This window comes from Mauremys mutica, chromosome 13 (assembly GCF_020497125.1).
Source record: "Mauremys mutica isolate MM-2020 ecotype Southern chromosome 13, ASM2049712v1, whole genome shotgun sequence".
NCBI lineage: Eukaryota > Metazoa > Chordata > Testudines > Geoemydidae > Mauremys > Mauremys mutica.
Genome location: NC_059084.1, coordinates 13,362,653 through 13,506,831, shown reverse-complemented (window position 1 = coordinate 13,506,831; position 144,179 = coordinate 13,362,653). Strand labels below are relative to the sequence as shown.

Below are 144,179 nucleotides of genomic sequence, written 5' to 3'. Positions count from 1 at the left end.
TGCAAATGCTGACAGTTTTGGATTGTTCCAGTGGATGCTGTGAATGGCCCTGTCTCGAACAAGGGTCTGTGGATGTATTGCAAGGACTAAGGATGACACCCTGCTAAGCCATCACACTTACATGTGGTATGGTAGAGAGTCCCTGGCAGCCTGGAATGTACATGATGAGTGCCATATCTTTGGGTGGTGGTGCTTGGGGATCAGGGAACTGTTTTTATGACTATTGAGGAAGTTCCACCTTACTTCCTCCCCATCCCTTACTTCCTCCCCAAGACACTACAGATCATCTGTGGAAGGGAATTGGGGAGAACATTAGTTCATGGGGAATTAAGTAGAGATCCGGGATTTACTCAGGTGGGCTAGATGGGTTGTCTTGTGTATCTGTGTGTGACATTACTAATGCCTTGGTTCTTGTTTTCTTTTTTTCAGACCTCAGAAGTCTGTGATACAGCTGAAGCAGTTGCATCACTATGGTGCCAATCTCAATAAGGTAAGCGCAGTCATGCATTGCTCTAATGCAGTCAAAGCTTGAGATGCAAGTTCTCATATCATGTTCCCATTTAATCTTGGTCTGGCAAGAACGTGGAAAAAAATCCTCCATAATCTCCTTACATGGGATTCATGGAATGTCTTCCAAGCTTCCAAGCATGCCATGTTTCAACACTGAGCCATTGGAGATAGGGCTTACAGCTTGCATTAAACTGTCTATTTAATTGTAGGTCAGTCTAAGAAGCTTCTGTCTTGCAGAAAATTGAAAAAGACTGTTTGGAACAAGGAAAACCAGAAAGTGCCAGTTTGCCACATGTCCAATACTGACTGTAAAATCTTGGACTCCTATTGTAGCAGTGTTGGGCCCAGTGGAGTTAAGCCAGGGATGAATTTGGCACTTAATGTCTTTTCTGTTGTGGGCCAAAAGAAACAGCTTGTGAGGAGGTGTTGGCTAGGGGATGAGATGACAGAAATGGCAATCTATAGTCTCATATCAAACTGCAATTTGAGAGTGTCCTTCAGTAAAAAAATAACGGTGTAATCTCAATGTATGCTAGGGATGATAACAAGGAAAATCAGAGAACCACTGCTGTCACCTCAGACTTCATAACCAAATAAAGAAAAAAATGGCCTAGGAAAGAAGAGTTCTGCAGGCACCACGATTTACAATCCTGTTGGCATAATTTACTATCTGAGAAAATGAAATTTCCTGTGTTTTTAGATGGATGGGGTGTTTGGTTCTAGCAGTAGATTTCCTCTCCCACACTCCTCCTGCAGGGAAGTTTTCTGTATTTCTGTTTCTCCTTGTGAACACATTATCATTAGCTGAGATTTTCATGGAGAGGTCAGCTGGCAAACAGGGTCCAGCAGTGAGAGCATTAGCCTGGGACATAGGAAAGTGGGTTCATTTCCCTGATCAGACACAGACTTCTTATGTGACCTTGAGCAAGCCACGTAGCCTCTTTGTGCCTCAGATCTTCATATGTAAAATGGGGGTAATAACCCTTCCCTACCTCACACAAATGTGATGAGGATAAGCACAGTAAAGATAGTGAGGTGCTCAGATCCCGTGGTGATGGGGGCTGTACAAATACTTTAGCTAGAAGGCAAATTTTCTGGTTATAAAAGAGTCACAAACCCGAACAAAAAGAAGCATGCAGAAAGAAGGGCGACTACAAAAAGCATGCAACATTAGCAGAAGCAGTATTTAATGCTGCAAATAATGCAACCTATTGTTATCTGATACAATGGGAGAGAAGGAAGGGTAGGATGAAGGTTTATAGCAATATGGTCATGCAGAGGCTCCAGATAGTTATGCGTATGGTTAATTGTCTAGCAATATATGAACACGTTTAAAACAAAACCAAAACCAAATCCCTCTCACAGTTACAGCCAAAAAATCCCATCAGTCTTTGGCTATTGGCAACCCTTGACTACAAATCTATGATTATTTTCTTTGTAAATTGGAATTTAACCCATTAAAATACTAAGCGAAGTACCTCCCTTGCCCATAGCCCACTCTGCCATTTTCCCCTACACAATCAAAACTTCTCAGTTTTCCCCCAGGGCCTCTTTTCCTGTGTCCTCCCCACACTGTTCAGCTGACTATCATTCTTCCCTCTGCACATATGTCCCCACTAGAGCTATGCAGAGGCTGGGTGCTCAATTTCTGAAGGATTTTTGAGATTTCATAATTTGGCATTGTTCTAAAATTAGGAAAGTTTAAAAATTCTCCACCAAGGAAAATTCTGAACAAAAATTGCTGAGCGTCAATTGAACCATTTCCTTTCAACAAAGTCAAATTGTTTTGTCTTGATTTAGACCTTTTAAAAAATTATATATATATTTTGCAAAATAAAATGTCATTTCAAAACAAAAATATCAAAATGTTTCATTCAAAAAATGTCAGAGCAGGATATTTTAACAGTATCAGAACTTTTTTTCTAGTTTTCTTCTAAAATGAAATTTAAGCAAAATCTCTAGTTTCACAAAGCATTTAGATAGAATGGCACATTCCAGCGAATGAGATTCTGGGAAAATTTCTCCCACCATCACTAGCTCCCAGTCATTGTACTAAAGAATTCAGAAAAGTAATTCCTAACCTGACATGCTGCCCTCATGTGGATTTGATGGATGTCAGGAGTGGAGTAGTGCTGGGGCGTGGTGTCTGCTAGGGTCCTCCTTCTGCTACACAGAGGAGGGACTGGGCCTTCATGCTTCCAGCTAGCCACTGGGCAGCCATGGGCTCCCCCTTTGTGCTTCCCAGGGGAGCAGAATATAACTGCCATATATCTATAAGTCAGCAAGAGTCAAGATAAAATTATAACTGATAAACACTCAGTACCTAAAAAGAGCCTTGAACTGCAAAGCAAACTTTTCTGGAACACTAATGACATTTTAATAGGGCTATCTATTTAGACAAGAGACAGCAACCACTGCTGTACTAGATACATTGGAGGCTTCAAACTTTCAAGAAGGAATGGCGTTCAGCTCTTTGCTTGTAATCTCTGTGGAGATCTACAACCTAAGGGACTCTTTTTTGCTGCGAGTTGCATATTTAGCAACTAATTGCTACTTACACATCTTACCAATAAGAGAGATGTGCCATTCTTTCATCCCCTTATTAATCAAACAATGAACTGGAAAGGAGAACGATGCCTCTATTAAATAGCTTGGCCCTAGTAGAAGTGGCCTGGGCACAAAGAGACCTGTGTGTAATGACTGCTTTGGCAGTGATGGGAAAGATGCACCCATAGAGCAATGAATGGCACTCTGCACTTGGATGGTTCATCAGGGTGGTTATGAAGGTTTCTTGGAGGTTAGGAGAAGAGATGGCTTAAACACCATATGGCCAACTCAGACATGAGCATAATTGAGTTCATGATGTTACTATGTTGATTATAACGTGCAATATAACACTGTTGCTGTACCGGAGCCTTTAGAAATAGCCTTTGTAAACACAGTACGCCTGCTTCTTCAGCATTTTTCACAAACGGGACACCAAAATAATGACTGATAATAGTTGTCACACTCATGCATCTTCTGAATATTGTTAAAGCACCAGTTGGGCATGTAGTTCATTGTAGCGGGGTGGTTACCCGCTCTTGCCCTCCGGGGCTTAAAACAGCCCAGGAGAGGGCTGTGGCGGGGCAAGAAGCCTGGGCTGATTGGGAGAAAGCAGGCTCAGCTGTGGCCAGGTCCCAATCAGGCCCAGCTGGCCCCTATAAAAGGCTGTGAGCCAGAAGCCCAGACAGTCTCCCTCTGCCTGTAGGGAGCTAGACAAGGTACCTAGTGTGGAGCAGGGCTGGGGAAAGGCAGAGGAGCTGGGGAGCTCCTGCCTGGAAAGCCCCAGGCTGCGGCCTAGCATAAGGCCAAGAGGTACTGGGGGTTGCAGGGGGCAGCCCAGGGGTAGGCAAAGGCAGCAGGTCCAAACCCCTTTGCCTATGATGAGTGGCGGATACTGCAGCCTGCCCCAGCGAACGGGGGCTAGATGGAAACTGGGCAGTAGCCAATATTGAGGCAAAGTGGGGATAGTGGGGTGGGGGTCCCAGGTGGGCATCCTGGGAGGGACACGGGGGCCAGAAGCTGGGAGGCGGATTACCGGCCTGCAGAGGGCGCTCTGGACGCAGCAATGAGCTAATTCCCTGAGAAACCAGCAGGAGGCGCCGCAGGGGTGAGTCTGGCCCGTGTTACATTCATACTTATTCATATCTTTATTCTTTCTAAAGCATGGCCTTCGGGAGGCAGAACGGTGCTCCTTTTGGTAAAATAGATAAACGTTTAAAATACAGGAAACAAGATAAAAGGCTAAAAGGAATGAAAGCTCCTTCATTACAGCCCTAATTCAGGAAAGCATCATTATTCAGGTGAGAGATCTGTATCCATTAAACCATTACTTCAGTGGGATTTACAAACATGCTTCTGTGCTTTTCTGAATCAAGGTCCAAACATTTACCATTCATGTATTGCTTCTAGTGCACTGAGACCTATAAGATATTTTCTTACATGTTTTGGACTCAGACCAAAATGGCTTAGTGGATACAGATCTCACACAAGAGGTCCTGGTTTTCCATAATTACTTTGATACTACCAGGGCATTCACTGCCCCTAAATTGAATCTAATGTTTGGTCTACACTTAAAAGTTATGTCAACATAGCTACAACAGTCAGGTGTGCAAAAAAACCCAAACAAACCAACCCCACACCCCTGACTGACATAGCTATTCCAGTCCAACCCCCAGTGTAGATGCAGTTCTGTCGCTGGAAGAATGCTTCCATGGATGTAGCTACCATTGTTCAGGGAGGTGGTATTCCTACACCACCAAAAAAACCCTTTTGTTGCTGTAGGCTGTGTCTACACTATGGGGTTGTGCCAGTATAGCCTCTGTCGGGTAGGCATAAGCTGAATCCAATGGACAGATTTAGAGACAACTAGGACATTAACAAGTGTCATACTCTTTGGAGCTGTGTCAGAGTCACTGCCAAATTTCAGTACCCTTTCAGAAAGGAAATAGCAAACCCAGAGACCACACAGCTCTTGCTAGAGTCTGCAGCTGAAGGACTGAGCTACACATTTGCTGTTCTGCTTTGCCAGTAAACTGTATTGGGAATTGAGCTACAGTGATAGCCAGACCTGTCACACACATCTGTACGCTGAAGATCAGGCAGGCAACTGTGGGAGTTTTATTGACCACTGCAGATCCTTTTGCACAAATAAATAAGAGCACAACATTAACAAGGTCTGTTAAATTTCCTTTCTTGACTGCTTCTGATTGTTGTAATAACATTCTACCAGAAAAGGTACTTTTGTTTAATTTAAAATACTTTTTTTCCCCTATTTAACATGTGTCCATAATGGTGTCACTAGATAATAAACAATCCTAGTAAAAATAAAGACTCTATTGATTACCAATCAGTTCCAAAGTAGGACACGTAAATACCGAACTAAGTTTTAATTACAATGCCATTTACTAATGTGGCAAGTTTACACTGCTCCCTGGGTTCTTTGTTTTATTACTTAACTGAATAGCTGAGGGATGTTTAAGGAGATCATAAAATCTAGATTATTGAGTTGTCAAACAGATCTACTATCAGAGTCAAACTCATTAAAAGCAAAGATCAATAACGCTGCGGCTTCTATAACATTTATTTGTTGCATCCCTCCATGTTCTGACATTGGATGACAAGGCTTATGAGTTCTGAAGATACAGCATTGACATTCTCTGGTGCTGAATAATAATCATGTGAAGAGGAGCAGAGAGAGGATTTTAGCTGAATTACACAGTAAAGGTTATCTGATTCATTATTCTCAACTTATGTTTCATAGTGCAGTGTCTGTTGTAAAGGGAGAAGGAAATCAGAGGGACAAGACTGGTGCTTCCGCTCCTTCACTATTCTGAAATGCAGTTTTGAAGCCAGTCAGCCCTGGCGTCATATTTCCTGCTCACTATTACAAGCTGGAAAGAGACTGTCTTCAAAGTGGGCGAGCCTAGCGGCAATTAGACAGTGGCACAGGAAAAAAAAAAGCAATAATTTTCATTAACTTGGTAGTGCTGAGCATTTCAGACTAGAAAGATTTCTGAGTGGAACTTACAGTGAAACTTTATTAGGATGAAAGTCTCCCATTGATGTAACTAACGGCTTCTGGTGCACTCATTCTCTTTCTGTTTCTTGCTTTCTTTCTGCTGTCATCAATATGGGCATATACTACATTTCCCACTATTTTCAGAGTGGTGCGCACCAAAGTACACTTGGAAAATCTGACCTGTTATTTCTAGAATAGAGTATAGAGTAGTAGCAAATCAGGCAAATGTATGTTCTGTCATAAAACTGTGTACCGTTTCCAGAATTTCAAGTGTCCCAGTTCATATCACTCCTTAGAGCTGGATGAAATTTTTTTGACAAATAGTTTATTCATTGGAAAATGCAGTTTCAGGGGACACCACTACCACATCCTTGGGTTTTGTGACTGGCTCGTAAGCCCACTTGCAAATCTAAATCAAAATGTTTCATTTAGAAAACTTCAATGAGCAGTTTCAACATTTAAATTTTTTACCTCTTTTTCTGAACAAACCAATTTGCCGAGTTGACACAAATTTGCTACTTGAATTTGTATTTTTCAGCCAAAAAATTCATCTTTCTACTTCTGTCATTTAGGTCCATATTTTCATAGATAATTAGGCACCTAAAATACAGCTGGATGCCTAGTGAGATTTTCAAACGTGTCTATGCAGTTTAAGCACATAACTCCCATTGATTTCAACAGGAGTTAAGTACCTAACTCACTTAGGTGCTTTTAAAAATCTCACTAGGCACCTGTGCGCATCTTTAGGCATCTAACTACTTTTTCAATCTGGCTACTGGGCACTTTAAAAACATTATCTAATATCTCACCTTCTCTTCCTATTAAATTTTTCAAGGAAAGCTGTCACTTTCTGCAAATTTCTCAGTAAAACAACCAATCTTCCACCAATAAAAGAGAAGTTTCAATGGAACATATTTCACCAGTCATTTTTTACTTATCACATATTACTCATGTCCAACTTTAATTTTTTGGCATATTTGTCAGTGGTTTCTAATTAGGAGTGTTCAAAAGTAAAATCTAGAGTTTAACAAAGTTACATAGTAAAGTGATCTGAAAAAAAAATCATAATAAAGCACACATAAAGAGAAAAATACCACACTCTGGAGTAATTAATATGTTAGTCCATTTTAATTTCATATTTAAAAGTTATAATAGTGAATTGGATTATGGGAATTAAACAGCAAACAGTAAACATCCTGAGACAGCAGATAGTTAAGTGTGATTTCAGACAATTTGGATTGCAAATGCAAGTTTGCATACAAATTCTGGGTTTGTGGCTATAGATGGTAACATATATTTGTGCCATTGCAGCAATGTTTGGAAACGTGGGTGTGTAAGCTCCATTTATAAACATTCTTTCCTAAATGCTTGTGTTCTGAATACTCCATAGAATATTCTCCTCTTAGTGCCTATGAAAAACTCACATAAATAGGCTCGGAAATATACACCCCCAAATACTGGAAAAACATTAATTTTTTTTGCAAGTGAAAAAAATCACTCTTTTTTTCAGGGCATATTAGAGTGAGATGGAGAAGCTAAGTGGAAGGAGGAGACAGATGGATTGACAGAAGGACTAATGTAGTAAAGTTTATTTGCTGTTGGCCGCCTTTTTTTGCTTGGCATCCACTGAAGCATTTGATTATTTATTCCAATGAAACACAAGCTTTTTCTTCCTGAATGTCACTGCGGAGTGTCTTGGCCTATTTTTGCAGCCATTCTCCTTTGGCTTTGGTTAGCAGTTTTGTGTTCAATTTTTGTGCATGTTAATGGTGCTGGTAAAAATCAGAACTCACCTCAATATAAAAAAACCCACCCACAATGAAAAACTGAAGCAAAGACTCAATAAGGAAAATGTATTGGTCCTATCAGTAAATAAATAGCTCAATTCCTATAGCCTAGAGTTTGCTTATCCCTGACATGGTCTGCCATTGGGTGGTGGGGAGTAAGGGGAATAAACAGACTCTCCCCTCCTATTTGTGTCTGGGTAAAACTGCTGCCCCTGAACACAGACTGTTTCCTAACTATTCTCTAGAAGGGCATTATATTCTGAGGAAGATGGAGGCAAAGAATTCAGAGCCCTGACTGTGTCATCAGCTGGCTGGCTTCACAGAAGGGAGTACGCTGTATCTTTAAAGTTGCAGGGTGGTGTAAGCCCGCCCCCTGTAAGACTTCCATGTGCAGAATACCTCCTTAGTGCTCCCACTGGGTCAGTGCCGGTCTGGCCCCCATCTCAATACAAGCTAAATTGCACAATCTAGACCTGGGACAATGATTTTAAAAAAGCAAGAGCTAATTTAATCAGTCTTAAGGCAGTGCAGTGTGCAACCATGCAAAGATCCAACACCCAGGCTGGTGGGTATAGCCTTTGTCTGGATGATTGTTTACAATTCCAGAATTACCACTGATTTTTAAAACCATCACTCAGAATGACCCCATGCTGCCAGCCATTAAAAACAAGACAGCTGAAGAAAAATATACCTTGGGTCTATCATCAATCAAAGGGCAGAAAGAGTGTGTGGGGAGGTGCGGGGGTGCGGTGGGAACTAACACAGGCACCATTTGTCATCCAACCAATCATCCATAGGTTAACGTCTGAAGCTAAAGAATATTTGGGGGAATAGGGATGGGGAGAAGCAAGGACAAATGTTTGTTGGGCCAGGAATGCTGACTAAAGGAGTCAGCCCTGATTGGGGGATGGCCTTCTTTCCCCAGGTTCTTTTCTCATTGCTTCCCATTCTTTTAGAATTTGAACATTGATTTATCTGTTTGTGCCATCAAGATTCAATTTCTCTCTGTTCTGATCTTTCCAAAAATTTTAGCCAAGATTTTCAAAACTGGATGCCTGAAGTTAGGCTTCTAACTCCTAACTAACCGTGAGAAGATATCTGATTTTTTTTAAAAGTGCTGAGCTCTCACAAGCTCCTATTAAAGTCCATGGGAGCTGCTGGTGCTTCTAAAAATCAGGCCACTTATTTAAGTTCCTAACTAACTTTTGGTACCTAGTTTTGAAAATCTTGGCTTTCAAGTCTACCATGCACTTGGGCCTTCTGAAATAGATTCAGAATTCACATTTTGAGACCAAAACTCACTGTTTATTTGACTATATTTTACTTTAAATATGTTTGGAAAGCACTGAGAGATTTTTTTTTTGTGAATGGTGATGTATAAATGGGCTAAATTTTGCTCTCAGTGTTAATTTGGAGTAACTATTTGAATGGCATTAATCTAGTTTTAGCAGAGTTAATGTAGATTGCATTTAGCTTATTATTGCTCTATTCCAGCCTTTTACTTCCACATGTTACACGTTTTATGCTGTTAATAAAGTGTGGTTATTGTTAGAAAAGAGACTGTATTGAGTTCCATATTTATTCCCTCTCAATAACTTCTAGGTCAAATTTGATCAGTTTACAAGTCACAGGATGTTTTCTTTCTAACTGCAAGAGCTGTAAACTCAGCTGAGATCTGAAAGTCAAGCTGTGAAGAGCAAGGATATCCTGTTCTCTGCCTCATGCACATACATGGTCAGTTAAATTTTGCTTGCAGAATCTTTTATTACCAGAAAGAGAGAGACAACATCTTAATTTTCAGATCCCAGAGTGTCTTACTCTTCTAACACACTGCACAGGGCCGGCTCCAGAGCCCAGCGGGGCAAGCACCCGCCTGGGGCGGCCCTTTCCCGGGATGGCGGCAGGCTGGGCCGGCGGACCTGCTGCAGTCATGCCTGCAGGAGGTCCACCGGAGCCCCGGGAGCAGCGGACCTGCCGCAGGCATGACTGCGGAGGGGACGCTCGGCCGGCGGCTCCAGTGGACCTCCCGCAGGCATGACTGCGGACGGTTCGCTGGTCCCGCGGCTGCGGGAGGTCCAGCCGAGCCGCGTGACCAGCGGACCCTCCGCAGTCATGCCCGCGGGAGGTCCGCTGCTCCCGCGGCTCGGGGGCGCCTCCCGGGCATGACTGCTTGGGGCGGCCAAATTTGTAGAGCCGCCCCTGACACTGCAGGTTCTATTATAGACCAAAACGTTCTCAAGAAATCACAGCCCAGAAGTTCGCTCTGCAAGTACTAAGAGGAGCAAAAATTGTCTTTTCAGTAAAGTCAGCAGATATCAATTAAAGATAGACAGGAATCTTCTCCCTGGTTCTTTTTTGGATTGGGAAACAATAGAATAGGTCAAAGATGCTGCCACACCCAGCTGACAATGATGACAAAATGGTTTTTGGAATGGCATCAACAGTCATTATGTTAAGAGCTATCAACTTAATAAATTGACTTGTACAAGTTTATAATTAATAACCAAACTCTTTTAGGGATGAAACTCTCCCCTTTGTAAAGGTCCCATGACTCATTTTAATTAAATATAAGCCCTGTCTTGACAGCACAAGTGCTACATAGGCTGAGTGCTGGTCCTCAGCTTTAGGTGCTTTGAATATCATTGGTTAATATCAATCTCAATTTTCAGTAGATGAAAAAAGATGACAGGGTTGTAAAATAGACTAAGGGAAAATATAAATATAAATTTCAATTTATATTCTGTGCTGAAGTGGGTCCATTTTTCTCTGATTAAAAAAGGTTTTTAGAGTTTCCTGCATTTTATTTAGGGAGGAAAAAGCAGGAAAACATTTGATGCCAAGACAATTTGCTTTTTCTTTCAAAATATTGCATTGTGGTGTTATCCATTTGCATATCTGATTGCTCAGCCTAGCCTCTTAAATAAACGTTTCTGATTATTTTCATTGACAATGGCATAGTATAATTAACATCTCTTTAATTCCAGATTTTCCTTCTTGTAGTTTCCACTTATAAAATTGTTTTCCCACTTACTTTCCATATATACAGAGCAAACTAACCAGATGTTGCTGAGAACAGATGTTGATAGGAACAAATGGATCCATGTGGTGTTTTGTGTTTTCTACCAGGGATGGGGATGTGCTGGCTGCCGCTTCCCGCAGCCCCCATTGGCCTGCAACGAAGAACCACGGCCAGTGGGAGCTGCGATTGGCCAAACCAGCGGACGCTGCAGGTAAACAAACTGTCCCGGCCTGCCAGCAGATTTCCCTGATGGGCCGCATGCCAAAAGTTGCTGATCCCTGTTCTGGACCTATTAAAGTCAATGGCAAACTCTCATAGACTTCAATGGAGCGAGGAATCACTCTGGATGCTGAACAGAATCATATCAATAGTATCCATGAGACTTCCATCATGGCTACCTCTGACCTAGTGTGTTATTTTTATATTTTGAAAATGGTTCCTTTCTAACTTTCCCTTTGTTTCCTTAGTCCCTTACCCCCATGGGGAAGCAACAAACAGATGTAGCACATGGCTTGCTGGCCACCTCTGGGCCACTGTGTCCTGACATACCCCCACCAGGGGTTGGAAGCAGGAGCAGAGAAGAGCCCCTACCCAAGCTTTATGCCAGAGTAGTCTCAGGGAGCCATTTTTGCCCCTTGTTACACTGCCAGAGTGCTAAAAGGGACATAACTGAGAATTTGGCCCAATGATTCTCACATGGACAGAAGTGGGGAGAGTAGAGTAGGGAGTGGATGAATCTGATGCAGCTAAGGAAAGGAAAAGCTGTAATGTAAAACTAGTGAAGCGGAGCATCAACATCCTGAGGAACTGCTGTCAATACATCAATAAGGACCTGTATCTTCTTGGAGGAAATTACAAAACGCCTTAGCAATTTGATTTAACTCTTCATTGACACCACCACCACAAGCAGTGAGCCAGCTTGCAAAAGAGCTCTTTCAAAATGACTGTCTTTGCATTTCTCTTTATTCTACTTTTGGCAGGACGGCTGTTTAGCAATCAAATTAAAGTTCATTTAATCCGATGAGTTACCAACAACCAAGGCAGCAGATCTCGGGTCAGTCCCATCTTGCAAGATTATCTGAAATGTACTAGATACTCCTTCATTAAAAAAACAAACAAACATTTTTGCCTATTTGTCTAAAAGGTCTGAAAACTTTCAAACCACGTGCCGGAGTGGATTCTATACAGAGCACTCTATGCTGAGAGAATGCGAGAACAAGTCCTTTAAAAAGCAGGACTTCTCTATATTCAGCAGCAGTATACAAGTTAGAGAGGAGCTGACTTCTTTCTATTCACACTGAAGTTCAGTCTGTGAACAGCAGGCAGTCTGGCCTTCTCAGGCATTCAGTTGGTGCCAAATTGCTGCATTATTTTGGGACTCTACAAACAACCCCTTAGGAAGGGGAGGCTTTCCCCACAGTTCATTTGAGATTTTGTTCCAGATCACTCCTTTCTGCAGAAATATCCATGGCGAAGGAATAGGGGTGGGGGAACTGCTTTCAGGACCTTTCCTGGTGTCCCTGCTGGAACTCCTTGCCAGAGGATGTTGTGAAAGCCAAGACTATAACAGGGTTCAAAAAAGAACTAGATAAGTTCATGGAAGATAGCCACTGATGGACCTATTAGCCAGGATGGACAGGGCTGGTGTCCCTAGCCTCTGTTTCCCAGAAGCTGGGAATGGGCGACAGGGGATGGATCACTTGATGATTACCTGTGCTGTTCATTCCCTCTGGAGCACCTGGCATTGGTCACCATCGGTAGACAAAATACTGAGCTAGATGAACCTTTGGTCTGACCCAGTATGGCCATTCTTATGTTCTATTCTGATATGTTTAGGGTGACCAGATGTTCATAGTGAAAAACAGGGTAGCTGGCAGGAGGAGTGAGGTGCTGCAGGATGTCAGAGTGGTGTGCACAGGATTATTCTGGAAGCTGTGGTGGGGACCTACAGAGAGGAAAATAGCAACATGAAAAGCCTGGTTAATAATGATTAGTTCTTGAGGAAAGCTCAGCCAGCTTGGTCATCAGCTTCTCAATGGATCCTTCCAGCAGCTGACATCTGCTTACTAAAACTGGGGCAAAACATCCAATTGAGATTGAGAGTGCGTTGTGTGGAAAAATACTTCCTTCTGTTTGTTTTAAACTTGCAGCCTATTAATTTCATTTGGTGACCCCTAGTTCTTGTGTTTATGAGAAGGAGTAAATAAAACTTCCTTATTTAGTTTCTCCACACCAGTTATGATTTTATAGACCTCTATCATATCCCCCCTTAGTCATCTCTTTTCCAAGCTGAAAAGTCCAAGTCTTATTAATCTCTCCTCATATGGGAGCTGTTCCATACCCTCTAATCATTTTTGTTGCCCTTTTCTGAACCTTTTCCAATTCCAATATATCTTTTGAGATGGGGCAACCACATCTGCATGCAGTATTCAAGATATGGGCGTACCATGGATTTATATAGAGGCAATATGATATTTTCTGTCTTATTAGCTATCCTTTTCTTAATAATTCCCAACATCGTGTTTGCTTTTTTGACTGCCACTGCACACTGAGTGGAAGTTTTCAGAGAACTATCCACAATGACTCCAAGATCTCTTTCTTGAATAACAGCTAATTTAGACCCCATCATTTTATATGTATAGTTGGGGTTATGTTTTCCAATGTGCATAAATTTGCATTTATCAACATTCTGCCATTTTGTTGCCCAGTCACCCAGTTTTGAGAGATCCTTTTGTATCTCTTTGCAGTCTTCCTGGGACTTAACTATCTTGAGCAATTTTGTATCATCTGCCAATTTTGTGACCTCACTGTTTACCCCTTTTTCCAGATCATTTATGAATATATTAAACAGGACTGGTCCCAGTACAGACCACTTCGGGACACCACTATTTACCTCTCTCCATTCTGAAATCTGACCATTTATTCCTACCCTTTGTTTCCTTTCTTTTAACCAGTTACCAGTCCATGAGAGATCCTTCCCTCTTATCCCATGACTGCTTACTTTGCTTAAGAGCCTTTGTCAAAGGCTTTCTTACAATCTAAATACACTATATCCTTGTCCACATACTTGTTGATCCCCTCAAATAATTCTAAAATAGGAGGTAATACAGGCCCAAACACAGCAGTGGATGATGTGCCTCCCCTTGTGTGCAATCTAGCCATGTCAAACAATGCTAATAAATCCTCTCCACAACCATTATGGACGTATGGGCAATGTTATACATTTATTTTATTTTCATTATATTTTACATGAATTTACTGCAGTTGAAAATTACTAGTATGATATTTTTGAAACTAAACTCCCTTCTCGTTGGTAGGGTTGGTTCTTTCTAGTCAAGGTTAAGGCACATTGGTAGAGCTGTAAAGCAGAAGTGTTGTGGCTTTTGCCCTTCATACAACTCTATTGGTATAAAAAAATACCTGGGCATAGGTGCCCACTTCCCAGAACCAATAGGACAAGGCTAAGCAGGTTGATAGGTTGCACCTGGGGAAGAGGTGAGCCCTGAAAAGCTAATTGATGATGAAGCCTAGCTGGGCAGGGGCAGGCTGAGCTTGTATAAAGCCAGCAAGCTGAGACCAGAAGGGGGCAAATGGTCTGTTCTTATTCCCTGGGAGAAGGGAGGTGTGTTTAGGCCCATAAATTTTGGCAGTAGTTCAAATAAAGGAGTAGTTTACAGTCCCTCCTTGGGAGGAGGGAGTGTGGCCTGGTAAACTCAGAGAGGGAGTCCAGAAGATAGAAAAGAGAAGTAGGAAGAAGTCCAGGAAATAATGACAGGGTTGGGAGTAAGTAGACTGTAGTTACTAGAGATAGGGTCCCTGGGCTGGAACCTGGAGTAGTGGGTGCCTCAGATTCCCCTACCAGCTTCTGGGAAAGTGGCACAGGACCTGGCCCTGGGCTAGAAGACTGGAGTGGCATGAGGACAGCTGATCCAGTGGAACTTCCCTACCTTGCAAGGGGAGGATTATAGTGACCTGGTTGGAGAACTAAGTCATGATGAGGGAGTACCGTGAGTCCCAGAGAGAGTGGGTTGTGATATGAAGAAGGGGGTATCAGACCTGAGTGCAGTTAATCCCCAGATGCAACCACAAGAAGGTGCTCAATGGTGAGTGGACCCTGTGACACGATGTTTAATAACTAGGCTTTGCATGTTATATATATTTATGTACATACATTTCTTCTGTGGGTGGGGTTTAAAACAGAACACACAAAAACACACTGCAAGGCTCACAAACTATTTAAAGGGATACTACCCAATTCATATAGTCTACAGCAGTGGTTCTCAACCTATTTACTATTGTGGGCCACATATGCAGCTCTCTGTGTTATGTGGGCTGCATCCACACACTATCTATATCTACTATCTGTATGGCCCTGAGAATGTCACATTGGCTGCAGCTGTACTGATTGGGCTGTGGTTTTGAGAATCACAGCTCTATAGGAAGCTTGCATTTCCATTGCCTGTACTGTACCTCTTATGCAGTTGTGTTTCAGTTTCCACAGCTGCCAGTCCATCACTGAAATTCACATAAGAGTAAAAATGATATTCTTTCATACCTGAACAGGTCTCTGCCATATTGAAGTTTAAAACAAATCTTTTATGCTTAAGTTGTTATAAATGCCCAAGAGTTTAGATGATAGAAATAGTAGTTTAAGCTTAACTAAAGCAGAGCAAACAGGTTAATAAAGTACTGTATTATGCACTACTATAGAAATATTGCAATTACTACTATGAATGCAAATCTCATAGAATAATCTGACAAAATCATTAGAATGGGCTTCAGTATCCTGATATATTTGTGAACTTGTGCCACTGGGTTGAATTAATGAAAAACAGTATAATTCTCTGGCCCCACTATTTCCCTTAAATTGTTTGTAAATGAATAAATCCTACAGTATATTTTGACTGTTAGAAAAGACTTTCTCATTTGGTCAAAAGCCAGTAATAAAAAATAGCTTATTAGTATAAATTTCTAACTTCAATTCAAAATGATCTCATTCCTCCATGCTGGCTGCTGCAAAGGCATTAGACAGGCACTGTGCTGGCAGAAGCATGCTTGGAGGCTGTATCCTTCTGCTTGCCTGCTTTCAGAAAAAAATCCAAGATGAAACATTTCAAAACAAATAGCTTTTAGCATAAAATTAACAGCTGTTACTGTATTTCCCCATCGCACCATTTCCGGCCTGCTTTCCAAGCTCCTAAACCATCCAATGAGCTTTTTAAAAAGGTTAAGAAAAACACAAACATGGGTGTGATTTCTTTTATTGCATATAAATACAAACCGTTTCTAACAGCATAAGGACAACATTTTCCTTGAAAGAATTGAACTTATTTACAACAGAGCTGAATTTTCTCTTCTGTCTTAAGCTTGGGAAAACTCTGGGTTTTAACTGATGCTACTGAAAATAACCTATTAGCATAGATATAGTAGTATATTATCTCTTGAAAACACTGTGCAAACATTAAACTATTACTACATGCACTGGGGTGTGTGCTATTCAAGCAGAAGAACACATGACCTTTCCCCCACCAAACCAAGTGAGTCATGGCCAACAGATGCTTATAAACTGATGTACAGTAATTTCAAGATAAAACAGTACTGTAGGCCACCCTCCTGGTCCTGGCCTTCAGATGTGCAATACACATGAGCTTTGGGTTTCTCTAAACTTACCGAATTAGTCATTAGAGGCACATGCATTGTCTGATGATGATTTTTCCTGAATCATTGCTTGTTCTTGAGGCAAACTGAATTCCCAGTGGTATCTCAGATCATCCCTCCACTAGCTAGCTTGAATACCCCAGAGGGGCACTGGTGAAACCTGCTAGGCCATTTGGGCAGGTATCCTCCCTGACTTGGGCTGAGGAGCGGGAGCATACTGGATCTGCAGTCACAACTCTAGCCTAAGATCTGGAGTAGGCTGTGTGTAGCCTCCAATCCATGTTTCAATAATGTGAAAGATCCAACCTTCTCACTCCAGAGCCCTGGTTGGCTAGGGGGATGGCAGGAAATCCCACCCCTTTTTTGTGCTGCCAGCTTTGCTCTGATTATGGGCAGCTGGACAGAGCATATCCTGCTGTAAGGACACAGCAGGGTAGAAGTTTGGAACTACTTACCTAAAGCGAAGCCCCGTCACAGTTCCCTGGCTCTACTGCAGACCTCATCTCAAAGAGAAAGGACCAGAGGGACAGAATCTCTCCTGCACCCTCCTCAATGGGTGGCCACACCAAATCCCCTGCAGAGGGTAATAAAGCATCTGCCTGGCCATAATGCTCTATGCCGCTACTCCTCCCCACTCAGTGGCCCTACATTAGTTTCACTTCTACCTAGCAGAACTGGGGAGAAAATTTTGGGTCCATAAGAGAAAGTAGCTCTTCCTGGACTAGAAACATTTAACTCTACCACACCAGCTGCAACCTCCTCAGTGTAATTATAACTGACTAATGCATTAGGGTTTGAACTCTTATTCCAGCCACAGGGAAAGTTCTTAGCTGAGTTTCTACTAACTGTATATAATTGTGGAATATTGGATATGATACCAAGTTTGGTTTGAAATTGATAGTAGGGTAGTTTTTATTTAATTTGATCTCTGAGCCTGACAAGACTGACACATAAGCATTAGCTAGCAGGAGTATTTTTAATCCCAGTGATGGGAGACCTATCTGTCTGTCTGATTTAATATTCAGAGGTGGGGTGAGGGAAGTAACACAATCCAAATTAGGTGAAGTCGTTTGAATTAGGATTTGTAAATCTTCCCTTTGATTATATTGGGTGTTTGCTTAAGGTAGTTTTTTCACATTTATTTTCCAGCTGGATCAAAAATGATGGCTGTCACAGGTGGGCTGTTTAGACATTGCCATGTAACGTTTTTGTGTATGTCTATAGAAATAATGGGCCAGCCGATAAGCGCCGTTTTTTAATTGAAAGGTCTCTGTCTTGCCATCTGACATGAATGCCCTAGGCTGAGAAGTTATTTGCTTTTCAGTATCTGTCATCAGCTATTGTTTGTGCATTTCCCTCAGTGGAAAATTAATATTTTCCTTCCATACTTTCCTTCAGTTTTAGCTGCTCAGGGGAAAAAAAATTTCATTCTAAAAGATAACAAACTTAAATTCTCAGCACCTGAGTACTAGCTATAGATTTGGAAGACTTTAATAAGGCCCACATTTTCAGCTGGCCTATATGAATGCATCTGCTTAATTTGCAACTACTTGCATGCACAATGCACAGTTGCGACTATAAATTTAAATGCTCTAAAGCCATTAGCTGAGCATATCACTTTCTAACTGAACCTAGATATTTCACGTGCACTGATACATGCACTGAAAATATGGGCTGTATAAATACCTTAATTCACATACACATCTGCATGTGGCCAGTTTAGACACCTTTGGTGACTGACACTGACAGGTGAGAGGCTTTGTACACAACTCCCAGGCCCTTTGAACCATCCTTCCCCCTGTGCAGTAGATATTGTTGATATACTCTGAGTGCACTATACAGTAAAAATGTGAAAGCATAATCTGTAGTTGGAATTTGTGAGGATAAGAAACAAGCTGCAGAATTTTTTTCATCCTTAGAATCTTCAGTGTTCTGAAGATAGTCTCATGGCTTTGCTTAGTGCTAAATGGTATGTTTAGAGAATTATCTGCTAAATCTTCAGTTCTCCATGATTTCAAACATATATACATTAAAATAAAGACTCAAATGCTAAAGATCTTTGTTTTAAATATTACCTAGCTAAAGGGCATTAGCAACATGGCAAATGTAACATTGACACATGGATTTCCTTGAGACTGGATGTCTGCCATCCACGCAGATAGTACTTACTTGATGAGAATTTCCTGTAACAGGTAGGGAAAAAAATGAATCCCCAAAAATGCCTGGTTCTCAAGCTGGTTCTCCTGTGGAAAAGGCAACCGCTCAAAACATTTTAAGTCCTCTGTCATTGTAGTAAAAGCAAAATCTTTCACTGACCTTTACCTCTTTGAGACATTTGGCTGGTAGATTTAGTTAAAATTCTCCTGCTGTAATTATGCCAATACCTTATAAAGCTACAGTGATGCTTGTTACTAAGTTCTTATAATGGACAAGGGATAGATATTCTAAAAGCATCCTCTCATTTAGGGCCTGATCAAATTCTATTAAAATTTAGTCTCCAGGCTGTGACCCGCTTGGGCAGGGAATGTCTCATTACATCCTTATGGACTATGGTCATTCATATCTGTATATGAGCATAGGCATATAGAATAGAGCATGGGCCAGGTTAAATGCTGTGTGTGTGTGAAGGGTTGGTGGCAGCATCCTGATTCTATGTTTTAGTCCTGGCTTCAGGACCCTATGCACCCCAAGCCATCATAGACAACTAAGGAGAACTCTCTATCTTCATGGACAATCTCCTGTCACTTCTTTGTTGGGATGAATTTTTCTCACTTACCCATTGAAGGCAGTAGGCGAGATGCTGCTTAATCTGGCCCAGAGAAAAGTATGTTTTACAAGTGGTTCTAGTGAGAACAATACATCCCCCAATTCCCTCTCCATGGGCCTTCTCCTTGTGGAGAGTATGAGTCCAAAATAGAAAGCAGGGATATTGTAACATCATTTTGCTGAGCACAAATGCATGTTGGTTGCCTCCCTTTGCTTATGCTCCCATTGTGGTGCATTATGTCCATCCAGTGTGGCTGTAATTCTCTCTGTAATAGTGTCCTATACATGTCATCCCCAATACATCACATTAGTGCTTTACCTGTCCTTTCGAAGTCTGGCATACTTGATGACCCACTGTGGGCAGAAGGGTATCTAGCTGGGGGGAGGGATAGCTCAGTGGTTTGAGCATTGGCCTGCTAAACCCAGGGTTGTGAGTTTAATTCTTGAGGGGGCAACTTCGGGATCTGGGGCAAAATCAGTACTTGGTCCTGCTAGTGAAGGCAGGAGGCTGGACTCAATGACCCTTCAAGGTCCCTTCCAGTTCTATGAGATAGGTATATCTCCATTTATTATTATGGGGGGAGGGATAGCTCAGTGGTTTGAGCATTGGCCTGCTAAACCCAGGGTTGTAAATTCAATCCTTGAGGGGGCCATTTAGGGATCTGGGGCAAAAAGTCTGTCTGGGGATGGGTCCTGCTTTGAGCAGGGGGTTGGACTAGATGACCTCCTGAGGTCCTTTCTAACCCTGGTATTATATGATTAGCTAGAAAAGACTATCAACTTGAAATAGTAGAAAAACAGCCAGAAGGAGAATGTAGTTACAAGTTACCTACTAAAAATCACATGCCAAAATCTTAATAAAGTGTACAGTAACAATTATTCAAAACTAGAGACTATTATTTAAGGGATGTTAAATGAGATATAAAGCTGAGTGCCAGAGTAGGAGGTATCTGTGATAGTCCAAGATTCCTGGCAAATGTCCAGTTCAAGAATTACATTCTGGACCACCAAGCTTTCTCTACAATGGTTGCTCTGAGCCAGGGGCAGGTGTACTGATCCTGTACTGATGATAGAATATCTTGGGATACTTTCTGGAGATACATAGTAATAGGCATATAGAATTAGAGAGAGATGAAAAGACATGGTACACATTTATATAATCTTTAAGGCAACTGGAAAACATCATGCCTTTCATTCCGTAACCAAGTGGAAAAAAGTGACCAAGTAGTGGGTGAGAGAAGATTCCCTTATAAAACCTTGACAAGTACATGGTGACTTTCTCCACATCCTTAACGATGCATAATGGCAGGTGTTTAGAAATTTGTTCTCCTTTTTAGTGTACTCCAAGGAGGAGGGCTCCCTAGCCGGCAAGACAAACTCTAGCCAAGTTCTTTGACTATTAACCTGACCCGTAAGAAATGTACAATACAATGTAGTATACTAATAAAAGGCTTCAGAACAGGATGGAGTTTTTTTTAACTGTCAATCTGTGAAAATAATTTATCTTTAAAAAAGCCCTGTTTCTACATAAAATATCTGTAGCAAAATCGTGACATTCAGAGAGATTTTTCCTATGAGCTGAGCTTTGGAAACCAATTGTGTCCACACATTAACACACAGGCAAACCAGAAGATAAACAAAACAAAATCATGCACCACTAAAAACTCTAATTTGTATGCAAATTTATTGGGAGGGGGAGGGGAATGGATGCAGGGATTTTTCTTAAAAGGGGAAATGGCTCTAGATAAGAGGCAAAAGGTATTAACATATGTCATTTATAATCTCTGGATGTTTGAAGCTGGAAAGAGTTGGGCCTTCACTCTGCACACTATTTTAATAATAATGCCTTTACACAAGTGAAATTACTAATTCATCTAATTTACATTAGCATGTAAATTATTCATTAGCGAAACACACTGAATACAATTAGACGAGCCAGTGGAAAAACTCATAAATTGTCCATGTTCCTGCCCTTGGTGTGAGATCTTAAATCATGTATAATTTCAGGGAATAGCAGTGCTGCAGATGACACACATGAAAACTATCTAAAATGTCGGTATATATTTGGCACAGGGAATTCTCTCTGATATGTTTCACAGTTTAAACACTGAGAGGGACACTGCCAAATACATTTTATAGTTTTCACTTAAATTTTAACTCCCTGCTATTTGTAACTTTTCCATGGAATCTTGACTATGGACCCCCCCTCCCCCCTTGTTTCCTCTCCTCCCCATCTATTTGACAAATATTTCATTCTGCTGTTTTTTCCCCCCAGGGCTGTGGCAGGAAAACCAGGTGCTTTTATTTATGAATTAGTCATTCTGTTTCTAAGCAGTGGGAATGCTTGCTGCACCATTTGTCCTAACTTGCTTTCACAGATGGCCATTTACAGAGGCAGCATGGGTAACTCTGGAAATAACAGCCTATTTTTCATGTGCATTCATCTATTTTTGGGGCTGAGTCTGTCCAAGGGGAAGCATCCTCAATGCTCATTCACATCAGCTCTCAGACATCTTATATCCTTTCACATCAGGCCCTTTTAGCTTATTAGTGTAGGTTTGCAGACTCAAGGAGGAAGCTTGCTCCATAAATTGCTTTTACAGGAAGCCAGGAGAATTAAAATATGCAAGGTACACATTCTCTCTTGGGGTGACAACTCTTCATAGATCTCATCAGAGAACTGGTTTTCTTGTAGGAAAACTTCAAGGCATAAAAAACTTTCTCCAGGTTCATATTTCACCTGAGCGACATGTTTCAAACAATGCACTAGTATAGAGCTTTTCATTAGAAAACCTCAGTGCTCTACGGACATAAACTAATCAGTTCTTACAAGTTCAACACTCCTGTTCAGTAGAAATCTATAGAGATCACCTCATCCATCACTATATACAGCCAGCTCTAGAGTGAAGTGCAACAGCCACTTCACAATGCACAAGATTACAGAATGGCTTAGAAAAGGAAGTGCAGAAGAAAACTGTATCCAATTGAAACTGCAGGAGAGCTTAGGCTGGCAAAGGAATTGTTGGAATTAGATTTTGGCCAGAAGATCAGGACTAAAACTCTTACAAAACGTCCCAGGGGCTCTTTAATCAACTCAAGAGGTTTAGAATGCAGTGCGGCAGTGTGGAATAATCCACACAAATGTGAAATTCACCCCTGGACCGCCTATATAGCATTTTAATCCTCAAAATAAGGGTTAAATGGGAACTGCATAGGTCTTGCGGTAGTATGCCGCACAAGGGTGAATTGCGTCCAAAAAAGTGCAAAGCTACTCGAAATTAATCTCTTAACACTCCATCACACATTAGAAAATGGGCTCACTTTGGCAAAAATTATGCCAATGATGAATTATACTGATTGTAAACTCTCTGAGGCAGGAATTGTTTGTACAGCACCAATGGGTCTCTAGTCCATGACTGGGATTCCTAGGCACGGCCACATACGAATCAATGTTTTCAGCTAAAATCAAGCTTCTGAGAAAGATGACTGTCACATCTATACATGTAAAGAGTGGCTTCTTTGCATACTTTTGAAATGAAAATAAGAGCTGTTTCCTCTAAATGAGACATTATGGGAAGGAACCTGAAATCCCACAACAGGAAACAGCAAACATTTTTCTAAAGCCATTTCAGCAAATGAAGGACCAAATTCAGAAGCCCAACACACACAATTCAGGTCACTGGGTTCATGAATGTGAATTTCACACAGCTTTAGTCAGAATGACTTGTTTTACATCTCATTTGAAAAAAGTGGCTTTCTTTCCTTGCAATATTAAGTAAATCACTAAACTTAGGGAGGAGGGAAAATCCCTAGGAGGTAGCCCTTGTGGGTGGAGATGAAAAGAGCTATCTACAGGCTATGGTGAAAATAGAAAGTAAACTCAGCACTGTCGCTTCAGCTACAGATATAAGGTCAATATTAAGTGCAAAGTAACCAACACTGGAAGAGAGAATCCCGACTGTATATACAAAATGATGGGTTCTAAATCAGCTGTTACTACTCAAGAAAGATCTTGGCGCCATTGTGAATAGTGCTCTGAAAACATCCACTCAGTGTGTACCACAGTCAGAAAAGACAATGTTAGGAACCATTAGAAAAGGGAGAAATGATAAAACAGAAAAGTACATAGGGCCACTACATAAATCCGTGGTGCCCTCACCTTGAATACTGCATGCAGTTCAAGTCATCCCATTTCAAAAAAGATGTATTAGAACTGAAAAGGTAACAAATTACTTAGCACTATGGAACAGCTTCCATGTGAAAAGAGGTTTAAAAAGACTGGGACTGGTCAGCTTAGAAAAGAGACAACTAAGGGAGATATGATAGAGGTCTATAAAATCATGACTGGTGTGGAGAAAGTGAACAGGGAAGTGTTATTACCACTTCACATAACACAGAATGAGGGGTCACCTGGTGAAATTAATAGGCAGCAGGTTGAAAACAACATAAGAAAGCACTTCACATGACACAGTCAACCTGTGGAGGCATGTTGCCAGGGGATGTTGTAAGGGCCAAAAGTCTAACTGAGTTAAAAATAAATAGATACGTTTATGGAGGATAGGGACTTATATGCCTACTCACAAAGATGGTCAGGTATGCAACCCCAGGTTCTAAGTGTCCCTAAACCTCTGATGACATGACGCTGGGACTGGGCAACAGGGGTGGATCCCTCAGTTCCCTTTGAAGCATCTGTCACTGGCCACTCTCAGAGACAGGATACTGTGGTAGATGGACCATTGATCTGATACAGTATGGCTGTTATGTTCTTGTGGGTTATTTTCACTCTTTATTCAAATATTATGTAGAGGAGAAAAACGATTCCTATTTTCTAGTGTGTTCCTCCTGGGTAAATCCTGCAGTCCTTTCTCAGGGAAAATTCCAAACACTGCTTGTCCTGCACATTTCAGAGCCCATTCTGAGAGTTGTTGAGTTTTCAGCAGCAATTCAGTATTCCAATCTCACCAGAAGTGAACACCTACTAGAAGGGGCACTGCTGATCATACTCAGTTACCACTGAATCCTAGGTGCCACAGGATTGGGCCCATTGACTTTTAGTTGAGTTTTCCTTGAGTAAGGATTATTCAGGTCTTGTGGTCAGAACTTTGCCTTGTACTATATTTTTGAACCCTAGCCAATTTATTACAGATGAGATGGTGTTAACCCAACATCAGCCTCATCTGCAGTCATTTGATGCAGGACATAAATTATTTTACAACCATTTTTGCTAAAATGCCTGGGTTCTTAATGCAGAATATTCAATGGGCCATATCCTGCTCTCAGCTGTACCAGAGTGACTGCTGGCCTCGCTGGAGTTACACCAGCATTACACTGGTGCAACTCAAAGCAGAGTTTGATCCAGAATCTCTCCATTATTAATTATCATAATGGTAAACAAAGCCTAATATTATGAATGCATTCAGAGTAAATGAAAAAGGGCATTACAAAGTAAAGTGGTGGGTGGATCCAATTGCTCATCATATGTTAAATAACCCCAGCAGTTAACTCCTTTGCTGGCTCACTGCTTTGCCTTCTGTTTTATAAGAGGAAAGTCATTTTTGAATATAAATTAGGGAGCCAGGCTCATGCACCATTTTAATGACTAATTACTCTTTCATGTATTTTACATGAAACAATTTGAACTTAAGACTCATGAGCAACACTTTCTCCATTTGAGAATGCACTTTCAATTGCAGCAAGGTATGCTAGCAATCCATCTAAAATTCGTTAGCTGGCTAGTACAACAATACTTCAGACTACTGTAAAAACACAATGATATGGCAAAGATTATTTGTTGTACTATCACTTTCAAAGCTTTCTGGTATTTGCAAAGCAGCCTAATAAAATATTGGCCTGTCTGTGAAAGATTGCTCTTCAGAGATCATTCTAAACAGGTTAGACTATTGCTGTGCTTGGTGTGTTAATTGCTCTCCTCCAATAACAGTGGGCTTTTTAAAACTAATTTTATTACCGGAAAGTCATGTGAGACCTGTGTTTATTTTGTGCTATAAATATGCACCAAGGAAGTCAAACGACTGCAGATGTTTTAGCCTGAAGTGGAGCATATATTTTTCAACAAATTCTAATTGTGCAAAATACATCTCTATAAAGGAAGATTTTTTCCCAATTGCCTAGTCTTTGAACTTCTTTCTTTTTAAATATCCTCTCCTTATAGCAAAAAAATGTTATAATGGAAAAGTCTTGATCCCCTGTGTATTGATGGACTAATGAGATGTTATACATGGTACCTAGTGGAGGAATCAATATGCCAGTGGTGTTAACCACTGGATCATCCTTCCGCTCCTTAAGTCACCATCGCTACCTATAGAAGAGTTGGGCTTAATTCCCTACTCTGCTACATACTTCCTAGATGGGCAAGTCAGCTAATCTCTCTGTGCCTCATTTCCCCATCCGCAAAATGAGGATATTTGAACTTCCCTGCTTCATAGTTGTGCCATGAGAATAAATATATCAAAGGCCTCAGCCAAATAAATACTATAAATAGAGAACCAAAACAGTAATTTTGTCAGTGCTACATATTGGCACCTGCTTCACTCCCTAGCCAGCATGGATTTTTACTAGACAACTCAATGACCATGCCCATGGTTCACCTTTCCCAATTCTGCTGACTTAGAATGCACTTAATCCATAGCTTGAAGGCCATCACAACTCTGGCAGCCCAGCTGATTTTTGGGCTTTGTGCAAAGGAAGCCGGCTGTGGACCAAACGGCTGTTGTTGCTATTGAAAGAAAAATGTGAACAAGGCAAATCCTGAAATGGAATTGAGCGGCCATGTCTCTTCTTTTCCAGCTGCCCCTAGAACTAAGAATGAAAATGTCACCAAACTTGAATTGTTTGCCCTCATGGGCTTGAGCCAAATTCCAAAACAACTATGCCAATACAACCTAGCTCATAAGGACCCATAGCCTGGCTCCTTACACAACTCTCCAGCCAGACACACTATACAGGAACTGCAGTTACTGGATAACACTTCACAGAAATGCTCTAATACCCTGACTAGTCCCACTTGGCAATTTAGAGAAACTTCACTTTTTTTTTAAATGATCAGAATGAGTCTTCTCCTGTCTATCCAGTCATCTCTGCTCCCAAGCTGCTCACATATTCACAGGGTGCGGGGAAGAACCTGTTAATTATAACATCTTACCATTCTCTGACATTCCAAGCAGTGTGATGGTTAGTGGTCATTTATTACTCCTCCTTTGGAGCTCCTACATGTTAGCCTGTGGTGTGGCATGAAGCTGCTGCCTGGGTTGGGGGGGTTGGGTTACATGCTGATCACCCCTCAAGAGCAATGCTCCAGAGGGAGAGTGCATGGGTTGTGGGCTCACCTGTGGAGCATATCTAGTGGTGGCTTCTGATGCTCTTTCACAAGGTGCAGCAAGCACTCCCATCTCCTCTCCAGCCCTACCCTGCTGACCAGCCTAAAATGAGGAGCTGGGCATAACCCCACCTTTGCCTTTCTTGTTCCCGTGGGGTTTCTAGTGTCACTCTTGGCCAGAGTCCTCTAGTCTTTACACACAGACAACTCACTGGGAGATTGTATTTGGCCACAGTACAGGGGCATTAAAAATAGCTCTGTGCTCCTCTCCTCACACTTCCATCTATATGTCTGTGTTTAGGACTAGGCACAGCCTAGTGCTGAGAGTTTAGCATTGCATCATGGGTTCAAAATAATACAAGTCAGATCACTACAAAAATCTCCAAGAACCTTAATAGTACACATGTGGTTGGGAAGAGGGGGAGTGAGATACTAAGCAATCAGTATTGCTACATGCATATTAAAATATATATGCTAAAGGAATCTTGAGAGGAAAAAATGCAGGGGGATGTAAGTAATCTTAAATTAATCTCTTGAAATGAGCTTTGCCTGCATGTGGAATAGTCTTCCAAGGTATGTGAGCGTGCATCCCCTGGGCATATGTGGGAGGAAGCCATGGCCCTGAGCCATCTTAAATACATGGGTCTATACTTTCAAGTGACCAGTGACATTGTTTTGGGGTGCCTCAGTTTTTCAGTTGCCCAATTTGAGGCACTGATTTTCAAAAAGTGCCGATTTCAGCTTTCCAGGGACTCTGCTATTGATTTTACACGGAAAGTGCTCAGATGAGTGGCAGTATAAAACCCTCAGATAGAATAGACAAATAAATGAACCAGCCATATAAATCATAACTCCAGGGAAAATTTTAATGAGTATTTTTAAGCACAGGACCGTTGGCATTGTGACATTAGTCAAACAGCACATACCACACAGATAACTCATTAACAGACCCTTTCCCCTCCTTCCTACCCCATTCCCTTCTCCTGACCCACACATGGAAACTTGCCTTTAGGTAGCCACTCTTTTGATTAGTTAGAAACTAAGCCCAAAGCATATTCAATATCAATTTCCCTATGAAGAAGACATCTTGGTCCCTCCGGATAAACATAGAAGCAAATGACACTTGCTGTGGCTGTACAGATTGCAGATTAATGGGCTATCCTGCTATGAAGACTAAAAGAAATGATAGCCACCTTGCAGTATTAATCATTTTGTGACAGTCTGCCCTAATAGCACCATTTTTATACCTCTATAGGAAAATTTAGCTTTCAGAGTTAAATCATCCCATTGGATATCATCCATCCTCCCAGTGGCATCCTATGTTTCTAATACAAAATGTTGAATAAAAATGGAATGGGAAGGAGGTGGTTTACCTTGTAATGTTTTTGATAAGTCAGATGACTTGGTAGCACCTTTTGATTTTCAGACAGGCACAAACATAATCATATTCACAACATGGTCAAAGAAATGTTGTCTTTGAAGTTATAGATGAGAAGCCGGCACAAAATGAAGAGATTTGTTTTGTTCATTGATGTCAGTATTTTCTCAATGCTTGAAAAGAATGAAGGCAGGAAAGGAGTCTGGCTGATGGGCCCTGTTTGTGTTCCTGATGCATATGAGTGTATGTTAACTTCTGTTTAATCCAGAGAATCATGGGTTAAAATGTTGAGCTCTGATCTTCCATTAAGGAAAATGCAAATATTCGCTTATCCAAACAGAGCAAGCCCATCTTTGAAATGCTCATCTTGACATTTCTCCCCATATTTAAAATTCTCTTATCTTATTTGATCTTGACAGTAGACCCCTCCTTCATCTATAATTCAAGGGAAAATCTTGTAGACTTTGAATTTAAATCATTGGGGTTTTGTTTATTCTCACATGAAAAAAATGATTCAACCCTGTTTTGACTAAGCTACAAGTACACAAAAGTAGCTCTTTCCCTTCATAGACTAGTTTGCAGATCCAGTGCCCACTGGAGTCTTTCCACTGACTTCCAGTGTGCTTTGCATGAGGCCCGAATATTTCCTTTTACAAAACTCTTCCACTAGTTATGGAATAACAAACTGTGATTTCAAAGCTGTATAGAGGTTTGTAGGATGACCGCATTTGGTCCTCAGCTGAGATCTTGAGCGCAAAAGTGAAAACTCAAGCCAATGTGCACTATCAAATATTAATTAAATAAGCTGCACTACCCAGTGTAAAATATGCATTACTCTCATATTACAGATAACATTTTGGTGCCTCAGTTTACCTAGCTGATTTGCCCAAGGTCACCGAGCATGTCCGTGGCAGAACTGGAGATAGAAGTCAGTTCTTCTCCTTGATAGCTCAACAATACTGCCTTGCAGAACTGTGCTATTATCTGTATTCAGTCACATAGGATAAGTGACTTAACCTTAATTTCCCTATCTATTTCCCCATCTTTCTGCACACATACCTTACACAGCCAGTGCTAAACTATCCTGTGCTCTTTTGTCTGACCTCATGCACTTCTCACATCAACTCGTTCTTCCAAGCCGCTTCTTGTAATCAAGTATGCTCTGAGGCATGAAATGTGCATGTCTCAGACATGAAGAATTACTGCTAGGGTCCCATTGTGTGCTGCAGTGCACCCTTCTCCCCTCCCCCGGTACATCTTTTTATCCCTCTGCTTTTCACACTCTGGACCACTATGGACTTGTTTTCAAGATTGTTGCTGCACAGCTACAAATTCCATTTGCTGCAGCCCTGATTTTCCAACATGACCCCAGACAAAAACGAAAGAGGAGCACAAGCTCTTTGGTGCAGGGACCACCTTTTTGTTCTGTTTCTACAGTGCTGAACACGATGGGGTCCTGGTAAATGACTGGAGCGCCTAGGTGCTACTGCAATACAAAGAACAATAAATGTGTTAGGGTGATTACACTTGGCAGAAAGATGTTGGACATTTTCCAGCAAGAAAATAGAATGGAATAACTGATCGGTTTACTGCCTGCAAGTCCTGCTTGGCTATAGTGGAGGACTGGAGCTGGTAATTACACTCCTGACATTTCCTTGGCTCTTCCCCTCACCCTCCCTGGTCCCTCCAAATTTAGCAGGGGTGGGGACTTAGCAGTTGTGGGGAGTGCTGCTGCAGTTCTACTCATCCTGAGCAACACAGCCTCCGCACCTGAATCGTGTGAGAAAGCAAGCGTCACACTGATTCAAGGATAGAATGGAGGCACTCAGTTGGTTAGAATACCCAATTGCTCTACCACAGATTGATCTTTCTAGGGCAGACATACCCCTAAATGGGTTATAATCCTAGAAATGAAATAAAACACAAAACTAGGCAGAGGACATATTTATACTTTCTGCTAGCAAAGTGTCAATTAGGAATCAGTAATGCAATGTGTCTTTACACAATAGCTGTTTGATTTTCTGTTGCCGCAGACGCTCATTAGCACACCAGTTCATTAAGTTTCTCTTAATTGCTTCATTGGTTTAAGCTTCAGCAAGCATCTGAAAATATTTTCCATTCAAAATTACAAGAAGCTGGAGATGTGCCCTACTTGATTTTGTTTGTTTTTATTCATTAGAGGATAGTGGTAATTTTGCCTTTAAAATAATGGAAAATAGACTGACTTTGCTCAAGGAGAGTAGATCTAAACACAGGCCTCCTGTAGACTCTCTTTAAAAGACAGAGAGTCAGGTGTTTGCCTAAGATAGGAATGTCTTCTGAATAGCAATGCTCACTGCACCCATAAGTCTCTGTCTGGCCCAAGGAATCTGAAGCTGCCTTCCCCTCTTCCAGAAAAGATGTAGGATCCTTGGTAATCTCAAATGTTCTGAGACTCCCAGATGGCATAAGTGGTTCAGCATCTGGCACAGAATGCGCTTCTAACCTCTTTTTAATGATGAAGAATGGAGAGGGTTGCTCGATAGAGAGGCTCTTTTGGTCTGTACAAAATATGAACCTCTGTTCAAATACAAAGAGCTCCTTGTATATATCTGAGCAGGAATGTTCAGCTCCAATATAGGCTATGGCTAAAACAAAACTGGTGTAGCAAATACACTGCAGAAATGAACTGCTCAGAGTCAGTCAAATTATTTTTTTTCTGCAGAAAAATTCCAATAAAGGAAGTTTTTGAAAATTTCAGCCACATTTTTTGACGTAACCCCCCCCAACCTGAAAATCAAAATTTTCAGCTGATGCTAAAAAAAAAAAGTTTCTTCAAAATGTAGTTGTAAACATTGTCAGTTTCAACGAGCCCCTTTCATCTATAAAAGCAACCCACCAGGTTTTTCCATTTGCTTTAATAGTTGTGGGGTTCATAGAAAACTCAGTCCTGGAAGGCTTGCTTTTGTATGTGAACTGGCTCACTCAGCTGTACTCTTTTGTCCTGGTCAGTGTTTGGAGAAATGGCATCTGAAAGATTTTACTGCTCAAGGTGTCACCTTCCATGTGACAGAAAAAACTTGGGTTGTCCATAACTCCTTGTTTCATTAACGACCTCTTGACACTACTCTGAAGAACAGGGTATTATTTCTTGTGTCCTGGACAAATACTATATAGGTAATTACATTTCACTTCCTTAAATCCCACCAACAGAACAGAGTTTTTCACTCACTGTATCCAACTAGGTTTATCTACATGAATACTTAGTTTGTGGTGTGACCCTGCCTCACGCTAGCCCACTGTGCCCTAAGGGTATGCTTCTGTGGCCTGTGGCTCAGCTGTGAGCTCTGAGCCTGCGTTGACAGACTCGGGCTCATGGGGCTTGCACTACCACACTAAAAATAGTGCTTTCTAAGTTGTGGTTTGGGCTCTGAAGCTCACCCCTCTCCCTCAGCTACAGAGCCCAAGCTCCAGTCCAAGCTGCCACATCTGCACAGCTATTTTTAGCGAGGTAGCACAATCCTGAGTCCTTTGACCCTGGCTCAGAGGCTCATTGCCCAGGCTGTGTAGACATACCCTAATTGGCCATGTGCACCTCAGCAGGGGTCCACAAACAGCTCATTAGCACACTTCGCAAACTCCCATTTTGAAGTGGGGTGGTTCCAAGTGGTGTACTGAGGACTGTTGGAACTGCATACTATCATGATAAAAGTGGGAGGGTTTCCTGGTCCTGCTTGAAGGATAGGGGGCTCAGTGGCAAGGCATATGATCAGAGTCAGTCACAGCTTAAATAAAGGCACGGTGAGTAGTGCCTCACTGCCTTGGGGAGCAATCTGTTTTCTCTCTTTCTGGGTTCTTATGTGTATATCACTAAATTCTACGAAATAAAGCTGTGTAATGTTGCAGTCCTCCAGCAAGAGTATTTGTTTATATCTGCTTTCTCTGTGTATGCTATGAACATAACAGTAATATAATGACAAGGAGTCTGGTGGCACCTTAAAGACTAACAGATTTAATTGGGCATAAGCTTTCCTGGGTAAAAAATGCATGGAGTGAAAATTATAGTTAGTTTTTAAGGTGCCACTGGACTCCTTGTTGTTTTTGTGGATACAGACTAACAGGGCTACCCCCTGATACTTGAGTAATGTAATGGTGACTGTGTGTGTCTGAGCACAGTATGTTATCCTCTTGTGGCTCTCTGCAGAGAGAATAAAATCTGTACTGCTTCTGAGAACTGAGATTATCCTGTAGCTAAAGTGTGCTGTGTTCTAGGAACAAAGGACCAGCTTTTTAAAGATATGTAGGTGCCTAAAGATACAGATAGGCATCTCGTGTGCTTTTAAAAATCCTACTAGGTGATATCTTTAAAAATCTAGGTCCCAAATTCCCAGGTTGTGTCCATTTTGGCATATAGCTGTTTTTTGTGCCTATTGTTTCATTGAAGACTGGACTGAACATGATGCAAGTGGATACAAACCAGCAAAGCATGCACAGGATTTATTGCCAACAATGTTTTTTTAAACAAAACTGTGTATTCTGGAACACATTAGAATAATTTTAGTCATGACAAGTTAGTAAACACCACTGCCTTGATTGCCCGCTTTAAAAGGATGGTTGATAATCCTCCCTCCAGAGTCTCTTGTTTGATTTCCACCTCCATCCCCACCCCCACCCCGAAACTTGTTGAATGAGAAGATGCTACAGCTTCTGGATTTATCTGGAGGTTTTTAGACTGAAACTAATGACTCCTGAGGGCATTCTGTGCCCAAAAGTAAAAATTCTGTGCACAGTATTTTAAAATCCTGCAAGTTTTATTTGTCAATAAATAAATGCAGAGGCTCCAGCATGAAAGTGGGGCGCACAGGCTACTGGCTGCATGAAGGAGGGATATCACCCTGCAGCCCTCCCACCCTGGGACATGGGGGCTGCACCCAACTCTGACACAGCACAAGGCATGGGCCTCTCCCAGAAACACCCTGGGGCCCTGCCCCTATGTGCCAGGTCCACCAGGAGTGGGGCAGGCAGGCTTAACCAGGCAGGATCCAAGTGTGGAGGGGCTCTGTGTGGGAGGATCCAGATGTGGGGTGAGAGGATTCTATGTGGGACAATCTGGGTGCAGGCAGCTCAGTAGGGGGTCTAGGTGTGTGTGGGGATCGCTGGGGGGTGTTCCAGGTGCTGGGGCAATGGGACTCTGCAGGTGCTTCCAGGTAAAAGTGGTTGGGGCTCAGTGGAGGGGTCTGGGGTTCTCAGAAGTGGGGCCTGGGTGCTGTGGGAGTGGGACTTGCTGGGGTGGGGGTCTGGGTGCAGTTAGTTGGGGGTCAGTGGCATGGGGGTCTGGATATGGGGGCTCAGGGTGGTGCAGGGGGTGAGCTCATCATGGTGAGGGTTTGAGTGAAGGGAGCTCAGTGGGTGGGTGGTCTGGGTGCAGGAGTGGGGGTCCATAGGCAGGGGGTGTGAGTGCAGGAGGGCTCTAGATGTAGGGGGTGAGGTTCAGTGGGGTGGGGTTTGGGTATGGATGGCTAGGGGAGTTCTAGATGTACCGCGTGAGGCTTTGCAGGGATGTTTGAGTATGGGAGGTCTGGATGCACAGGGGTTGGGTGACTAGGGGAGCAGCTCCCTGTATGGTGACCGCTCCCCACACAGCTGAAGAGCGATGGGGACAGGAAGCATGGGAGGATGCTGAGCTTCCTGCAGCTGGGGGAGGTTTTTAGGGATGGGTCTGACACAGCCCCAGCAACTCTTTGCAGGGGAAGAGGAAGTCCTGTCCTCTCCTGCCTCCAGCACAGCCAGACTAGCAGCTGATTCCAGCTTAAGGTAGGAGACACTGGCAAGGGTGTCCCCAGCCCTGCGATGATTGACCTCTCTGCTGGCTGCTCCGGGTGCCTGAAACGATGTACTTGCTGCACTGCTAGGGAGTGGTGCATGTCTGCTCTTGCAGCTTCCCTTTGCTTTTCTGTCAGAAACTCATTTTTTTCTACGGGGGACATGAATTCTGTGCTTGTGTAGTGATGCAAAATTCCCCCGGGGTAACTAATCAACAGAATTTTGTGCATAGCAATGATTTATGTTGTCAGAAGTCCCATGTTCAGCAAAGTCCAGTGTTCTTGTCCCTATGCTAGATCAATATCCCCATCTGATCACTGGTGGAGCTAATGTGAACTGCTTAGAAATCCCAGCACACTAAGTAAACTAAATTAATTCTTTCTACTTCCTTACTGTGCATAGAGTGTTTAAAGCAATGACTTTTTTTTCTAGAAAACCAGTGCAAATCAGAAATGTCCACAAATTAGACAATCAATTTTGTCCAGAAGAGATTGAGGTTGGTACTACTGAGATACACATACCTCTAATGGATAAGCCTAAATCAAAACTTCAGTCATACATCAGCTGATCCACTGAGAAATTACAAAGATGGTGCAACATGTAATAGTATGTTAACAGTATTGTCAGCCTTACCCAGTCAAATCATGAGATTTAAAAAAAATAAATGTCTTCTCATTTGCTTTGGGGTTTGTGAGTCTTTCAGGTTCACACTTTCCAGCTTTTCTCTGCAACCATGAGGGCTAGAAACTTTCTTTTTTTCAAAATGTCAGCTGAAATTCTGAGTAATTGCATGACTCCAGGAGTTGGGGCTTAAAGAAAAACATCACATGTTGCAAGGCTCACAATAAAATCATGAGCTGGCAACACTGCAATTAATGCCCCCAAATCTGTTTAAAACACACCAATTCCATTTGATTTATTCCATTAGATTATTCACTGCTGTCTGGAAAGATCAATCACTATTGAAAAGTGCATCCTAGATTCAGATGGGTTCCTAGTATAGAATGAAATCTTATAGATCAAGGTTATTAATTGAAGAATTCTATACAATAAAACAAAAAAGACATTGCTTTTTCAAAATTGTAAATCTTGCTTGTAAAGCTTTCAGCTGAATCTTGAAAACAGGTAATTGTACATATATGGTTAATTCGGTGCATTTGCACATGCAGTTAGCCAATTTGCAAGGGCAATTCTAATAAATGCATGCTATTGCACATCTTACATAACTAAAAATCATGTCTAATGCAATTTGAAATGAACTGAGAAAAATCCAATGAATGCCTTTGGGGCTTACACTAAATATTGCACAAATATAATGAACTTTTAAAGAAGTTTGTACCTCAAGCAAGTCCCATTAGAATCACTGATTTAATATAGGGAAGTTTAAACAAAAGTAATGTTTGAATTAAAGTTTAATGTTAGGGAAATGGACTGTCAGGACGTGTACAGGCTGAGAAGGAAGGGCAGCACTTTCAGATTGTAAAATGTTGCTAAATGTCATAGCAACACTTATTTTGCTGTGGAAATTAATAATGTATAAGAGCTTTTGCAGCCATAAGTTAAGCCATGACTGGCAGCTAGAGTTTTTTCTTTCAGTCAAGACCGTCTCCCTTTTAGGTATTCAATTCTGCTTCCACTGGATTCAGTTAGAGTTCTCCCAATGACTAGCTACACATGTTCAATTAAGACCTGATTTGTTCCCCTAATGTCTTAACTTTGTAGCATGCGTAGGACAAGACCACAGGTGAAGCTTTGGTAGGCCAGACTTTCTTACAGTGTAAATTGACATTGCTCCTTTGAAATCAGTGGAACCATGACAACTTCTATGAGCTGAGAATCTAGAACAGAAGCTCATACTAAATAGTATGAGCAGACCTCACTTGTTCAGCCACACAGTCATTAACTATTGCTATTGACATAGAACCGGCCTATTTACCATTTAAAGGGCTCCACTGATATTCAAGGATTAAGATACTGGATCCACAAAGTACATAAGCATGTGCTTAACTTTATTACATGAGTAGCCCCATTAATACTGGTGGGACTGCTCCCATGCTCAAAATTGCTGAATCAGGGCTTTGCAACCTTCCGTGGAAAAGCTTGAGTGAGGGCAGGAGGAAAGTATGCTTGAAATTCTCAGGGGAGAAATTAATACTTCCCCACAGAAAAACCTAAATAAATGCTAGACTCGCCAAAGGCTGGTCCTGAAGGGTAGGGCATGTTAAAGAATGTCAAAAAAGCTCCATCTGTCATATGTTCCCACAGCTGCCCCATCCTCCAATACTCCTGTTTGTCTCGAGTGTCTTTGCCTTCTCCCATGCAACTGGAACACCTGGTTGAAAAGGGACCCTCTCCAGCATAGTGAAAATGAGTGAGTGAGGGTGGGGGAGAGCGAGCGATGGAAGGAGGGGGGTGGAGTGAGTAGGGCGGGGCCTCAGAGAAGGGGCAGGGCAAGGGTGTTCAGTTTTGTGTGATTAGAAAGTTGGCAGCCCTACATGCAAGTTGTGGCTTAAGAGCCACATGATAGCCCTGAGTAACTTGCCCACGCTCACAGCCTGTCAGTGGCAGAGCTCAACAATTTTGAATCCGAGTTCCAGGAATTAGAAAACCCTTTTTACTGCACTTAGAGGAACTTAATGAAGTTCAGCATCCAAATCCCATTGCAAGTTCAATGGGTTGGGTTTCTAAGTCCGTTAGATTCTTTAAAAGCCCAACCAAAGTGAATTATTTCAAATATATGAATGTTTAAAGTTCAGACAGTTTGAGTTGAGACTTTAAATAGAAGGCTATTGTGATGTGCTTAAATGTCAATACGAGAGCACCCGGACAATTTTTCATCTCTGCTTCAAACCTTCAGACGGTGCCAAAGGACAGATAATGCTGCTGCAGCAAGAACAGGTACTATTCAAGCTGACTGTACTTTTTTTTTTTTTAAATTTATCTTAATTCTAACACCTCACCAGCGTTTTGTTTTCAAAGAAGATCTGTGAGCTAGATGGTATGTTTCATAAAGGCTGCTCTTTGAATAACCATAACTTTGGTTTCAATAGATTAAGACAAAAGATAACATTGATTAGTTAACAGAAGCTCCATAGTGGGAGTCCTGCAGTCTTCTTTTCTTTCGGTACTGGATAAAAACTCCTTGTCTAGCATAGTAAATGAAGATGAATCAATAAGGAGTTAAATCATATTTATCAGGAGCACAGTGCATTGGACAAAGCACATAGCCTGAGACATGAAGTGCATGCCCCCAAACTGTCCAAGTGCCATAAGAATTCCAGCTTGCTCCCCGAAAGCAAGCTGAGCGAAGGAAGAAGACAAAGAGGCCAGTCTATTTACAGCAAAACACTTATACCCTGTTTGTGCATCTATTGCATATTAACCAAACATGAATTCATACACATAGGATACTGTGTACACTAATCAGTCTTGGGGCTAGATCCTAAAAGAGGATTTAGGATTATCTTAATGCAAACTAGCTACTTTTATAGTTTGTGCCAGCAGCATCCACATGGGGCAGTTTTGATCACAACCCTGGTGCGCTTTGCAGTTTGCATGTCCACAGCCCACACTGTGCTGCAGCGTAGGCAAGCCCTTGGACTCAGCGTTGCAGTGCCTTACTCTTAGATGTTCTGCCACCTCATGGAATGCACAGCTCCAAGGTAGGTGCTCAGGCTCCCTATACAATGCCTGGGGAGAGCTGGACCCCTAAGAATGGGACTCTCAAAAGCCAGCATGCTGAGTGGGAAGCCATCTAAACTTGCCAATAGGCCACACTCTTCTTTTCAACATTTCCTAAGTCCTACCCCTCAAAGGGATGTAGACTAAATTGGAGGCACCTCTCTCTGCTTGGGATTCACAGCTGAGTTAGGAGTACAAGCCCTTTCTTGGGCAGGTACACACATGCAGGTGCTCCTCCTATATCTAGTAGCCCATGGGTTACAACACTTACCCAGGGTGTGGGAGACCCAGGTTTAGTTCCCCACTCTCCCTGATTTGGAGCAGACATTTGAACCCAGGTCTTCTCCCCTCTTAGGTGAATGGCCTAACCACTGAGCAATGGAGAGTTCTGGGTGGACCTTTCTCAGTCTCTCCTGTGGAAGCTGTTCCATTTGTATAAATAACTAAGTAGTCATTGGAACAGACTTGAACTTAAGACTCTTCCATCCCAGCAGTCTATGCTAAACACTGGGCTATAGTCACTGGGTGAAAGAAAGAGTGACTAGTAAATGCTCTCTGCAAAGGGACACAGCTTTAATGGGAAAAGACCCACCCTAGAATACCCCAAAGCCCCCAGGTTAGAGCACTCTCCTGGGAGATGGTATTTGAGCCCAGTTTACCTACTCAATGTCAGGTAGTGAGGGTGTGAATCAGGGTCTGCCACACCTGGGGTTTGTGTTCTAACTATCAGACTAAAGGTTTTAAGTTTCCTTTGTTTTGTGTGAGGCCTGATCCACTAGGCATACTCTGACCACCTCTACCAGACTGGGACCACAGACAAGGTAGGTGGGGATCCCACTGGAGCTTAGGCAAGAGGGGGGGACCCAGGTAGCTTGTGCATGCCGTGTGGCAGAAACGTAGGCATTTAGACCAGTGGAATTTTAGGTGCGTGCAGGGCCAGGTAATAACTGAGTGAGAGTTTTGAGGCTCTAAATTTTGGATTTTCAGGCCTACATGGTACTTTGGTGCCTAAATCCCTTTGTGGATCTAGCCTTTAAGAGTCCAATCCTGTGAGGTTTTGAGCACCTGCAAAAGTCCTAGTGCCATGAATGGGCGTTAAAGGTGTTCATTGTCTTGCAGGATCAGACACTTACGTCCCTTGAAATTAAACTGAAGGGAATGGAAGGGGCGTTGTAGAGGCATAATGGAGGGAAGGATTTGATTCTACAGTTCTAAGGTGACAATACATTTTGCTGTAATCAGTTAAAGCCACCAGTGTATCCTAATTTTTGTCAGTCCTCTACATGCCAAAGGATAAGGGCATGAACTATGCAGTTGGAACTAAGTTTAATTTATCTGAATACAGAATTAAAATCATGGAAGCAGGAACAAATGTAGGTCCTGACTTTGAGACAGTTTAGGTGCAGAACAGTGTGCCTATATTGTGCATACAGGGGAGACTTTCCAAAGGAGATTTGTCCTCCTAAAACCCTTAAGCCTTTTGCTACCACTATGTTACTGAGGTACATACATATTTCTGAACCCTTTTTGAGTGCAATACACTTTAGCCATCTTTAGTATCATGAAAATATTCATCATATTTTAAATCAAATTGTGACACAAGCTCATGCCAAGGCCCTGGGTCTTACTGAACAACGACAAATGCATGGCTGGAAACCAATCCGCTTCATCTCTATTGTGGAAATAAACATTAGAGTTATAAGCATGTGTTTAGTATTTAAACTTTTGGAATGTTTGGAGGATGCTGCATGTATTAATCCTACTTATAGCTGTGTACCATGTTATAAGGTAACATTTACATGTTTGCTCTAACTATAAAAATGTTTATGAAGACTGTAAACTCCCTACAGTCAGGTGAGAAGTATTACCAGCTGGGCAATGCTAGCTTACCACAAGAGGCATTCTCCCCAACAGAAGGTCTATAGACATCTGACAAGCCATTGTGCACAGGAGACTATGTTGATTGCTTCCCCCAAATCCCTACAGAAGGTACATGAACAAGCCCTCATCCCATCACAGCTTGAATGCTGGGGGAAGGGAATAAAAATCCCTGATAAGGAGAAAATGTTACCTTTATGCTGTCTGGATTCTGAGGGGCAAGGATTCCTAAACATGGACAAGTGATCCCAACGCTGCTTGGCTTGCGTTAGCCTTAAAGGACATAACACTTGCTTATTATAGAAACTTCTGTTATATTTTTGAACTTAAGATTGTGTGTATATGTTTAACTGCTTTAGCCTTCCCAATAACTCATTTCTTTTTTTTCCTAGTTAGTAAACCTTTAGTTACAGAATTGGCTTTAGCATTGTCTTCGGTTTGAGATCTGACCTTGGGTAAATGACTGGTTCGTTGGGACTGAATATTGATATTTTTGGTGTAAGGGACCATCTATCACAAAAGCAGGCTTGACTGTGTGGCAAGATAGCTTGGAGAACCCAAGGGGACTGTCTGCGGCTCCCTATTAGAGTGCCTGAGGTGTTCACGCTTGTTACTTGGTTGGTGAAATCTAAGTATGGAACACACAACCAGCTTGGTGTTCACGCCCTGGTTTTTGACAGTCTGCCTTGAGTTTGACACTCATGGTCATGAGCCACTCCAGACAGCGTGACAAAAATAATACCGTCTAACAAGCTCCCAAACCTTTATGGAGCCAGGTTGTGAGCAGTGCTGGAGGTGGGAGTGCGGGGAGAGACGAGTCATTGGTAGTGTGCCCTTTAATTACACCTGTTAATTTGAAAAAGTACCATACATACACCTAAAAGCCAGCTCAGGGGGACAGTCGCCTCCTGCCCTCCATTAGCCTCACTGTCCCAAATCATGAGCCAAGTACCTTTGTTTTGAGTAAGAGGAACGTCATCGTATTGGCCGGGTAATTGCATTTCCTTTATTTTGTTTAGTTTGTCTTTGAGTTAACGATTGACCACAATGTTCGCTTTCAGATCAACTTTTACCTTGGAAAGTAGCAAAGAACATTCATGAATCTGGGGCAGGTTTTCAGACAAATTAGATGTACGTTTTCACATGCAAATTGCCACAGTTTAGCCACTTTACACATGATTGTTACTAAGAAGTAGATTGAGTCTTCAGGGTGAGACAATATTAAGGGGAGGAAAATAGCTGCAGTGCCCCAGAGAGCCTTACAAAGACACTGTGACTCTGAGTCCTAATTCCTGCACTGAAACCCACCTTGCTCCTATGGAATAATAACTTACCACATTCCTTTACTGGATGCAAGTTACACTTCCTCACATGTGACATTTTGGAAGAACAGCGTGGGAGCTAAGACTGCCATACTCTGCCCCTTCCACATTCATCTGCTCACGTGGAAAGAGTTCTGGTGCACAACCCCTCCATTTCCCACTTACAATCCCAGCCACATTGCTAGAGCACTATGTAGGCATAGTTGGGGGTTGTCTCAAATCCCCTTCCACCCCGAGCAAAAGATTGGACCAGTCATGATCTGGTCCTGAATGAGCAAATGGGCACTTCTACTCACTTGAATGTGAAACCAATTGAATCTGGGTGTGCAATTATGGAAAATAAGCTTACAGTTGCAAACCCAAACCCTGAAATTCTATTCCAACATTCATTGATTATAAAGCAGTACGTAAAACCTGTCTATGGGGTGGAATGAGACCATTAGTATCTTTTTAAAATGCAATTGGCAAATACTATAATTAGACAATTTATTTTTCTTCTAACATTTAACATCAACAAAAAATTGTACACTTTCAGGCATAATTTTTCAACAGACATGCAGCAATAAATGCTTAAATATGCATTGATTCAAGATAAGAATTTGCCTTGGAGACATTGTTAACACAGACATCAAATTAGCTTGACATTGATTCAGTAATGAGTATTTAGGGCAAAACAAACTTCACTGGAATCAGTCAATGTTAGGAGACCTATAAAGATAAATGTGGAAGCTTAATTCATAAATGAATTATTTCTATATGTTCAAAATTATATGATAGAATGTGAGACACTTTTATCAGAAGTGGTGTTTTCCTAATGATTTTATTAAATTTATGCTTTATTTAAAATTAAATGTGAATGTTTCTTTGCCACATCAGACACATAATTGTCAGGCTCAAATAGCTAGAGGTCCCACTTAAAACTAACAAATACCACCAGCTTAAGCCCCCACTCAGAATGTCTTGGATCACTACTTTCCCTGGGTGCCCTTATAATAGGAAATACATCCCAGTTTGCAATCTGTTGTCTGTACGTGTGCAAGTGTGAATTAAACAAGGTAAACGTTATTGGGTGAATGTTGCTATGCTCCCTGTCTATATAAAGAAAACACCCCCCCACAGTAACTCTGGCAATAGCCCATTATCTTGGACTCCCACCCGCCACTGAATGTCCAATAGGCAAATATCCTTTCACCACATCACTTCCCTTTCCTGTCCATGAAACCCCAGCCGGTTTGGTGTAAGTGGGTAGTGTAGTTCCAATGTCCTCATGTGCACTTGGGCAGGTCTGTCTCAAGTTCATTGACATGCTGACAGATCCTGTTTGGAGGCTCCACCACCCAAACCAGCTCTGATTTCAGCTTTATTAGCTGGCTAGGAAAGGGCCTCACTACAATTCAATCAGCTCTGCTGCTTTCCTCTGCAGCTTCAGCAATGAGCTATCTGACTGTTGCACCTACCTGATGCACCTTCTCTGTTATTTCCTGTCAGTCTTCCCAACAGCACAAGATCCCCAGAGAGGAACCAATACCATATAACCATGCCACTGGAGATTTCGTACCACAAGGGAGATGCCCATATTTTTCACTCCCTCTGTCAGGTCACTTCTGGTACATAACCAATTCTGAATTTCTGTATAGCATGGCAGATCCCACAGTGCTACTAGAAGAATTTTGGGGTAGAAAGCTTATGCAAATGAAGTGCTCATTCTGTAACTACTTCCACCTGTTCACCAGCAGAGGAGGGAAGAGAGCGCCAGGCCCTCCAGAGCATCAGGTCACAGGGATCATATTGGTATAATTATGTAGGATTTTATTAACTGGATTTCACTTTGAGGATCAGATTTTTCAGGTTGCTGAGACTTCCAGAAAGAAGTATGGAAACCAAAAGGGTGAAGTTCAGCACTTGACGTTTACTCCACACCTGAGGAGAGAGGCTTTAAGACAATGACTTGCAGGAGTGCTCAGCAACCTGAGCAAACCTTTACCAGAGCGGTGAGAATGGGTGAGTAGGGGTGGAAGTGGTTGTGATGGGACAGAGATGGCAAGTGGCCACAACATATGTGCCGTGAGTGCAATCCAGGGCATAGTGGCCATTTTAAGGATTTTTAATTACTCCCATTGCCTGCCAGGAGCAGAGGCTACATAAGTGTTGTGAAAAGCGACACTTAGAAGGAAGTGGGCCAGATCCTTGGCCCATCTTGTGGCAGCACAAGAAAGCAGCCATTGAGCACCCCTAAAGTTAGCTGTGGATTTGCCTAGCACAGGAAATTCTCAGAGTAGCCTAAAGCTGACATAGCTGGCTTTATACTGCCCACTCTCCTCTCTCCCCTCACAAAAGAGGCATGTTTGGGTTGAACAGAGCCTCTGGCTACCAGTTGCTAGGAATTCTAGCCCCTGACCTGTCCGTAGAGGAAACATTCTGGCTAGTATAATTTAGAGCGTTTTTAGGATGGGATTTGGTCAATTGAATGTGGGGTCAACCATGAGGGCTCCTGATATAGAAATGTACCTGAAAGTTCTGAGCAAACACTCTCCTTCAACCAACTGTTGGTGCCTCCTGATGAAAGCCAGGTACAGTGGACCTGCTAGTCCACCAGCCTTCAATGCCCACTCCTCTCACCTAACTTCTCCTTAGTAGATCATGAGTAAAAAAGCACACTACTCAGGAGCTCTAGTGGGGGTCCCACACAACTCTTACCAGCATGCGTGCAGGATCAAGCTCTAAAGAAGCAATAGGATGACCCTCTTTATATTTTATATTAGTATGTGATGTAATCTTATTTTGTGGATACACTTTCAAAATGAGGTACAGGGATTTAGCTATGCAAGCTCCACTGACATTAATGTAAGTAATGCAGCTAAATACCCACACCATTTAACATATCTATCTCTTAAGATATAATGTCATTGATTAGAATTTGCATTTTGCCATTGCTGGTGCCTGTATCTCCAGAAAAGTTGCACTGCTTCCTTGTTGCTTGTTGCTGGTTTTTACTGATGGCTATAACTACAGATTTAGGACTAATCCTGGGAATAATGCTCCTTGTGCTGACTCAGGCTGAGAGAATTACATAGACAATGATCCCAGCCACCCGGAGAAGCTAGCCTGTATCAGTCAGAGCTTTCCCTTAGCAGCCAGTTCAAAGGAAGCTGTCAGTCCTGGAGCTGCACTCTGGTATGCTGTAGATTCTGATGAATTACATACTGGAAAGAGAAGAATGGATGCTGATGACCTTGTGATCTGACATTCAGTTCTACTTAATTCCTGAGTCACTGTTGTGTGGCTGGAGGAAAGTCCCTTGGCATATGTCCTCAGGAGATTGAGGATGACAAAGTTGTTCGGATGCTTGTAACCTGTCAGAGAAACACAAAGCAAACAAAATAAATGTTTGGTTTCTCAGTAGGTAATGTTACCCAGGATTCAAATGCATTCACTTTGCTTGCAGATTTAGTCAGCATATATTTATTTTTATCTTAACATTCACCATCTTGACAGTAATTTTGTTAGGCACACAATATTAAAATCAGAAACACAGCTTCCAGTAAAAGGACACATTCCATTTGTTGCTGTTATTTTTAATATATGCTATCTTGCCCCACTTTGGCCTATATAAAATAAAAATATTTGAATGGGACAAAGGCAAGATAATTACAATAACCTAGGACTGCACAACCTATGTTACTCCATAAACTGGCATATCAGCCTGGTCAATAGATTCTTTATTTTCATAAATCATAACATTACAAGGTGTTTTCAGTAAGAATTTCTTTCCCAGTTGTGCAATGGGTAAATACTTCTATTAATTCATGACCATATGTATTTGTTTTTTTAAAGTTAGGTGGGCAGTGAGCTGAATTTGTATATGCTGTCTCCTGATTTGCAGGGGCAATCACAGTAATTTCATTCAAACTTAGGTCCATATTTTACTTACTTCACATTCTTGAAAAGCTGGCAATAAATTAGGACATTGAGTGGGTTCTAGCAAAAACACTCCATAGATTTCCAAATATAAGGGAAGAATGGAGGCTTCAAAGAATAGCCCAATTTTTAGGGCTGCCCAAATTTTGTGATCAGAAAATATGACTACTCTGCCAGAAATATGTCCAAGTAGACTTAGGGATTCACAGTCTTTGATCACTCGTGACCATGGTTAACCTTGACCCACTCCTCTATGTTCACATATATGAACTTGCTATGCCTAATTCTTTTTCAACAGCAACCACCACAATAACCCCACCGCACTGGCCTGATAGAGGCATAATTCCAGGGCTGAGCCAGGACATCTGCCTTCCCTAGACCTTCCAAGTTCTACAGTCATCCTCTGCAGAAAATGGTCCACACTGATCATGTCAAGATAATGACAATAAGTGTTCTTGGAGTGAACACTGACATTTTCCCAAGAAATCCTCCTGGAGTTAAGTCTTTTGTGTCCAATGTTAATGTTGCTCCATCTGGTTGCTCAAATCAGATTAACTGGATAGCTGCCTAATTTGGGAAATTCACAAAACATTCCTATAGCCAAGATAGAGCCATTTTTGGCCTTGTTTAATCAGACAGCGTGATTAGGTAGAAGAAGGCTCCCCCTTGATTTTCCCTTTATATAAAAGGATGTCACAAATAGAGAGGATAAAGCTATGCAACCTAGTTCATTCCATGCCAGGTAAAGAAACCTGATACAACTTTACAGTCTCTCAAAGGCCACAACCCTCTGTATTGAAAAGAGTGCTTATTGGGGACAGATTTTCACCAGTCAAATTACTTACAAATGTAATTAAATAGACTTTTGGGTTACTAAATGTTTATACACACTAGCTTTGCTCTCAGCTTAGTTCCATATATCATATAAGAAACAACCAGTCAAGAATAAAGGAACACTTGCAAGGTCAAATTCTTTTCAGTGTGTGTTATATCTTCTCTTCTAACACCAAGTTAACATTCCTCTCAAATCAAGTTAGGATTTCTTTCTATACGATGTGCTCTAGTGCAACCAAAAGTTGTGGATGTTTGCAGGAATTACTGCGTGAAAATTTATTTATTCCCTGTGTTCTGCAAGAGGCCAGTCTAGATGATCATGATGGCCTCTTCTGGCCTTAAGAATCTCAGTGGGGGGCGGAGGGGAGGGGGGAAATCTTGGCTTATCAAAGACAGATCCATGGTTTATGTAGAAAATATCACCATGGTATTACCATTACTGTCATCTGCTTTCATAGCAATCATACAAAATGTCAAAGGTAAAATTAGAGAGCTCTCTCAGCTGAAAAACTTGTTTCTCATCATAAGAATGGCCATACGGGGTCAGACCAAAGGTCCATCTAGCCCCATATCCTGTCTTCTGACAGTGGCCAATGCCAGGTGCCCCAGAGGGAATGAACAGAACAAGTAATCATTAAGTGATTCATTCCTCCTTGCCCATTCCCAGCTTCTGGCAAACAGAGGCTAGGGACACCATCCCTGCCCATCCTGGCTAATAGCCATTGATGGATCTATCCTCCATGAACTTAGCTAGTTCTTTTTAGAACCCTGTTCTAGTCTTGGCCTTCACAACATCCTCTGGCAAGGAGTTCCACAGGTTGACTGTGTGTTGTGTGAACAAATATTTCCTTTTGCTTGTTTTAAACCTGCTGCCTATTAATTGCATTTGGTGGCCCCTAGTTCTTGTGTAATTAAAAGGAGTAAATAACACTTCCTTATTTACTTTCTTCACATCAGTCATGATTTTATAGACCTCTATCATATCCCCCCGTCCCCCCTCCCCCCAGTCATCTCTTTTCCAAGCTGAAAATTCCCAGTCTTATTAATGGCTCCTCATAGGGAAGCTGTTCCATACTCTCTAATCATTTTTGTTGCCCTTTTCTGAACCTTTTCCAATTCCAATATATTTCTTTTGAGATGGGGCAATTACATCTGCATGCAGTATTCAAGATGTGGGCATACCATGGATTTATATAGAGGCAATATGATATTTTCTCGCTTATCTATCCTTTTCATAATGATTCCCAACCTTCGGTTTGCTTTTTGACTGCTGCTGCACATTGAGTGGATGTTTTCAGAGAACTATCCACAATGACTCCAAGATCTTTTTCTTGAGCGCTAACAGCTAATTTAGATGCCATCATATTATATGTATTATTGGGATTATGTTTTCCAATGTGTATTACTTTGCATTTATCAACACTGAACTTCATCTGCCATTTTTTTGCCCAGTCACCCAGTTTTGTGAAATCCTTTTGTAGCTCTTCACGGTCTGCTTGGGACTTAAAAATATTGAGTAGTTTTGAATCATCTACAAATTTTGCCACATCACTGTTTAGCCTTTTTTTCCAGATCATTTATGAATATGCTGAATAAGGCTGGGCCCAGTACAGACTCCTGAGGGACATCACTATTTACTCCTCTCCATTCTGAAACTGACCATTTATTCCTACCCTTTGTTTCCTATCTTTTAATCTGTTACCAATCCATGAGAGGACCTTCCCTTTTATCCCATGACAGCTTACTTTGCTTAAGAACCTTTGTTGGGGTACCTTGTCAAAGGCATTCTGAAAATCTAAATATCCACTGGATCCCCCTTGTCCACATGCTTGTTGACCCCCTCAAAGAATTCTAGTAGATTGGTGAGGCAGGATTTCCCTTTAAAAAACCATGTTGACTCTTCCCCAACAAATTATGTTCATCTATCCGTTTGACAATTTTGTTCTTTACTATAGTTTCAACCAGTTTGCCCGGTACTGAAGTCAGGCTTACCGGCCTGTGATTGCCAGGGCCACCTCTGCAGCCCTTTAAAAAAAATTGGCATCACATTAGTTATCCTCCAGTCATTTGGTACAGATGCTGATTTAAAAGATAGGGTACAGGCTACAGTTAGTAGTCCTGCAATTTCACATTTGAGTTCCTTCAGAACTCTTGGGTGAATACCATCTGGTCCTGGTGACTTATTATCATTTAATTTATCAATTTGTTCCAAAACCACCTCTACTGACACCTCAATCTGGGACAGTTCCTCAGATTTGTCACCTAAAAAGAAATGGCTCAGGTTTGGGAATCTCCCTCACATCCTCAGCCATGAAGACTGATGCAAAGAATTCATTTAGTTTCTCTGCAATGGCCTTATCGTCCTTGAGTGCTCTTTTAGCATCTCAATTGTCCAGTGGTCCCACTGGTTGTTTAGCAGACTTCCTGCTTCTGATGTACTTAATTTTTTTTGCTATTACTTTTTGAGTCTTTGGCTAGCTGTTCTTCAATTTCTTTTTTGGCCTTCCTAATTATATTTTTACACGTCATTTGCCAGAGTTTATGCTCTTTTCTATTTTCCTCACTAGGATGTAACTTTTTAAGGGATGCCTTTTTGCCTCTCACTACTTCTTTAAATTTGTTGTTTAGCTACGGTGGCACTTTTTTGGTTCTTTTACCAAAAGATGAGTCCATGAATTAGTCCATTTAGGGTATGAAGTAGAGAAGCGGAATATCACTGTGGAGAAAATAGCATGACCTAGGACCTGCCTTTCCCAATACAAAACTGTATGTGAAGTAGTAGGTAAAGCAGGAGTTGACTCCCTAAAATATACCATCATTCTGTCCTTGGTCCCGGCAGCTGCATTTAATGGAGATGCCTATAAAAGCAATTCATAGTTACAGGGCTACAGGCTCAGATGGCAGACCACACGCCTACACTCTGCTTCCATGGCTCTCAGTGAAATTATAAAACCTTATGTGACTGGCCAACTTGTTTCTGGTTTGATGCCAACAGTATGCTTAGGTCTGTACAATAGACATAAAAAAAGCAATCCTTGCCTGAAGAATTTAGTTACATACCTAGAAGGTACATTCCACATTTACTATTGATCTCTGGCTTTCAGTGACTCTTTTCTGGTGTGCCTTGTAGTCATCTGCCCAGCTCCTCTATAAGAAAGATGTCACTGCAGTAATCTGGCAGTCTCAGTCTAAAAGGGATAGGCATTTGAGTATCCTCCTACCCAGACAATGGGTGCCTGTGTTTAGAACTGTTAACAGGTAGTAAAGGATGCATTTTTTAAAGTGTCCAGTTTTACACAATGAGCAATTCCTTCCCCAGCAATGGGGTGTATGAATAAGTCATTTCAACAGTGGTGGTGGGGGTGCCTGGAGTTCTCCCTTTCCTGGTTTCATTATTATGCTCAGCAGTGCTTGCAAACATCTGAAAACAATGACTATCCACCGGCTGCAGCATGCTGCCCAGTGCCAGCCAAGTTTTTTTCATTGGGACAGCCACACATTGCCAGAGTAAAAGTGGCATATGTTTGTGTGACATTTCTATCACTTCCACAGGGCCAACACTCAGGTTACTTTCAGTCAGAGTCTGGAGTGGTGCCAGTTGACGCTTGTTGAGGCAGCCAAGAGACTTTCTGGGAAATGCACCTTCTTGCAGAAAACCACAGGTCACCACCACCTGTCCTGAGAATTGCAGGACAGCCCCTGTTATTGAGCACTGGTCCTTTCTTATGTGGATCTTAAACCTGGTACTGCACAAATAAATAAATAAATACAATGAGGCTAAGAGCCTGATCCAATGCACTTTGGAGTCTTTTTGTTGTCTCTAATGGACTTTAAATCAGGCCCCAAAACAGCATGTCAGTTTATACTCAGGGAATTATATGTACTTGCTGAAATATTGTAGGACAGTATCACTTTCAGTGGTTTTAAGGGTGATGTGCAATTTTTTTTTCTCCCAATAAATGACTTACTGGGGTGTGTGGGGGGGGGGGGGCAGGCTTGTCCGTGGCTTAAAGTGTGGCATGTCAGGGTATGATGATACAGTGGACTAGCTTGCTGTGCACCATGTTGACCTGTGGACCCTGATACTGGGCATGAAAAGTTCTCTAGCCTGCTTTGACATACTGTGACCTGTTTCAAACAGCTGGATGTCAAAGCATGCGCCAGAACTTCTAACTAAAGTAGCTTGTCCCAAGTGGTCAAAGTGCTATAGATTTACACCTGAGCTCACCACCCTGCCCCCTTGTCCACCTCTTCCCCTCAAGGTCCTGCCCTCTCCACTTGCTTCTCTCCCCCCCTCCCTGGATCATCTCCACTCCTACTCCTCAGCTGGACTCCCTCTGCTTTGGGGCTGGGATGGGAGCTGATACAGCCTGAAAAGGAGCCTGCTCGCAGGTAGGAGGTGGCCTTGGCTGAGCAGGACCTGGCATGAGTCAATCACCCCGTGCCTCCCCATCCTAGGGTGACCAGATGTCCGGACTTTCAGATCTTTTTCTTATATAGGCTCCTAGTAGCCCCTACCCCCTTTCCCATTTTTTCACATCTGCTGTCTGGTCACCCTACCCTCCCACCCTACAGTAACCGGACTTTTGGTGGCCAGTCAGTACATCCCACTGGACACTGCCAGGGTCCCCTTTTCGACCGAACTTTCCAGTAAAAAACTGGGCAACCCTAATTAGGGCACCCGGACCCAGCACCCGGAAACCGGACTATCCAGGTAAAACCCGGACAGGTGGCAACCCTATGCTCAGCCCTATAAAAGGGGAAAAGAGAGACTGAAACATGGGTAATGAGAAGGGGTGAACACCACTGAGATGATGGTGAAAGAGACAGAAGAAACTGAGACAGCTTAGAAATAGATGTAATAAGGGTGAAGGTAGGTAGTGAAGAAAATAAAAAGGAGGAGTGAAAAGAACAGCCAGGAAAGCGAAGTCAGTCCAGAGTGTGTCTGTATTTAAAGGGGCCGGGCAGAACATGTAGGGAACAGGCGAAAGAGCAACTCACAAAGCAGCAACGTTTTCCAGCCAGCCCTGTGCTACCAGGCGCTCTCACTCCGGCTCCCATTGTCTCTCTTGCACCGACCGTAATTCTCCCTGGGATCCCGCCCCCTCCCCCAACTTTCCCGTGCGTCCCCCTGTGCACAGCCCGGACTGCTGCTTCTCCGGGTGCAGCCTCTGCCAGGCGGGCTGGCCGGGGGGCTTTCTGCCCCGGTGGGGAGGAAGGCAGAGGGCGGATCCCGCTGGTCTGCAAGAGGAGCGGCGCGGAGCTGGAGCGCTGAGCTCATTCCAGCCGGCAGCGCTGTCAGCTGATGCAGCGGGGTCCTGTAGCCTCTTCCCCCCCCCCCCTCCCGAGTGGATTAAAACTCTTGCCGCCGAGTTTCTGGGTCAGGAGGATTAGTCCCAGCGATGTGAATCATTTCAGCCGCCGACCGGATTCAACTTGGGCGAGCGGCTCCTCCCCACAAACAGGATGGCTGCCAATTTTAATGACATAGTGAAGCAAGGGTATGTAAAGATTAGGAGCAGACGTTTAGGTGTAAGTATTTGTGCTTTCCCTTTCTGTTTGGGCGGGCTCTTATTCTTTTGCTTGTTCCGTGTGACCCTAGTTAGCATTCTTGTGGGCTAGGGCTGGAGGCAGCACGCGCGAGGGCTCCGGTTGTTATGTCTTTTGCAAACTGCTCGGTGGCTGTCTAGGGGGGTGGTGGAAATGTTGCCTTTTCTTTCTGTAAAGTGTGAGCTTGGGAAACGTCTGTTCCCTGCAGCCCCCAGTTCAGATCGCTGCTGTGTCATCTGCACACCACAAACATAGGAACAGCTTGAGGTGCAGCGCAATAGGCTGCTCTCTGAACAGATGGGTTTGGGGAAAGGGCAGACCAGAACTTGGACTCTGTCCTGCTTAGGAACACAAGCAAGATCTCCATTGCCAAAGGGCTCTATCTAGTTCATTTAACTTTGCAGTGGAGCTGCGAGCCTTTTGGTAGCAGGGACGGTGGCTCAGAGTCTGACAGTAACATGCAGCTATAAAAGGATCTGAACTGGGAAGATAGCTTCTGAAAGGTGGGGTGGGGTTGGCTTTTGGTGACTTCTTTTAAAACAGATGTGTGTTTTGGGGAGTTGTTGAGAATCTCTGGGGGCAGAGAGCAGTGACGTGGAGGGGTATTAGCTAAAACTTTCTCTAGGATGCTATCGGAAGGCCTGTGTGACTGATTTTTAGAGCTTGTGTACAGGGAGAAACTCAAGAAAATTAATCCTAATTAACTAAAGGTGTGAATTTAGTGGATTAGTTAACTCCCATTAAACCCTTGTGTGGATGCTCTTACTCAGAATTAAAGTGGCCTTAATTCAGTTTATTAATCATTAAGGCTGCTTTAGTTCTAAGAAAGAGCATCCACACATGGGTTTACTAAAGCCACTTTAAATTCATCCTCTTAGTTAATCAGGATTAATTTTCCTGAATGTCCCCATGTAGACAAGACCTTACTTCCTGCAATGCAAACTTGTGCCTTTTGAACTCAGTAACATTTGTGGCTGTCAAAACCATTCATCTCACCTGGGTTTTCAATTGCAGCTGCTCTGATGCCACACTGAGTATTCCTACCGACTGATCATCTGCCCATTAAAAGTTGGCATTTGTGATTTAAAAGCTCAGGTGTGTTGGGGGAGAGGAGGGAGATTTGTACTAGTCCTAAAACACTCTAAAACTCTCTGCACTGAGTTTGGGGGGTGCACAATAGATTTATACTTTCTGATATTTTTTTCTTCTGTCTGCCACTTCCTTTTCTTTTGCAAATATGCATTTGGTTACTATTGTGAAATGTTTATGGATTTAAATGTAGGTGTGATACATATAATGTAAGCAGGCCAATTCCTTATGGAACATCTTTTGGCTTTCATTTTCCTGTCGTGTTTAATTTCCATTAGCATTATTGCGAATACGGTGCTGCTGACTCTCTTCTGGGTATCAAAGCATGGCAGCTACCTAAAAGCTGCAGTTAATCAGCCTTTCAGGCTGCAAAGCATGATTTTTATTGTATAAAATATGCAACCTAGGTAGAAGGTAGTTCAAGGTAGGGAGTGGGAGGGTTCTCAGAATAGATTTTTCTTTTGGATGTACTTCTTATTTTGTTATGAGAAGTTTTGAATGCCTTCTGGTTTTTGTTGGATGCCAATACTAATAGCCCTTGCATTATTAATTCAGTGACTCCTAATCATTCATAATTTGAAGCTTACATGGAGGTTTATCACATGGGAATTTATGTGAAAGATTCTGCGGATATCTAAAAGTTTTTGCTGGTTTATTACAGTTATGCTCTTTTTGATCTATATTTACTTGGTATATAAACAGTGTTACAGAAAAACAGGCACTCAAGGGAGTATAAAAGGAGAACTTTCCATAAGTGGTGCATGGAGTTTGTACAGTGCAGTCTTCTGACAGCTAAAATATGATCCGCTTGTAATTTCCTTATGTTGATGGAATCTGCACAATCTGTATAATTAGTCTTGGAAGGATTAGCTTTTTATCAGTAAATGTTGGTAAACATTGGTTCACTGTACACACACAAACCAATAAAAATATTTATATCAGTAATTGAAATGTACAGGTAGCAAAGTAAGAAAAGTACTGCTTAAGAGCTTATTAGTTTGATTTAAGGATATTTACTTTGTAGATTTTGATATGTGATATCAATTTGTGCTTTACCAGTGATAAACTTTAACTTTTTGAATCTCAACGTCTGTCATAAAAAAAAAAAATTGACACCTTCTCACCTCTCTAATTTCCCCCCAACTGCAGAAAATTTAAATTGATAAAAAAGGTTCCAAAATAAATATAGGTATTATCCATTGAAATTATTAAAAAATTTAATTCTGTCACGTATATGTATAATATATACAGTAGGCATGACCCTTCGAATAGAAGGATTTAATTTTGGGCATTCTCCAATAGACTTATTGGGCCTAATACATCCCAGGTGGAACTCCATGACAGCCATGCATCCAGACCTTTATTCTGGGTAACTTGTATTGTATTTATCAATACTGGGGAGGGGAAAAACACTTGTAAAACAGAGGAAAATGAATACAGTGTGCGTAATTTCCCATTGAAACAGACAAGGAGTATACCATGCAGTTCACAACAGATAAATAAACAGACCAAACTTCCAAACAGCAGATAACTGTAAAAGGGGTGCCGGAGAAGGTGGATGGGCATGTAAGCAAGCCCAGTCAGGGGTTAGTAAGACAATGTGGAACTTCACTTATCGCTGTGTAAAACCTTGCAGCTGCCTCACTCTTTATGGAAGAGTATTCTCAGTCCCTATAGTATGTAGACTGAAATTTTTCTCTCGTTGGTTTATTTAGTTAAGATCCATAGAATTGGAATTAATCTCTTTTTAAAAGGTTCTCTTCTTTACTTAATCTGATTGCCTTTTGTTCCAAGTATTGATTATAATTAACCAAGGTAAAGACCTTTGCAGTTTACGGTCACCAGTTGATCTAAGACAGGACAAACATGGTGTGGAGAGTGCACCTATAATTTGAAAGAGTCAAAAGCTGAACAGGACCAAAATTCAGACAGTGACCTAGACTCTAAGTCAAACACCCACATTTGGACCTAAATTATACCCTTGCTAAGCCACTGACTTTTCAACCCAATGGGGCATAGGTAATAGGCTTGCTACAGCTACCAGGTAAGCGGGTTACTCCTTTAGCTCAAGTGACCAAGGGCTGTGCTGAGGAACTGAGGACCAGGGGTGGCTCCAGGCACCAGCGCACCAAGCGCGTGCCTTGGGCGGCCTGCTGGTGGCTGTGGGGGCGGAAGTCAGGGAGCCTTCAGCAGCATGCCTGCGGGAGGTCCGCCAGTCCCACGGCTTTGGCGGCAATTCAGCGGCGGGTATGTCGAAGCCGCGGGACCAGCGGACCTCCTGCAGGCGTGCCGCCGAAAGCCGCCTGACTGCCGTGCTTAGGGCGGCAAAATACATAGAGCCACCCCTGCTGAGGACCCACCTTCAAACTTCACTGATGTCCCATACACATGCAACAGGTAATTTTGCAGTGTGTAATATTCTCTCTACTACTAGTTCAGACTAGTAACGCTAGAAATAACCGGGCTTCAGATTTTTTACCACTTGCATTTGCTGTAAATGTCTCAGCTCTCCAGTGCCAAGATTTCAGATTCCACTTCATTCTAGTAATACTTGTGGTAATTATAATTAACGTAAGTACTTAAATATAAGACCAGCTCATGTAGAGTGCTGCAGAGACTAAAGATCAGTACCACACCCACTTGTCGCTCTGAACCAGCACATATGTATCAGCATAATTCTGCTTCAGCCAAAGCTTTCAATGGGTTGTATTGACTCCTGGAGCTGTCTGTTTTAGGTACCTATGACCCTCATTAATGTAGTATCTGTGCACCTCACAATCTGGGATGATTTTTATCCTCAAAACACCCATGTGGGGAAGGAAGTTCTATTTTATACCAATACGATACCATCTTACAGATGGGGAACTTAGGCCTAGATCCTCAAAGGTACTTAAGTGTAACTCTGCTCTGCATTGCAATTCCTAACCCATAGGCAGCTTGCTGTCTAGTGAAATGCACAGCTCCGTGTTAGGTGCCCAGGCTCCCCATACAATGCTTGGGAAGAGTTGGGCACCTAAGGAAGGGATCCTCAGAAGCCAGCAACCTGAGTCGGGAGCCTCCGCAGGTAGCTAGAAGGGAAATGCTGACGAGAGAGAGGCTTATGCACAAGACTGGGACCTTTCTTTGCTCAGGATCCTCTCCTGGAGTCAGGTGCCTATGCCAGGTCAGATAGCTCATGCTTCAGCAGCCAAAACTGAGACCTTTCTCTCTCTGGTTTAGAGAGAGAACCTCACCCCCTGCCAATATCCTGATGGTTAGGAGACTGATTCAGAGCAGTCATGGAGGCAGGTCATGCAGGAGGTCTGTGGTGGAAGCAGGGACTTGGACCCAGGTCTTGAGACATCTGGGCTAGTGTCTTGACCACAGGACAATCCTCCCTCCTAGATGGGGATACAGTACATCAAATTATCACTTTCCATATATTGTGGGATGCAGCGGGCAACCCCTCTAAGCTTATCATAGTGAAAATGGTAAATACAAGCTGCTCAGCACTCGCAACTGGCCCCAGATTTTCACTTCCATATCATTTAGGTGCCTACACAAGAGCTGAGCTCTTTGAAAATCTGGCCCATGAGTAACTTGGCACACTTTGTGGGGAGTCGCATTAAGTTCAGTGTAGCTACTCATGTGCCCAGCTATCGATAGGATTGTGGCCTTAGTTTGCTTTATTTTAGAGAAAGACCTAATCTAGATGAATAAAAGGGCCTCTTCTCTTCTTTCCATATATTTATGGTTATGATATAGGTCTTGCAGTTCACTCAAGCATGCCTTGTTGACAGCAGTGATTAAGCTAATTTGGAAGTGGGTGGTTACACACCAATATTATCCAGTCCCACTTTATTTTGGTGATTTCTAGCTTGGTGTGTTGGACTACAGGTGTATTTTCCTGATGTATTCTGAAGTTAGATACATTTAGATTGGAGAAGTAAAATACATCAGTAGATGTGTAGTGACACATCTTCTTGCTTTCGTCTTCACAATAATAAGTTACAAGTGCTATTTTTATGGATACAGGGTTGAGTTGTCTGGTGCTACTGTGTTCGGATCCTGACTCGGATGCTGAGTCTGTAGTCTTGAGCAAGTTACTTCAGCTTTCCATCATGGTGAGTCTTGCTGGCTAAAGTAAGACTCTCATCCAGTTCGCTTTAGCAGAGGCTGGTGCTGGTTGTATTGAGCCCTGTGCAGGTTGAGGGGCAGGGAGGAGTGGGAGGTGAGCAAATACTGGTGAAATTCCTCAGAAATAAAGCTGGCTGAAAATTTTCTGAAATATTTGTGCAGCAAAAGAGGGTTTAGTATTTTTCATGGAGAAACTTCTATTTTGTGTGTGTGTGTGTTTTGTTTTCTAACTTGATTTATTTTGAAACAAAACTTCAAGGGGGAAAACTGTTGTTTAAATTGTGGTGTTAATTCCACTTTCTGATTGTTTTCTAATTGGGGGAAGGTGGGGGAATAGTAAGTGTGTGTGGTGGTGGGGCGGGGAGACAATTTTAAAACCACAAATAAAACTTTCAATACAGTATTTTTCTCACTAAAACTTTAATGGGGAAAACATCCTTGTTTTGTGAACCGCTGTCTGAGGGCTCATTCCAAAGTGGGAAGGATTCCATCACTCTGTGGTGAGATAGAAGATAGAGAAAGGGTCTAATGTTTTTCTCCAAGAAACCTGGCATGTGTTTAATCAGTGAATCGGCTCTTCAGGCCATATTCTGCGCCTAGTTTCTCCAGTGTAAATCTGGGCTAATTCCATCCTGAGGAAAAATGGGAGCAGACTGTATAACTTCTCTTAAATTCTGACATTTCTACAAGAGTGGGGTGAAGCTGATGCTTGTGTGTGTGTGTGTGTGTGTGTGTGGTTCTTAAAGCTTGTTCAAGTAATTTTGTTTGAAAGCAAACCATTTATTCATAAAGCGAATCAGAGGACAAAATTCTGGAAAGCCAGTGTATAACTTGAAATCTAATTTGGGTCATTTATGGTTTTTTACATTATCTAAAACCTGACAATTTACATTTATGTAATAAAGAATAGTTCCCATAGCAACATTTTTATCACATGCTTCCTCTGCAGAGCATAATATATTCCTAAGAAAACACAACAGTCTCATCTCCCAGAGTCTTTCCATTCTTACGAAAAAAAAGTCCTCTAAACGATGACATACCTCCATCTCACATTCCAGTAAAACTGAAATACACAAGGGGTTGCAGCTGGATTGTACTGCTGGTAATTTTTTAATATGCAATATTTTAAGATTCATTTTATTCCACTGATCACCTGCTCTGTGTTAATGGACAGCAGTTGTTCCTTTGTATTGTGGTAGTACTTACAAGCCCCAGTAATGGACCAGGACTCCGGTTCCTGTTTACAGTCTGTTGTGTGATTCTCTGTGATTAATATACAACTCATCAAAAGCATTTGAGCTGATTTAAAGCAATGTTTGCAAGCAACAATCATACATTTGTGTCACAGTATAAAATGTATGGATCTTTTTAATCCAAAATAAAATATTGTGGGTGTGACAGGTTCCCCCTGGGGTGCCACCTGAAACTGGGGTACCGCTGAGCCCCGTGACCCACCAGCCTGGGCTCCCTTTCACACTGTACTACTGTGATAAGCTGCAAAGCCCTCCAGCCTGCACTTTCACCAGCATTCATACAGGTAGGGACACCACCGGCTGCAGTTACATGCAGGCTCTCTAACCACCAGTGTCCCAGCCTAGGACCCCAGAGCAGTACCGTCCTGCCCTGGTCAAATCTGGCCAGTGTATGGATTTAATACCCGGTCCGCCTCTCCCCCAATGTGAAGAGAACAATGCACACTTGTGATAACCAGGCAGAGATTTTCCCCAAGCACTCCAGTCAGAGCTCGCTGGTTTAGATTAAAACAAAAATAAGTTTATTAACTCCAAATGATAGGTCTTAAGTGATTATAAGGGATAGCAAACAGATCAAAGCAGATTACTTAGCAAATACACCTCTACCTCGATATAATGTGACCCGATATATCACGAATTTGGATATAACGTGGTAAAGCAGTGCTCTGTGAGGGTGGGGCTGCGTACTCTGGCATATCAAAGCAAGTTCGATATAACGCGGTAAGATTTGTTTGGCTCCTGAGGTCAGCGTTATATCGAGGTAGAGTTGAAAAACAAAAACACAACCTAAGCTTAATATACTAGATAGACTGGATATGAATTAGCAGATTCTCACCCTGGGAAATGATACAAGCAGGCTGCAGATTCTTAAGGCACAAGCTGCATTAGCTTTACAGCTTGGGTTTCTCAGATCTTCATTCACAGGCTAGAAATCCCTTTAGCCTGGGTCCAGCACTTCCCCCAGTTCAGTCTTTGTTCCTCAGGTGTTTCCACAAGTCTTCATGTGTGGGGAGTGAAGAACCACAGATGATGTCACTCCCTGCCTTATATAGCTTTTGCATATGGCGGGAACTCTTTGTTCCCAAGCTTGGTTCCCAGACTAGTCTGTGGAAAAATACTGATCTCCCAAAATGGAGTCCAGCGTCATGTGGCCTGTTCACATGTCCTTGTAGAGACATAGCAGCCATCACTCTCAGGCTGTCTGTAGTGTTCTCAGGAAGGCTCACCGGGTGGGAGATAAACTTCTCCTAGGGCCTATTGTTCTTTTGAATGGCCCATTTCTCTGAATAGGCCCTTTCCCACCCACTATCTAGTGGGCGTTACCCAAGTGTAACTACATTTGAAGTACAGATACAAAAATGATACATACATACAAATAGCATAATCATACTCAGCAAACCATAACTTTTCCAATGACAGCTCACATGACTTATCTTGCATAAACTACATCATAATTATTCTATAATCATATCATAATAATATCACTATGAAGAATATGGGGTGCAGTGTCACAGTGGGATGCTGTCTCATTAAATAAGGCCTTGTGGTCCTTTACTTCTTGAAATGTAGATAGTCATCCTACTGCCTGGAGATGTACATTCAAATTACCATATCAGATTGGACCAGCAGTCCATAAAGTTTGGCATGTAATATAAATAATTGATCATGACAAAAGCAGATCTTTGTGAAATAAGATTCCTCTTGTACTTGGAAGACATGAGAAATACAGGAGCTGCCAGTCAGGTTACACTGAAACTGATCTTGTCCTCTCATTTATCCTTCTGAAAAAAAAGATTTCTGTCTTGCCACTGAATAAGCCAAACCAGAAAAAATTTAATGAGAACTTTTCAGGTTTTTTTGACTGGCTGTAGAGCTGACCAATGGCTCAACTTTTTTTGAAATATTAAAAGTAATCTTTTAAATATGAATAATGGTTGGGACCTTATTGCCATTGACTTTTTTAACATGTAAGGTGCTCAGGTATAGCAATGATAGACCGCAGTGTAATTCTCTAAGATAGCCTTTGCTGTCTATTATAGTCCTAAGTCCTTATGTCAAGCTCTACTCAGTGTGTGTGTGTGGGGGGGGGGGGGGGGAAGAAGTGGCTGTAAGCCACTTTTCTGCTCCCCTAATGCAGGAGATGGCTGGGGTCCAGAACACTTGATGTTAAGGTGGCAGGAACACTTCTCTAAGGATTGCTGGATCACAGGATGAACTTTGATTCTGGGGGGCAGGGAGCGGGTGGTGTAGAGCTAGCTAAGTCAGTTTTATGTCCCTCCAGGATTTTCACTGTACTAGGGAATTTCCATTTGCCTTATTAGGGCATCTGTGCTGCTCGAGAAGCTAGCCCAAAGACTCCTTTGTTCAAGATCCACATTAGCATCATGAAATATCAGAATTGATATACATTTGATTGTTGGGTTGAGTGTTTGCTTGGCCGTTGCCATTGGTTTCCCTTTGCCTTTAATCACTGGACAAGACTATATCCACTAATGAAGATACGCTATATTCATTCTACTTTTAACAGCTGCTTTGTGACCCTGAGAGACTACATGTGTTGGCTGCTAGTGGGTGGATGTGTAACTTGTAAATTCAGATTGTGTACTTCCCTGAATGTTGTGAGATTTTTAAACTGACCGGATTCTGTGACAACTCTAGACTCGCTTGATTTACAGTATCATAATGAAGGAAAACTCGCCCAGCTTGAAGACTAGTTGTCACTAGAGATGAAGTAAAAATTAAAAAGTATTAATCTTCTTTAAATATCATGGGAAATACTGTAGAGCACTTTCATATGCAAGATAATGCCCATATGTTAGATGAGGATGTATTAGAGATTAAATTTGATTCTGAGAAAAAGCCTAGTTATTTAAATCAGCTTTGACTGTCTCTCATATCTTGAGGCCAAACGTATATTAATTCAATTCTATAGCAGTATATACACAGACAATTGTGTCTGAATCACTTGCCATTCTAAATTCTTTGGTCATCTTTGCCATTCGGCCTAATGCATTTGCTTTGTAATGTTTCTTTAATGTCTACAAGAGAAGAGATTTTTGCTGGAAAATATATACAGTTCAGTAATCAGCTGCATGGTATGGTTGCAAGCCAAAGAACATCCTGCAATTGAAAATAATGTGTAGCATGTTTAAAACCAATGGATAACTATAAAGAAAACTACTACTGTAATATATGTAATATCTGATTTTTATAAAATTATTTTTTGCATTGTATCAAACGGGTATATGGAGATTACAGGGCAAATTATCAAGTACCATAAACTGTCATAACTCCATTAAATCTAATGGAGCTATGATACCTTACAGCAGCCGAGGATCTACACCTACAAACCTGTGTACTGGTGCACTTCATCTTATGATATGCCAAGACACGGCACATAAGAAAACCAGCTGCTTATTCCCTTAATGTGGGGTTTGTCGAGCAATAGGAACACAATCTGCTTCTTGTAAATACTGGTGCCAAGACATAGCTACCTTGATCACACCTTCTTCCTGACTGCTCACCGGAAGTTTGTTCTGAGTCTTGTGAAATCTACCACCTCTGCACTTGCTAGGCCATTCACTGAGATGTTCTCACAGTTACCATGAACCTGTCTGTCAGTATTTGTAATCATTAAATCCAGAATCACCATATTCTGTTTCCATCTCACAGCTGTAGTCCCATCTGCTGATGGGACGCCTTTGCTGTGTGAAGAAACATCCACCTTCCATATAGTTAGAAGTTGGATCCTTCTTTGGGAGTCTGGCTGAGATCTTCTGAAGTATTTAGGTGTCTAACCTCCATAGGTCTCCTCCCATGTCACTGCCTTCCTGCACAAGAGCATTGAGCTAGCCAGTTCAGAGGTGGGATTGCCCTACAAACTACAGTTATAAGCAATCAGCTGGCTTCATCTGTGACTCACTAATTGATGTCTAGAGACTAGTTCATAGAGATGAGTACTGATAACTGTTCTTGCAGAAGGAACAGCCCCAATGTTTAGTCCACTTCTAAAATATCAGTTGTATAGTTTGTGCTTCAGAGCCAAAAATTAACTTCCCAAATAGGTTTTACAGTTTAGGGAAACTTCAAAATGAATTACATACAGTTCCAATTACAAGGCTGGCCATGTGTAGACACTTTGAACACAGCCCTCAGGCATCTAAATGTACAAGTGGCTAGGCCTTCAAAGGAAGTCAGCATTCTGTAGCTCCCATTCTTGTCCATAGGAGCTGCTGGGTGTTGAATGCTCTTGGAAAATCTGGCCACTTCATTTGGGTGCCTAAGGGGAAGCTGAGCTTTTGAAAAATCCTGGCTCAAGTGTGGGTGCCCAACACTGTCCAAAGCTTGACTTATTAATGAAGAGGCTAGATCTTCAAAAGATTCAATGCCCAGCAACTCTCATTTAGAACAAAGGGGTCTGGGTAGATGGTAAACACTTGGGTGCCTTGGTGGGAGCTGTTGGGTACTTGGCTCTGTAGAAAATGTAGGCCATCTTGTTTTATTTTTTGCCAGGGAGGGAGGTGGGCAAAAAATTCCCATTGTTTCAGCTCCATCAGTGATAACACTAGAGTAAAAAAGGCTCCTCTGGTGCAATTATCTTAATCATCATGTCCCCTAATCTGGATCAGAACTAGCCAAAACAAACATTGGGCGAAATCCTGGCTCCCAGTGTCCTGGGAAATCCTGGCTCCCAATGCTGTCCCAGTGTTAAAAATGCTGGTGGTTGCAATAGCTTTTGTCTACACAACATCTCCCTCTACTGCAGTCACTGGTGGAGATGCAACAATGGGAATTTTTTTGCTCCTAGTGCAGACAAGTTCACTGAGGACTAAATTGGATCCATGCATGGCTGTACTTTACCTTTGTCAAAAAAAGTGGACCATATTCCTCTCCCAGAAACCTGCAGCCACCCTTTTCATTGTTGTGACTACCGCCTAGGTTTAAAGAATTGTGGATCTGCACTCAAATTCTGTTCTGGGAATTTGGTTTTCGAGTGAGATGAGGGTGGGGAGAGGGGAAGCTGATTTTCTTAACTGTCTATCACTTACTTATAGCTAATTTCTAGGAAGCATTTCTATAATAAGTAGAGTAATATGAAATGCTCTGAATGCCAGATGTTTCCGGATTGATTAAAGATTCAAAAGGAACAGGAGTTCCCCAGGCTTCTGGACTGTTTAACTAGATTGATGTGTTACCCACAGGATTACAGATTCTTCTTTTATCAGACTTGCATGGTACTGAGAGGCTAATGTCATCTTAAAAAGCAACACAAAAATGTCACCTAAAAACTGACTGATGTGTATTTTTAGCATGTGCTAATTGACCATGTTGAACCTGGAATTTACCAACAAATCTCAGCCACGCGGGCTAAATGCTAGATTTAAAAAATGTGGGCTGTACAACAATTTCATTTTACTATGAGCCACTTAGAAAATAAATTGTCACTGTTGTTGCTATTGCACTAGAGCTAGCCAGGAAACATTTTTGTTCCAATTTAAAAAAATTGATGGATCTCAACATTTTATATAAAAAGTTTTTGGGTTTTCATGAAAAATCCAAAAATGTGAAAGGGGTGGGTGGGCGGAGACAGACATTTTAAGCTGAAATTTTTCAGTTATCAAACTGAAATTTGTGGGTTTCGTTTTTTGACGCCTTTAAAATTTCTCAAATAGAGAGTTCCTTTTTAATTGGGTGGGGGGAAACATTATTCTTTTGGGGATTTTTTTTTTTTCAAATGAAATTTTTTGACCAGTTCTGTGTGGTGCACTTTGTGTCCTTGGCATCTTACAAAAAATAGGCCCAAATCCTGCAAGTTCTATGTGAGTGGACTCCTGTGTAATGGGGAACAAAATGCAAGTTTGGGGTCATAGTGTAAGAAAATTCATGCCCTCACACTCATACCAGATAGTTATGACTTAAACTTTAAGATGTGAAGACTGAATCAAAGGAGATGAGTGCTGGAAAAGCTAAGAACCTCAACCTGCAATATGTTAAATTGTAGAATGATCATATTTTTAGCAAATTATAAAATGTAAGTGTTGGAACAAATCTACAGCTATCAGGGATTTTGCGCCACTTAGTATGTCCCAGTGACAGCAGGGATAGAACTCAGAACTTTGTGCTCTAAAATCAGAGGCCTTCAACCATTTAACCCTCTTCCATATTCATGGAGTAATGTTGTACCCTGTGAGTGTATATATGTTCTGATAACACATGAACTAGCGGCCATCCAGCTATGCTGTTTTAGGAAATTGTCACCTAGGCACATGTGCACAATTCAGCCCAAAAAGAAATAGCATGAAAAATATTTTTTCTGTATCAAAAAAGTATGTGGGGGTACAAAGTCAGGGCCGGCTCCAGACCCCAGCGCGCCAAGCGCATGCTTGGGGCGGCGTGCCGCGGGAGGGTGGCAGGCGGCTCTGGTGGACCTCCCGCAGGCATGCCTGCGGAGGGTCCGCTGGTCCTGCGGCTTCGGTGGAGCATCCGCAGGCGTGCCTGCGGGAGGTCCACCGGAGCTGCGGGACCAGCGGACCCTCCACAGGCGCGTCTGCAGGAGGTCCACCGGAACCGCGGGACCAGCGACCGCCAGAGCGCCCCCCGTGGCGTACCGCCCTGCTTGGGGTGGCGCAATTCCTAGAGCCGCCCCTGCACAAAGTGCAACATATTTGGGGTACATATCTTGTATTTTTAGTAGTTCTGTGTACGTTTGCTTCTAGTCAGAGTATCTTGTGTTGCAATAGTGATAACTATGTATCCTTCACTAAGCAAGCTGTTTGTTTGTTTGTTTGTTTGACATAAATGTAGTTTGTACATGCTAATAGATAATGCATTTCTGGGGTAATGTTGTACTCCATGAGCATACACTCATGAACTAGTGGCCATCCACCTATGCTGTTTTAGGACATTGCTTGTGCTTACTGATCATGGTGCATTGCAGTGCAAGTGGTGGCTTCATACAGTCACCTTAAGGTAGAAGATACTCCAAGGAGGTGTGGAAATTGCCTCTAGGCACACCCGGAATGAGAGTCCTGCTAGTTCTTTCAATTTGCTAGTTAAATTAATTTTTTTGCTCAGACCATTTTTTTTTTAATATTTGAAGTTTCTGAATGCATTTGGGGTACAAACTTCCCTCACGAGACAGTTAATGTAATTTTTTTCTAGACAATGAATGAAGATTAAACTGAAGGAAATCTTTTGTGGCTAGAGGTATAAATCCTATGGCACAGCTGAGCAGGATTGATTCCATTTGGTAAAGGGTGGTGGGTAGGCATGCACACTATTGCTCTAGGACATTGTTAGGGTGACTTATTTGGAGATTAAGAGCACAGTAATTATGTGACTGCCACCATTTTGGCTAAAACGGGGAATTGAACAGGGGGCCTTCAGAACTAAAACCATGCATTGCCACAGATTGAGAGGAAGGTAGCCTTGCCATGTGAGAGCTGTAACAGTCTCATATCATCTGTGGACTGGAGACAGAGCAGGACAACACCCTGACCACTGGGTTACAGTTGCAAACTGATGATTAAATTACATTTTATGACATAAATTAGTAGGATGGTATTTTGTTTACAGCCTCAAGCACTAGGCCTGTGAGTTGTTCAGGGGTTTTTTTTTTGCAGGAGATCAGGGGAACCTGTTTCTCTTCACATGGTTTTCACCACATGATTTTTCAATTTGCAATTTTAAATTATTACCCCAAACTAAATTAATGATTTCAAGAGGAAGCTATGTGAAACTTAAATTATGAGTCTAGATGGATGTGACCATGTCCACTCAAAATTTGACCTGGCTACATTTGAGGTTTGCATAGTTCAGGAGTTTTCAGAGTGTAATAAAACCTTAATCAGGTGAGTTGCACCTAGTTCCCAGTTCTGTTAAAATTTCATAGCTCCTCCAGGTCACTAGTTTTGAGCCTCCTAATGTCATGCATGGTTATGCTGTTAATTTGTAAGGTGGTGGTTACCATTAGTAGTATCTGAAATGCTGATTATAAAGAAAGATAAAAGATTTTGGTGATAACATCATAAGCAAAGGATGCTAAAAAAAAGCTCCATGTTTGCCTGCTAAAATCTAGCAGATCTAAACATACCTTCTTTATGAATGTCTAAAGATGGAGGATTGTGTAGAAGACTTTTATGCTATGGTGAATGTTAAAAGCCAACAATGAAGCAGGAATTTGTAGCTGTTTATTTTATTTTATTTTTTTTATTTTTTAAAGAATAGGAATTACTCATTTTTCTAGGTATTTTTCAGCATGTGTTTCAGACTGAGTTGTCCCCCCCCCCCATATTTCTCTGGGTTTTCATTGTTTTGATGTAAAATTGGCAGTAATTCCAAATGTGAGCTCATCCCCCACCCCCCTCAATAAACTAAAAAGACTCTCAAATGAAGGGGGAGAGTGTGTGTTAGCAGTGTTTGGGGGAGAGGCTTTCTGATTTTAAAAATCCCCAAACAAGAACACCTGATTATGATGCTTTTAATCTCAGGGATTCAAAGTAACTCACGGTGCCCTGTGCAGCAGTGAATATATAATCAGTGATTGTGCATGATGTTTAATAAGGACAATATTGATGGAGAATAATGGAATGAATGAAAATCCTTCATCTTCTTGCACTTCATCTTTGTACAAATGAGATAGTAAACAGTAGAAAATGGCCAAAGAGAACCAGGCTCTGTTGATCAAAGTTGCAAAGTTTGATCCTTCCCTATCATGGAAAGCCACCAGCCAGTGTAACTAACCATTATATAGTCTAAGGTCAGGTCCTCAGCTGATGGAAGTTGGCATAGCTCCACTGAAGTCAATGGAACTATATACTATAGACTTGCAAGCTGTATACGTCTTTCAGTGCCAGTGAAACATCTTGGGGAAATAACAGATGGAGGGAGTACGATAACGAAGGCTGACATCTTGATTTTGTTTCTATAGTTTTAGATCCATTATGAGAGTTGATGGACTAATTTTGTAATTTTTTTTGCCTCAGTTCATCACACGCTGTCAGAAATATCACTGAAATACCAGACTGTCAGTGAATCCGACTTTATTTCCTATACTGAAAGTAACATAATTTGTTTTTAATTAAAAATATTGATGAGTAGAATGACTGAGGCATTTCTCTCCTAGTAACCTCACTACCGCAGATGAAATTGCTCCTTTACCTAGCATGTTATGTTCATCTGGGGAACAATACAATCTCTATTGTCAGCAAAGGAAAAATTAGTTTTAGTGCTCTCACTTATTTAGGTAAAGCATCTGCAAGATGCAAAGGATAATGTGAGCTGCAAATTGATAGTACTGAAATAATTAATGCCTGTATTTTATTTGCTGCTGAACTGCACTTACAGTACAATAGGAACCAAAGGCACTTCTTGCCACACTGTGTTCACATGGCAAAGTACATGCTCTTATTTTCCTCTCTGTTTAGCCAAATAATGCAATTTGTTGCGTGATGTGAAGATCCTTAATGAAGTAAGTGTTGTGCGTATATGTCATAGTCTATGGGCCTGATTCTAATCTCATACCCCTGTAAATCAGGAGTAACTCCACACAAGTCAACTGGTTTTAGGCTGGTGTAACTCCATCTAAATGAAATTGGAGTCAGGCCCGAAGCATCTAGTCCTGAAATACCTAAACTCCCTGGAACTACCTGAACTCCCCTATTTATGTCCTGGGAGGACCAACTCATTCTCCTAAATAGAGATGTATGTAGTTTACACTCTCTGGATATTTCAGATGAGACCTAAAAACTGAACCTTTGTGTAATAGTTCCCAAATTAGCTGCACCTCGGACCCCCTCGTGGTCTCTATGAGGGCACCCCACTTACGTCTCAATCACTCAGCTTTTTGATGGTGGAATCCCACATTCTTCTCCCTCCTAGCAAGGGTCCTAAGCAGTGGACTCCAGCAATTCACTGACATCACTTCAGCAGGTCAAAATTCAGATTAGCACCTGCAGTTTAGCGGGTTGGGTGCAATGTTAGGTTACCAGTGACCAGGAAGCTTTCATAAAGCAGAGTGAAGTTATCCAAAACAAAAGCATTACAGGAGGGAAAAAACACATCTTAAAAGCAATAAACAGCTTCTACACACCTGTAGACTCTGGGAGACATAGGATATGTTTACATTGCAATTAAACACCCACCACTGGCCTGTGTCAGCTGACTCAGGTTTTCAGGGCTTGGGCTGTGGGGCTATGAAGTTGCTTTGTTGATGTTCTGGGACCCTCTCAGGGGAAAGAGTCCCAGAGCCCGGGCTTCAGCCCGAGCCTGAACATCTACACTGCCATTTTACAGCCCCACAGCCTGAGCCACGTAAGCCCAAAATGCCAATGGATTCCACTGGCTCATTGATTTCCACGGGAGTTTTTATATATGCACGGGATGCAGGATCAAGATCACTTTAATCCCACATGGGCTCTACTGTGTGTCTTGGTTCCACTTGAACAGCTCTTTGATTACATTGGTAATTTAGAGCCCAGATGGGGCTATAACTCTGATGTCATTCCATCAAAGCACTAGAAAAAGGAAATACAGTTTGATAGTTGTGGGCTCTGCTTGGCAACAGAGCTGTGCCACAATCCATTAGTACGTCCAGTACCTCATGCCAAATGATCTCAATTACCATTCTGATTTTATTTGCTGTGAGGCAGAGCTAAAGTGCTTGTTAGTATGATTTAATGGACTATAATTCTGTCACTTTTAAAAAAGCAAAATGTTGTTGTTTAGGGTCAGCTTGCTGTGACTCACTTGATGGCGTTATTTGCTATTTCAGGAAAATAAATATCTTCCCTTGATTTGAGTCAGTCATAAATACAAGTGTGGGGGGAAACCATGACTCACTGCATAGCTGCGATAAGTCTCAATTGGAAAAGAATAGAAAAGTGAAAGGAAGTAGTTGGCAGGGTGTTTGCTTTGGGAGGTCTGCTCCTGTCCCCATTGAAGTTAATGGCAAACCATCCAGTGATTTCAGTGGAAACAGGATTGGACTTTAAAAGTGGACCATTATAGTCATCATGTGCTAATAATACTTAGCTCTCCTATAGCATTTGTCATCTATGGATCTTGAAGCAACTTTCAGTGAGCATAAATATTGTTAGAATTTATCAGACTGGAAGGTGGAGACAGGTGAAATGACTTGTCCAAGGTCATGTACCAGGTGATTGGCAGAGATGAGAAAAGAGCATTAAGGTTTTGACTTTCACTCCAATGTCCTGTCCATGGCACCTCATTGTCTAAGGAAATACACTATAATAAGGAAAATATTAGTACTAACGTTAATTAAAGGTCTGAAATCAACCTAGATCCCTTTTTCCATGAAATCAACATCCTTGAATGCTGATAGTGTTAGAGGTTAGTCAATGCCTATAGGCTTATATACACACACCATTTGAGTGGGTACTATGCACATGGTATTACTAAAGTATGTATGTGTTGGGTCACCACGCTAAATTGTACTATGCTTATTCTTGATCACTTTTGCTGAGGCATGATACCCCTGCAACATGTATTGCTCAGCACTTGGCTTAGGAAAATACAGAAACTGTCAAAAGCTAGATGGACAAGGTACAATGTGGAAATAAAGTAAGATGTATGAATGCTTTGTATTAGAGAGTATCTTTGTGCTCCTTAATGTTTGGAATTTAATATTCTGAATGAGAGCAGGGGAACGTTCCAGGAGACCTCAAACTCAAAGCTGGTGCTAGCTAGCTAGCTAGTTAATCTCAGTGATGTGAACAGTGCTGTGTAAATTGTAAACAGCCGTACTGTAAAAGATCCCTAGTTTAAGGGGTCATTTGGGAAGCACATCTTCTGTGTGAGGTGAACTGAACACACTGCAAGCGTTCGCTTCCTGGGAAGGACTGGTGACGTATCAACTCTTTCTTTCCTGTACGTATTGCTTTGGCTGAGCTTGGTTATTTGTTCTCTTGAACATTCTTAATATCGAACTGCAAGTATAGTCAATTATTTGGTTGTACCTTTTTAGTTAGGGTGACCACCTGTCCTGAATTGGGTGGTACAGTCCTGAAATGCAGAGTTCACGTCCCAGTCCCAAGCTGAATGACTCTGGGACAGCATTTGTCCCATATTCCCTGTGGTGCCATTCTGTGCCTGCCCAAGGCTCAGGAGGCAGCGCCAGCTTCTTCCTGGTGGGGAGGGTGGGGGCTAAGATGGGCTCTGAGACTCCGGGGTTGGGGGGCAGGGACACAGGCCAGGAAGTGCTCTCAGGCACCCGGCACCTGGCCCAGGGCAGGTGGAGGGTCTGGGCTCCCTGCAGTGGCCCAAGCTTCCTGGCTGGCCACGGGACAGGGCCTTGGGGGCGGGGGGGGGGGGGCGAAGAGAAGGGGTAGGGTTAGGGTCACAGGCCCCTGCATGTGTCCCGCTTTTGCCTTTTGAAAAAGTGGTCACTCTGCTTTTAGTCAATGTAGCAATCCAAATCCAGGTCTGAGGGAATTTTGCAAATGGCTCTGAGCCATGTTGGCTAAAACAAAACCTCTGATCCAAACACACTTGAACCTTAGGGTGTTGAACTTGAGAGCCAAATGTTGCGGCCTGAATTTATATTTGCCTTTATAAGCAGCTAGGTTTCGGAGATTGAAATAAAGCTGTTATCCCATTGCTTTAAGAAAAGCTTTTTGCATGCCTATGATTGTCATGCGTCCTGTTGATCACTCATAATTATTAGGTGCCAATATATTTGTGGCCTGCATCCCATGTGTTAATTAGTGCGCTCCATGAATTATTAACAATGGCATGGACACAGATCTTCTTTTCCCCTCTAGCTTCTCCCTAATCAAACAAGCTGTCAGATATTTGCAGTCCTAGATGGTCACAGCTTTATTCACAATTAACTAGTCCATTCAAACGCAAATTGCACGCCAATCTACTTGTGAGTTGGTCCTTGATTTTTTTGTACCTTGCCAGCAGGCAGCCTATATTAATGGCCTGATTCAGTAAAACAACATATCTGGCTTGTGTTCTGGTGGAAACTACGGCCAAGCTAAGGTAGCTGTACTGAGTCTGTTTCCTGTAGTTTCTGTGGTGTTACACAGTAGCCTGGAGTTTTCTTTGACTCAGACCATATAGTGTGACTGTTCACCCCATTTGATGCCTAGGACTGTCTTCGGATGCTGGCACAGTTTAGATTAGCAGGGAGGCGTTCCAGCGTGAGTTCCCTTAATAACTAACAAGATGGAGCTTCTGTTTGCTGGAAATGATCCCTAGTTCTAGAATACGCTTCCCTCTGTGACCCACCAAAGGCTGGATTTGTAGCCTTTTCTGGGTATGCTGAATAGTTGGCCATCTTTCCCCAGGGAGGTCGCAGGTTCGTAGGTGAACGAGCTGGAGATAGATGATTTAGGTAGGTGTCTGTTACAAAGTAGTTGGGTGCAGTGGCTGTTAGGTTTTGAGGGAAGAGTCTCTATTAAAGGGGGAAATTGTAATTGGAAGCTTGATTTAAGCGTTGTTCAGAATTTCTAGATTTTTCTGTGTTAAATTCTGGAAAAATAGGAATAGTAGAATAAAGCCTTGGATAATGACTGCTCCCCGCCATGCCAATCCAAAACATTGCTCCTCTTTTTAATCTGCATCCTGGACAGTAGATTTATTTATTTACTTACAGGAGCTCCTATGGCACTCGTCGTAGAGTCTGAACATCTCAATGGCCCTACTGAATTCAATACCCGTGTGAAGTGAGGAAGTATTTATCTCCGTTTTACGGATGGGGAAGCTAAAGTGAAAAGAGATTACGGCCTCAGTCCTGTAATGGAGCTCAGTGCAGGATCATGGTTTAGTGTCTTACCCAGGACCTCACAAGGACTCTGTAGCAGAGAAAGAAACCAGATGTCCTGCATTTCATTACCATAACCCTTCAGACTATCTTTCCTTTTGTCAGCCCTATACGTCCTTCAGCCTGGATAATAAGAGATCAGCTGATTATAACCAAATGAAAGTGCCCTCCACTGACTGTTTGGAAGCATTCATTGAGGTGTCTTTACAATAAAATATCTTCCAACTGTTTTGTGCATCAACAGCAATTCCAAGGAGATATTTTGCTTTTAAACTAGCTTATTAACATTTTGAAGTGATGTGCTGCAAGGGGCTCTTGGGAGCTCCCAGGTGCCCTTTTAAAATTTGTCTCCAAACTGAAGGGAAGGTTGGAATCATTTTCCTGCCTTTGAATGAGTTCACTACATTTTTGGATCCTGCCATGCCAGTCCTGCCAGAGATGATTTATTCTTGAGTCTTAAAAAATGTTTCTGATGAGCAACTTTTTTAAACCTTTTGGAATGCATGAGACGACACCAAATGTCATGTACACCTTCATCTTCCTACAAAATTTTACTCATGCTTTCCTTTCCTCCACACAAACACTTCCTCCAAGCATCTCCAAGAATCTGGCAAATGTTAATAAGAGCACTGGACAGGAACTCAGAAGCTTTGGGTTCTATCCCCAGCTCTGCTATGGGGTTGCCAAGTAACCTGGGCAAGTCACTTCACCTTTCTGTGCCTTAGTTTTCCCCTCTATCAAATGGGAATAATGATGCTTGCCTCCTTTTGTGAGAGCTTTGAGATCCACAGCATAAGATCTAGATATTTAAAAAAAAAATCTGCAAAACTCCTATGAGGTAGGTTAACCTTTTCTTACATATGCATAAAGTGAACCCCAGACAGTCCAGGGCAACCCAGTGAGTGAACAGCAGAACAATGACTAGAACATATTGATTTGATGTTCGGACATAGTCAAGACACATATGTCAGACTTTGCTACCAGAATTTCTGGTGATGTGTCTACTTTCTTTGGGTTAACACTTGACTATTGAAACTCACTCCTTAGATTTCAAGCTTAGCTGATGCTGGACAAATAAATTGGGATGTGGAGTTAGTTGGAAACTTTTATCAAAATATTTTTACTCAAACAACTTTTTTGGAGGGGAGGGGAAGTATTTCAATTTTGACCGTGTAGATTTTGCTGAAATTTCAAAATGAAAAAAAAATTAAGAAAAAAATCATTTTGGAAAACGTAAAAAATGTTGTTTTCAAATTTTGTGGGTTCTCATTTTTATTTTTATTTTTGCATGGTTTCACAATATGGCCATAATGTGGGGAAATCTGGTCTAGAAAAAAATTATAAGGTATGTGCACGATTGATTGAAAAACTATACTCCAAGTAGTTTTCAGTGGTTTGCTGTCAAACTGAGAGAGTGTATCTAGTGGGGTCCTGCAGGAGTCTGTCCTGGGTCCAATACTAGTCAATTTTAAGACTTGGATAATGGAGTGAAGCATATGTTTATAAAATTTGAGGATGGTATCAAGCTGGAAGGGGTTGTAAGCACTTTAGAGGACAGGGTTAGAATTCAAAACAATGTTGAGAAATCAGAGAATTGATTTGAGATCAACAAGATGAAATTCAGTGACGACAAGTATGAAATACTACACTTAGGAAGCAAAAATCTGAAAAGCATCTGGGAGTTATAGTGAATCACAAACTGAACGAATAACAGTGTGATGCAGTTGCAAAAAAGGTTAATATAATTCTGGGGTGTATTTAACAGAAGTGTTGTATGTAAGGCATGGGAGGTTACCGTCCTGCTCTTGCAGGTACTAGTGAGACCTCAGCTGGAAGATCTGTGTCCAGTTTTGGGCACCACGCATTAGAAAAGATGGAGAGTGCTCAGAGAAGAGCAATAAAAATGATTAAAAGCTTAAAGAACCTGACCTATGAGGTTTCAAAAACTGAGCATGATTCTGAGACTGAAGGGGGACCTGATAAGTCTTCAAATATGCTAAAGGCTGTTATAAAGAATACATGGATCAATTGCTCTCTATGTCCACTGAAGGTAGGACAAGATGTAATGGGCTTAATCTGCAGTAAGGGAGATTTAGGTTAGATATTAGGAAAACCTTTCTAACGCCAAGTAGAGTTAAGCACTGGAATAGACTTCTAAGGGAAGTTGTGGAATCCCCATCATTGGAGGGTTTTGAAGAACAGGTTGGACAAACACCTGTCAGGGATGGTCCAGGTTTGCTTGGTCTTGCCTCTTTGCAGGGGGGCTGGATTTAATGACCTCTCAAGGTCCTTTCTAGCCCTATATTTCTATGATATGCTCTACTACTACTGGCATGTCATTCCGACATAACAGCTGAAATGTTCTGTTTTTAAAATCAGTAATGGCAGCTGCTAGTACTAATTGCAACATCTGAAGGAGCAGGTTCTCTTAATGATTTTTTTAAAAAGAATACAAAAATTTAATATTTGAACCATATGGAATTGACATGTCATAACAGGCACTATTAATGACATGTCATGAAGTGATGTAAAATAATAAAAAATATAAAACCATCAAATAAAATTAAAAACAAAATTTTGAAATTCTGAAACTGAAATTTCAGAATTTTCATTTCACTAGAAGTTCAGAAAATTGTTTTTGTTCCAAATTGGAATGTCAGTTTCCTGAGAATGGAAATGTGGAGTTTTGATCAGATTCTTTTGATGAAAGGTGCTAAATAGAATTGATCAAAAATGTTCCCCTGCCCCCATTAAAAAACACATGCATCATTTTTGGTTTTAGTGGAAAAATTTAAAAATGGGATCCTCTTGATATGATTTTTTTCTTTAAATCAAGTCACTTAAAAATTTTATTTCATTTTGGTGAGACAAATCCCAGTCTTCTTTGTACTGCTTCCCCCTACTTTCCACTGGGAAAAAAGAGAAAGTAAAGGGGAAAAAAATCTCATTTTTAATTTTTCCACCTTCTCCAGTGGGGGTAGGTTAGGGAGGGAAGAGATTCATTTTTTAAAGCAAAAATGAAAATTATCCATACTTCAATACAAAAATGCTGAAAATTTCCCCACAAAAGTTGAAATTTAAAAAAAGTTTTGAAATTTCTTTGAAAAGCGACGTATGACAATTTTTTTTCAGGAAAAATATATTCAACACACTATTTCTTATTGAAAAAAAATTCACTAGCTCTGGTACTAAACATGCACAAAGGATTATCACTGTCTCGCTGTATTCCAATATCAAATGCTATAAATTACGCTATTTTGAACTACTAGGTAATAGTTTCTTTTGTTGTACACCTGTTACACTGATAGTGATGTTTCACTTTGAGATCTTGGGTTAAAAGGCTTTCTCCATGTTTGTTATGTGTTTATAAATGTGATCAAAAAAGACATTACAGACATATCTAGTGGTACAGTCCTAAACACTTCCATTTATTGTCCGTTGGAGAGACACACCTCTGGTTTATTGATCTGAATTCCTACTGACATGTCTGTGGGAAGATAGAGGCTTTAGATTCCCTCTGGAAACTGTGCAGTACAGAGCAATTTTCATTTATGCCAGATGAGATCTACAGAGAATTATATATGTGAGATTGTTCGTTCTTTCTTTATTAGCAAACAGCAGATTAGACTAATTTATCCTAACCGTTTTGGTCTGAAGACACATATGAAGTGAGCTTCTCATGAGATTAATTTCAATTTGTATGCATTTGTTTACCCAGGGAAGGAGAAGAAATGTACATAGTCTTCTGTAAAACAACGTTGATTTATATGGTCATTACAGCCTGATCACTGTGAATAATATAATATATCATTTATGCTCATAACACAGTAACATTAAATAGGTATTACAGGAAAATAAAGTCCTCTGTACTGCCAAGTGCAGTTGCATTTTATAAATAAAGTACAGTGTCAACACTCTGTTTGCCAAATCAGTGAACCAATCTGCATCTGCATGTGTTGTTTGTTAGGTCTATAACAGTCTATTTCTGATTATACAATAACAATATCTTTTTTTTCCCCCTTCAGTGGGAGGGTAATAATAGTGTCATGCTAAACAACCCAAATTGCAGCTGAAATTAGTTTGCAGCTGTGTAATACCTGCTACTTTTCTATTTAGTAATAATTGTATTTTACATTTGTATAGTGTTTTCATCCTAAAGGACCACATAGTACTTCACATAGCACTGTATACATATCTTTTAAATAACAAATGTTATGGCTGCTGTGCCCAACAATGAAAGAATAAATTTCTCCAATATCTGCCTGCCTGTAATTATCTATTCATGCAGAAGTGCAGTGATAAACAATACTCATTCAGATCAGTTTGTAATGTAAAAAAGAGAGTGATTGTGTTCAGTTGAAAGGAGACCATCCTGCATTCTTAATGTAGGGGACATTTTCTCTAAAATAGTTGAGTCTTATATTACCAATGTACCAATCTTCATTGTTGATTTTATCAGCATTCCGTGGTGATAGCTCCACCAGTTTTCCCATCACCATTTGTAACACATTAGAAGATGCTCCCAACGCTTTAAGGGAAGAAGTATCTCTTGACTGCACCGCTGTGTGAATGAGCACCAAAAGACAAAAGTTGAAGTCAAAGCACCAGCATTTATTGGAATTCTATCCACTGTATATTCAAAGGAAAAAAACATTGCTTTTGATCAGAATAAAATTGCAAGTCCTGCTAGTTTAAAAAAAATGCAAGTTAGCCCCTGCCATAATTAATTTGAGCAACCTGTCTAACTAGATGTGGTGGTCTTTTGTGGTTTGGGATTTTATTGTGAAAAATATTAATGATGGGAAAACACATGGAGACAGATCGTCAGATAGTGTAGGTGAGGATCTAGCCCATGGAGGTACACAGATTTACACCAACTAGGGATATTGCCTGTTGTATTTTGGAAATAGCACAAAGGAATTTTCCGTTGCCATATTGACTGTCTTGTTCAGGAACTGAAAACATAATGCAGGTAGGTCCTTTTCGAAGATAAAATATTTAAACGTAAATTAATTTGTATTGCATACTGCTTAGGAATCCTTGTCATGGACCAGGACTCCATTGTACTAGGTGCTGTACAAACACAGAACCTCCAATTGCTTACGGTCTAAGCAAAGAAGACCCAAAGAGTTGCAGTATGTTTAAGTCATATCAGTTTTATAGAACATACATAGGGAAAATTGAGGATGTATTGGCTCAATCTATTTTTGAGAAATGTGGGCCAGATTTTTCAACTGGTGTAAATCAGAGCCAATGGAACTACATTAATTTGCACCAATTGAGAATCCAGTGCTTTGTGTTCAAAGTAAGGTGCAGTGTATTAATGAAAAACCAAAGCTTCTCAGCCCTCATTGTAGGTAGATCAGGCCTCAAATCAGTTAAGTGATTGGTCATTAGTAATTCGTGTTGATCATAGGAAAAGTCCATCGAACTGATGCCAAAAATGCTAGCTATTTGCATCTTTGTTTAAACTGATCAGATTCAGTTCTTTCTTCAAAACAGACATGTTTATGTTTATATTCAGTGTTCAGTACGAATATTATTGTAATGCTGTGTGTGATATATTCTGCAGTTATTTGCAGGTGCAGATCATAGTGTCTCGGGCTGAATTCTCAAAAATGTGCTTTAACAGATACCCAGTACTCATAAGTCAAGTATACATAAGTGTGCACTCTTGAAGATTTATCTCTAGATGACTGTATCCAAAATGTTACTGCACTCACAAAGCAGGTAGACAACTCTCCTGGTCCATCAGAAGCCAACTTGTGTCTGTGTACAACCTCATGTGGACAAACAGAAGTCGGGGGGCTGCATATTTCAACTTAATTTTAAATTCCAGGAGGTTGCACACGTGCAAAGCAAATGGATGTTTGCTTTTGAAAGTTTAGCACTTAGACTGAGTCCAGTAGGAATCTTTTGCCAACTGAATTCAATGGCAGAAGTCCGAATATACTAACACTTGCCATGTTAGAACTCTGACTGACGCCATTTTGGAAATGTCCGTAAATATACTGTTTATGAAAGAACTACTTAATCTCAGTCTGGGTCACTTTATTGGATTCCAGTTCACAAATTAGATTGGCCAATGGATTTTCCAACCTACCATGTCTCTCTATCTGTGTTTTGATTGACTCTGTAGTTGGCAACTGGATCTTCCAGTGTGTGTGTGTGTGTGTGTGTGTGCAATTTTTTTAAGCAGTTACAAAATGTTTAGGTTCTGCACTTCTAATAATCTATTTACAGTCCTTTTTATCGGTAGCTCTCAAAGCACGTTACAAAAGAGGTAAGTATAATTATCCTCATTTTACATATGGGGAAACTGAGGCACAGAGAAGGCAGTGAGTGTCCAAGGTCACTCAGTATGCCTATGGTGGAGCCAGGAATTGTGTGCAGGTTTAAACTGTAGAGGTTGTATAAAAAGGCTTCCGTACTCCCAGTGCTACTACAGTTGACTGAAAGTGCTGACTCATTTAATGTCCAAGGAGCAATTCCACAGTAGGTTCTTTGTAGCCATCTGTTCATGTGGCGTCCCTATCTGACTTTGAATCCAAGAACAAATTCCTCCGCTATATTGTTTGATGGAATATGCTCAAGCAAACTACCTTGGAACCCAGTAAAATTAGCATTTTACATTTTCCTTTGTATTCTATGTGAGTTTCACAGATGGCTTTGCAAATGGTTTTGGATGCAAGGAGTTTTCGTGTGAGCTGAGTATGTTGGTGTTCATAGGATCAGATCAGGTTCCCTGCACACAGCCTGAGAGTAGGGATATATCAGAGATTGGGGAACAGATAATAATCTCATTCCTATACTGTAGTTATGAAGCATTAATGGAATTGCTCCCCAACTGTGACTGCAGCCCATGGGACTCAGTAACATTTGTGGTACAATGGTGGGGGCACATTTCTTAGGGCTTGTATACACAGGGACCATCACAAAAATTAATCTAGATTAATATTTAAAGTGGATTAGTTAAACTACATTGAATCCCTGTGTGGATACCTTTATTCAGGATTAAAATGGCCTTACTTCCAATGTGAATTAAGATAAACTGAATTAAGACCACTGTAATTCTAAATGAAAGCATCCAGAAATGGGTCTAATGTGGTTTAACTAATCCATTTAAAGTCATGCCTTTAGTTAATTCAGATGAATTTGCTGTGTGAGAATCTCCAATTGCACAGCATAGCCGCAAAGGATGGTAAGAGGCAGGATTTACTCCTTTATGCTAGTAATCTCCAGAGTTAAAACTGGTGGTTACTAATTTTTTTTTAATCAATATTTTGAGTTTTGCTTAACATCTGCCAGTTAGAGCCTATTCCTTGGTACTAACTCTCCGTATACAACATGATTTGAGAGGAATTGGTAGGGTAGCCATCATCAATAGCATTAGTAGTGTAAGAGAGGCATTAATTAGGTGTCCACTTGTGTGTGTGTTTGGCCTCACTGAACTGATGAATTCTTACCTCTTAAAATGGAAATAGACAACAGAGAACTTTGATCATCTGTTTTAAAAGCAGGCTAGATTGGACAGTCTACATACAAAAGACGACTGTTTTGCCTTTCAGTAGTAACATGCTGTAAATGCATGTAAAGGGTAACAGCTATTTAATGTTCTATTTAGCATCTTATTTTAGGGTCTACAAGGTAAATAAGGTTACATTAGGGTGTAGTGATACTAAGGGGGAGAGGTCACCCTTCTGCACACATTATTCAATTCTGTAGTAAGTTTTACTTACTGTTTTACTTGTGTGATCCCAAAGTTCAATGTGACAACAGTGTGTGTTGGGGTCGGGGGTAAAGACTATATCAGTCTGTTTTGTTAGGAGATCATGTATCCTATTTATGATATATTGATTGTCATTGTATTTGAGCACTAACACAAGCTATGTAAGGAGACAAATACATTGTCTCCTCCATCCTCCCCCACATAGGCTATGGGAGTGTGCTTGGAAAACATGTCCCCTCTTTTCCTATCTTTGGGAAGAGGAACTAGGCTGTCCTGGCACTGTTATTGGGGGATAACTGATGAGTCTTACGTACACATGTGTTGGTTTTTTAGGGTGCAGCCCAGAGCAGTGACTGGTTGTGTCACCACTTGTCCTGTAATCCTGAGTGTCTTAAAATGCCCTGCTGCTGTAGCTCCCTGTCTGGATGATCCCAGCCAGCATACAAGCATGCAGTAAGTGTCTCTATGATAAGCAGGCCCAGTTTTGCAACTCTGAGTCCAGCAGCCTGCTTGTTACGCCACAGCCATACTCTGGTCTCCACCAGCCTTGGTTATTACTAGCCAAGTGACCCCAACACACCCACAATCCTGAATTTCCCCCCCAAACCATCTGCCCTGAAATGTCCACCAGCCTTCTGTTGGAACACTTAAGGAAGTAATGAGGTCTGTTGCTTCTTTCAAGAGGCAGATACAGCAGTTGTGTTAACTGGTGTTAATCACTTCAGTTCAAACACAGTAATAGGTTGCTTTAGATTCAAAGTAAAACAAGTTTAATAACAAAGAGAGAGGATTTTAAGTGAGTTCAAGTGTAAGGGACAAAGTCGGAGATGGTTACAAGCAAATCAAAGTTTTAAAAATGCTTTCCAGTGGCTAAGATTTAACAAAACTACATTCTTGGTTCAAGGTAAGATTCTCACCTCACTTTATTCTAGCAAGATGGCGGACCACTCCTTGGTCGGGGTCTCTTTTAAAGTCCAAAGTGCTCAGTTCCTTTGTCATCTTCAGTGAAAAAGAGAGAGGGGCAAAGGACCCCACTATAAAGTCCAGTGAACTTTTGAAATGTATCCTTCTCAAAATCCAGTGCCCCTGCTCTGAGGAAAATTGCCAACGAGTCTGATGGAGAAGGTTCCATGCTGGTTTCTTCCCCACTGGTGCTTTTTACAATGCAAATTGATTTGTCCCTGCAGTCTCCGATATGCCAATGAATGGCCACTTTACTGATTGCCAGTTGTCTGTGATTACACCTGAATGAAGGCATCGGCCTTGGCTTGGTCTGGAAAAAAAACTTGTTTATCCATTCCCCAGACTCGTCTGGTTCAAACACATTTTAGTTCCATATTTCCTTTGCATTTGAACAGTTCTTTGGGTGTTTACTGTACATACACCCCACAAGAATATTAATGATCAGCATGTTGGCTTTCCAATGGTACCTTACATTACATCTATTAGATGCAGATTGTGACATTAATAAATTGAGGTACACTGAGCTGGTCAGGGCAACTGAAACTCGCTTCCTGATATCAGGGAGGCCCTGCTTTCTGGCATTGCTTTTTAGGGTCACAACATGTCAGTCCCATTTTGGTTGGTGGCTCTCTATATTAATGAATTAGTGCCAGTGGGAACCAACATACTTTCGCTATTTAAATGCATATTAATACACACCAATGTAGGAGTGTTAAGAATGCCATTGTATGCAGTTTCTCTTGTGGCAGACACTGGTGTAGCAAACAAAAGGTTTTTATACCAAGGCTGCTAGGGACACAGGGACTCTAGAAAATTGACTCTCAGCTCACAGACTGAGGAACAGGGTCTGTGTGAATCCTGGCCTGGATTAACCAATCACAGAGTGTGCTGCAGACTACATTATGCAATAAAACATTAAAGTGTTAGTCTGTAAATTAATAATTAAGGGTGCTCACTCACTATCACCCCATGGGAACATGTTATCCAGCATTCCTAGTTTATGATGTGTAAATTCCAACAAAGTACCGTTTAACATTACCATTTGGTTAGTGAAGTGACAGAACCTTGCTAGCTGCAGATTAATTTGTTAATCCATTAATATACATAACTAATTGCCTTTCAGCAGCTGTTTTTTGTGGCAATGATGCCCCAAAGTGAACAATTTAAATGATCTGTTTTAAAACTTGCATAGCACCTTCCTCTGACTTTGACCAAGTCTGCTCACAAAAACTGGTTGGGAATTTTTGGGGAGGGTTGGAAAGTTTCATTAGAAAGTGCTGAGTTATAACTGATACATTTCCGTGAGCTTTCATTGGAAAGGATTTTTCTGGACCAGGCTGGAATTTGTTTGTGGGGAGGAGGAGGAGGGAAGGGAGAGAGACAGACAGACTGACTGACTTCCCTTTGCCCACAAATAGTCAGGTAATTAGGGTATTCACCTAGGAAATCCAGGTTCAAGTCCTTGCTCTGAGTTAGGCAGAGTGAGTACTTGAACTTGGGTTTCCAACATCCCACTTACGTGGTCTAACCACTGGGCTATTGGCTACTCTGGCTTGGGTGGATCACGGTGGGCCTTGAAAAATTACAAAGGTCTCTGGTTCATGCCAACTCAGAATGAGAAAAAAAAATTGAAATTGCAAAGATTTTTGCAGGATGGGAAACCAGTTTCCCCACCCAGCTCTGCTTGTTACTGATTGTAGTACTGTAAGAGGCGAATCTTGCTTGCCATGCATGACCATGAAGGTATGAATTGCAGCGTGAGTAGTACATGGTATGTTTTATAAGTGTGGTTGAGGTCTGGTCTCTATTTGTAATTGCAATTTGCTTTGCTAGATTGGGGACAGAGGGCTCAGCACCTTACTGGATCATACCTGTAAACCTGACAATATGTAGCATTTATGATGATTAAAAAAATAGTTTTAATCTGGATGCACTGATGCTGACTGTTCTAATGCTTTGAGTTTGTTTGGTTCATATCCTTCATGAAAATAACTAACAATACCAAAGCAGGATTAAAACTCTCATTCGACGTACCCAGGAAATTTGATACTTTTTCCTTTCCCTTGTACTGATCTTCACAGCTCTGTCCATGAAATCACTAGTGATTTTGATACTATCTCATCAAATTCCTTTTTGACTGTCTTTTGTCTCAATGTCCGAATTTGACTTCAAGATTTCTTTAGTTGTGTAAAGCTTTTTGTTGTAGTAGCTCCCAGGTGTCTGAATCAATATAGAAATGTTAGAGTATTGCTGTTGTCCCATTTTAATTTAAGCATTAGATAAATTATTTCTCTGAATCTGCACTTAGGGAGCCATCAGTGTACTGTTAGTTTTCCGTGTCCTCATTTTTTTTCTGCTTCCTGTTTATTCGGATGCAAAGAAAATGAAGTGGTGAGCATGGATTTATTGATCTGTCTGTCAAGGTATTTATAGCTTGCTCATTGCTGTGGTACCTGAATTCCCAAAACATCTCCTTTCTCAATTATTTTTCTTCCAAATCTTTTGATCTAGCCACATTTCTCATAACTTTGGTAACTTTGCTGCATATTCAGGGTTTCCAGAGAGCAGACACGTCTTGTGCCGAGTAAATATTACATACATTATACATTTTTCCCTATCACACCAGTGATCAAATGTTGGCACCACCTGCCAGAAATGCTACAGACTACTACTTCAGTGATTCTCAGACTGGGTCGGGACCCCAAAGTGGGTCGCAACCCCATTTTAATGGGGTTGCCAGGGCTGGCTTAGACTTGCTGGAGTCTGGGGCCAAAGCCCGATCTCACCACCCAGGGATGAAGCTAAAGGCCAAGGGCTTCAGCCCTGGGTGATGGGGCTCAGGTTACAGGCCCCATGTCTGGGGCTGAAGCCCTTGGGCTTTGCCCCCACCACACCTCCCCAGGGCAGTGGGACTTGAGTGAGCTCAGACTTCAGTCCCGTCTCCTGGGGTCGTGTAGTAATTTTTGTTGTCAGAAGGGGGTCGTGGTGCAATGAAGTTTGGAAACCCCTGTACTACTGTAACGCCAACAGACCCCGGTCGTCGGTGGGCGGGATCGAACCGGGGACCTCTGGAGCTTAGGGCATGAGCCTCTGCTGCATGAGCTAAAAGCCAACTGGTTGTTGACTAAAGCTGTAAAGCAGACTCATTTTCCCTCACTCTAAGTGATCTCGGTGCCACGAGATGGGACAGAACACCACACCCAGGAGGTGTGTGGGTTACACTACTTCATTCCCATGAGTATAGAACCTATATTTAATGCTGTAGTGGCAAATGTGAAGTCAGCAAGTATAATTGAAAAATCTAAAATACCTACTGCTTTGGATGGGACATTAGAATGCCATGTGGACTTGAACACTCCTTGTGTCACAGAACAGGTTCCATAACTATTTCTCTTGTTTCTCTGGGCTTTAACAAGATGGATTTTAGATATGCACATTCCTGTATGAACAATATATTTTATCTACTTTGTGTTACACTCCTGATGTATTTGTAAATTGCTGAATATTAGAGTCAAAAGGCTGTAGCAATGAAGAAGATAGTTTTTATAGGGAAACCCATCCTATTTAGTAGAACAACTGCAAATGGTGTAACGATCTCCGTTGACAAAGTTCAATCCATATTCTTTCTTTTGTATGTATTCTTGTTAGTATAGCTGGACGTTTTAAATTCATTTACTTTCTCCATCTCAAATATTTAGGTAGAATGACATGGTTTTCTTGGCTGGAAAGATAACTAATAAAGACCCTCTCCTGTTCCAGTAGCAGGCTCTTTAACTTCCTCTGAAGAAGCAACAACTAAGTATGAGGTCATAGAATTGTTTGATAGATGTGGGGCTGAGAAGGCAAGTGCATCTAGAATAGGAAAGACACATAGGTACATATCAAACCATCTAAAATGTGCAGCTGTAATCATTCTAGCCAGCATAAGAAACATAAACTTTAAGGATGAAATCAAACTGGACACTAATTATTGTAAAATCTTAAAGCCAATATGCAAGACTAGGGTTGGAATCCAAAACAGATTCATAGTCCATAATCTTAGTGCTCTGCTCTAACCTCTGTTGACCGTTCGGTCAAAGGACCTGTTGCTATGTAAAAGTCTATTGTCAAGTGACTCAAACCCTTAGCAAGCATTAAGAATAATTTGTAATAATAACATTGTGTAATCTTTTTTAAGAATGGAAAGTTTAACTGCTTAATGTTTAGTATAATATCCTATTGATCAGAACCAATGTTCTAACTTGAAGATGTACTAGCTGCATTAGTATGGAAAATATGTATATTGCAATATGGACTTGGAAATTTGCAACGTATGCCAGAAAAAAGTGGATATGCATAATGGTCCTTAATGTAAAAAGGGACTTTATAGATTGTCGACTGTCTATCTATAAAAGAATGTAAATTTGAGTTAATGATTGAATCGGACAAGACTGGGATCAGACTGTCATCAGCTGCAAGCTTTGGTTGCATAAGTACTGGGTATTGTATATCTCTTTGTTGTACATTGTTCTTAAATAAAAAAGACAATTTTTAGTAAGAAAGGCAATGAAATTTGACTGCCTTTTCTCTCTATTTTATTGTAACTGGCTAAGACCAGAACTCTAATCAATTTTTTATATAAAGCTAATGCCACTAGCCCAGTATAATGGTTCTCATCAAGACTGTAAGGCTTTAAAAAAAGAGGTACTGTGGGACTTTTATTTTCCAGTTTATTGAGCTGTAAAGTTTCTGAACTGGAATGGTTGTTTCATTTGTAAGTGAGGTAACAAACCGGGATCAATACTCAAAAGATATATAATAAAAATCTCTAACTATTTTTTTCCCTACTTGGAAGCAGTCTGATTCTCCAACCTCTTCTCTCATTGGGAGAAGGGTTTGATGAGAATATTGTCTCAAATTGTAGGGGTTATATGGTTAAAATAGACTAAGCTTTTCATGGCAGGATCCCTCTTGTTTGTATAGCATGGCACAATGGGACCCTGTTCTTGATTAGAGCCTTTAGGTGCCATTGTAATACAAATAAGGGGAGATTTTTTCAGAGGCAGAAAGGAGAGTCAGGTACTCTACTCCTCGATTGTGGCTATGAAAATCTTCCCCATAACAAATAATAAAGATGCTCAGAAAAAACAACAGATGCAACACGTGTCCTAATTGCTAAGCTCAGGTAAATGCAGAAGAGTTTTTTAAAAAGTCTTGACGTAAGATCTATTTTTGCTTGATTAAACACAGGGTTTTCATCTTGGTCACTCTTTAGACATCCTTGAACAATGCAATTCACAAATGCTAGTAACTCTAGTGTTCAACAGAATGTGTTCTTGAATTGCCAATAAACTGGAAAATCGGAGAGAATTCTCAATAGGCTGTAAATGCGCCTGACTGTTCTTCACTGGGGAAGGGAGACAGTAAAAGTTATTAGCAGAACAGAGCAATACTCAGAGGGAAAAAGGATAAAATGGAAAGCAGGGTAAGATTGAAAAGCAGAGGAAAGAAACGTAATTAGTCAACAAAATAGTCACTGTCGGAGTTAAAACGGAGAATCTGAGGCTACTTCTCATAAGCCATTTGTATCTGGTGTGGGACATAGGTCCTGAGCAAAGTACTTAAGCGTGCACTTAAAATTAAGCATATGAGTAATTTCACTGAAGTCAATGGGGTTAATCCTCTGCTTGAAGTTGGGCACATGCTTGTTGAATGGAGTTATAGGCTGAGATCTTCATAAGAGCCAAAGGGACTTAGGCACCCGGTGACCAATAATTTCAATGGGAGCTGGATGCCTGACTCACCTTTAAAAGCTCAGCCGTACTCTTTTCTAAGTTATTATGCAACACAGGTTTCCTGCTTTCCATCTTTATGACATGATTTGGTTTACATCAACAGTGTAGAGGTGTAAAAAATCATTTAACAGAAATTTCTGGTTACATCCAAATTGAAGGATGGGGATAGCTGGTGATACCTTTTTAATGAGGTTTCTGTGCACATACTGTTATCTGAGTTACTAAGGGAAGCTAGTAATGCTGCTTTTGATTGCTATGCTCAGTACGGTCTCCTGTCTGTACAAGGGCCCTAATGCAATAGAACTGCATTATTATGTCTGTTAGCCTTAGAGCAGACGCATGAGGTGGACTGAGTTTTCTCTGTGGCAGATGCTTTGCAGGTGTTTTTCACATGGATATGGCAAATGAGGGGTGTGTGTGTGTGTGTGTGTGTGTGTAAATACTTAATGGGAAATGCATATTAATCGGTTTCACATGCACACGACTTTCAAAATAACAGGCCCAAAGAGTGTGCTATATTTTCTTAATGTAATTCCAGATTGTGTGAAATTCTTCCCTACAACCCAACCCCACCCCAGTTTGTTTCAGTCCAAAGATTTATCCTGAAGTCTTTACTCCAGCCAACTTCTCATTTATTTCCCTGGGAATTAACCACAGTGAGCACCATGGATTGGTTTTCAAAGGCCTGATAGAAAGCCCATTGAAATCCATGGAAAGGTTCCCATTGTCTTCAATGGGCTCTGGATCAGGCCCCAAGTTACTGTTTCCATCAGAGATGTCAGATAATTCACTCGGGCAGAATGCATAAATTGAATGCCCCTTGTTTCTTAAATGCGATTAACATTATTTGCTTTGGTGATCTTCTCCAGCAATGTTTTCTTTTATTATTTGTAATTACCATAGTGTATGGACCACGACCCTGTTGGGCTAGACCAGGGGTCAGCAACCTTTCAGAAGTGCTGTGCCAAGTCTTCAGTTATTCACTCTAATTTAAGGTTTCACGTGCCAGTCATGCATTTTAACGTTTTTAGAAGGTCTCTTTCTATGTCTATAATATATAACTAAACTATTGTTGTATGTAAAGTAAATAAGGCTTTTAAAATGTTTAAGAAGCTTCATTTAAAATTAAATTAAAATGCAGAGCCCCCCAGACTGGTGGCCAGGACCTGGGCAGTGTGAGTACCACTGAAAATCAGCTCGTGTGCCGCCTTCGGCACCCATGCCATAGGTTGCCTACCCCCGTGCTAGACACTGTACAAAGAGTGTAAAAGACAGTCCTGCTCCAAAGAGTTTACAATCTAAATATCCTAATCCACCGCATGAAATAGTTCTGCTTGAGTTTTCTGTATGTTCTTGTTTCATAACATGGCCTCTAGTTCTTGTCTTCATTACCTGCCATTGTATTTTGTTAGGTTTAATCTGTGTAGGCATCTGTTGGTCATAAAATACATATGGATCCATTTATGAATTTTTCTACACTAAGCTGTCCTACATCCTATATTTTACTACCATGAATTTGGGCTTTAAATTGTATTAGTATGTATATTCAATCACTAGGCTTTAATTCAAACTTGGATCAAAGGAAACTAGAAGACATTTATCTTCAGTAGTACTTTTATATTTCTTCCTAACCTTTTAAAAGTATCATAAAGATGTCTGCTTAATGTTTGAGATTTGGAAGGTTATCCTAAGTAAATTGACAGCTTAATGACTTGGTTAGCATGTGTCCCATAAACTCTGAAACTAAGTATTGTAGAAAATTACTTACTAACCTCCTGCTCTCATCCTGAAACCATCTCAAACATTCCCAGATGTAAAGTATAATCAACATCTGAGACTCTTTCAAGTAGAAAGCAGCACAAAGTAAGGTTCTCATTGCAATGTGACACCAGAGCTAGGCTGTAAGTAACTATTCTTATGTTTAACTAGTAAAGCCTATGGTACTCGGGCAAGAGCACTAAGATAATAAATAACTCTAGGCTTTTTCCTTCCATTGTTCTTTGCAATCAACATCCTGCTGTGTCAAAAGCAAGATCTGACCCAAGAAGACAGTAGGTCAGATTTTCTGCTGGTGCATATGGCTACCTTCAATGTTAGGCAAGTCTGGCATGCAAATAACAGTGGTGAATTTGGCCCCTTAATTCTTCTTGCGTTTGAGCTGTATCCTTTGTTCCCTTAGTTAGACTTAGGGTGTAAGCTGACAGGCTCTGAAGATTACTTAGAAGTACTGTGCTATAGTTATGGAGTCTGTATAATTGCACAGAAAATGGATCATTTTGTTACAAGTGTGTATCTAATGCACACAAACATTTCATTTAAAAATGTAGTGGTACTGATCACCTTACTGCCTGATCACCTCATGAACAAATTTATCCTCAAAACACTTCTGTGAGATAGGAATATTTTATCATTCAGTTTTTACAGATGATGAAACTAAGGTACACAGATGACTTGCCCTGGATAACATGGGAAACTTGTGGCTGAGTTGGCAAGAAACCCTGAATCTCCCGATTCTTATACTGGCACCTTAAGCACAAGACCATCCTTCTCTGAGGCTGTTTGCTTGGAAGCATCATGAGAAAGTGATGGGTGTCTTCAAATGTTTTCATTTTCCCAATGATCCATTGCGTATCTGTCAGTAGCATGTGTAATAGCTGTAATTTATATAGTGGTTGTTAAGAACGGAGTACGAATAAGTGGATCCAAAAGGTTTCTGAAATACTGCATTGTGAAAATGAGTGTATTTTTACTGATTGAATCTGAATCCACATGCTCTAGAATAGTTGGGGAGTTTCCATAATCAGATACACTATTCTCTAAATATGTGTCCATAACTCCCAGTGGCAGAATGAGAGAAACACAAAATCAAGAACTATGTGCCCGTTCGATCACATGATGACATGACAATCTCCTCTGACACACAGCAGATCAATGATCCATGTAATGTGGCATCATGTCTCCACTGGTGGGATGTATTTGAGAAAGGCACTCCTCCCCACCTCATCTGATAATGCACCTCAGAGAGCATAGACAGTGCCAGGAAGCAGACCAGACAAGGACACCCGGAGTGAAATTGTGCTGCACTTTTAAGAGGTGAAGTGCAGGACTTGCAGCCTAGAGGGAGGATGGACTAAGGTGTGATTAAGCCTCTTTCACACTCTCCTGGCCCTAAGTTGCAATGGTCTCTGGTAGATAGCCCGAGGGCCTCTCAGATAAAGCAGCCTATAGGCTGCAGAGCTGCCCAGAATCTCTGGGCTTTGCTACAGTCCAGCCCCCAGCACACCTTCCTGCTCCTGGTCCCACTCCCCTTACGCTGGGGTGTGCAGGAGTATCCTCAGAAGGCAGTCTTATAGCTGTCTTTTGCAGTGCCTGCACCAGGGTAATCCTCCCCCAGGTAGAACCAGACAAAGGAGCAGGAACAGTGTCCTGCTCTGTACCTTTTGAAGCACTAGTTATTGTCCATGCTGGAGGTAGAATAGTGCACTAGATAAACCCAATGATTATATTTATAAATAGTAAAAGGTTGTTGTCTGTAAAGTGCCGTACACACCAATGGTATTCTGCATACAAATATACATACAAGATGTCAAGTACAGAGCATCAGACTCAAATCAGGATTTATAAATGTATAAAAAAGTTATTAATATTACTGACTTAAAAAAGAATACCTTCCCAGCTGTTACACTCAACAAATAAATACATTTCCCTTGTCTGTTAACTTTCCAGATTCAAATAATCACACTTAACCTTTATACTTAATCTAATGGCTATTTTAATAAGGCAGAAATTGCTCATCCAGCTTCTGGATCCTCTAAGTCTGTAACTCTGCTTGTATTTGCCTAGCTGCTGAAAACAATTTCATCTCAAGAATGCTACAGTTGCTGGCATTGCTCTGTGTTTTTAAGTGATGGACACTATTAAATTCATTACAATTTAACTCCTCCTCTCTTCCTCTTAAATGGTGGCCGTGCATTGATTGTGCACCCAAAACTGCCACTTTGTTTGTGCAAGGTAGTGGTAGGAGGCTAGTGAGGAGGAGGTTACAGTAATCAAGACAGGAGATGTTATTGGTGTGAACAGGAGTTTTGAGCTGTCTGGAGAGAAGCTAGGATAGATGTTACAAATTGTGTGGAGGAAGATTTAGATACAACCTGAATATGTGTGTGGGGATGGGGATGGGGATGGGAACAAGGCTTGAAGATGGCATCCAAGATAATGTCTTTCAGACATCAAGGATGTTAATAGTGACAGAGTGGGGAATAGAGATCTCAGAAGGAAAGAGCAGGAGTGGGGAAGAGGTCCAGGAAGTCCTGGTCTCTCTGGTGAAGGTGGGGACAAGAAGCCCTGAATGGCTCCAGTCTTGCCAATGGCCTCCGCCTTAGGAAATTTCAGGTTGAGCCTCTGCACCAGACACCCACAGGGAGATTTTAGAGAGAGAGACTGAGGTTCAGGATTGGATGGGAAAAATAAATCTAAAAGTCATGAGCATAAAAATGGTAGTTCAAGCTGTGTGAATGGATGAGAGAGATGGTATGTAAAGAAGAGAAGGTGGGGAATCTGTAACCCGTCATGCACAGTGGCTGGGGAGAAAGAAGATACTCACCTAAAGAGATACTGAAGGAGAAATCCGAGGTTGGAGGAAAACAAGAAGAGGATGGAGTCAAGGAAGGAGAAGAAGTCAAAACATGTGTCGCTCACCTTCTTGGAAACAACCAAGGGTTCAAAGAGTGGGAGGAAAGAATAGAGATCCTGGGGTCTGGCTATAATGGAGTAACTAAAGACCTCTGAGAGGATTTTGGTAGTGGACAAGGGTGAATCAGGCTGTCTACACTACAGATGCTACATCAGCACAGCTACTGCACTGCAGTGTTGCTTCTATAGTGCTGTAGTCTAGACGCTGCTGAGCACCATAGCTAGCTCGATTGAGGTGTTAAGTTTAGAACAGCCCTCAGACTGAAGGGGGTTGAGAACGCAGTTGTATGGGAAGCAACAGTTGTAAGGAACCAGAACTACTTTCCCACCCCAAAGCCGGCACCTCACTCCACTTTCTTTCTGTTTAAGGAACTTACATGGCTCCCATATCTGAGCACCTTACAATAATCTTAAATACAGTTATCCTCATCACACCCATCAGAGGTAGGGAAGTGCTGCTGTTCCCATTTTACAGATAGGAAACTAAGGCACTGACAGTCTAAGTGACTTGCCCTGTGCCAGACAGTCGGTGGCAGAGGAGGGAGTTGAATCTGGCTCTCCCAAATCCTAGATTAGTGCCCTAACCGCTGGACAATTCTTCCTCTCATGCCTACTTCCTTTCTTCCTTCTCTCTTCCCTGCTCTTTTTCCCTCCTGCCCCTCCCTTCCCATGTCTTTCCATTTAGCGAATCCCCATCCTAACAGAACACTCCCCTGAAGTGTAGAAAACCCATGGCACTAATATGATTCTCTCAGCCCACCACGTTTTTCACTCTGCTTGTGTTACATCCCCCTTCCTTACCATGTGCCTCCTTGTCTCTAAAATGTAGATAATAAACTTTCAAGGGCAGGGACTATTTACTAGTCTGTGTTTGTAAAGTACCTTGCACAATGGGGTCACAATAGTTTAGAATCCTAGAAATGTGGGGCTGGAAGGGACCTCAAAGGGTCATCAGGTCAGGCCACCTGCACTGAGGCGGGACCAAGGAAACCTAGACCATCCCTGACGGGTTTATCCAACCTGATTTAAAAACCACCAATGATGGAGATTCCACAGCCTCCCTTGGAAGCCTATTCCACAGTTTAACTAACCTTAGAGTTAGAAAGCTTTTCCTAATATCCAACCTAAATCTCCCTTGCTGCAGATTAAGTCCATTATTACTTCTTCTAATTTCAGTGGACATGGAGAATAATTAATCATGCTCCTCTTTATAAAAGCTGTTGAGAGTAAAAGTTGAGAAATTGAGTTACAAGTCCACCCAATTTAGGCTTAATCAATTTTTGCCTTATTTGTACAGTTTCAGATAGAGTTGTAGTCACTTAGTCAAGCCGGACATACATTTATTCCAGGCAAATAATGACAGACAAGACAGAATTGATAAATGGACCCAAATTACCACATCTGGGGCACCGGCAAGTTCTTCCATCTTTTATAATAATCACTGCTTTCTCTTCTCCCTTGGTCTGGTCCTTCAGTTTCTGGTCTGGTGGTCCTCCAGTTTGGGTCCATGTTCACTTAGGTCTTTTATACATTTCTACATTACAGATTATTTAATCTTTATCCCATTGGCTTTTAGCACATCAGCCCTTTGGATTTTAGGTAACCTGTACATTACACATGTGCAAGCTTCAGTTACTCATCTTCTGTATTTTTCCTGCTGGGTTTGCAGTTTTTGGGTCGGATTGTTTTTATGTCACTGTGCCCTGGGTCTTCCTAGAAAAAGTGTTTGTTTTTAATTTATTTATTTACCATTTCCGGTTTGTGACTCTTTTTTACTTACATCTTCCAATGCAACATGTTCTCTTCTGTCAGCAATAACATTTTAAGCAGATTAGCAATTCTATGTAAAAGAATTGCCAAAACCACGCGTATGCTAACCAAAACCATGGCTTGTGTTAATTCATCTATACATAATTACAAATCATTAAAAATACAGCGATCAAAGCTCTTAATCTTATCATTAATAATTCTTTCTTTTCTGTTTCAGTGTTATGAGTAAATATATGTTGTTCTGTGCTACATTTAACCTACTATAAAGGGGAGGGGGAGGTATGGAAAACATGATGATTCTTTAATATCAACATTCCTTGTCCTCTTTAAACATGTGTTTTTTTTCATTCAAAGTCCAGTTTTGTTTGTGAATCGTACAATTAGAAATGTTCTTGTGACTGCATTTGAGGGGGCGGGGCGTCACAATTTTAGGGCTTTGATATTTAGTTGCTTAACGTATTTGAAAACTCTTCATCGGGTCCCCTGCTCAGTCATCTTTTCTCAAGACTAAACATGCCCAGTTTTTTAACCTTTCCTCGTAGGTCAAGTTTTCTAAACCTTTTATCACTGTTGTTGCGGTTGTGTGAATTCTTTCCAATTTAGCCACACATTTCTGAAAGTGTGGCAATTTTGGTTGGCTCCCAGATGCTACCAGAGTACGATTAATGATAATCAGCAAGTGGCACAATTGAATTTAGAGATGAACAGATTAAGAGGAATAGAGCAGTAGTTGGAGAGACAGGTGGGTCAAGGCTGGGTTTATGGGGGCTTTATGAAATACTCCTTCAACTTCCCTGGTGTCCTGTTAAGCAGAAGAGGAGCTCAAAAATAAATAAGTTCAGGTGAATACAGTGAACATGTGGGAATGATTAATGGCTAAATGCTGGTAAAATTCCCGTTGACTTCATTGGGACCAACCTTTGGTTCTAGATTCCAGGATAATTGAATGATTTTGCCTTTGTGTTGTCCAGTAACTTTTCCAATCCCTTCAGAAACACAGAGCATTGTTTCCTGTCTTTGTTACGGAAAGCTCTGTACCTGCTTGTCTGCTCTGATGAAGATTTTACAAAGTTGCTATCTGAAGTGCATGTAGCAAAACTGAATCCTATGTCTATTTTAATTACTCCCATTACAATAATACAGTATGTCTAAATAAAAATCATTCAACTATTCTCTCTGTAGTATTGATCCCCTGGGAACTGAAATTATCTTGCATTAGTAAGTCCATGATTTACATCCTTTTCCCTCTAGTGGCTAGCATTAAAGAAAATGATCAGACAAGTATTTTGTTCTGAAACATTTTCTTCATGCCATTGTATTCTGAAATCAGGCCAGTGATGATTTTTTCCCCCTGGATCTGTCTTCAAAACCCTCATTTTCTTTCTTCTGATTTAAGCAAGCCTATCTAAGATCCATGGTGGAAAGAATGTTTTATTTTTACCGTAAGCAACAACTGGTTTGTGACTTGTGAATAATTTACATGCAAAAACATCAAAAAGAAAACATTTTATGCAAATGTCGGTGATATTCAAGTCATTGGAGATGCCAAGCGTACTCTTTTTTGTGCTTCCAGATTTATCAGAGATGCTGGTTAGTTTTCAAGAAAGCTTCAAGCAAAGGGCCAAAACGACTGGAGAAGTTTTCAGATGAGCGTGCTGCCTATTTTAGGTGCTATCACAAGGTAAGATTTGGCCATATGTAAACTTACCCGATTTCCATTGAGTTCATAATTCTACACTGCTCCCACAGATGTTTAGAGGCCAAAAATGCTTAGCTTTGCTGCTACTTCAAAGACAAGCTCTCCAGTGAAATTTAAAGATTTTGTAACTTGTGTAGTTTGACAACTCATCTACTATGAATATAAGTGTAAATAATCGAGATACTCAAAATCCTGGGCTCACTTTTGTGTCTGTCCTAACTCTGTTGCACTTATGAGCCTTAAAGCTGGTGGAAAATTTGAAAAAAATTCATGAAAGTTTTTTCACAACGAGCGTGTCCCCTCTTTTTCAACATTGAAAACGTGTGATTAAGTTCCTTTATGAATCAATGCCAGAGTTTATTATTAGCATGGTAAGAATAGTGAGCTAAATACAGTTCAGACATATAAAAAGATAGGGCCCAAGTCTCATTTACACTAAGGCCACTTAAAGGTCCCTTTGCACTGTCAAAGATGTAAGTGTGAGTAAGTTAATATTTATACCTACTGTACTTTAAGACCCATTTGCACTGCTAAATGAGTGTAAAATGGCCTTAATGTAAACAAAAATCAGGCCCAGAGTGCTTGCCTTGGAAAGAGGAGTCTAAAGCATAATTGCCATAACCATGACCCTACCGCCAGGTTTTTTTAGTCACAAGTTTCAGTTGAACTTGTAATGGTCTATATTGGCAGGGATTATTTGTGCAAACTCTTGGTAACATAAAGGACCACATTCATCCTTAGTCTAACTCGGCTGAAGTTAGCGAATTTGGCTCCATATTTATATGAAAGCCCTTGTTAGATGCTTTTCAGACCAATGAACTTCCTTAATTTTTCTAATCACTTCTCTCTAGAGACCTCTGCTCATCTCAGTTCATCTGAGCATTTACATGAGTAATTCCCTTGGGCATGGAGTTGTAAATAATATGCTTTAATTTATAATCTTTGTTGGTAAAAGCTTAATACGTTTGAAAATCGGGAATTATGCACATAACCTCCGAGGTGCCTGAGACTGCAGATGAGCTTCTGAGGCTGATCCTCTCTTATCCAGTCTGTGAGACATATAGGAGGAAATCATGAGGGAATACTGGATCTGAATTCTCTCCTATTTGCCTCTATCTGTATCTATGCTCAACATAATTTATAAGGGATTGGTCATAAAACCCCAGGGCTATTTGTAGTACGTCATGCCCAGAAAAAGGAGTTCATTCAAATTTATATTAAGCAATTTGCAAAAGCGATGAAAAGTGAATAATAATTTTTCCATTTGATCTGTGTGGGGATTACACAGTATATATTTTTAGAGTAGATACATTTCAGCTCTGTGTGGAATATGTAACCTCTATGATGGTGCAGTTCTGACAATTACTGATGCAAATTTAATCTCTTATAATATTAATGTAGAGCATCAGCCATATATACACCATTGCCTGGAAGATTTTGAATTTAAGACTGGATTTGAGATCCAAGAGGAACCAAAATACTTAAGGCTAAATTTTCTTCTCTTCTTAAGAGGATATCCATTTTTATATTTGCAAGTTTATTACATGTGCAATCCAGACATCAGTTCCTACAACTGGATCTGCACAAGTGGACCACTATACCACAGGGCTACCACTAGCTTCAGAGGGATTCCATGAAGGCATAGGGATCCAGCCACATAAATCAAGTTGCAAGATATGGCCTAATGTCAAGTAACTGATTTATGGATGTAATTGGGAGCTCAGACAGCTAGTGTGGCATTTACAATAGCTCTCAGTATAGGCCAGTCACTTAAATGGTAAAACTCCCACTGATTTCAATAGGAGCAGAATTCAGTTAGTTCTGAGTACTTATGAAAATCTCACCCTTAATCAGCTAAATTTATACCCAGAAATAGCTGCAGGCACAAAATAAACACTAGACATGGCTGAAAGGTTGTGGGGTTTGTTTTTTTTTTTTAAACTTTTTGAGTAAAAATAACCTCTAAAAAATGTTCATGGAAAATATTTCGGGTTGTTTAGAAATGTTTTGGTTTAAAAAAAAAACCAAGAACCCAAAAGCAAGCCCCAATCCCAACGTTTCCCCCCCAAAACATGAAACGTTTCTAAGGAAATAAAACATCTTCACGTAATTTTAAAATTAAAAAATGTATGTGCAACATATACACTTCTGAAAGCTACATTAGTTCTATCTAGAACCACATTTTATGATATTTTTTGGAGTTGTGTGAAAGATTTGGCTCAGACACTGAATACACTTGAAATCTGTCTAGGTTTGAGTTTGACCTGCATTCCTAGATCAACCGCCATCCTTTCAAACCTCTATGTACATGCACTTCCCGTTCAAGATATTTGGAAACTGTTCTTGGTCTTTCTGGGTATTCACAAACATTTTGGTATGGTTCCTCATGCTGCATTTTGAGTTCAAGCCCAAATGTGTCAAGCTAAATGGTATATTCCAGTCCGTTGACTCTCATCCACAGGCCAAGCAGGCAGTTGGCCAGGACTGTCCTTTTATTCCCCCAGAAAGCCCAATTCCTAGTCACCTGATGCTTTGTCAGGTGACTTCACTCGCTGCTTCTACGTGGGGAGACCACCACCAGACCAAATCTGATACAGGTTCAGCTGAGGCCTCAACCCTGTTAATGGGCCAGCTCATCCTGTGACAGATTAATAGTCCCACTTCTAGTACTGGCCAATCCATGAGAATTTAAGCAAACCTACGGTGCACAAGCCAGGCTTTCCCAATGAGATTCTGCCATGGGAAATCCAGGTTATTCCAACCAAAACTTTTCAAACTTCAGAGCCTGTTAACCAGACCTGCCCCAGTTTCCAGATATGTAAGACTCAAATGTCTAAATACAGGGGAAGCAAAGCCACAAAGAATCCATGCAAGGTATTCTGCAATTTCCTGTACAAAGTGGAGTAGTATTCCAGGATGTCTCCATATGGGGGACCACAATGGACAAGAATTTGTAGGTGAGCCAGGCATGTGGCCAGTGGAGATCGACATTTTAAATATGTTGGTCAACAAGCCTGGGAGTGGATGTCCTCATGCCCAGTAGAAGTGTGTTCACAAGAAGCTAGTTTGCCCCCATGGTTTAGATGTAAACTGTCTGGCTATAAGTTTGTGCAGTGCCGTGTATGACAGGACTCTGATTTGGAGCAGGGCCCTAAATGCACTACTGCAATGCAAATTAGTCACAATAATAATGATCTATATCCAGAATATTTCTGCTGCAGTATGTACATTTTCATCAGAAATCATTTGTAGTCTAGAGTAAATATTATTTTAATTACTGATTTCATTCACTATTCCAACAGTGAATCTGGAAGTGTATTCTCTCGGCGCCCCTCACCAAACAGTCAGGGTCGTCATTATAATTTACTGCTTCTCCATGTTTATCATTCTTCTGTGCACTCCCAAAAATGAAAAATAAGCAATGCTTATCAGACAGTATTGTTTAAATTTAATTATGCACCAGGATGAGCGATAGTACTAGTATTTCCCCTTTGCTGTGGTAACAGAGTCTGTGGCGTAGTAGTATCCACATTTTTCATTGGGAGAGAAATTTGAAATGGAGAGAGGGTGTTTTTCAGCTGTAGCATAACTTATTAATTTACAAAATGTCCACAAGTCCTGTTTACTAGGCCTGGTTGGGAATTTTCTGACAAATCTTTTTGTTGAAAAATACCATTTTATTTAACTGTTTGTAGGAAAGGGTCAGTTTTGACAAAATTTTCAACACAAAACAACAAAATTAGAGGAAAGAAGTATCAGAATTGTCAATGTTTTGTTTTGACATTTTTGAAACACAAAGTTGCAGTTTTCCAGGTTGAAATTACTTTTCCTTTGAAATTGATGCTAGCTCTAATATAATAATAATTAATAAATTGAAATAAAAATGAAACTTCTCAAAATTACTAAAAGAAAATGTTTTGATTTGACCCAGCTAGAATTTTTTTCCTGTTTGTGAAAATTTTCAAATTTTCAACCAAATTCAGGATGGTAAATTCTTTTGGTATCTCAAAAATTTTCATGGGACAAGAAAACCATTTCCCACTCAGCTCTACTATTTTTCTTGTACAGAGATGGTAAAGTCATTGCTAAAGTTGCAGATTCCTCACCTGGTATAAACTGAAATAATTCCATTGACTTCAGTGTAGCTATGCCACTGATTTGCATCAGCTGAGGGTCTTGCCCCAGTATGTCCAACCTGTAGCCAAAATAACTGCAGCTCCTTTTTCTGCCCCTTACTCTTGACAACCCATCTAGTTTGAGCTGGAAATCCCTTGTCCTCAAATCACTACTCCTGTTTGCATGAAGTTTCATGTGCTCAGTGTTAAGCACGGACTAGTTCAGATGACCCTGGATGTTTAGCTTTCTCCGACAAGTGATTGAAGACTTTTAGGCCAAATTTAGAATTTTTGAAAAAATGTCAACCACTCTATAAGCTGGTCAAAATAGCAAAAACGTATCACAAAATCATCATCTTTTTTTTTTTTACTGTTTTCACCAGATATACGAAAAATTTCCACCAGCTCTGCCTCATCCAGACATTCTGCAATACAAAGGAACTCCTCAGTGAGATGTGTCCCTAATCAATATCCATCAGAGCTGAATTCTGTGCTAGTGTCCATCCAAGCAAAAGAGATTGTCTAATCCAGTGGTTCTGAAACTAGGGCCGCCGCTTGTTCAGGGAAAGCCCCTGGCGGGCCGGGCCGGTTTGTTTACCTGCCGCGTCTGCAGGTTCGGCCGATCACGGCTCCCACTGGCCGTGGTTCACCGCTCCAGGCAGGGTGGCCAGCACGTCCCTCAGCCCATGCCGCTTCCTGCAGCCCCCATTGGCCTGGAGCAGCGAACCGTGGCCAGTGGGAGCCGCGATTGGCCGAACCTGCGGACATGGCAGGTAAACAAACCGCAGGCCAGTGGCTTTTCCTGAACAAGCAGCAGCCTAGTTTGAGAACCACTGATCTAATCCACAGTGTAGCTTGAATGGTCATCTGGACCTGGCTAGTTGTGAGATCTACCTTTCATTCTTTCTACTGAGGTTTTCAAATTATTGATGGGAGTATTGAGTAACATGCATTCAATTGCTATTTCTACCATCAGAGTATATTTTAAAGGAAATTTCTGAGAGTTTTGTAGAACTGCCTCTCTTGTAGTCTATGGCATAAGAACAAAGGCTGTCGTAGCCACAAAAAGTAGTACCTAAAGTTTGGAGGACTATGTGGGCCAACTTGTCAGCTATACTCAAACCTCCCTCTCCCACTCACCCTCATGTATCATGAAAAACGTTTTTTCCCTGCATCCTCTCACTTAAGTGCTGGGCATATATCCACATTGTGAATGCAAATTTTGAAGGTGATTGCTCAGAAACGGAATTTAGTCTTTCTGATGTTACTTGCTATGATGCCATAGTTACCAAGAAGAAAGGCGGCATTGTCTGTCTAGATGAGTCAGGGCCTGAGGGCTACTTTGTAGATGTGTGAAATTCCAATCTGGGATATAATCTGTGTCTAATAATAATAATAATAACAATTAATAATAGTAATATTAACTAAATCTAATAGAGTGAAGAGAAAAATAGCCACATCATCATTATTCCTTTATTTGACTCATGAGCTGGTTCTAGGAACAGCATGGGCTAATAATTCAAAACCAATTTTACGTGGCAGAAATTTCAGCTAATATTCCCTCTGGTCAGTTTTTCACTATGTATATCATTAGAGTAATGTGGCTTCGGTGATGTATTGTACTAAGGCATCATCTTTATGCTCTGTTGCTTTGATGTATGAGACTAACATGGAATCGTGGCACTCTGCCTTTATTGATATATAGTCACACTGGTCAGCAAGAATGGGTCTAAGTGTATGGTAATAGCTTTGTGTTCTTTTCTGTTAATATTCTCATTAAATACCCGTGGGAAAGAAGGTTGCTTTTAAATAGCTATGACAAAGGCAGCATTGCTACGACAAATGAGAAAGCAGCCCCACCCCTTTACCATATCTGGTGTCACTGCGCCGAGAGATTGTGCTAATGAATCCAGGGCAATGAGATCCAGCTCGACAAATGATACTGTAACTCCACTTTTGCATTAATAACGTTTAAGAATTTTGGTTATTAACCTCCCTCTTGGGCCCTGAAAAATGACTCTCAAATGCTGATGAAGGCGGTATCAAGTCTAGTAACAGCAGGAGCCTCTGCTCGCCTTATATATCATTCTACAGGAAAAGTTTTACACTATCACAAAAACTATAAGGGGTGGGGGGAAGGGAGGAAAAATGGTGAAAACAGCCAGTGTTTCTGTAGCACCTGCTTCTTCACTGAAGTGTTAAGTCTTTTCTTCTTCTTATTATTTTTTATAAATGATAGATTTAACTGCAGGTGTTACTTTTAATTTATTGTGATAGGACAGGGCTCTTTCTTAAGCATCTGCTTTCATGGCATTGTTATACCAGTAGTCCTGGATCTGGGGTCAGACTCTCAATTTCCGTGGTCTGAGAACTCTCTTGAGTTCTGCTTGGTGGGCTGCTTTACTATGTCACCACTTAGGGTTTTGGTCTGTGGGGTCTAGCATGGTGTCATCACATTGAGGTATCTGAGACTGCTGATCACGGACCCACGATATCTATATTCTGCTTTGCATATCTGAACAGTTAGTTCAGATGAGTTTGTTTTGCTTTTCTGAATGGTTCAGCCAGGCTTAACCCAGATTGAAATTCTGGGATCAACTCTGCCACCTCTATGCCACTCCAGTGGTGTATGGGGCTGAGTGAGAGCCTCTGATGTAGAAGTAGCATAGGGATGACACAAGCTCCCTTATAGTGTCTCACCCCCACAAGCTCCAGGCTAAGATGCAAGGCAGGGATTGGGTTGAGGGTGGGAGGAGGCCTAGCCATAGTGCTTGGCACTATGGAGACCCTGAGATGCAGTGAGCCCATAGGCAGCCTGGAGGATGCTCTCACTTATGCTGAATGCTGTTTTGGCTGCCTTGCAAACTTGGTGGGGTAAAGCCACCTTTCCTCCCACGCTCTGTGGCCTGTATCTTCTGTGCTGTCTCTCTGATGCAACACAGATTTGGACCTTTATTTTAAGTATGCGTCAGGCCACTTCCTAAATGTGAAAAATATGCTGGTAAGTCAAATACAAATAAATGGAGAGTATATCATTTATTGACGGAACTTGTGATTAATTTCAGACTGACAGTACAGAAGCCAGCATGAATTTCAACTTCAAGACTGACTTCCCCAATCAGTGCAAATGCACAATCAAATAACTAGGAGCATTTACATATGCAATCAGAGAGATTATGCACACCTAATTTATCTGAATCAGGCCTTTAAACATACATATGTTTAATTTATTTAAAGAATATCCTGAAAAATATGAATGTGTGTTGGGGGTGGACTAGATGTTTTAAAATTAATGATGTTCCCCCAAGATCAAGGGGAAAAACATGTAGTATGGCTTATGGGAAATCCTGAAAAACCTAAAACCTTCACAACATTTTCAAATTACTTGTAAAAGGCTTTTTACATTTTTCTTTTTTTTTTTTTTTAAACAACACCTCTGACCCCTCCTCCAGCCAGTCCCCTAAATGTTAAAGGTCTTTTACTGGACACACAAAAAGAGGGAAATTTAGTTATAGATTATTGTTTTCATGCATAGCCCTGCTCATTATGCCTAGTGATTTGGGGCTAGATTCATAAAGGTATTTAGGCACCTAACTGCCTCTTTAGATGCCAAAGTCCAACATTTAGGCTCCCCGGACATTCATCAAACCACTGCTCAGGTGCCACCTAATCTTGTAGATGCCTTACTCCCCATAGGTGCTTAAGTTTCCACTGATGGGCACGCACAAAGACCTGATGCCGCCCTGCAGCTAATGAGCAGAATATCCAATAGCCCAGTGGTTAGTGTAGGTGACTCAGATTCCATCCTCCCTGTCTAACTTGGTGTAGGGACTTAAAGCCCAGGTCTCCCATGAGGATGCCCAGACATGGGTCATTCTCAGTCTCTCCACTATAGAGTCAATCTCTCTCTTTCTCCCCCTCCCTCCATGGCCTAATGAATATTTACGCATGGAAAGTGGGAAAGCTTCAACAGAAGAGAGTAAGAGAGACCCACCCCAGAGCAGCCTCTAGTGTGGTGGTTGGGGAAACTCTCCAGGATGGTGGGAGACGTGGATTAAAGTCTCTGCTCTTAATCAGGCACAGCAGGGATTTGAACTGGGTCTCCCACACCCTGGGTGAATTCTCAGTCCACTGGACTATTCACTATTGGAGTCAGGTGGCATCTCTATGGTTTTTCATGAGAAAGGGCTGACCTGGAGAAAGTTCATGGATGAAAGTCCTAAACAGAGAGAGGCACCTTCTTCTGGCTTGTCAGTCAGGACATGTCTAACTGTAGCTGGGAACCTGCTTCTCAGCTCCAGTAGACAGACTCACTAGCTCTGCTTGAGCAAGCACAATAAAATAGCAGTGTAGACAGGGATAGCACAAGGGGCAGGGCTTGGGCTAGCCAGCCAAATATGTATCCAGGGGGTCTGGGTGGGTCTGTACTTGTGCGGCTAGCCTGAGCTGCTGCCTGTGCTATCCCCCGCTATGCTGCTATTTCTAGCATGAGAGCTCGAACAGAGCTAGCGTGTGTCTGTGTATCCAAGCTGGGAAGCATGCTCCCCGTTGCAGTGTAGATGTTCCCACAGATGCTTAAATACCTTTGTGGATTTGGGCCCCAAATCCACCCTCATCCTTGGCATTTGACTCCTGGCAGTTACTCACTCCTCTTGCTGGCTTCTGAGAATCCCTGTTTGTCAGCTTCTGAAGATAGACTCAATTGTGGGCACAAATTTTGAGGACAGAGAGTTTGCCAGCCCTGCACGTGGCTTAAAATACCTACAGCAGAGAATCATTAAAGGTAGGAGAAACAGGTTTGTCTTTGGGTTGAAGATTCTAAAGATTAATGGTATGTGGGCTTTGTTCGTATGTGTGTGTTCGTATGTGCCCATGGTGATGGGCAAGGCATGATCGTTTCAGTAGATGTTAAGTTATGCCATACAAGCTCTCTACTAATTTCCTAGGGCCAGATTTTAGCTAGCCCTTTCTTGAGTGCATAGGGGAGGGTTCAATAGTTCCATTACCAATCCAGGTTCCATGGAAGAGTCCTGTACTTAATAGATAAAAATCAATGCCTCGTTAAGGTAAAAGAACAACAAATCCTTTCGAAATAAGTAACTTTGTAAAATATTTCCCTATAAATAATATCAGTTTAACTTTGGAATCTTCTATTAGTTTTACAACATATAAAGGTTAAAGGGCTCTATGGATGTGATTTATTCAGGGCAAGGCTATAGATTGGTGACTTGTGTGAGAACAAAGTCATTTGAAGCTTAAGAAATGGGCTGCAAATTTGTATACACAAAGCGAATTGACCACTTAATTCATGCAGTCCCACAAGAGAGGAAAAATAATTAGGATACAGGCTCCAAAAGCTGGGCAGAAAATTGCCTTTTAGGTAGCTGTCTTGTTTTCATTGATAATCATAAATAAATCATCATCTACATGTTATCATATGCAAAGAAGAGGGGGGGAATGTTGGAAGTTAAATTCTTGTTTCTCTAAATGTCTTTTGACTTTGCAACATACCAGAAACGGTCTTAATATTCCAACACTATACCAACTAATTGCATAATGCTGACAGTAATATACTGATTCCTCAAGGGGATCTGAGTTTTAATCCGGTCGTATTAATTTTCCCTTGAAACAGCAGAAGTAATTTAAGCAGTCTTTCTGCCTAGTTACAAAATAATCCATTTGGAAAATTGAATTGTGTAATTTGTAATTGTTCTCTGAGCTCGCTAATGCAAAACTATATTGGTAGCAAATTAAACATTTAAAGTATGACCACTCTGCTAATCACTGGTTGTTAAACATTTATTTTAATGAATACTATCACTTATTATAAATAGAGTGTCTGGTCTGAGACTTGAAAAAAGTTGGCAGGGCATTTTTGGCATCTTTATTGGACTGTCATACATCAAGATTTATCAGGCGTATTATGGTGTATATAGTGTATATGTGCCATTCCTTACTGTGAAGTGACAAGTAGTATAAAGCTGGTAGCCAGTGGTTATGGATCTCAAGCACAGCTCAAATGAACATGTGAGCCAAGGGACTAGTTCTGAGAATGATAGAGTTGGTGATAAGTCCTAATAATTCCAGTCTCAAAATTCAGTAGGTGGTTTTAGCCATAATCCTTCTATAAGCCAGAATTGGAAGCCTTATGAAATGTAATATCATTTTTGTCAGATGTCAAACCATAACACACTTGTATCTTTGTGTGCATGCAGCTTTGCACATGCAGAGATGGAGGCTAATGGTTGATAATTTACCCCTTTCAGAAAGGTATGATATATTTGGCCCTCTAAACATTTAAAAACTGTTTATGCCCACAGGTGCTAGGATTGTTAGCAGGTGTTTGTGACTGTAAAAGCAGGTGCAAGTAAGAGTACATATAATTTTTTTGCACCCATACATGGAGGCTGGAGTAGAGTTCCAGCTGCAAATGTACTCCTCCTAATTTTCTGTTAGAATACTGGCACTTTCTTACTTACATATGAAGTGTATATGGGTCAACACCAGAAGCACGTTGTGAAGTAGTTCTGAAGCAGTTGAAACAGTTCATGGAGTTCATGTACTGCTATTCATATGCATGAACGAGCTTTGGGGGGGTCGTTTTATAGGAAGAAGTACTCTGCCTTCCTCCCTCAGAAAATCTTGTGAGGGAATAAAATAGAAAATAAAAAGACACTCCGAGGAATTTTAAATCTAACTCAGGGTACGGTGAGTACATGCACACAAATCCACAGCCTATGCATAAGCTTGGACAATATGTTGTGCAATTTGGGAGTGCACCTATTTTTGAAAATTGGGACTTAATTTTGAGTTCCTTGGTTTTTAGATGCCAGATTTTAGACCCATAGGCCTGATTTTTTTAAAAAAAGCCAAATACCTACAGCTTCAGTAGCTGCAGACCCTTAGTACTTTTCAAAAATTAAGCCCTAGGGGTGAAATCCTGACCCAATTGAAGTCAATGGCAATAGAAAACCAATGGATTTCATACAGTGTGTAAGCTGGGCATTTACAAACAGAAGCCATGACAGATTTTACAATCGCATGCAGTATTTTCCGGGACTATTATATTAACTTTATGAATGTTATATGGATCATTGTGCACCAGGGATCGTATTCTACTCCATGAGCTAGGGTTACCAAAGCTCCTCCAGGAGCTAAACACAATGGGGGTCATTACTGCAGTCTCTCGAATGTAGACTACTCCAGAGAAGTACCATCGCATGGGGTTGTTTTTGTGTATTGGTTTAAATATGTACCAGAGGCTCAAGGACAAAGAAAGACTTTTTGGTATAAAAGACTGAGTTTAACCTGCCAGAGGTGCCTTCATTTTGATTGAACAAAAATGGACACAACCTTTTATCCAAACCCTGCTGAAAGGTTGGTGGGACTTTGACTTGCCAGATTTGTGAAGTCATACGATGAAAAACTGCTATATTACAAATGCCAGTCTGTATGTAGATTCACTGTTGCTGACAGGTCCTGTAGCATGTACACACCAGACAGATACAAAGGGAAATACTTAAGATTAACAATGGTACTTGACAGTGGAAACATACCAGCAGTAGAACAAAACAGGCCAGCTGACCAAGAGGGGCTTAAATAAAGAAACAGAGGAACTGGTGGCCAGAGAGGAAGAGGTAGGATGGGGCAGGAGAGCAGAAGGTCACAGAAGCTGGGTGAGGGGCACCATGAGTGAGAGAGACCAGCTAGCATACCACCGCCTGTATGAGGAGGGAACACTTTGTTTTCCTGGACCCCGATGTTTCCCAAGGGCTCACGAGGGAAGTGTGAGCTAGAAAGTGTGGGACATTGCGGTTTCAGAGGTTTGTTCTTTTGTATGATCCGTGCTTCCCTGTTCTTGACATGATTACGAGTAAAAGAGTATAAAGGCTTTGGATTGTGCAAAGTGTGTGTGTGTGTGCTGACTGCTCGACAACTACTTTATGCCCTGAGGGTGTTAAACTGTAAACTAGGACCTTCATACTTTTTGGATGGAGTTAAGGGAAAGGAGTGTGTTTAATTAACTGGGGTATCTCGTGGGGTGTCACTGCTGGTCCTGGGGCTAAGGCAGGAGACTGATCAGGTAGCAGACTGAGTCAGTACCCAGGAAATATGCCAGGCTGGCAAAAGGAGGAACCAGCGCTGCAGCTCTAGAAGTCTGACAAACCCCAGGGGATCCAGAGCCCAAGGCAGGACATTTGTCTGGTTTTAAGTCCTGTTTTTGGAAAGGAGGCCATTTTGCAGAGTGTACTGCTCCGCCCCATCTGGCGTGACCTCACATACATGGTGCGGGGTCACACCACTCCAGAAGTACTGCAATGTCTAGTATTCTGGGAATGCATCAGTGGCCACTCTACAGAACACAGAGGCTTAGATATCACTCACAGCAGTCCTAGGTAGTGCTTGCTAGGACCCGTAATGACTTGTAACCACTGGAGTATATCAGTCATAGCCCTTGGAGAGACAGCAACACATGGAGCCTAGACTTTTGATCAGATCTGCTGGGGAGAACCTCTCTGAGTATCAGAAGGCTGCAAGCCTAAAGCCCTGGTCAGGAGAGAGTGGAACATGGGTCCCTGTTCAGTGAGAGTGATTGTTGGAGACCTAAGAGGGCATGGTTTGAGCAGGTCACAGGTGCAGTTACCCTGAAACTGTGGCAAACATCCACAATTAGTGGCCACTTTTGAAAACATTGGCCTTAATTTCTTTGTGTCTCAGTTTTCCTATTTCTAAAAATGGGAGTTGGTACAGTAATTATCATTATCTGAAAGAACTGCTGAGGATTAACTAATTAATGTTAGCACAGCACAAATCATGCATATGAAAATACATTTGCTGTGAAAGAATCTGAGTCAAGGAGAGTTAGTAAGATGCAGAAAAGAAAAATAGTATTAGTAACAATAATAAACAACACCAAGTAAGAAGGTGACACAAGTCACCCTCAAAGAAACCAGGAAAAATTCAGTCACAAATATTTCCAGTCATTTTCAGACTTCTTCATCAGCCGTTCTTGCCAAAAAGCACAATACTAAAGATGTTAGCAGTCTGTCACTTTTCAACATAGATTGAGCATACTTGTGCCAGGCCATTTGCACCATCTGCCACACAAGTGTCAGCTGAAGGAAGACTGCCTGGATACCTGGAGGAGGAGATGATGATGATGATGATGATGGCTTGTTGAGGGATTTAGTAGCTCAGTTATCAAGAGGTCTTTACATAGTTTCCCCCTCAGATACACAGGTGCAATTTTGAGCCTAAAGAACATGGATAACCCAATGGCTAAAGTTAGATCTTAAAAGAAGGGGGTGTTCCCATGTTGGAATGTGTCTGTCTTCTTTGTCATCTCTTACATGTTCAGTAACAATTCCAAAAATAAAAATGTAGCTGTGAAGAATAAAAGAGAAACAGCAGAGACTTCTGCTGCACAGCTCAGGCTACATAAAATGGCAGCCTTGAAAGCAAAGCACACAAAAAGTAAGTCTTCTGGCTGAAGAGTCTGGAAGTAGAGAATTGAAGAGTTGATCTGTGAAGGGATGTTGGTGGTTAATACTTCACAACAAATCATTTGTGTAATTCACGGTCCAAATGACACCCATAGTGCTTGGTTTCTTCAAGTTATTTTTCTCATTGTGTTTATGAAACCTTGCACCAAAAAAGAATTAGAGTTGAAGCCAGCTGGGAAGAGAAGGAATGATGTGCACATTATCATAGATATTTGGTCTAGGACCAGAGGTCAAAATTGTGGATTATACATCTATCACAGCACACAGGGTAATGTTTCCACTGCAGCCTGTTCAGATTTACAAAACCAAATATAATCAGAAAATGTTCATAGCTACAAGTAAAGGATTTCAGAAAGACCATACTGTGTGAAATGCCTCCTGCCCAAACTAAGTTTCCAGTGCAGTTTTCTCTAAAGTTTGGTAGCTGTTGATAAATTTTATCTATGGTGCTAATCTTTCTACATTTTTGTTTACTATCTAACTTCAGTTATAACTATGGGTTTTTTCTTCAGTATAATATCTGAAGTCTCATTTAAATCTATGGCAAAGTTCCTACTGACTTCAATATTCCCAAGATTTGTCCTAAAGGGTGAAATTTACCCCATGCATGACCAGCAGAAGGCCCATCTGAAAGCCTTCAAAATAAACTTTCTACCAACCACGCCAATCTGTATTCCATATATTTTCCTCCTCTGATCTAATATTGGTGTGAAGAAGAATTTGTTTTGTTCATTAGGATTAATGTTTCTTGATAACCATTAAAGCAAAATTGGTTAGTATGGGCACTATGAAGGTAATCATGATGAGAGATAGATAATAGTATAAATAGTCTTTGCTTTGTGATATAGTACGCTCATAAAGAGCAAATGTGAAAGGAAAAAGGAACCAAATGAAAACAAATGTTGCTGTTCAAATGGATGAACTTTGGCATTTCAAGCATGAATTGAAGTGTACTAAATTACTATTGAAATCTATTGCTCTGCCTTTTGGATTACCACAGTAGTTCTTCATAACTGCATGACCTTTGAGATGAATTGATAATGTCAGTACTTTTTTTTCCCCCATCCTCAGTTGTATATTCTTCCCAAACTCCATAGTCATGATATGCTGAACAACTGAAAACCCATGTTTAAATTTATACACGGTTCGCTCAAAAATCTTATTTACATAAAAAAGAATTCCATTTGAAACTTCTAAGAGCCTAGTCACCTGACTACAGTGCTCCTTGCTCTTTGCTAGGCCTGTGGAAGAGAGACTTTTGAACCCCAATCTACCAATGCATTTAAGCGCATGTTTTAATGGTAAGCATGTGCTAAGTCCCATTTAAGATGATGAAGGCTGATATCTTGCATCCAATCTGCAGGCATTGGATTCTTCCATGGTAGCTCTGGTGTTGTACTTTGTGGCTTCAGCAAAAAGTTCTCTCAATGGCACAGGATCCTCAGTAGAGGGGAACTACTACATATAAGTCCCTTGAGCAAAGTCCTTGCCATTTTGGATGCACTCCATGGCACAAGATAGGGTTCCCCTCTCTTCTTTGTCAGTTCAGTTCCACTACTCAATAGATTTTGAGTTTGTGGCCAGTTTGGTGGCTCCCAAAGTGTCACTGGAGGAATTACTGGTAGAAAGATTATGCAAATGAAGCTTTCTCTGCAACCATACTTTCCCTATTCACCAATAGATGGGGACAGAGAGCTTCTTCCCCTGGGACATGCCTCCTGAGTTCTAGGTAAATAGCTTATGCAAATGAAGCAGCTCTGGGGCCATTCTTTCCCCTGTTCAACAACAGAGGGGAACAGAGAGCTCCTTATTCTCTAAAGCAGTGGTGGGCAACCTGCAGCCCGCAGCCCATCAGGATATTTTGCTAGCGGGCCACGAGATAGTGTTTACATTGACCGTCCACAGGAACAGCCACCCGCAGCTCCCAGTGGCTATGGTTCGCAGTTCCCGTCCAATGGGAGCTGCAGGAAGCAGTGGCCAGCCCACGCCGCTTCCTGGAGCTCTCATTGGCTGGGTACGGCAAACCGCGGCCACTGAGAACTGCGGGTGGCCATGCCTGTGGACGATCAATGTAAACACTGCCTTGCAGCCCGCCAGCGGATTACCCTGATGGACCACTGCTTAAAGCATTAGGCCACAGTGCTTATATTGATATTATTGTTAATATACATCAGGGAAACCACTGTGAATCATCATATATCCCATTATGAAACCCCCTTATCCACACTAAATAATACATTATTCTGCAGTTAATACATTGATTTGTAAGCTACTGCTCAGCATGAGTACAGATAGCAGAATCTGGCCTTTATGAATGTGTAGAGAATATTTGGAAACTGAAGACTTTATTCTGGAAAGCTTTTCTCTGGATGTGTCAAGTCTAATGTAAATCATTGAAAGAATGCATATACCAGCTTCTGGCAACAGTCTTTCTCCATGGTCTGGTCCTCTACCAACCACAAGATGAAGGCTACATTATTTCAGAGATGCCATATCAGTGAATTAGGTTATTTCACCTTTTTGTGATCATGGATTCAAATTCTGTAGACAAAAAACACCCAGTAACATCAGTCTGGCGAAGGCCCAGTAACTGGAGTTGTGAAGGGAATTCTACAATGTAGAGCAATGCTATTCACACAGGCCTAAGCCCACCGGTAGGGAAGGAGCTATAATACCATCTCTGTGTGGCCACTAATCTTGCACAAATCTTGAGCTGCCTCCATGTTGTGGTTTTGAACAATGGGGAGAACTAAAGCAGGCTTAACGACTTCAGGAAGTGGGCTCTTCCCTGTGTTCTATCTAATGCTATATGGTAAATGATAAGAGTAGTGCATTCTATGTAATACTGTAGCAAACTATTTAATGGGTCAGATTCTACCATTCTCTACTCAACATGAGTAATAATTTACTCCACCATTAGTCCCATTTTCTTCAGAGGAATTACTCCGAGAGAGTAAAGTACTATTCATTGTGAGTAAGAGAGGGAGCGAGAAGGAAATATTAGAAGTTGAACTTGGCAGCTGATAATTTGCAGTTCACCTGTAATGGGAAGAGGTGGGAGGGGAATACATATTGACAGATTTCTTATTTTTATCAAAATGTTTGTTAGTGTCTTGTTAGCATCAGGAATGCTCTTCCATCATGGGCTCTCTCACCATAGCTTTCCCTGTAAAAGTGGGAAGAGATCTTGCAAATTAAGCACAATTACATTATCCTGTTTAAAGCAAATGTCAAGATTGATTCTAAAACCCATAGGCAAGAAAGACTGAGTTCTGAATTCAGCCACTTGGAGGTGAGACTTAGCAGCTGGCTTAGTGTTTGTGTGATGATCCTCCTGACTCTTTTTCTGCCGCTTCTCAATGAAGTCTGAGTCCAGACACAGGTTTCAGCCAATGCATTGCTTTTTTTTATTTTGGAGGCTGCTCACAATGCACCCATCACTTTGCTACTTTCCTCATTCTCCTTCAGGAGAGGTTAGCTTTCAAAGATTTTCCTCCTATAGAGCTGTTCTCTCTCTCTCTCTCTTGCCAGAAGGGAACATGCAATAGAACTGCTTTGAGGAGGAACTGGGTCAGACAGGGTCAGTGGGAGCCTAAGGCTCATTTGGATATTTGTCTCTCACTTCTTTATAAATAGATTGTAATGTCTTTAGTTTTTCAGTATTGTAGAGAACCAGCCCACAATGGTTAAAAGACAAGTGAAATTTTCCACTGGGATGTAATGTTGCTCAATGTTACAATACCCTTTCAGTAATTCTCAGAGAACTAGGAAAACCTGGACAATGATGGTGCAAGCTGTCTTTGGAGAGAACAGGTCTAGCAGCCACATCCTTCCTCTTTCTGATGAAATTACCAAAAAAATGCACCAGTGGAGGGAGTGGCTGAAGTTCATGTTCAGATGGTTATTTTGGCAGTGAAAATGTTGAGGTGTAAAGCCAAGATTTTTCCAAAACAGAAGCCTAAAAATGTAGTCCCCTGATTCCATATTTAGCCACTCCCCTGAGTGTTAATAGTGCAGAGCAACCAACAGTTATCACTGAGCCAAATTTTAGGCTCTTTTTTTGTCAAAATCTTAGTCCAGGCTGGAAAATAGGGCTCTTTGTGTAGAAATGTTAAAAATCACCTGTTGTCTGCTGAAGCTGTCTACTAGAGCTGAACAGAAAATGGGAGATTTCCACAGGGGAGGGAGAAATCAACTTTGCATTGAAAAAATGAAAACCGGAAAATCAAAACTTTTTCAGTTTTTATCAACCAAAGCCTGGAAATCTCTGGCTAAAAACTACTGAAAACCATATTTTTGAGGGGTGGAGAGGACTTAAACATTTTGGTTTTTAGGTTTTTGTATTTCTGACAAAAAATTGAAAATTTTCAAAGAACGTAGGACATAAGACTGGCAGGGATCTCCTTGGTCATTGTGTCCAGCCCCCTGCTATCACAGGCCTACAAGGAAAGTGGACACTTCTGTTGAAAAACTAATTTTCCATCAAAAATAGTTTTAGGTGAAAAATTTCACCTACACTAGTGTTTACTCGTCCATAGAGCAAGTCATAACAGAATCGGTTTCACCCGCTAAAAGTGAGTGGCTCAAGTGAAATCTTTTCTCTTGGTCTTGTTGCTACTTCTGCTGCACCTGTTTGTTCTTTACCATGTACTTCATAATGATGTTTCCCCACTGGCGTGAATGCTGCTTCCTGAAGAGATGATTCCACCATCCCTGTGGTTTAAATCCTGTTTTTACTGGGTTTCACTGGAGCTTGTGCACAGACAGAATGAGGCAGTGTGGAAGTGTCAATGTGACTACATCATTTAGAATCTTCAGGTTCATCTGAGAGCCTGATTCATGCCAAGATGGCTTTTCCTTGTGTGTGCTCATGGGCTCATTCTTTTTGGGTTTTTTTCTCCAGCTTGACTTAATGCGTTTCCTTTCTCTCCTCCGTTCAATAGTCATTATTCAAGGATTCTAATTAGAACTCCAAATTACTCTTTTTCAGGTCACGGAACTCAATAATGTGAAGAATATATTACGACTGCCAAAAAACACGAAGAAACATGCTGTAGGCATTTATTTTAATGATGACACATCCAAAACCTTTGCTTGTGAATCAGGTGGGTAAACTGGCACAGTATATTAGAAAACACTGGAATGTAAATTGTGAAATTATAAACATATTGTACCTACACACAGATTTTCTGGGCATTTATACAGAACTCGAGGCGGATGAGTGGTGCAAAGTGCTGCAGATGGAATGCCTAGGAACTCAGATTAATGACATAAGCCTTGGAGAGCCTGACTTGTTGGCATCTGGTGTAGAAAGGGAGCAGAGTGGTATGTACAGAAATATTGAACTTTATAGCATTTAGAAAGTTTTAGAACATAATTCCTACCTGAGGGCATGGCTCAGTTACTGAAATGTTTGGGCTGTGCATGGAGAAACCAGAAATATACTCAAGTTTTTACAACCTGGTGCAAAAACCAAACTAACAAACCAAAAAAACAAACCCCAAAACAAAACTAAAAACACGAATCTTGATTGTTAACAGCACTAACCTGTTCTGCTAATCTGACACTCTGATTTAGGATTTTAGAAATGTTCTAGTCAGATTTTTTTAGACAAATTATGTGCATTGTAATCTCTTTGGGGCAGGGAATGCTTTTTGGTTCTGCATTGGAAGGAACCTAGCCAAATAAGGTCCCAGTTCATGACTGTGGCTCGTAGGCACAAATACAAATAATAAATATTGCAATATAAATAATAATTGCATACATAATCTGAGCTCAATTACTTCACTTGCATATGGAAATCAGCTAATTGCATGCACACGTGGGCTTTCCATGATTTAATTAGTGCACACAATTTTATTAACTGCATGCAAAATACAGTTGTGAATGCCTTTTGTGTGCCCACATGCATATACCTTGAAAATACACTCCTCTTTGAGAAGCACAGGCTGGAATCTCTCCTCCTTTCAAGCAGCCCTAATTATTAGCTTATTTCCCCTCATGTCTGTATACTGGCCAAACACACGGTCTAAGATGCCCATGTATGGTTAACATATTAGAATTTATAATTAACCCTCATCCCATTTCTGTTGCAAACTGAGTCCAGGGACTTGCACTAAAAATATAATGGAGAATGCAACATCAACTACATTTTTAACCATTCATTGAACCTAAAAGAGTTAATTTTGAAAGTTTAGGTTGTCTTTTCACCTGAAGAAAACCTGGAATTCCTTTAGTAGCATTTCTCCAAGCTTTTTTAAAACCAGATTTCAGAGTTAAAAATCTGAATCTGTGTTTCATTCCATTGTCTTTTCGGAGCAGGGGCGGCTCCAGGCCCCAGCACGCCAAGCGCATGCTTGGGGTGGCAAGCCACTGGAGTGGCAAAATGCCTAGAGCCGCCCCTGTTTCGGAAACATTGTCTCCGTTGTCCATGCAATTCCACTGGCTTAAACAGAGTTATACCATCACAGAACTAATGTAACAGAGTGGAGAATCAGATTCTAAACCTCTAAAATACTATCCCGACTTGAAATTAAAGAACATATTAATTTTCAGATTTACTTACCACTTTCCTCTATCAATTCTGATTGTTACTCATTCAATCCAAAATATGTGCACTAAGTCAAGTGAATTAAAAAAAGGTGATGAATGAGAAGGAACCAGTTTGACAAGTGGGTGAGTGGCTTTAGATAATTCCATGTCTGTGAGAAGTAGACTGAGGGAATCCTCTTTGCGAAATTGAGTTCTTATAAAATCTTAAGCAGTCATGAACATAGATTAGAGATTTATTAAATGCACAAACTTGCACTGCACTTTAACTATTCTTGTGATGCTTTTTATATACAACTATAATTATTAGAAGAGAAGTTCATTGCCATAGTTCTTCACAATGACACATGTCCTGAATATAAGGCCTGAGTAAATAGGCTTTGTCTGGGGAATCAAAGCCTACTTGGGTAGAGAATGCTGTATCTTCTGTGCGATCCCAACCCAGGCCAGAGCACTGGAGTGTTTCCCATGGGTAACAAGTTGTAGCCTACTGCAACCTTCCATATGACATGTTGTCAGTGAATTTGTGTAGGTCTGGATCCATTAGCAATGTCCCAGTCACTTCCCAGGCCATACCAGAGCTCACCTCCCTTCCAATCTCCTGCAGAGCAGGCCACTGGGGAGTTTAGTTGTGCAGCATGCAGAGAGCTGTTAAATTCCACTGTGTGGCTTCTGTATGGTCTCCGATTCTTGCAGCCCCACATATTGAACCTTGGCAGCTTGAACTTTCTCCCTTGGTGTTTGGAAGTTGAAGCTAGACAAATTCAGACTGGAAATAAAGTGTAATTTTTTTTTAATGATGGGAGAAAATTAACCACTGGAACAATTTACCAAGTCTCATGGTGGATTTATCACTGATGATTTTTAAACCAAGGTGGGACTTTTTTTCTAAAAGATCTGCTCTAGGAATTATTTTTGGGAAATTCTATGGATTGTGTTATACAGAAGAGCAGACTAGAGAATCACAATGATCCCTTCTGGCTTGGAATCCAGGATTCTATTAGGCCCTTTACGGATGAGTAATAAAATAGACCCTTGCCCCAGAGAGCTTCAAATCTCAGTTGTTTTAAAAGGTGATCACGTAGATAATATTTTATCGATTTTTAGAGACCATTGCTATGTACTGTTCTTATGGTACTTAAATGGCTTCACTCTGTATGCAGTATATTTTTAGAAATAAATGCAATCAATTGAGGCAAGTGAGTTTTTATTCTTGGTGTAATTGCTAAAAGTGGATATAAGACTTTGTAATTATAAATAAAGGAAAAATAGGAAAATCTTAGAGATTTTAGACCAACCATTTGTTTTTCTTCCAGAGAGATTCAATGTGTATTTAATGCCATCCCCTAATTTAGAGGTGCATGGGGAATGTACCTTGCAGATAACATTTGAGCATATCTGTCTTTGGGATATCCAGAATCCCAGAGTAAAACTCATCTCTTGGCCATTAAGTGCCCTCCGGCGGTATGGACGAGACCCAACTTGGTTTACGTTTGAAGCAGGGAGGTGAGTGCTTTGCTATAATACTATAAGCCATTTTCATAGAGAGGCGATAGGGGGGCTAATTCTAGGTGGTACTAATGAGCTTCCCCACCTCATACTGAATTGAATGAGAGTGGAGATTGTTCAGAACCTTACAGAGGATGTTCCACACCTTGTTCACGTTTCATCCTTTTGATATGGATAGTTTTAAGTTGCTGCTTAAAAAAACACAAATTTTTGCACACTGATTCTACTTTTTACTGTGTAGTTATTTTTAATAAATACTGTACATGAGCCCGGAGAATTGGATGTACAGATTTAAAAAAATGGGGGGGGGAATATCATACTCTGCCAGTAATTCGTACAACACAAAGATTGACCCTTGGTCACTAATAGCACCTACCTTAGCCATAATGGCATGAAGATTCAATCAGGAGTTACTAATGGATCTACTAGCTACATGTACAAGTGTTTCAAGTTGAAGGCAAACTCTGCTCTCAAAATTTTACTGGAGTTCTGTGCAATTAGGGAGAGCTAAATAGCGGAGTCAGGATCTGTCATGTAGATGCAAGAGGGGAATTTTGCCTTAAAGCATTGGCATTAGTGTTAAAATGCTATTTTCATTCCTGTTAGACCCTTATGTTTTCTGTTGAAATGGATGTTTCTCTATAGAGCTGAAAGAGCAACAATCTGAAGAGAAATGGCATGGTGGCTTCACACAGGTCCCAGAGGAAATGTTGTGCTCTCCTAATGGTGCAAATCAATATAAGCCTAATTACTGACTTTCTCTGCAAATTTACATATTGGTCTCCTCAATTAAATAAAGTTCACATCCACCAGTGCATGTGGAGGTAACATTTCTCTTCTTAGTAACAATTCTGATCTAAGAGACACTTCCCTATTTCTAAAAACATCTTTAATAAATCTAAAGAGATACAATTTAAAGAGATTTAATTTAGTTCAGTAATGTAGATTCCAGACAGGGGCCTGAGTCTCACAGCTGAATCAAACCCTTTCAAGTGTACATAGTTTGAAAGTGAAATACACCAAGGACTTGATTCTGTACATTGAGAAGCAATTATGTGCATAAGTAAATACTACTCCATGAATATGGGTTGGAGAATCTGGCCCGTATGTTATTGATGATGATGAGTAATCATCATATCCTGTTCTAGCAGTCTGTATATATGCTTATGAAGTTGTATCTAAATCCATGTATTGTACTGCAAACAATCATTTGTTATTTTTATTACCTTTTGCTTTGATATCACTATTTTTTTTACAGCAGTAGTGCCGAAAATATACTTTACAAATCACCCTGAACAAATGAAAACCTCACATTTGGATCATTTCTGTTCTCGCTTTGGCAGGATGTGTGACACTGGGGAAGGACTATTCATCTTTCAGACAAGAGATGGGGAGGCGATCTATCAGAAGGTTCACTCAGCTGCTTTGGCCATAGCAGAACAACATGAGCGCTTATTACAGAGTGTGAAAAATTCAGTGGTATGGCTGTTAGTTGTGTTTGTCATCCAACACTCCGCATTAATGAGTAACACAATCCATAGACCACTTTCTTGAGCGTGTTCTTAATTTTTGATTTACAGTTATTAAATAGTTTGAGTGCATGATGATTTTCTTCTCTTCTAGTTAAGGTGGTAATGTGTTCAGTTCTGATGGCATTTAGCACTTGAGGTTACTAAAGCAGTAAATAATGATTGCTTTTTTAAGCAACTGAAAGTAAAGAAATTTCTGCATTATATTCCTTGATTGCATTATTTGTAAAACCATCAAGAGGTGTAAATTGCTATAGGAAAGATGGCTGGGTCCTGTAGGCACATGTTTTCCATTCTCATTAGCTTCCAATTATTAATCAGCAACTTGAGTAGTTTATTTGGAAGTGTTTCTCATCAATGTAATTCCAAAATATTGTGGCTGACTCATGGTTTTCCATTTATTAATTGATGTCTACACTTTAAGAATAATTTAGAAAGTGTCATATGTTGTTAAGGGGAAACTAATACTAGTCTAGAGTCTCAAAGCATCTCAGCTTCCCGGGGCTGTAAAATGCTTTAATCGTGTCTTCAGACCTGGTTTTTTGACATTTACAAAACTAGAGAAATTAGGCATATAGAGACTCAGTAACTGGCATGCTGGATCAGACCAGTGGTATATCTAGGCTACTGTCCTGTCTCATACAGTGATCTGTGTAAAGTACTTATACGGCTCCCATCATTGTAGCATCTGAGCACTTCACAATCTTGAGTGTATTTGATCCTCACAACACCTCTGAGAGAGGGGGAAGTACTGATTATCTCCATTTTACAGCTGGGGAACTGAGGCCCAGAAAGACTAAGTACCTTGCCAAAGATCATATAGGAAGTCTGTGGCAGAACAGGAAATTGAACACTAGTATCCTGAATCCCAAACTAGCATTCTAACCAGTTACAGATGTTTCAGAAGATATAAAATTCGCTTAATGGAGAACTGTGGGATAACCTGACCCACATGGGAAATTTTCTCCTTATTCCATACAGATAGTGATTGGCTTATACCCTAAAGCATAAGGGATTATACCCCTTATCAATACTTATCCTTCCTAATGTAAACATGGATGTTGTTATTATCCATATTAATGTCTAGTCCTTTTCAGAATCCTTCTAAGCTCCTGGTCTAAGGGATATATTGTGGCAGTGAGTCAGGCTGGATGTAATTGGTTGAGATAAAATGGAAATCGTCCTCTGAAATTTCATCCAAAGGTCACCCTTTTTGGGGAAGATTAATATATTGAATCAATATTCCCCCTCTGCCTCCCCCCCCTTTTTTATCTTTTGTAGGTTTTTTTGTTCTTCTGAATGTGGGCCAGGAACTGGAATCAGAATCACAAAAACAAAGCTAGAGAGGCTGTTCTCATAGTAATTCCAGCCCAACCAGAATGAGGAAATACAAGAAACCCTGAAAGGAAAAATAATCTAACTGTTCTCTTAAGGTGTCAAACCAAATTTTGCAGATTGGATAATTGAGCTAAACTTCAATTAAGCAGCCACGCTAATAAATAATTCATTGGTGTAGTTTGTAAGGTATTTTGGGGGGGCTTGAGTCTGCTATTATATAAAACAAAATTCAATGCTATATATATATATTTTTTCACCTAAAAAGGTCCAGTAGTAAAACATTCACTTGTTTCCAGTCAATTTGTAGCTAATAGTGACACTTCACAGATATTGTTACCTTAGTAGATTTCCTAGACTTTCTGCCTTGTATTCATTTCCTTAATCAGCATCTGTGATCACCTTGTAGAGTAGGAATATGGGGATGTTTTTACCAAGAAGTCATTCTTGAAGGCAAGATTCTTCTGTTGAATCCACATGGTGTTAGCTGGCTCCTTATATAGTCACTGTCATTATGTGAATAGGACATCCACATGTGTTGTTATGACGACAGAATACAGCATGCCAAACCTAAGTGCAATGGTAAAAACTCTGCTCCAAGTGCAGCCATTGGGATTTTAGCAATTTCCAATGCAGCCTTCAATTTATTAGTTGATATTTGGGTTGTACTTGTCAAGGACACACTTTGCTTTTCTGCCTCTACAAACGCATTGATCTGAGGTTCAAAATCAGTAGCAAATGAAGTTTTATACTGTTCTTTCTCTCAATGCAGTATCCTCTACTGATATATTTCTTAGAGCTGTGTAGATGACTTTCTGATGGTTGAAACAATGGGTTATTTTCAAGTCTTCAGGAGCAATGTCAGCCTTTCATCAAAGGGGTATAAAATGCTGATAATTATTTTGTTTATCCTGAATTATCAGCTATTTTACTAGTGTACGAAAACCACTCAACAAAACAGATTAAAAATAGCCTGGCATGGGTCATACATACCTTGGAAGCAAGGACTGGCTGCAGTCCACTAATGTTGGAAGAGACCGAGTAACATGTGTTGTCTATTCAGTCATAGCTATTTTCAAAGACAGTCTAAAGTCTGTGGTAACTTTTTCCTATTGAAGTGAATAGCATTTTCAGGCCACTTCATATCTGGTGTTTTTACAGAAGTGTAAATGGAAGCCTTATTATGCAATATGGTATTTGAAGAGTCACTTCAATTGATTCTTAAAATACTAAACTGCACTATAAAATCATCACCTCAATCACTTCACAAAGATACAGCTGCCATAAATTTCAGTGGGGAGCAGCTGCAACCAGGGGCGGCTCTAGGCATTTTGCTGCCCCAAGCATAGCAGGCAGGCTGCCTTCGGCGGCTTGCCTGCGGGAAGTCCCCGGTCCCGCGAATTCGGCGGCAGCCTGCGGGAGGTCTGCCGAAGCTGCGGGACCAGCGGACCCTCTGCAGGCATGCCGCCAAAGGCAGCCTGCCTGCCGCCCTCGCGGCGACTAGCAGAGCACCCCCCGCGGCATGCCGCCCCAAGCATGCGCTTGGCGTGCTGGTGCCTGGAGCCGCCCCTGGCTGCAACAGATCTAAACTCCATTTTACTTAAATTAGGTCCAACTGTAACTTCTAAAAATAACGCAGTCAATCCTAGAATGCTAACCTGATGAAAACATACTCTTCTTTTCAATTTAAAGGCATATCATTTAGTATTGGTATACAAAGATGAGCCCATCTGGATACAGACTTGAGACCAACCAGAAATTCAGATCTTGGGTTTCTGGTGCAGCCCATCACAGGGATGGCTCTGAAATATGGCTGTGGATCTAGGTTCAGATTCCAGCCTTCGTCCTAGAGTTCAGAGTGTCCAGATTAAGGTTTTTGGTTGTCTTGTTAGATCTGGGAGAATACTTCATACTAGGTAATCTATTTGATGAATTTCGCCTCTTTTGCTGATCACAAAACATGTTCAACTACATCATGAAATTCTCATTTTTATTTATAAAAAGTGTACCTGGGAAGGGTAGAATATGTAGATTATTAACATTCATTTTAGAACTCAAATATTCACAGAAAATGTTGTCCACTATTTACTCATCTCTAAGGTCCATATCTAATCATTGGCTCAGGTACTCCAATCTGGCTGAGTTGTGCTTAGCACAAGACTTGTGGAAGGTTGGCAGAAGTGACATTAAGCTACCCACATGCTCCCCCAGTTCTGGTACTGACAAGAAATCAGGCTAGCCCCCACTGCAAATTAGAGCAGACAAGGGATCATTTCAGATAAGATGCTGTGACTACATGACCTTTGTCTAGACACATGACAAGTCTCATATGGGAGTGGCGTAGGATATGCCAACTTTATAGCTTCTTTGCACCATTGGTGCAAAGCAGCCGTGTGACGCATACACATCAGATGGTTGCATTTACTTGTCAGCAAAGTGAATTAAAAGATGTGTCCTTTCTGGAAAGAGTAGAAACAGTGTTTGCCCTCTGCTTGGGTGAATTTCACTCTTTCTGATTATTTGCAAGCACACTGCATATCTGGTTTATACCCACCCTTTTCATGCTTTCTTCCTTTCTGTTTTGTACTGCAATTCAATGGAAAAGTAATATTTATTTACAGCACAAACACATTTTTCAAAAACCATGAAAGATTATCTAGCTGGCCTAATAATTGACCAACAGAATTATAGTTTTTGACTGTTGCCATTTATGCCAGGGCTCAGTTCAGGTAGTTTGAGAAGGAACCTCATTACTTCTCATGATGGAATATCAAAACTTAATAAGAATGAATCTTCCTAGATCTGGCAACCGAAATCCAATATTGCCTAGAATGATTTTATTGGCCAGTTCAGAGGGCAGCCTAGATGCTCAGGGGTGGATTTTCAGACAAAGGTACATCTGATGCATACGATAATACAAGTGCAACTGGATTATTGGATGGCAAATTGCTAATTATGGTCATTTCCATGTGTACTTGTAATCATTAGAAATGGAAATTAGTGCTGGGAATGGTACTTCCTATCTTTGGGACTAGAAAAGAGGAGTACCTTGTAGTAGAAAGGATGACATAAGTAAACCCGCCAAAAAAAAAAAAGCATTAACATATCCCTGTCTGTCTGAAGATGTTCAAATAAAAATATTTCCTCTTCTACAGCATTTGCATATCTTTTGCAATGGATTTGGTAACTGCCTTAACTAAGTAATTATTGTCTTAAACAGTTTGAATTGACTACATGAACCTACTTCACCTGGCAGAAAAAAGCCCCATCTCAGTTAGGGCTGACAAATTATTTAAAAAAAAAATCACTATTAAGTGTGAGATTAAAAAATACTATTTATTTTCTTTTTTTTCCAGTGCAAATATTTATAATAAAGATATCAAGTAAGCATTATACACTTTGTATTCTGTGTTGTAATTGAAATCAATATATTTGAAAATATAGGAAAGCATCCAAAATATTTATAATAAATTTAAATTGGTATTCTATTATTGTTTAACAGTGCAATTAAAACTGATTAATCGCAACTGTTTTTATCTAGTTTGTTTTTGCATTAATCACATGTATTAACTGTGATTAATTGACAACCCTAATCTCAATATAATAATCCCAGGACTAAGATTCAGGTACTTTATAATTAGAGTGTTTGATAAATCTCTGAAATGTATACTCATCAGATTAATGAACAGATCACACACTATTAACAAATGTTTTACATAAATTACCTAGGTATTTTGTTGTTTGTTGTTTTGTTTGTTTGTTTTTTAAGAGCAAGAACACATGAAATACTAATTTGTGGGATGGTGGTGGTAGGAAGTTATATTCTTAAAAAAAAAAAAAAAAAATCTGACCCAAACCTTTAGTCCTGGCTGAGCTGTGCTTAGTGTGGGACCCAAGAGAGGGTGCAAAGATGACTCCCTCAAACTGCTGGACTGTTTGGAAACCAATCCCCAGGACTAGGTTTCATCTTGGTAACTGTCCTCTACATAAGCCTCTAATACAATCCCCATGCCAGGGGAATTCTCAAATGCACAGCTAGGGCAGCTTTACTCTTCTTTTGCAGCACTAGAATGACACAAGGGACCATAGTAAGAGTGATAATTTGGCCTTTTTTCTGTATTCCACAGAAAACATTTAAAAAACATTGGAAACCCCAGTAGAAATATGTGTTTTATTCGCAATGGACAGATAATATTGGAGAAGTATTGTAGGTATTAGACGAAGTTCTATTCTCAGTCACACTAGTGCATTCCTACTGAAGAAGGACTCCTTGTTTAGAAGAAGGATTTAAGATGTGGAGACATTCATCCATAGAAATTTCAGGGAGACCCAGGTATATATACTATATATTACATCTTGACTGTTTTCATTAATTTATTGAAATATGAACTAAAATAGTAACTTACTTATCAGCACTGTGTTTTTGCTTCTCTCTGAATGCAGAATGGAGTCACTAATATGGCACAGAATTCCATGGTTGGCTGAAACACCACGCAATAACGTCCCATCATACTGCATTGTTTTACAAAATAGCATTTGGCTCGCCTCTAATGGTGAAATGGTACAATGCCACCACTGACTCCCGAGTGCCTCTAAATTGCTTTTTCTGTTACGTATATGCATCAGAAGAACATTATCAACAGACTACACCATCCAGGTTGCCAGTGAACCTCAGTATACATCGAAAACCCTGCTAATGATCACTGTACCATGGTCATCCATCCAAATAGCCAGTAAAATGTCAGCCTTTGTGAGACTGCCTCCACACTGCATTATGCAGTCATCTGTTACAAAGGTCAGAAAAAATCCAGTCCCTTTCATTGCCTTTAAGAGGAGATTTCACCATAATTAAGGTATAAGGAAAATGAAGAAGCCACCACTAAAAGTGCTCCTAAGTAGGGCTGAGCATAAATGTTTGTCTTGATGGAAGAGGATGCATTAATGTGCAGTATTTTTGTGCTAGTGCAGGGTTCACCAGCAAGCCATCACAAGCGCTACAGTGTATTCTCTGCAAAGATGGTGTCCCATCAGGGAGAACGGCAGTATCTTTTGGAGGGGATGTGACTGGATTAACCAATGACATGAGTGGAAATAACTAAGCAGCACTCCCCACATGGTAGGTTTTCAGTTTGATGTCCTTAGGTTGCCAAATCATTCACTCACCAAGTTAATGCAACACAGATTCACGCTTCTCTGCTCTTGGCCAACTCGTAAGCACTGTGCATGTGCACATTAGCATTTCATTTCCTACGGCTTTCAACCCACTTCTTAGTGCTGAGTGTTTATGTGAAATAAAACCAGCCAATTATCACGTCATTCCGGCTCCTCCTGTTGCTGCAGAGATACCAGTGAATTAATTATGGGAATCAAATCAGTCATGATCTAGACAGGGTTTGCATGGAATTTGAGCTGTGTTGACACAGTCTGTGTGTTCAGGACATAGAATTGCTTCTCCTTATCTCTCCAGACCCATTTCCCTTCCTTTTGGGTCAAAACTCACAGCAGGCTCTCCTTCAGGCCTTTTGCTTTCTCCTCCTCAAATCTTCTCTCCCCCCAAGTCTATTTCCCATCCTCCAAGGATGTCCCATTACTAACTCCACTTACTTCAGGAACATTGTACAGTCACTTAAACTCCCTTCTCACACAACCTACCTTAGAGACACTGTTAAATGGAATTCCCAGACTGCTAAAGATTTTGTGCAGTTGGGGAACTGTCAAAGTCAGTGTTCTAGTTTTACATTTCCTGGAATAGATCCCTAGTTGTTTGTTTCTATGGTGCTGAAATGTATGCTAACACTGAAGTTTCTGCTGATACTTTATTGAAGAGACTGTAAGTGGAAGTATGTGTTGCGTAGAGTGATTCACTAATAGTAACTTCGATGTGGGCGTTTTAAAGATCAATAGTTGACTTGATGCTTGTTTTTCTTTTCAGATCCCAAGCACAATGTCCACACCTTACAGAAAGGAGGTTGTAAGCGAATGAGTTCTGCTAAATAACTTCAACCCTGACCTGAAGAAGAGCTCTGTGTAAGCTTGAAAGCTTCTCTCTCTCTCACCAACAAAAGTTGGTCCAATAAAAAATATTACCTCACCCACTTTGTCTTTCAAATCTTTACTTCTTCTCCTCTAAGACAGCCAGCCCTTATCTCTGCTTCTTCTGTGTGCTTGCTTGACCCTTCCCTTTTCGCTATGAAATACACTAATTTTGTAAAGATTCTTTCCCTCCATTTCTAGATACAGATTTTTTTAAAGGAAAATAAAAGTTGAAGCATGCTTGAAGCATGTCTTTCAGAACATATTCTGCAAGAACGCAGTGTAGCATAGATATTACTGTGCTTTTTGCTCTCAAAATAACAGAGATTTTAAGAGACTGAGGATGATCCAGGCCTAGCCTATTATGTATGTTGGCACCTCAAGTGCTTTCTAAAATATTATTATTTATATTACTGTAGCACCTAGGAGCCCTAGTCATAGAGCATGACCCTATTGTACTAGGCTGTGTATAAACACAGAACACAAAGATTGTCCCTTCCCCATGGAGCTTACATTCTCCAGAATTTTTTTCATTAAACTTTGGGTTTTAGAGCCCTTAGTCTGACTTTGTGGACAGAACCTTTGGCAGTGCCACAGAGTTAAAGTTGAAGAAATGTGTAGCTTACTGTTGGCTGGGGAAAACATATTTATTAAAAATGGAATTTATGAGAAATTGCATTTAAAAAGTCAAAATTCAGAATATGTTTACCAACTCTAGTGCAGATCTCATGCATTTTTGTATCTTGAAGCACAGTGTAATTGACAATGCTTTCTACTTTAATATAAAGAATTAGGGAATATAGCTGAGAGTGTTACATGTAAGGGAAGAGGCCTGAGACTGGTTTTTCCATGAGATAGTTTTAGCTCAACTGTATTTGATGATCTCAATTGCAGAAATATGGCACCAGGAGACAGGGAGTCTCCCAGGAAGTCCTAAATCCTAAATGGATTGGGACTTCTCCATTTGAGATTCCAGTCTTTCCTGAGGCTCCACTAACCCAGTTGCAATCAGAGGAGACATTCAAGCTGAGAAATGGTCAGGAGGTAGGACATCCTCCTGGAGGTTCCCTAAACTCTGGGAACAGCCTTCTACCCTGATCTGAAATACATAGGGTCTCCTGACCTTCAGAGAAAGCTGTAAGATGTGTCTATATGCTAAGGTTTTTGCAGATGAAAGGTTTTTGACAGAGTTTAGGACTGCACAAGGGAGAGAATCTTTGTGTTGTAAATCTTAGAGTTGGTAGGGCAACTCCCACCTTTTCAAGTTCTCTGTATGTGTATATATATCTCCTTACTATATGTTCCATTCTATGCATCCGATGAAGTGGGCTGTAGCCACGAAAGCTTATACTCAAATAAATTTGTTAGTCTCTAAGGTGCCACAAGTACTCCTGTTCTTTTTGCCGATACAGACTTAACATGGCTGCTACTCTGAAATTTGTGTTGTGTTGTTGACTATCAAGTGGTAGGATGATATGTAGTATTCTTGGTTATTCTTTTTCTGTGCAAGTTTTATTTCATGTTTTTGAGTTCTCCAGGTTGTTAAGCTTTGTGATTTTTGGTGTTCACCTATTAATTGAAAGACACCAGAAATTGTTTGATCCTGTTTACATTAGCAGCTGGGACAGCTGAGAAAGTTTCGATGAGGTTCATATAAGCATCTAAAAGTTTCAAATGTGCTCTGAACATCCAAAACTTCTTGGCCTGAAAATTACGCTGGAAATATCATGAGAACAAGATGTCAGGTTGGGCGGGCTTGACAATCTCCCAAGAATGGCCCACAACTCAGTATCTCTCTCTTTCCACTTTTGGTCTCATACACAACAAAATATAGAGACAAATACAAATAGCATTATTTTAAATGTCTTGGTTCAAGTTGGGAGCAAATTGAAGGGCATAGGTGATCTACTGGTTCAGGAAGGGATCTGCTACTCTTCCCTTTCTGCTACATATGCTTCGTCCCTCATCTGAGCCACATCACTTGCTCTCTCTGTGCCTTGGTTTTTCTTTTCTGTAGAGTGGTGGTAAAAGGTGGCTCACTGATCCTTGCATTCATTGTTTGCGTATGCAAAATGGCTGCATACCCACTTCTTGCAGGTGCAATCAGTCAGTGCACAAAATTAGAGGCGAGCCAAAAAATTATGGCATATTTAATTTGATATGTCTCCATTTAGAAACTGCCCATGTCATAAAAAGAGTATTGTATCTCAACGTACTTTATTGGTTGACTAATGTGATTTGAAATTACAGTAATTTGTTAGCTTTCCTGTTTTCAGAGGAGCAAATTGTAAAGACGCTGTAGGCTGTGGCACAGTAATACTACCGCAACTCTTGTTTGAAGTCCTGCATGTTTTGTCTGTTGACATGAATGTGTGGTAAGCTATAAACCATGCCATCTTGCCACTATGCATTGGTGGTAATAGCCATACAGAACAAGTGGCCAGGAAAGGCCTGTCTGCATAGAGCTGTGCAAAATTCAGCAGAGTCTTTTTGTAAGATATTAGGCAAACGTTATTTCATTTTGAGTCTCAGGCTTGAATGAATCCCCAAATTAAGTACAATGCAGTTCAAACCTGCCATTTACACCTAGCTAGGGATGAAAGGGTTCATCAGTAACTCAGGCTATATCCACCCAAACTGTGTCCTGGGTTTACCTTGGTGAACCAAGGCCAGGTTCATAATGAATCCCTAAGCAAGATGAATTGGATATGAAAGATTCAGACAGCTGTATCCCTGGGTAGGATACATTTAGCATGGTCCCTTCTGCTATATCCCAGCACTGCCTCTGCATTGCCACAGGGTTCTTCTTTCACAAGACTGCCTGTCTCTTAAACTCCTGCTTCAGTGGGCTTAGTTGGCAGCTTAGTCCATGCCAGATGTTCTAACTCATTGTATGAAATGTTGTAGCAGTCGCCCTGCTCGCATTCATAGTTTACTGTTCACGTTCTAATTTTTAGATTGTGGGCTGACTTGACTCTGTCGCTAATGAGAACAGTTTGTCTTTGTCTGACCTCTGCCTGTTTGTGAATTCTGTTAGGTCACCCGAAAGCCTTCTCTGTTCAAAACTGGATTGGCCATTCCATCCCCACCCAGCTCCGAACATAATATTAACACCCCCAGTCGTTCTGTTTAGAAAGCTTCTGTGTAATGTACAGCATTTAATCATCATGATCTCGTCAGTCTTTTTCCTCAGGCCAGTGAAGTTTGAATGGGCCCAATTCATGCCAACTCCCTAGCTAGGTATTTCTGTGGTCCTCCTCACTGTGGAAATCTGATCATTTGGTGTACTGAGCCCATGTCTACACTACAGACATATGTCGGTATAACTGTGTTGCTCAGAAGTGTGGAAAATCCGCAGTTATACCAACCAAACTCCTGTTGATGGGCGGGCTTCTCCCATTGACATAGCTATTGCTATTGTATTGGGGAGGTATAGGTGGCCTCTTCAGTAAGCATTATAGCAGCGCAGCTTCACTGGTGCAGCACTATAAGTGTAGACAAGCCCAGATGTCTAACTCAATGAAGGTGCCCAAGGGATGAATTTGTTCTGTTGTGTGGAAGGGGCCAATGAACTCCTGTGCTGTTCTCGGTGCAGCATGTTAGGGAAAGGTGTTTGCTGCCCTGCAGATAAGAGAGGAGACAGAGAATAGTGAAAAGAAAAACCTATGCTCAAAAAATAAGAACGACTTTTTCCTTTTCTTATCACACCCTGGCTGAAAAAGACTTAAGGTCAGATTCTCAGGTGTGGTGTGACTACATTTGGCCCAGGCAGGCTGACCCCCACTGTAGTGGAATTCTCTGATGGCAAAGAGGTTTTGCTGCTGGCAAAGGGGGAGTGGCCAGAAATTCCTTGTGATTCACTGATTTTCTGTTTCAACCATTTGGGGCTCAGAACAGCCTTCAGAGGAACTAGTGCTGGACCAGGACCAGGGAAACACAAATATGAGCTTTAAGCTGCCTTTGCACACCCCTCTCCCAGCCTTGCTTTGTGGAATCTGGCCCCTAATTTCCTGTGTCACTGCTACCAATGCAAACTATAAAACTACAACACTTTTGGCAAGAGCTGGGGGTGGAGGGATAAAGCTATTATTCCATTAGAAGCTCCTATTGGGAATTGACATGAAGGTCATTTCTAAATGATATTTGTACTGATTTGGCTGGCTTCAACCTAGTTTTAATATGAGTGTTGTCTTTGTGACCTTGTTATTAAGTAACTTGCTTACAGCTGCTGCTGTATGGGACAACGGTGATGTTTTTACCACAGGATGTGCTTAAATTGGAGGACAATGAATATACAAAATGTGCTGCCAAAAACTAATTGGAGAAAAATGAGTCCCTAATATCGGGTAAAAGATAGAAGTAACCTGGTCGAGCACGTGCCATCAGTGTACGATCAATGGTAATAAACAAATTAGAAACACAAAAATAGCAAGGGCAGTAAAAGTCATGGCAATGGAAGTCTTCATGTGTATATTGTATGAGTTGCATAAAACACAGAATATTCATACTACTTAGTGGTGATTGGAAGAGAACTATTGAAATATATAATTTGGATGTATATAAAAGGTGGTAGATTGTAAGGGGTAGTTGGGGCTCCTATGGAGACACAGGAAAAGTCCATCATGACCTGCCTGCTCCCTCGGAGAAGGTAACCAGCCATTGTCTTTTTCAGTATCTCTATCATTTCTTGCTTTTAATACTAATTGTAATCCAAGGCATTCATCTGGTTCAGATAAAGATTTGAATAAATAAACCTGTGTGTCTCGGACCTGAGTGTTTGTCATTCTCACCCAACGCTCCAGCAGGTTTTTCTGTGCAACTATTGCCTTAGCAATTAACATGCTCAGGTGGGTATTAGAAACACTGCTGTAGTGCTCTCCTCCTGATGTCACTTTCCTTTCTTACAGCTTCAAATGAAAATGAGCGAGCGAGCCGTCTCCCTCAACACCATAGTGCCCTTGCCTCGGAGTGCCTATTGGCAGCACATTACACGGCAACACAGTACGGGCCAGCTCTACAGCCTACAAGGTAAGGGAGAGATGGTGCAGGGAGACTCGAACTGCCACAAACAGGACCAAAGAGTGGTTTGAACACCTATTGTGCTGGAAACAATAATTGTATTGTTATAGGCAGGGATGGTAGCACCACCTTTTTATGGTTGACCAGCAATTCCCATTATAATTAGTTGCTTATCATTTGCCACACTTCGACCACTCAGGCTGAAATTTACTATGTTACGTATCTGTCTAAGGCTGAATTATTCTGGAAAACTTCAGCCAAAATGCTTTAGCCATTTCCAAGAACACTGCTACGCAAAATACATTGTTCTGCCCATGTCAAAAAATTCTAACAACCTTTTCTTTCTCTAGCACCTTTTCTTTTCTCTGTGCTTTGGAGCAGGGACTTGAATTTGTCAGCAGGTGGCCTTTGTGTCAGGGCTGTATCATTTGCTGTCCCTGTGAAAATCTGCCCAAATTTGGCCAAGTTACAAGTCTTTGAAAAATGGCAGTTTGCACATGTTTATGGTCCAGTCCTGGAACATGCCTTAGTCATGGGAGTAGTCATTGATTACAGCAAATTCAAATTATTCTAATAACAAAATGGTTTGAAAAGATTAAGTGATTTTAAATGATCAAAATGAGTTGAAATGATTTGCTGGGGGATTTTTTAATCCACACCATTCAAATGTGTTATCACGCCACTAACAGTTACTAACCCTTCTCCTTCTCACTCCAGTCCCTCCAACGACAAACAGGGAAATGTGGCTTGGTAAAGCACACGGTGGAGTGGCCTTGCTGTGAACAATTCATCCAACTTAGCAGTGGGATAATGGCTTCCTTGCAGTCTCATACTAAGGGGAACTGCAGTTCCTCTGGCTATTGTACTTCAGATATACTTCCCGTTGCCAGCCTAAGGGATAGCACAGACCATTCTGCGAGATTTCTCATAAGAGCCTGGGACGTTTTCAGTAAAGTAAGATTTTCCAATGGGGTCAGTAGTTCAACAGTGCTATAAAGCCCATTATTGCCTCTATCATGATCACTGGGGGACATCTAGTGGCTAGTAAGAGTCTTTATCCTGATTGCCAATTCAGTGCTCTAATTTATCAGGTTGGAATGTTGAGTAGTGAGTGTGCAGTGGACACTTACAAACATGGAGGAAGACATGGTCCTATCCTTAGTATCGGGCATGTGATCTTTTAAAAATGATCCGTGTTGACCTAATTCTACTGGTAAAATTCCCCCCAAGCTCAGTAGGAGCAGAGTTAGACCAGTGCTGAGCATTTTTTAGAATCCCACTCTTACAATTTAAGAGCTGATTCCAGGAGGTTATACTGCAGTAGCTCCAATATATTATAGCTCCTTTGGTTCAAATACATCCATGATGTAACTCCGTGTATGGATGCAGATTCACCCCTGCAGCACCTCCTGCTGGTCGTCCTTGGGAATTAGCTCATTTTCCAGCCAGGAGCACCTTCTGCAGGCCGGTGATCTGCCTTACCTCACTCTGGCCCCCGTGTCCCTCCCAGGACTCTGGTGCCCCTTTAATGGGGTGCTGCCCCCTGGCAGTAAACCCACAGTTCTGGGTCTCCCCCTCCCAGGGGAACCCCCACCCACTATTCTGACTTCGCCTCAGTCTTGGCTACTGCCCAGTCTCCATCTAGCCCCCGTTCACTGGGGCAGACTGCAATGTAAGCCACTCATTACAGGCAAAGGGGTTCGGACCTGCTGCCTCTGGCTACCCATGGGCTGCCCCATTGCAACCCTGCACCTATTCAGCCTATAGTCAGGCCTGCAGCCTGGGGCTTTCCAGGCCGGAGCTCCCAGCTCCTCTGGCCCTTCTCCAGCCCTGCTCCCAATCTAGGTGTCTTGCTTAGGTCCCTGCAGCCAGGCCCTTCTCTCTCTACAAGCAGAGGGAGACTTTATAGGGCCAGCTGAGTCTGTTTGTGGCGTGGCCACAGCTGAGGTTGCCTCCCAATCAGCCCAGCCTAAGGCTCCCAGCCCCAGCCCTCTCTGAGGGTTGGCTTTTAACCCCTTTCAGGCCAGGAGCGGGTAACCACCCCGCTACACTCCGTTAAGCTCCATCACATGTCTAGACTGTCTTGTTTGTTACCACTGACTTCAGCATATCTCAGGATCAGGCCCTAAATCAGTACCTTCTAGTTTGTGCACATATTCTTAATTTAAAACTGAAACCTCTTCCCATCTACATTTTACGTTGTGAAGTTTATTATTTTAAATCTGCTGGAATGAAGCTGATGGGCTGTTTGGGGGTTGGTACATGTAGAAGGGTTTGGCCGAGTTCGTCCCTCTCCGGGGCGGTAGGGAACCAGACCGCCTCGCTACGTCGGGTTATTTCGGGGAACTAGCCTGGCCGCGGGGTTTCACGCCGCGGCAACGGTAGAGACCAACAAACCTCTATTCCGCAGACCCAGGCCCTAGTTCAGGGTGAGCAGTCAAGTGTCTTTGGCTCAGGTTCTTACGCAGGGGCTGAGCAAACAATGAGTTCAGGAGGCCTAGGCCCTGGCTTCAAAGGGTCTGGGGGGAGGGAGAGACGGCCACCCGCACGTTGGGTGGCAGGGGGAACGCAGGCCCTCCCACTCCACTGCGTCTCAGCCCAGGGCCCTAACAGCGGTAGACGACCCGCTGACATCGGCTCTGAGTGTGCTGCAGCCAGACTAGGGTCGGCTGCCCCCGGGCTACTTCCTGCCTCCCCGTCGAGAGGTACCTGCATCTGGATGGTGTCCTCCACGGAATCAAGCACCCTGGGTTCCTCAGGGTACTCGATGAGCGGTAGGCTTGTGGCAGCTCCTCTGGGTAGCTTGCCACAGGCAGGTTTAACAGCTTCTCGGGGGTCTGGTCAGCATCAGGCCTCGGCTGGTCTGGCCAGTCCTCGGGTCGATAACAGACTGCAGGAGTCTCCCCACCGGGAGCTAGGCCACAGGTGTCTGGCTTCTCTGGCAGCTGGGGCTTCAGTGAGCTCTGGGGTTGGGCTTTTGTACTTCCTGTCCTGTGCCCTGACCTCTGGGGGGCAGGCACAAGCTCCACTGGCTCCAGCCGCTTTGGCATCTGGAGGGGTTCATCCCTCTCCGGGGCGGTGGGGAACCAGATCGCCTTGCTACAGTATAGTATTGATGATGAATCAGTAACTAAGGATCAGGGATCTGTTCTGAGTGGTCAGCAGAGGAGTTCTGAGAAACAGACTGGACTAACCAAATATTTAACAGAAACAAGGCAATAGTGGATTATTGGATGGCAGGAACCAAAAACTGTCAACCCCTCTGGCCTGATTTTCTCTCTAGAGCACTTTGGAATAAAACTTGGACAGTTCCTTTGTTTCATTTAGTTAATTACGAGGGATTGATATAGCTTTGCTAGATATCAACACTGGAGACGCAATGGAGAGGGTCCTAGGCTCTATGATCCAGGCACAACCCTTAGTAGGGTAGAGTTGTACTGTCCCAAGAGGAGGCACCACTGACGTGCACCACAGAGCTAAAATGTTTCCCTGAGCTCACTGACTTGCAGGGAGGAAACACCTGCTGCGCTAACCCTGAGAAAGGTGCACATGAATTGTTCAGTGTGTTGAAGGATAGGCTAATCTTGGGGTGGCTTACACTGCAGAGAGCACCAGTAGGGAAAATCCATGCCACTCAGAGAGCTCAGGGACAGCAGTTGTGTCTGGCGCCCAAGCAGGGTGATGCAAAGGGGCAGGCTACTGGCAACCTTGTAAAGTTTACCAATGGGGAGGCTGGCAACAATTTAGCCCAGAAAGAGAAATAGTCGGAGAAGTCAAAGCCTTACTACTCCTGACTGCAATTGAGTCCCAGGGAGCATGTGGACAGACTTTGAGCTAAATGACTGTAAAACAAAGCAACGTTGTAAAAGTGTGTTCCGCAGAATGGTTTAGGGCAGGGATAGGCAACCTATTGCACACGTGCCGAAGGCGGCACACGAGCTGATTTTCAGTGGCACTCACACTGTCTGGGTCCTGCCTGGGGGGCTCTGCATTTTAATTTAATTTTAAATGAAGCTTCTTAAACATTTTACTTTACTTATTTACTTTACATACAACAATAGTTTAGTTATATGTTATAGACTTTTACAAAGAGACCTTCTAAAATGTTAAAATGTATTTATTACTGGCACGCGAAACCTTAAATTAGAGTGAATAAATGAAGACTCGGCACACCACTTCTGAAAGGTTGCCAACGCCTGGTTTAGGGGCTGGTTAAGCAGCACACTGCAGCCGTGATATCAAAGTGCAGATATCACTTGCCAACCCCAAGAGTTCAAATGTCAAGTCAGGACTCAAAAATCATGAGATTGGCATAAATGATGAGTTTTCCTTTTTTAAAAATGTGGGGTTCTTTTAATTTGTTACCTAGTTTTGAGCCTTAGGGTTCATGTTTTCAAGTTTTTTCTCTGCAGTAATGAGGAGTACAATTTTTTTTTTAAATGAAAGCTGAGATTCTCACATTCAAATGACTCCAGGAACTGGGTTTACCATATGTTGCAAGACTTGTGATAAAAATCACAAGAGATGGCAACGCTGAGATATACATAGGCTTGACAGGAATAGATTGTTATTGATGTCAGTAAAACATCAGCTTCACAGACAATTTGTACACACACAAATTAACAAAAAAGTATTTCCATCTATGGTGACTGAAATTTACAGATAGGCAAAGACAGAAAAGTGCTGCTTCAGAACTTTAGCGTTTGATATAAGGATATTTATTTTGTATATTTTGACATATGATGTTGACAAATTGTGTTTTAATAGTTATCTCAAAATCTATTGTCATGAAATAATTGTCTGACCTCCATAACTTCCCGCAAGTGTGAAAATTTAAATGGATAAAAATAAAAAAACTTTTAATATATCATTGATATTATCTATTGAATCTATTTTAAAAAATCCAATTCTGCCAAGCCTAGATATAGCCAGTGTACCATTCTCATTTTCCTGCCTCATTTATCACCAACTCATAAACAAAGCTAAGCAGATTTTCCCTACTATCTTTGAAAATGATCTGAACACTAGGGGGCACAGACACAACGTAAAAGCAGCAAATGTTTTGAAAAAGGGATGCAGAGTAAAAGCAATATTTTGCTTAAATGCCAGTTTGAATTTGCCCATAAATTAGGGCTTATGAAGTTGACCTGCTGATGACAGCCTTTGACACAACGAGAAAAACGTTTATTTGCAACATTGCCCCACAATCAGCAGATTTTTCTTACTGTATTTTATGATAAAGCCCCTTATTAAAGTAATAATTTAACACCAATGTATTTGACATAAGATAAATAGGGAGACAAAATTGGTACAAACTGTTATTTTTATACTTGAAAAATTGCTTAGATTTAATAAACTAAAGAGAAGGATCCTTGAAAAAATCCGCAGCTCGGACTGGCTAATGGATCTAAATTCTTTGGGACTTCCAGAAATAAGTCATACACAGAATAGTGTTCCAGTCAGTAAACACCCGTTAGGATTATTGTGTCACTTGGTATTTAGAACTGCTTTTCACGCAGCACCTGTAACATATGTAATCAGTTTAGTTCACCAAAATCTTAGAATGCACCAGGTTACTAGGAGGAAAGGAAACAGTATAAAATAAACTTTGGCCTAAGCATGGGCCCAACTGCAATACCCTTACACATGTTGAGTAGTATCTTACTAAGTGAGAAGTGGAGAAGGTTGATATTTGTAAAATTGCTATGAAACTACATTTTCTGTGGGGAAGAAGTTTTGAAAGCAAAAATAATTCAATTTCCATTTTTTTTTTTGGAATTTTCCAAAATATATGAAAATTTTCATTTTGAATTGACATTTGGAAACAAAATGGCCTGATCTTATTTTGCAGTGTTGAATGAAAACATTTTGTATGCTGTTGGTTTGTGAAATGTTTCGCTGTTACGACTTTCTGTTCCAATTCAGAATGGAAACTGATTTGCTAATGTTGAATTTTCATTTTCAGACCATCTCTAGGGAGTAGTCCCATGGATCGTACTGGGATGGCCTTTGAAGTCAGGCACTATTCAGCCTGAGTACATGCAGCTCAATTTGGCCCTGTTTACATTTTTATTTAATTTAGGGCCAAATGACTGCTTGTCCTACACACTCACACAGTGTGTGCCCTGAATGGGCTACACACTTTGGGGTCACAGCAAGAAAGGGAGAACAGCCTCTATGGGACCACTCTTGACCCTTTTGCACAGGAGGGTGGAGAATGGATGGAGTCTTGGCTCCTTCCCACAGCACATCAGGTAGTAGAGCTGAATCAGCATGGCAAGAGAAGCAGTCTTCTACCTATACGTATATGTACAGACCAGTAGCCTATTGCTTCCCCCGGAGTAAGGAAGGAACCCAGAAGGGACATGTGACTCTCTACATTCCCTTCTTGGTCAGCTCCTAGGGTAGTGCGGCAGACTGCACAGTGACAGTCTTTCCCTTAAGTAACTAAAGTGAGTCTAATGCATGTCTCATTCTTTAGCTAGTTCTAGAATAAAGTGCTGTGTACAGTAACTACGCTTGTTTTTCTTGCATCTGATCTGGTGAAGATGTTTCAAGCCCCCTGAAGCTTCATCGAACAGACACTTTCCCCACTTACAGATCAGAGCATTGATAAGACTGTAAAGGATTTGAAAACTCTCTCTGTCTTGTGACAGCTTGGCCCAGCGGATAATAATGATGACGGCAAGCAAACAAAGGTGGAAATACAGAAAAAGTCAGCTTGGATTGGATTAAGTTCTTGAATACAATTTTTTTTTTTAACCTTGGCAAGAAAGGAATGTGTTCTGTAGATATTTAAAAAAATGCCAAACCAACTATCACACGTTTATTTAATATTTTACACCTGGAGGGGACAGAAATCAGCCCCTAAATGTTACTGAATGTTTTTATATGATAGATATATATTGCAAATATATGAATTTGTCTTATGATGTGGGGTACTGTGATACCACTTAGTCTGTTTCCGCAGTGTTTGTGTTGATGTCAGCTGTGCCAGCAATCTCATGGTTCCTCTTCGTTGTAACTCTTACCCTTTAGTTGCTAACATTATTGGTTAAGACTAATCTTTGACCATAGTACTTTCAGAAATGATGGCCAGTTTTAAGCAGCAATTGGATCTGTTTTTCCTGTGCGAAGTCTCCTTGAGTCCTGATAGACATTTAAAAGGACACTGTTAACGTTTCTTTACTTTTTCCATGTTTATTTCCAACTCTGTGGTGTTTAAAAATAAAACTTTTCCCTCCACCAATGTTGTGCTTTTCCATGTGAATGCCAGTGTCAGCAGTGCAGTCAGCTCAGAGAATAATGTCAAGCAACAGACACTCGTGAGTAAGCAGTGCGAAACTGGGTTATTTTGGATCTCTCCCAAAGAATCTCCATTCTTCAGGATTTGTAATTCATTTAGAGAAACAGAATAGTAACTTCCACACTCTTTATGCCATGAGCGCCAAGTAATTTTGTGACAGAGGTCACATGTTGTGTCCTAGCTACTGTGTTTAACAGTGTCCCTTTAAGTGCTGCATTCACAGATACGATATTAGAATGTTAATTAAGTTGGACAGAATTTTTCATGTAACAGTTGTGTTTTGTGTGTTTTATATTGCACTAACTGGGTAGCCAGTTTATGGGCATTAAAAGGGGAATTGGAGACCTATAGATGGATAATTCTGACTGTTCTGATATTTCATAAATGAGGGAGCTCTGTGTAGCGATGCAGACTGTTAACAATAGTTAATAAAATTTGCTAATAAGTCGATGAGCAGGAGCAAGGGTGAAAAACTGGTTTATTTTATTCCAAATGATGGGCACTTGTAGCTTGAACTCTAGCCAGAATCAGTTCTAAAATGTATAGGTTCGAGAAGCCACTCCTGCATCCTCACGCAATGTTCACTCTAGTATCAATAAACCCATACATGCCTGAGGAACTTGGAAACTGACAGGAATATGAGATTTCCCTTGAAATAAGCACTAGCACTCTTTCCCGGGATGTATCAGTGAAATGTAAGATGGTGGCATCTATAAAATCCATTCTTTTTTTTTTTAACTCAAAGTATAGTGTGATGATCTTTATCTTTTATTTATTTATTTTATTTTTAAACTGGAAGAACTAAAGTCACATGTTGGGGAAATAGCAATCAACCTGCTTACAATGCCAGAAGCCAGAGCAGTCTCTCTGAAACCTATTACTTCTGTAAAAAGCTTTTTCCCTTTGCCACTAGAGATGGTGCAGTTTTTGCAAATCCAAACCCAAAGTAGGTTCAGTTCATGGTCCCATTCAACCAGCTCCCACAAAGTTCACATGCTGAAATAAATGGCTCCAGTTTGGGGATGTGTGTGTGTTTAACATCAAGACAAGATAGAAGAGGTGGTTTGGGCTTTGCAGAAATGTGCTGGTCATGTTTAGGTTCTGCAAAACCCAAAGCAGGGTGGTTTAGATCTTGAGTCCCATTTTACCCATACTCCAAATGTCTGATAAATGGTTTAGATTATCTGTCTTTCTGCCTGTGGAATTTCTAGAGTCCTTATCACCCATGTCGCTGTCTCAAGTAAAGTGAAATAAAACCTTTTCACAAAACACTTTTAGACGTGTATTCCAGGAAAACAATGACCTTTTACAATACTTAAAAGGAAGCATGGTCTTTTGTAATAAACCATAATACTGCCATAGACTTTAATATTCAGAATTTAACCCATTTTTTCTCCTTTATCTACAATTTTATTCTTGGGAGTCAATTTTATTATGGTGTTTAATATTAGAATATCATAATGCCCAAAGGTCACAAAGCCCAAAGTCTGCATTATGGTAGGTGCTGTACAAGATACCGTCCTTGCCTTCGAGAGCGTACAAGCTATGAAAACAAGGAAGAGTTTTGGAGCTGAAGACACAACAAGAAATACAGTGGGAAACAGAAGAAAGAAGTGGATGAAAGAGATGGCTGGAATGTTTATGGGAGATGCCATTTTGCTGTGGTGACTGCCTACAATGACATTTTTATTAGCAAAGACCTATGAACATTATTAGTAGAAGGAAGCTCAATGAAGTCAGAGTTGAGCTAATAAATAAGGCCTGATTAATTTTTACTTAATAATTTCCCCCCTCTTCAGGGGAGTTACTCTGGATTTAAACTGGAGTAGGTCAGGTCCTTAGACATCAGTCCCCTGCTATGCATGCATTATGTGAGCAGGCTCATCTAAAGAAGAAAAAAAATAAAATTGGTTTTGGAATAACTATATGAGAAAGGATGCCAAATGATTTATGTGGAGCCTGCTCAGTTATGTGCTAAGTCTGATATGAATGTGATGCCATCACTTTTACCTGTCACAAGTGGCTGACCCTTTAAGGAGAGTCAGTGTCAGCATTGCCTGTGAGCAGATGCCCTCCCAGCTGAGGGTTACATGGTGTTGGTCTAGTTTGTGCAGCTGTGATGGAGCTGGGTGATCTCAGTCTTTTATGCACAACTTGATTGTGAGGAAGGTAAGCTGCTGCAAGGAGGGGCTTGTTTCTCATGTGACTAGCCCTGAAGGGAGAGGGTAACTGGAGAGAAAGAAGCGCGTGAAGCAGGGCTTGGGAATGGCCCAGACTCATAAGCCTTATGGAGATGCAGCAAACACTCCCCTCTGTAGCTTGCTGAAAGGAGATAGTCTGTTACCTCCCCTCCCCACGCTACTCAAGAACGTTCAAGGTCTGCAATTGTGAGTGAAGCTTATGTGTAATGCTAATGGCACAATGGGGAGATAAATGCGCTTTGTGTCCCAGCCATGTACGCAAGGGTAATTACAACTTCAGTGGGTATGGTGTTCATTTCCAGGACACATGTTACTGTAGTGGAGCTGACAAAGATAGTCCGGTCAGATTTAGTGGGAATTGCTGGCGGTATTCACTTGTAAAAGGAAAACAGAGAAAAAATTGTATATATTAAAAGGGATGGACATTAGTATAATTATTTTTATTTCAATCAAAAACAAAAAATAGGCCAACATTTTCAAATTTTGGTCCTTGAAATTAGATACTTTATTTGGGTGTCTGCCTTTCAGTAACCACACTTGGGAAATTTGGCAATGGCTCATGTAATTATAGGAAACAATTCTGCAAATGTTTACTCAGGTGAGTAATTCTCTTGATTTTTGTTTCTCAACATGTCTCTTCATGACTGGGCCTCTTAATCACTTATGGGAATTTAATTTTTATATTTACATATTTTTCTCAGGAGTCAAAAAAGCTTAAGCACATGCTTAACTTTAAGCAAGTGTGTAATCACATTAATTTTAAGCATATGTCTGAAATAAATCGTGTGCGTAAGTACTTTTGCTGAATTGGAGACTCAGTGCTGACTTTCTGGGAAGTTGCCTCAGAAGAATGAACAATTCTCCCCACCCCCACTTCAACCCCCAAAAGCTAAGCAAACTACAGAATAGCACAAAATGTGTTTATGTATTTTTTTTTAAATAAAGCCAAAGTCATGTTTCTTCTAAACTGGAAGTCAGTAAAACAAAATGAAGGTATGCCGGGGAATAAAAGAAGATTTAATATTGAAGTAATGAAGGTAAAAATGCTGATATGAAGGAAAAAAATGAAACAGGTTGGCTATTAAGGGAACCTATTAATTCCACTCTTCTTAACATTGTTTTGAGGTACATAAGCAAGTAACCATTTCGCTGATTTTGGCTGAAATGAATGATTTATAGGGCTGCTTAGGAAACAATTCCATATCACACAAAAAATAAATTGAGAGTTCCACATGAGGACAAACTGGAGACTTCTCAGGGCTTTTCATGAAAAACCCCAAGGAGACATCCCCATCCCAGACTAGCCAATAATCCAGAAGATAAGGACTTGAACCTGAGTCTCCATCCTCTCAGTGGGCTATTGGTGACATGCACATGTACATTTTGAACAGAGATTCCATCCTAGACATGAGAAACTTCCTCACTGAAATGATATAATGTTTTGAAAAGTTTCAGTTTTGAGAAATCAGTATTTTCTGACACAAGTTTCATTTAAAAAATTCCTGACCAGCTCTAATAATTGATTTCACATTGAATCCCCTGTAGGTTCAGTCATATCTCTGACAAAGGAACAACTTTTCAAATACAAGTTAGTCTTTTCCAAGACCATAGGTTTGAACCTTTTCAAGGATGTTTTGGGTGGTTCATTTTAGGTCTTTCTCTAAAATTAAATTCTGGTCAAAGGAAACGGACTAATAGGTCAGGATACTCATATTCTGTATTCTTAAATCAAACAGCACAGTCAGATGTAGTCTAGACTTCCCCACACTTTCCCTAGCAATGTGCCTCAATCCTGTGATAAGGGTGGGTAAATAGTTCAGTCTCCACACCATTTCAAGCCTTGATTTCTTTGTGGTGTCTGACTCCGAATAGGGCCACACATGCATGTAAAAAAAACCAAATAAATAAATAAAATCAGCCTTGGGTCCCTTCTTTGTATATTGTTTTAATAAATTTGGGATTGTTCAGGATGCAAGGCGCTATAGAAATGTAAGTGGCTACTATCCACCGGCTAGAAAGTCAAACTAGCAGAACTGAGAGTGATAGGGACTTTCAGAAAAGCAGCCTGACGTGAAGTGCTGGGAAGAATGGAAGCACGGACTTGTGAAGGGGGAAATCAATACACCTCTGTTGTTTGATACACTGTTCAGTACTAAGATAAGCTTAATTGACAGTAAACAAGGATTATATTCTTTTTTTTTATTTCTGGGCTGGACTGTGACCATAAATAAGTGATCTTAAGGCCATGCTATGACTAGTCTTTATCTTTAAGGTTTTGTCCCATTGATGTATTCCCTTTAAAGCTGACAGCATCTGTTGTTTTATCATGGATGTGACAGTTCAGTAAATGCTTTTATTCAGCCTTCATTCATGCACTGATTGATATGGTAAGACTTTACCTATGGTTGAACAGTCCAATTATAAAGAAGACAGAAAATGCTGTGACCTTGGTCTTTAAGTGAAGGGTCCTTAAATCAGTGGGGCCTGATTCTTTTCCCTTTTAGTGGAACTATCTGCAGGGTGGGAAAAATGACCTAAAAGTAACTTTCCCTTCAAATACGTTGTACTCTTCAATTGTATCCTGACATTTAATGTCAAAAATCTGTCACAAACAGTTAGCTAAATGTATAACTATGATTACAACAGATCAGGATGAATTTGGTGGGTTATTTCTCTTTTGCATCATCACCAGACAAATCAGCTGGAGAGGTCATTAGTTAAGCTGAGTGAGAGAGAATGCCCATCCAAATTGCCCATGGCTTTATGGGGGGTGGGTGAAACGTTTGTGTGTGTGTGTGTGTGTTTTGAATTGAATTCTAATTGTCTTATTGTAAAGTGCCTAGAAGTCTGTTTGCATGTAATGTTGATAATGGTGATGAATCTTTGGGTGATATTGTATTATTCATCCAGATGGGCTTTGAAATATTTACTAACTGATACAACAGTGAAGATGGTATAGAAATAGAATAGCAAATCCACCAGATTGAGCACTGAGAATGCTAGAAATGTAATAGCTGGGCCATGGCCCTTACGGATCCCATTGGGATCGGAAAAAAGGATAGTAGGATCCATGCAGTAATGGGTCCCTCAGCATTATTTCTCCTGTGGCTCTCCCATTCTATGCTTCCACCTGCCACACAGAATGGTCAGCCACCCAAACCAGAGGTATAATCCTGCTGCACAGGGGGTAGGCTAGACATGAGCAGGAAGACGACAACAGTTCTACCACCCAGATCCTCCAATTTGAACTCTGCCCCCTCCAGCTTGCTTTCCCTCCAAACTTTGGGGTGATTAGAAATACAGCACATATATAAACACTTCAGAAGAACAAAAATATTCAGCATGAGTACATGTAGCGGACAGCCAATATGCATGCCCTCCAAAGGGCAGCCTGGAGCTTTGTGTAACCTTCATCACTGGACATAAGTAAGGCTGTGCTATTTGTCAAACTGCAGTTCCACATGGATCTGACAGATCAGTGGTGGACTCTGTCCTTTCACTCTCCCTCACCCTGAAAGAGATCAGCATGTATTTATCAGCATGGAATATTTTCACTACGGAGGAATAGTCTTCCGGGGCAAAACATGGAAAGGGAAGTATAAATGTGGGGCTGGAAGAGGAGAGGAAATGAGGAGGAAGTGAATTGCCAAGCAAATTACACTTCTGTCCAAAATCACAACGAGAAAGTATTCTGAACTGTGCAAGTCTCTCTAGCTCATGAGCAGGTCTGAACTACTTAACCAGCAGCAACACAGCAGGTAACCTAAGCTGGCACTGACCTTGGCAGCACTCAGTGGGGGATAATTTTTTTAAGACTTCACTTGAATTAGATCTCCAGTACATCAGGAAAAAAATCACTAGCTGCATCCCTGGAAGTAAAGTCATGGCATCCTATACCATTTTAATTTGATTTTCCTTGAACATATTTAGTATAGCCAATACAAAGCAAATTACCACTCTTCAGCTGTATTTGATTGTCTTTTAGAATACAGGGTATTAAGACAGAGCCAAATGTGGTTCTGTTGTTTTGTCTCATTTAGGATTGCCCTTTCCAGAAATTAATGATAGACATTTAGTGATCTTTAATGTCAGAAGTTCATCTTTTGACTCTGGGAATAGACTTTCTTCTTTATATATGTAAATTCAGAGTGGGACAATTGCTTCAGCCCCGAGGCTGTACTTAGTACCGACAACAAAGGGTTTGGAAGCCGTGCTGAAGCAAGGATGTAATTTTGGGACCTTCATATGATTCTTTCTAATGCTTTGATTGTCCTCTGTTTCTTTACATAGTCATGCATATTTCTGGGTTTCTTAGATTACATTTAACACATTCAAAGGGGAAAAATGAGGCTTAAATATTTTCACTAGAAATATGGACCTGATTTTGAAAGTATGTGGTTGTGCTGCAAACACATATTGCATCTTGAATTATGTATCTAACTTGTGAGCACACTAATCATTTTTAGATACATATATAAATATACATCATTTGCAATCACGTGCATACATACCACATTCTTCGTGCAGGCAAACGAGGGGCAGGATAACACACACACTCTAAATCAAGCCACCAAGGTGCAACTATGATAACCCACTTTTATGTGCAGTGTAATATATGGCTGTGCAAATCAAGCAATTGTACATACAGTGGGATTGGCCAATATGATTTGTGTGTGCAGAGATAATAGGGGCTGGGTAGGCATTTGTGCATTGTCTCCAGAGCTGGTTGCAAAACACAACCATCCTTGTTGAAAATTGTCATCAAAAATAGTTTTCAGTTAAAGAGAAGTCAAATTCAAAACTCAGAATATTTTGACTAGCCCTAATTGTACCTACATTCAAAACTTTGGCTGTCCATGTCCTTGGAAGCTATGTATTTATAGAATTAAAAACAAAAACACACAACCTCTCCACCCCCCCCCCCCGATAATTACAATGTTTATCAAAACTAAACCTCCATATTTTTTCACATTTGGCCTATTGTGTTAATATTTTGGTGGTGGGTTTTTGTTTTTGTTTTGTTTTGTGTAGGGGGTGGGAACAGCTTCAGTTCATATTTAAGAACATAAGTAGCTCTTCAAGTTTGCAACGTCCAGTCTTGTTACCATTAACTAAATAATCACAAAAATCATCAGAATACCAAAATAGTTGTGTCTGAGCCCTGTTGCTATGCTGAAAAGTGCATAATAATGCTACTGCTTCAGGCA

General features: G+C 41.1%; 1 protein-coding gene and 1 long non-coding RNA gene across 4 annotated transcripts; both read left to right on the top strand.

Moving 5' to 3' along the window:
* The first annotated feature begins 38,231 nt into the window (after positions 1 to 38,231).
* Positions 38,232 to 45,490, top strand: LOC123348147. The gene is made up of 3 exons (XR_006573178.1): positions 38,232 to 38,321; positions 42,549 to 42,701; positions 44,917 to 45,490. It is a non-coding gene; the product is annotated as an uncharacterized LOC123348147 (long non-coding RNA).
* A 5,165-nt stretch (positions 45,491 to 50,655) lies between these two features.
* DOK5 (docking protein 5) lies at positions 50,656 to 136,708 on the top strand. 3 transcript variants are annotated; one of them, XM_044985569.1, is made up of 8 exons: positions 50,656 to 50,984; positions 93,748 to 93,855; positions 112,482 to 112,596; positions 112,676 to 112,816; positions 115,357 to 115,546; positions 116,893 to 117,028; positions 129,354 to 129,474; positions 136,014 to 136,708. In XM_044985569.1, the coding sequence occupies exons 1-8, from the start codon at positions 50,919 to 50,921 to the stop codon at positions 136,076 to 136,078; spliced, it is 942 nt and encodes a 313-aa protein (XP_044841504.1). In that variant the 5' UTR covers positions 50,656 to 50,918; the 3' UTR covers positions 136,079 to 136,708. The 3 variants fall into 3 exon arrangements, 2 of the variants coding, with proteins under 2 accessions (XP_044841504.1, XP_044841505.1); XM_044985570.1 differs by having other exon boundaries at positions 50,661 to 50,984; positions 112,697 to 112,816; XR_006573177.1 differs by lacking the exons at positions 50,656 to 50,984; positions 93,748 to 93,855; positions 112,482 to 112,596; ... (1 more) ...; positions 115,357 to 115,546; positions 116,893 to 117,028 and adding exons at positions 121,852 to 122,746; positions 122,857 to 123,529; positions 124,346 to 124,440 and having other exon boundaries at positions 136,014 to 136,033.
* Positions 136,709 to 144,179: the final 7,471 nt, after the last annotated feature.

Bases quoted from the DNA above. Each gene is read 5' to 3' on its own strand.
- DOK5 (XM_044985569.1), top strand. From the start codon at position 50,919: ATGGCTGCCAATTTTAATGACATAGTGAAGCAAGGGTATGTAAAGATT. The intron at 112,597-112,675 runs GTGGGTAAACTG...ACCTACACACAG, and splicing joins AACCTTTGCTTGTGAATCAG to ATTTTCTGGGCATTTATACA. The intron at 115,547-116,892 runs GTGAGTGCTTTG...TCGCTTTGGCAG, and splicing joins TTTACGTTTGAAGCAGGGAG to GATGTGTGACACTGGGGAAG.